This window comes from Mauremys reevesii, linkage group 19 (genome assembly GCF_016161935.1).
Source record: "Mauremys reevesii isolate NIE-2019 linkage group 19, ASM1616193v1, whole genome shotgun sequence".
Taxonomy (NCBI): domain Eukaryota; kingdom Metazoa; phylum Chordata; order Testudines; family Geoemydidae; genus Mauremys; species Mauremys reevesii.
The window spans coordinates 20,564,815-20,702,898 of NC_052641.1; the positions used below are offsets into that span (position 1 = coordinate 20,564,815).

Sequence of the window (138,084 nt, forward strand, 5' to 3'; positions counted from 1 at the left end):
AGGTACATCCTGTACAGTGTGAGAAAAAAACACATTGCTTTGTTTTTCTTGCAAAATGTTCCATTGTTTTCATTTTGTTTGTTGGAAACATCCTTCTGGGATGTATTAGCAGGAGTGTTGTAAGCAAGACACAAGAAGTAATTCCTCCGCTCTACTCCATGTTGATTAGGGCTCATTTGGAGTATTGTGTCCGGTTCTGGACACCACATTGCGGGAAAGATATGGACGAATTGGAGAGAATCCAGAGAAGAGCAACAAAAATGATTAAAGGGCTAGTAAACATGACCTGTGAGGGAAGATTGGGGGAAAAAAAAGGGTTTGTTTAGTTTGGAGAAGAGAAGACCTAGGGGGGCATGATAACAGTTTTCGAGTACATAAAAGATTGTTATAAGGAGGAGGGAGAAAAATTGTTCTCATTAACCTCTGAGGATAGGCCAAGAAGCAATGGGCTTAAATTGCAGCAAGTTTAGCAGTTTAGGTTGGACATTAAGAGAAACTTCCTAATTGTCAGGGTAGTTAAGCACTGAAATAAATTGCCTAGGGACATTGTGGAATCTCCATCATTGGAGATTTTTAAGAGCAGGTTAGACAAACACCTGTCAGGGATGGTCTAGAGAATATTTAGTCCTGCCCTGAATGCAGGGGACTGGACTAGAAAACATCTCAAGGTCCCTTCTAGTCCTTCGATTCTGTGATTCTATGATGCTTAGCAAGGTTTAAAACTTAGCAGGAGCCAAGAATTGCTGTTGTCTGTACTATGGCCTGTATTTATTTGCACAGTATGTTGAAAGCCTCACTTGAATAGAGTGTTACTTATAAGTGAATAAGGATCATATGAAAACCCATGGATCAGTGGGACTACTGACATGGGTAAGGACTGCTCACGTTGCAGTATCATGCCCTGTTGATTAAGGGGATATGCTATATGTTAATTGACCTTGCAAAATTGTCACGAAAATATACCAGCTCAGAGACACAGTCCTCTTGTTTCCACTCCATTACCATAGTGAGGTTGATGATGGGTTAATATTATAACCTAGATACCACGCTGATTGGGTGTTTTGTAATCATCCAGTTAGGCAGTAATGGAAAAAATTCTATTTTACTTGCCCATCAAAAAATACATTACCCCAAGCAACAGAGTGAGTAGAGTTTTGCAAGGTGGTTGTAAATAGCACCAGGTTGGAATAGATCCACCAGACTCTCTTTATCTCCCTCTGGAGTTTTTAAAATGTGTTTTCCTTCTGTTCCTTCCTGCAGGCCTGTTCCTTCCTGGAAATTCAGCAGAAAGTTTGCATTCATAGGTTGCTGAATCTTTTCCATATTAATGGATGACATTTGGTATGTGCACTGCAAATCCTGCTCTGGGACTCTGTGAACTGTGGGGTGCCTGATGCCTGTAATCCCCATTCCCCGCCGTGTCCGTTCTTTCCACGGCCCCCACACAACATGTCTGCATTCAGCCTGTGGCCCAGTAAGGACCACTCACTTGGTGCGCACCAAATACAACAACTTCGACATCTATCTGAAATCCCGATGGATGTATGGATTCATTCGTTTCCTGCTGTACTTCAGCTGCAGCCTGTTTACCTCCATCCTCTGGGTGGCGCTCTCTATCTTGTTTTGCCTTCAGTACCTGGGCATCCGGATCTTTCTGCGTTTCCAGTACAAACTCTCCATCATCCTCCTCTTGTTGGGGCGAAGGCGGGTGGACTTCAGCCTCATGAATGAACTGCTCATCTATGGAATTCACGTGACCATGCTGCTAGTGGGGGGGCTGGGCTGGTGTTTCATGGTGTTTGTGGATATGTAAATAAAGTGAGCGCATGTGGGCTCAGGAGGCGACTCTTACTCTACCCCAAAACCAATGGCTATCTCCTTTGCCTTTTTTTAAATATACATTTATTTCTCAGTGCTAGATTTTGATAAATTCATGTACCTGTCTCTGGAATTGAGTTTATTTTTATTTTTTGGAGGGATGGGTTGCTGCTTAGTTACAATCCCTGATTGCAAGTGGGCTACATTCAATTTTTGTTTGCACAGTGAAAACTACATACGTTTCCTTCCAGTCCATAGGAGTCTAGCCTGCTGAACTATTCCAGTGGGCATGGAAAGGGCAGTGATTTAACTGGAGGAGGGAAGCCAAATAATTTTGCACCCTGCCCCTTTAATCATCTGTATCCTCTTTCTAAAAATGTTCAGTGATGTCCTATGCAAGTAATATATATTCCTATCTACCCAGTCTTGTCCCCCGGTGTATTCTGGACTTGCATTATCCTTTGCTAAACATATTGGGCCAAATTCATCAATGATTTCAGTAGACTTACACCAGCGATGTATTTAGACCATTTTGATATTGTATTTACCTCAGTCTGCAGCTTTGATAGCTTTGAGCGGCTTACCCCTCTTTAGGCATTTAGGGTGGGATCTTCCAGAATCACTTGGCACTGACATATCATTCCCATTTGAAGTAATGGAAGCAGAGTTAGGCCCAGTGCTAAGTGCTTTTGAAAATTCCACCCTCAGCAAATAAACCACTGGAAAATGATAGGCCTAGAGTAACTCATCTCCATCTCTTCCTTAATGCCTAACATATCTGGACCCGATTCTGATCTTTCTTACTTTGGGTTTACTCTAGTGTCTTCATGGAAGTTACTCCTGAATTGCACCAGTGCAAGTGAGATCAGACTATGGTGTCCTTCATCTAGGGGAACTTGAAAACTAACCAAAATCTGAAAGTGCAGCATTGTGAATTTTTAAATATTATAGAGGAAATATTCTGGCTTTGCCACCAGTTGTGGCAGTGGAAGATCAAGTCATTAGAAACTTTTTCTGATGATTTAATAATCGAGAGACAAGTTCTGATCTCAGTCACACCGATCTTAATCTGGGGTGATTCCCCTGAAATCAATTTATGCATAACTGCAAGTGAGTTCAGAGCCTGGCCCAAAGTGTCTATTCAGAGTTACCAGCATTTACTCAAAACAAACTTAGAATGTTGTCCCTTTCCCCATTTTTCTGTAAGGAATTGCAGATTGATTTCTTACAAGAAGGTTGGCTACAAAGACCAAGACCTATTTCTGTTTTCAAACCATTGTAATTCAGTCCATTGAAGTCAATGGAGTCATGCTGATATAAAGTTAGTGTAAGTGAGATGAGAATTAGGTCACTGATGTATTGAAAAGAACATTTTTTGTGGTCCAGTATTTGTATTTCCTTCAGTAGGGTTACTTCATAGGGTCCAATACATACTCATATGCAGAGGGAAAGGGTGCTTTTACATTGCAGCTTGTGGGGACAGTGCCTTTTGGTGGTAGACATTTGGTTTTGCAGATGCCGAGTAGGGATGCTTCTCTCTGAAGCCTTAATCTAGAGCAAAACCAGAAATTATCTATACAGTCTGATAATCCAATAATACAGACTGACCACAGGGTGCTGATTAAGGCTGGGTCCTGGCAGAATAAATCTTAGATCAGCACTGCAGGAGCTGAGAGATGTTTCTATGGGAGCAAAGTGGTTAAACAGTGTTGTGCCATGAGCCATGTTCTCTTGATGCTCCTTGGTAGTTGCCAGAACTGTGCATGTAACTGCTCCCCTTGGGCTTTGTTCTAGGAGAGTTCACCCAGCTGCTGTTTGTTACATCTGCTGACCCAACCTGCCTCATCACCCTTGCGTCTGAGCACCTTACACATTCTTATTTTGTTTTACTAATATCTTACATTTAAGGCTGAGATTTTGTCATGGGTATTTTTAGTAAAAGTCACAGACGGCCACGACTCACAGTGCTGTTGGGATTTGCAGCTGCTCCAGCTCCGCCACTGCTCCTGGGAGGCTGACCCAACTCCGGCTGGCTGCCCGTCAGCTGTTCCGGCGGCCCTGGGGTTAGCCACTGGTCAACTGTTCCGGCAGCTGCGGTTTGAGCAGCCCCAAGGCTGACAGCTGCTCCAGCCCTGCCCCAGAAGAAGTCCTGGAGGTCCCGGAAAGTAATGGAATCTGCGACCTCCATGACAGTATCACTGCCTTAGTTATATTTGTTATATAAGAATTGCTGGGAGGGAGGGAGATCTTCTGTGATACTTCCATTCCCCAATCTTCCCACCCAAAACGGTGAGGCCCAGATTCTAGGTTCCAGTGCGCAGACCCTTTCTAGCAAAGCTACATCGGGTCTCTGGGGAGGGTGGGTCCCCAAATGAGATAACAATGCCCTGTTATCTCCATTCTCCATGCAGCTCCCAGCCTAAGGGTTGGAGCACTCTGGGCACTGACTATCCTAGCCTCCCTGATAATTCATAGGGAGCCACTGCAGGCAATGTAAGTTACAACAGCCATGGAGCTGCTCTGACTAACGCTGGAGGCCCCAGCAGCCCCCAAACCATCCAAAATCCAAGAGGTGCAAAAGTCAGGTAAAGCCACTTGTGCTCCTATGCCTGGTTGGCACATCACAGAATCTGGCTTTAAGTCAGGTGGAAACTCTTGGCAGAGGGGATCTCTTTCAGTGCTTATTTAAATAACAGCCAAAAGAGGTGTCAATGGAGAGTTTGGTGGTGTGCTCTCTTGATTTCCCCTCACCTGTTCCAACTTCCGCGTGAGCTATCTACAGCGGTCCCAGTCCTTGTTGATCTAGGGAGCCAGGCACCAAACATGCACCCCTGTGTTTCAGTGCATTGCAGTGTTCCTAAAGCACCTCTCTGGCCCTCTGTGTCCAAAATTGGATATTACGTATCAAGTGAATGTCCTTCTAAAGTCAAGTTAAAAGGGTAATGTTTATCAAATCAAGGAAAGGAGCAGGCCAACCAAGGATAAAAGGTCACATAAAAGATTAAATGTAGATGAAAATGGTGCCCTATATATGAAAATGATCCCTCAATTTGTTTCCTATGCCCAAATGTCTGCTGTCACAATGCTCTAAAGCTTCACTTACCAAGACCTGACTTCAGGACTCTGTGATTCTCCTGGAAAGGTGGATAACTTGGAAGGCTGTAAATGCATGGTATGATTACAGCAGGCGAACAAGTAGCAATATTCCTGGGTTCTATTCCCAAATGTGTCACTGTATTGCTGTGAGCTTGGGTAAGTCACTTAAACTGACTCATTTTCCATATCTGTAAAATGGGGATAATACCTACCTTCCTTTGTAAAGTGCTAGTGATCTTTGGTTGAAAAGTACTAAATACACAAAGGGAAAAATATGTCACGGGCACTAAGCCAGTGCAAGACTTGTATTCCTTACAATGCATAGGTGATAGTGATGTTATCCGCTGCAGCTGGGGAAACAATGACCTTTGAACACCAATGTGGGCAGGTAAGAGGAAGATGGAGTGGTTTTCAAATAATTTGTTTTAAAATGTGTCAACTTGAACACGAATAGAATAATATTTGGCACCTATATAGCACTTTTCATCTTCAAAGTGTTTTACAATCACTAGCTAATTAATCCTCACAACATCCCTAGAAGGTTGCTGAATAAGTAAGATCTTGGTAACGATTTGGGATTGTAATCAGTTTTTTTAATACAGGGATTTTGTTTTTAAGCATTTAAGTTTACTTTTAATTAAAGGTTTTTCTCGAGAAGTTGAGATGTTGAAAGTGACCTACAAGTTCAAGGAGGTGAAGGTGGGATGTGAGGGAGAAACCTGTTAACCAAGCCAAAGCTATATGATGGACAGAGTGAACAACACAGTAAAGCGTGTGCTTTCAATAAGCAATTTTTTCTCATAAAGCTTTCTTCATTGCAAAAGTCCTTTCTTTAAAAAAAAAAAAAAAAATGGTCAGAACAGACCAAATAATAAAACGGGTAGAAGCTGGAATTCATTCCTATGTCTTTAGGAGTCAGACAAATAGCAAATTAATGTTAGTTGCCAGAAATATTTTAGCCTGAGCAGGCATGTGCAAACCCTACTCCACTGTGGAAATCAATTTTCCCTTGGATTTATTCCTGTTTCCCAAACTCACTCAGAGATGAGAGAGACATGGTCAGATTAAAATAATTAGACAAAAAAATTCATTATATTACAAATAACTATAGATAATAAAACTGAAACGATTTGAAAAATTTAATCAACTTTTCACCATTGGTGCTGTTTGCTTCACTTTTTCAATTTCATCTTGGACAATGAGAATAAACTGGTCACTTTCATTTTTGTTTTTAGTTAGTTTTTCCTTAATCCTGTCATACTGCTTCTTTGGGCTATAAATACTGCAGATTAATGTTTATTTGGTTTTAAAAATGCTTCCAGGGGAATTTTAATAGAAACCATAGAAGCAAGACAAATAGAAATACGTTTTGAGAGAGATTATTTTTACCAGACCTACATATTGGGCTGTATTTGATCTGACAATGTCCCTTTGGGGCCCAATCCTGCAGTCTTTGCACATCCCAAACTCCCTTTGATATCTCCTTTTCAAGTCATTGCAGGGTTCAGATATGCAGGGAATGGAAGACCTTTATGTTTTTGAAGCTGGAACTCCCAATCTGTTACAGCAGACTTAAGGGCAAGGATGATTGCATGTGTGGTAACAAAGTCGCATTAGCTCTGCCCTTTAACTGATGAATGTACAAACTACAATGCAAAGGGTTTGATTTGCACCATGTTAACCTTTTGAAACATGGATACAACTCAGCGTCTCGAGTGCCTATTGAGTTCTTTATGAAACGTGCCACCTTCATTAAACATTTTTTTTAAATGTCTGAATGGATTGGTTGTTTAAACCAATGGGAAAACGTTAGAGATACTGTTTTACAAAGATGCTACCACTCTGCTCTGGTATTGTTTGACACCCACATTGCACAGATGTCAATTACTACAGCAGGTGCGAGGCAGTAGAGAATCAGGCCCAATGTAATTAAGCCTCGCAGACATCCTTGTGAGTGTAATTGTATCAATGTTTATAGCTGGGTAAATTAACGATTAGGAAGGTTAGTCACCAAGGAGTTATTGGGAGAGCCAGGAGTCCTGACCCCCAGTCCCTTGCTCTAATATGACTTATGTCTTGCCATATCCCCTTGCAGGTGTGGAGTAACTGCACAGGTTGCTGTCTGCTGTCCCTCTCCCGTGTGGAGATGAGACTATACTACAGCATTGTAATCACGATTCAGCAGTCAGTGAAGGCCGTGACCAATTGTGGGGTTAATCGCAGTTGATGCAAAAAGTGAGACGTGCCAGAGACTCCATAGCATCTACTAGGGATGTTGTTATTGCTACTGATTTTACATAGAAGGTACTCGGATGGGAGGGTGATTGGCAGCAGCAGACACAGATCCAAGATAGATGCTGAACATGATTTGTCTTGGTATACACTGATTGGTCAGCTTTGTGGAATGTTTTATAGTCAATGAAGCCATGGGCTCCAGAGAGGCCAAGCATGGAGAGGGCGATTGCAAGCAGGAAAAGATAAACTTCTGGAGCAGCATTCATGCGGCTCCAGAAACCCAAAACCTTCCCATAAGGGGCACAAAGAGGCCGTAGCCACTAATTACTGCCCAAAGCCTAGAATATCACCCACAGAACTTGGGGGGAGGGTGACTAGATGAGAGGGAGAAAATATCGGGACACATGGGGAGGGGAGGCCCTATCATCCTAAAGCATTTGACAAACGTAACTAGTTGATATTCAAACTGTACACGGGGAACAACATCTTCAGCTGGTGTAAATTGGTGTAGCTCAAATGAAGTAAGTGGAGCTAAACCAATTTGCACCAGTGGAGGATCTAGCCCTGGGATTACTTCAATCATCTCCTTGCTGCATCCAGCTGCTACATTGTATTAGAAGACAGCTAAAAATACATCAACTATTTTCCTAATGTTATTCATCTATGCAAGCAAGTGCTGTAGTTGCCATAGCTTAGTTACATGATGACAGATGGAAGAGCGGGTGTCGTGCCCAGTCATTAATGGCTGAGGAGGTGCCACAGTGGCTTCTGTTGAGACATGGTCCACACTGTGAAAAAGTTTGAGAATCCCTTCTCTGAAGCACCAGGCGTTGGCCACTTCTGGAGGCAGGATACTGGAGTTGGTGGATCTTGTGTCTGATCTGGTACAGTAAATCCTTTCGTTTCTGGTTAGTAGATAGGGCAAGATGTAGTGTGGTGCAAGCCATACAATGGGATAGAGAAAAGGAGGCATTTGATCGACTAATGAGTTTGGACCCCTGTGGGTGTGCTACATTTATAAGACTACTTGTGCTTGAAAGCATGTTATCCATGGCCTTGTGACTCCCAAAGCACTTGAGAGATACAACTGTCTTAGTAACAACCCATTTCTTGTCATGTGGGATTGCTTACGAAAGCCCTGTATATGCTAAGGAAATTCAAACCATTGCAACCATGTTGATGTTAAGTTTACATGTTGCAAGATCAAGCAGCACTTGTGCAAGCCATGCCTTGCAATAGTGTCTACATTACGGATTTGCACTGGGGTAATTACATCAGTGTATGAATTTCCTTTTTGTAGACATGGCCCGAGAGCCACATTTATCTTGTAGGCCTAAACCTGAGCCAGGGGCTGCATGGACCCATGCCAATCAAGCAGAAACACTAGGAGGTATTGCCACAACTGCTTCTGGAGCTTTTCAGCACGCCGGGGTGGGTGGCGAGGGAGGTGTTTCTACTGCACATTCCCCAGAAAGATGCAGTGTGGATGAAGCAGGGCAAAGCCCTGCTTTCTCCCTGCCATGTTGTGGGTGGTGGAGCCCTTGGGAGTGCTAACAAGGAACAGTTCCTGTGCTTAGAAGAGCTGTGATTGGGGCTGACCCCTGTGCCAGGAAATGCAAGGGGGATAAGGTTCCTTGTGCTCTCTCCTACTTGTTCATCCCAAGCAGGGACAGTCTGGCCTGTAGCTCACCTCTGAGCTATCATTCCCAATGCAGTTAACCCCCAGGGAGCAGCAAGGTTTTGGGGTGTTTTTTTCCGGAAGCTGTTAAAAGTAACAAGGTGTGTTTACTCCCAGGAAAGCTTATAGGGAGGCTCTTGCATACTAAGGCAGCAGTTAGAGTGAAGACACTGCTGGGAAAAATGAAGCCTTGTTATCTTTTAACATCTTTGTTTAGCCAAAGTTTCCATAACCCCTGAACAGCTATGTTACCACGGGGAAAAAAAAACCCTCTCATCTCATTTCTTCACCAGCCAACTCACCGTGTTAATTTTCTCTTCCTGCTTCAAAGCAGTCGTCATGCCCAGAAAATGTCAGTTCAAAGCAAAGTTTTTGTCCAGTAATAAGCCAATGAAAATTGCTAAGTACAGTATATTTTTATACAGCTATTAAAAACTGTGCTTAAGGGATATCACGGGCTGGGGTTATCAGGGTTTGCTCTGAATTTTTGCTGCTTTGGTGACTCTAAGTCCTTGTCTACACTTGGGGGGTGGGAGGGGTATCAGTCTAAGAGACGCAACTTCAGCTATGAGAATAGCATAGCTGAAGTCGATGTATCTTAGATCGACTTAGATTGACTTACTTTGTGTCCTCGTGGTGCGGGATCGATGGCCGCCACTCCCCCATCAACTCCGCTTCTGCCTATCACCCTGGTGGAGTTCCAGAGTCAACGGGGAGCACGTTTGGGGGTTGTGTTGCGTCTAGATGAGACACGATACATCGATCCCCGATAGATCGATCACTACCCGCCAATCCAGCAGGTAGTGTAGACATACCCTAAATCAGAGTTTAATCCCCGATGCACACTAATTTGGGGCTTATCTCCATGCAAAATTGTACCAATTTAACTAAAAGTGTGGTTTTAAAGTAATTTAGATAAACTGGTGCAAACCCCTGTGCAGACGCTACTAAATCAATATAAATCTGATGTGTCAATTTATCTTAAATTGATTAGGAGTCAATTTAAAATAAGACACTCTTAAACCAAAATAAAATTGATTTAAAAAACGTTTTAACTTAAACTAGTGCAGCTTTCTTGAGTAGAGAAGTCACGAGTCAAACCAATGCAACTTCTGCATGTAAACAAGGCCTTATCTCAGAGTTTGCCTAGTGTCTTATAGAGTAGGGGTGGCCTCTCAATGGGTTAACTTGTAACCTTCCTTCCATTATGAACAGTCATGGTGCTACTACTCTTAAATCCTCAGAAAAGACCTTTCAGACAAGATCTTTGTTGGTGAAGGGAACAGGGGAGAAGAGGGGGTGAATCAGAGCCGAGTAAATAGTTGAACTGAACTGGCTTCGATAGATACCACATAAATCACTGGAGACAGATACTGAAGTCTTTGCCCAGTTCTTACTCAGGCAAATCTACCATTGGCTCCAGTGAGAGTTTTTCCTGAGGAAGGATGTCAAGGTTGTACATGTTAATGAAATGAACCACTCTGCCCTTCAGATTGCCTGCTCTTTTTGGGAATGTTCCTACTGAGTAAATTGCTCTCAAGGAGTGAAGACGTTTTTATGAAAATTTTGCCAAAAATTAAGAAATTGAAGAAAATCACAATCTGTCTGGGGCCATCTAAAAAAGAGGTGACGGTCATGAAATAAATGATTTGTTACAAATTATTTGCTCAGCAAGAGGGAGAATTTGCAGTTGGGTGGGCAGGGGCTTCCTTGTTATTTGCCAAAAGCAAAAGAACAGAATCAGTGCAAAATGGAATTTCATCTCCAAGCTTCTAAAACTATTAAAAAAAGCTTAACACTGCCCCTCAAATATGGTATCACAATCATTTCTTCCAATATCAAAGATAGAAGAAACCTCATAGGAGGAGACAGTAGTCACACACTCGGGCCCTTAAAGGATCCATCATTACTTCTATCCTAAGCCTATATTTCGCCCCATTGTACCTAGCAATTGCAGCATATATACACCTTCAATCATGCTCCCATTGAAGTTTATGGCAAAACTCCTGCTGATGTCAGTATAAGCGAGATCAGGTCTATGCTGGTCTTGGACCCGTGCTGTAGGAAAGCACACAGGTACCAACCAATAGCAGAGGTGGAAAATGAGACTTGTAGAGCTTATGGATGAAATCCTAGTTCTGCTGAAGTCAATGGCAAAACTTTCTCTGACTTCAGTGAACCCAGGATTTCATCCTATGTTTCTCTCCAACAAAACTGCTGGTTCTCTGGAAAATGACTAACGCATTTGTAAACTGCTCACAAGATCAGATTACAGCATGCATATATTCATAGCCATCTCTTTTCGTCGGTATATAGCATAAAAAGAAATATTTGGCCAAATCTTGGAGTCCTTACTCCATTTTTACCCAGGCCAAACTCCCACTGACTTCACCACTGTTATTGCACATTATTTCAGTGCACCCTGGTGATTCTTCATGTGTTTGGGGCAGAAAAGCCTGTGGTGTTGTTCTTTATACACTCTCACAAATGGATGCTGGAAGGGCTGGACAAAAAGATTAGAAAGACTCTTTAATCTGAGATGGAAACTTTATTGGGAGACATCTAGGGGACTGGATAATCTGCTGCACATACACTGGGCCTCCAGTGGGGAAACGGTTTTGCTATTCAAAGTGAAAAATGAACCCACAGGGTTGAATTCAACTCTGGTGTACACAAATGCAATTCCACTGTGGAGACCAAAGTCCAGATATAATAAAAGGCAGGAGTGACCCAAACCTTCAAGAAGCAGCCCCAGTGCCCCACCATGGAGAAGTGAAAAGTAAAACTCCCATATTCCTCTCCCCTTTATTATATGGCAGACAGAGAGAGAGAGATGGGGAAATTGTAGGGCTCATTCACAATTTGATATTGATGCATTGTGACCTTAAGCGTCTTTTGTGTCCCATGTAGCACATGTTCCAGGGGAGTAAGTAGGGGATGGTTCAGTATTCAAATGTTTATTCAGCATTTGCCACAGAGAGAAAACTTGCTTCAATCTGCAGAGATGCCAATTGATTTTTTTTTATATATTTTATTTTGGAAGCAAGCCAAATACTGGATGTTATGAAGTCTTTGGTGGCTGCTGCCTGCTTGTTCCATACCAAGCATAACTTTGTATATATTTTTATCATCAAACTCGGTCCCATGCATCTGAATGTGCAGACAAGGGCTCTGGCTACAGTGCTACTCTTCCAAGGGAGAACTTGTTCATTTTCCTTGGCCATTTTGTTTTACAGATTTTCACAAGCTAAGATGTCCTTGCAGTGAGAACGAGACAGCAAGGCATGCAGTCAGCTCATAACAAGAATAACAAGTTGATTTGATGGGAACGGCAAAGTGGAACAAATTCAGGATCCTTTAGTCCCTAATAATGGATCTTAACATAACAGTATTTGCCTATCTTAAAAGGTTAAGATGAATATGGGATATTAAATTAGTTTTTCTTCTTTTGTGGCCATGGGACACATTGAATATTTGTCAGTGAAAGGGTTAACGCGCTTCCCAGCACAACAGAAAACCATTGGGCATGAATGTCTATCACAAGTGTAACTCCATTGACTTTAATGGGTTTGCTCCCAATTTAAGCCCTGCTACAGAAAACTCTATTCAAGAAAGCACTTCAGTGCATGCTGCACTTCTGTTGAAGTCAACTGGAGTTAACCATGTGTTTAAATGATTTCCTGAATAGGGATATACTTAACTCAGTGCTTTAGTGCTGGTCTGAATTGAGGCCTTATGCTAGTGCAAGTGAGAGGAGAATCAGGCCCATTATCTCGGTTTAACTGCTCCCCTCACAAAGCCAAGGATCAGTGAGAAAAGGAGGATATCTTAGGAATATCTGTCAAATATCTGTACATTTGGGGACTGCAAGCCTTGAATTCCTAATACGGTGCAATGTCTTGAACATGACAGCGCTCTGTGGAGGATAGTATAGATTAAATACCCTCGCTGAGTCAGCAGATAGGACAAGGATTGAGTGGATGGCAAAGGCCAAACTAGCCTTCCAGGTCAGGAAAGCAGCCCATTGGTGGAGCTATTTGTATGTGTGGGTAGGAGAAACTTGTTCTGCAGCTGTGAGTTCAGTACATTCAAATAGCAATCAATGGACTTTGAAAATGAAAAGAAAAAAAATATAGGTTGAGATTTTCAATGCAAGCTCCTGTCAATTTCATTGGGGTTGTGTGGCTAAATTCCTTTGCTAGCATTGCAAATTTGAACCACAGGATTTAGCTTCATGTAGGTTCAGCCAAAAGCATGATATACAGTGGTAATAATAATTAATATGCGTACAGTGTCTTCCACTGAAGGATCTCAAAATGCTTCACCCTCAATTATTATTGAATTGAACCTCATGACATCCCATTTGAAATAGGTATTGTTAGCCTCTTTTTACAGATGGGGAAGAGAGGCACAAGGAAGATAGCTCAGTGGTTTGAGCATTAGCCTGCTTAAACCCAGGGTTGTGAGTTCAATCCTTGAGGGGGCCATTTGGGGATTGATCCTGCTTTGAGCAGGGGGTTGGACTAGATGATCTCCTGAGGTCCCTTCCAACCATAATAATCTATGATTGGTTGGTTAAGGCTTAGGCCTGGAGCATAAGACGCCTGGATGGTAATTCCTGGTTCTGCCACAGACAACTTGGATGGATAAGAATATTTCCTGTGCTCCACCCTTAGTCTGCCTTGTCTATTTACATTGTGAGCTCTTCAGGGCAGGGGCTGTCTCTTACTATGTGGTTGTACAATGCTGAGCACAATGGGCTCCAAATATCAGGTAGGGTCTCTAGGTGCTACTGTAACAAAAATAAATAACTAAATGACTTGGCTAAGTCACACAGGAAGTCCTTGGCAGAGCTGGGAATAAAATTCAGATGTCCTAGTTCCCAGCCCTGTGCCTTAACCACAAGAGATTCTACTTGTGTAGTGACCGGGAAGGCAAAATTGCCAGTCATTGTGCATGTAGGAGTAGCAAATTCCTATCTTCTTCAGTTCCAAATTTTGCTCTCTTTCTGCATCCCAGTTTCTTCTTTTCTTTGTTTCTAATAAAAGCATCAAAAGTGATTATGGATGTCTTTTTAAATGTTTATGGTCATGTTATCCATCAGATACATATTTACAATCATTCATTAAATTAGGATGTACATTTCATTCCTCTTTCTTAGAATATTAATGCCTACTCGTGGCTGAAATACCATATGAATATTCATTAACAAATCAATCAATTCCTCTGCCAGGAATGATGTCATCTGAGCAATAACTGGAGCAGTAATTGAGCGCACTATGAAAAAGCAATGAATGCCATCAGATCTAATGTTTATTGAACTGCTTGTGGGTAAATCACAGTAGGGTTTTTGTCTGCTTTTCTGTGCATTAACTGGTACTCTAATTCCTAACTATCCACAGCTACGGCATGCACGTTCCATCCTTACTAGGAGCATGTAACACTGTGGAGCTGCCAGGTGTTAAGGATTTGCTCAGCTACAATGAATTGATCTGCAATGATTCCAGGGACTACTTGGCTAAAAATCTACCCTACAACAGCATGGGCACTAAAGGAGAACTTGCATTGCTATCAAAGCTGTTATATAGTAGGAAAGGGATAGCATTTCCTTGAATATAAATGGGCCTGCGTGTCCTTACACTGGCATAACTCCCTGCATTTCTTTGGACTTGCTTGTGGTTTATAATAATAAAAAGAGAATCAGGCCCAGCACCGTCTTAGTGTTCTCTTCTCTCTTCTTGAGAGTAAAACTGTTGTGTCAAATACAGAATGTATACAACAAAGTAATGTGCTTTGACTGAACATTGTTATTCAAAATTTTATTGTAACAGAGTCATAATCAGGACGCTAGTGTAAATATGCATAATGCCTTTGGCTACAGCCTACAGTGGAGTTATGCCACTAATCGGCTGAGGATATGGCCCTAAATAATTTAAAGCATGCCCCTGCTCATGTTGAAATCAATGGGAGTTTTTCCTTGACTTTGAAGGCAGCAGGGTTGGAAACTAAAATTATGTGTGCCGGGGATCCCTTTAGAAACCTTTTCTTTTAAGGGTTTTTTAATCAAATTTTAAAAAGAAATGTTATCCTTAATATCTTCCTCTTGGCAGTGCATTTAAAATCCCTCAGTCCCATAAAACCAAACAGAAAGAGTGAGTCTGATTTTAGCTAAATGTTTTTTGTCTGAAATGATTTTGATATGAAAGTTTTTTATTGAAAAGGGCTATTTTTTTCCTGGACAAAGTACAAAATCACAAGGGGGAAATCAAAAGGAATCTTTAGTATTTTGGCTTTTTTTTAATTATTATTATTATTTATTAAGATTTCCTTTTTTATTTTCCTCTTGTTTTCTGTTTGTTGAAAGAAACAAATAACCTACTTTAAAAATGAACAAAACTTTGGCTGGTATTGCGTGTGCCACATACATCTGGTATTATTGGTTTTCCTGTATTGAGAAAAACATTTTTAGCCTGACTGAGAAAGTAGTATTTTAAAAAGACTGCTGTACATTCTGATCATTCTTTTCTGGGGTGCTCAGATACTGTAGCGATGGGGATTGGGAACAATATATGCATCTAGATTAGCTTCTTTGGAATTGTATTTGGGTGCTTCTAATTTGAAGACACATTAGCTTGAACCAAGTCTCTACTGCTACCAATACTAAATCTTAGCCTTTTATATCTTTAGAGCACTGTACAAATGTTAACAAATTCTCACAATACTCCTTCTCTAAGGTAGCACAGAAATTAGGAAAATTGAGGCAGAAAGGCAAATCACTTTCCCAAAACTACATGAAAATTAACAGCCAGAGACCAGATAGGAGTTAGGAACTTCCTGGCTCCCAGACCCATGTTCATTCCTCTAGAGATCATGCTGTCTTTCTGTGTTCAATGCACCTCTAGTGTTGTTTCAATGTGCTTGGTACACCACAACCTTCCCTTACGATTTCAATGGGACACTGAAACAGGAAGTTAGGCAGAAGGGACATTGTCTCAGCCTAATAGGTGGTCTTGGAGCACAACAGCTGGATAAAAACGCCAGCAATGAAATGACTGGCGGCACTTGTTATTTTCTGAACATTAGAGGGTCTGTGTCAGATCCAAATGTTAATTAAATGTGTCTTTTTGCAAAATACATTGTTTATCAGAGTACAGACAGAACAGGAATGTGAATTGATTGTACTGTTTGTTTTTCTAAACTGAACAATGTAACCCTGTCAGTTCCCTCAGATATCTCCATGCCTAAATGCCTCCTTAATGAATATGATTGTCTTTGTTAATGCTTCTGAGCACAGCCGCAAAGAGCTGCAGAAGCGAAAGGCAGCGCCTGCGGAAAGCCATCTACCTGTATCATTATACAAATATAGGGAAGGCACTCTTTTTTCCACTGATCGTTTCTTTGCACTGGTTGTCTCGCTACTAAAATATATCCATTTGGCCTGATCTTGTGAATTGCAGAGCACCCTCAGCCTCCCAGAAAGTCAGTGGGAATTGAGGGTGCTTTTGGAGAGACAAAGTGGGTGATATTATATCTTTTATTGGATCTTTTGTTGGGGAAAGAGACAAACTTTTGTGCTTACGCAGAGCTCTTCTTCAGGTCTCTTGGACGCATTCATTACCTTATGTGATCAGGCTCTCTGTTTCCCTGGCTTTATGCAGCTATTTATGAACCAGGGAAAGAATGCTTGTTTTTAAACAAATATTTCTTCCCCCGTGTACAGACTGGTTAGGCTAGATAGGCCCTGTTGAAACGGATTAACTTGGACAGAAGCTTGTTGTTCTTTGAATTGTGTCCATTGGAGTAAATGGACTTTCACATACTTAAATCAGGTCTGAATCTGACCCATTAACTAATTAAGCCTCACAATAGCAAATATGACTCTCTCTGTTTTACAGAGGCATAAACTGAAAACCAGAGAGGTCAAGAGACTTATTTTCACACAGTGAACCAATAACAGAGTTGTGAAAGAAGTCAGGAGTCCTGATCCACTGGCTTTTGCTCTAATCACTAGACAGCACTCACTACAACTCGGTGTAAGGATCCCTGGGATTGGAACCCAGGTCTGTGGAGCCTGGGACAGCTGGTATTCCCACATTACTACTTGGAGGGCATGCAGCTCTATATCCAGGGATGACTCTGGAAATTAGGTGCCTCAGGAAGATCTGCCCAAAGGATCCGGAGTGACATTGTGGCCCTCTGATTGGCCCATGATCACTATTTAGCCCTGAAAGGTGGCCCAGGAAGTTGTCTGGACAGTCATATAGACTTCTGGCTTGCTGTGACTTCAGACCACACTTTGGTGTCTGATCTCCAGTCTCTGATCCCATCCAACTCTGACCCTGGCTGTTGCCTCCTGATTCCAGCTTGGAACTAGCTCTGATCTCTGACCCCGCCTTGACTCTGGCTTATTGATCCCTGCTCTAGCGATTCCTCTGATCCCTGCTCACTGACTACCGTCTTTTGGCCATCCTTGATGTGTGGATGCCAGCACAGCTGGGACCTCTAGGCCAAACCGCCTACTCCATGGTCCCTTACACTCTGACAGTGTCCCCTTCATTTATTGTAAGAAATAGTCTTACCTGTTCAACACTTCAGGGAATTCAAGATTACCACTTTTCCCCTCCAGTACTTACCCTGGAAGTGAAATGATCAAAGCACGTATCGTTCTTCTGAAAACAGCGATTTACTACATCATCAGATGATAAATGTTTTGAACAAACAATGTTCTTTGAATGCAGCTCAATAAAGTTAAAGGGTAACACAGGGCCTGATTAGTTCAGCCTTTAATTTATGTGGTAAGAGTGGAAAAATTAAGCGTGTGGCTTCCTTTCAGGTATTTTACATTAGCGTTTTTGTCACCAAGACTGGAATATCAAGGTAAATTACAACTGAAGTGCACACATGCACACACAGTCACAGTGACACACACCTCTCCCATCGTTTCTTTTGTCCTTAAGAACAGGAGAGCTTGCTATGTTTGAGAAACCCATTTATATTCTTGTCCAAATTGGAGCTGATGGACAGAATTCACACCCTAGAGCTGAAGACACTCCAGCTATGGAGTTGATAATATTTGAAGGGCTAGTTTCAAAAGAATACACAGTAGAAAGGGAATCTGAAGGGGGAGAAGGAAATATATTCTTCAAAAACACTGTGGGTTGCTTACAGCTCTCTGGGAAATCTATAGCTAATCGCCTCTTTAAAAGTGACTTGAGCTGCCTGAAATAAGGCTTTATAACCATGTTTCCATGTATCTAAATCACAGGATGGTAAAGGGTTGAAGAGAATCAGCAGGGAGAGACTGACCACTGTTTATGAAGTGGTCTCTTTTGAGGTACAGGAGAACTATTACCCCAGGTAGGAAAAAGCCTGGAAGAGTGATGGCTTAAGAGGTCCTAGTGTATCAAGATAATTGGGTGTAATAGCAGAAAAACCCTGAGATTTATTTTTTTTAAGTTTTGATTTGAGTGACTATGGTAAATATTCTGATCTCAGTCAATGCCTAACACCCCCCCCCCCAAAGTCATACCTGAGCTGGTGGGAAACAAAGGTTCAGATAGTCCCCAATTACATGCCAATGTAATGCTACATATCTGAGTTTCAAAATCCCAAAACTCTGTGAAATGTAGGATCTCAATTACAACCCCTAATGAGGTGAAGCTGAAATTGATGAGACTCATTGCCTGGTCATTGTAATGTGAATTAACATTATCAAAATGAACGTATTTCCTTAGGGATGTTGTATATTGTTTCAAAGTCTGCATCAAATTATGTAATAAACAACTTTTCTAAACTGCCAACATTATTCATTTTGCTGGCTGACTGAAGCCACCCAGATTAACCCCACATTTCCATTTCATGGGAGATGTGCAAGGTATTGTTTATTTCCACTGCCTTTCTACAGTAGTTCTCATCCAAGGATCTCAAAGCACTTTACAAACATTAACTAAGGCCTTGTCTAAACACAAACTTGCACCACTTTAGTTAAACCAGTGCAAACCTCTCTGTGGATACTTACTTCAGTTTAACTGTGGCTTCATTTCAGTTTCAGTTTCATTAATCTGTTCCTAATCAATTTAATGTGAAACAAAATAAGAGCATCTATGACTTTCTTTTCCACCAGTTTAACTAAACGACAATTTAATTTAAACTGGTGAAACTTTTCATGTAGACATGCACTAAGCCTCACACACTTCTATTGTAAGGACTTCAGGACTTGACTCATTAACAATTAATACTTATTCATTAAGTATTAGATCAGGTTCTATCACCCATACTCATGCTGTGTAGTATCTTATTCTGTGAGTAGTTTTATTGAAATCAGTAGGGATTTGCATGGAATAAGGTGTTACTCAGGAAGTAAGGATGGTAGAATTTGTCTCTTGGTGTTTTTCATTTTCAAATTTAGTATTAATTAGCTGGACCAGGCCAAAGATTAGTATCGCTGGGGCTTTTGCACCAAAATCTACATATGAGAGATGATTTTTTTTATCTTATTTGCTGTTGTAACTGACATAAAAAACATTAGAGACTGCAAATAAAAGGCCTCCTTACATAAAAATCTCCATTGCATTCTGTTGGAATTTTGATTGAATAAATACTTCAGGATTTGTCCAAATGTTAGTATGATTTTGACTTTCAGGCCTTCATTGGAGATGATCTGTTTAAAAAAAAACAACCAAAAAACAAAAAAAACCACAAACAAACAGTTTATACTCCATTTAGTGTCCTATCATGGCTGATTGCATCTGATAATAGCAATTTACTCATGTTACGAGTCTGTTGAAATAACGGTTATCTCCATAGGAGTGTCCCTAGACTCTCTTTGCCAGAAGCTGGGAATGGGTGGCAGGGGATGGATCACTTGATTATTACCGGTTCTGTTCATTCCCTTTGGGACACCTGGCATTGGTCACTGTCAGAAGACAGGATACTGGGCTAGATGGACCAGTGGTCTGACCCAGTCTGGCCATTCTTATGTTCTAAGGTCATGGTCTGGCTCAAAGAACTGAGACACCATCATAATGCCAATTCTGAATCTTGAACCTCCTGGGGGAATTCTGAAAGGCTGACCAAAGCCCCCCACAAAAACAAAAACCATTTCTGGACTGGAACTAGACCTTCTGTAAACCAAGACAGCTGAGGGCCCAGCTCTGCAGGCAGCAGTGCAGAAGTAAGGGTGGGAATACCAGACCATGCCATCCTTATTCCTGCACTGCTGCTGGCGGCGGCTCTGCCTTCAGAGCTGGGCTCCCGGCCAGCAGCCGCTGCTCTCCAGCTGCCCAGCCCTGAAAGCAGTGCTGTTGCCTGTACCACAACACCTCCTACCATAACCTTGCGGCCCTCCCCCCACAACTCCTTTTTGGGTCAGGACCCCAACAATTACAACACTGTGAAATTTCAGTTTTAAATAGCAGAAATCATGACGTTTACGACTTTTAAAATCCTATGACTGTGAAATTTACCAAAATGGACTGTGAATTTGGTAAGACCCATGCCATACGAGAGGTCAGACTAGATGATGTAATGGTCCCATCTACCCTTAAACATTATGGAAAAAAAGAGAACCAGTTCTAGGGAATCAGGGATAATTATGGGCCATCCATTTGTTGGCCGCTGCTGAAATGGCTTGCCAGGGTGACAGGTATTGCCAATTGCTGGTTTATGAATAATGGCTGATAGAATCTGAATAAAGACCATTGCTGCTGAGCTCATCAGGGCATTTAACACCGGCCTCCGAGCAGTCTGATGGAAACAACTGTCATTAAAAATGTGGGCTGGATTTGAATGAATGGTCCCCCCACTAAGGCTCTGGATAGAAGAGTCCCCTGAGGCACCAACTCCTCCCCCTTGGAAGGGATTTTGGTTTTGTAGGAGGACCTTAGAGGTTATTTCTACTCTTTGAAGATTAAAAGTACCATATTGCATTTATAACTCACCAAGAAACTCATTATCCAGGCCAAGGTAGCCCAAATTTTTCCTCATGTATGATGAAGGAGAAAACAAGTTTGTTTGGGTTTTTTTGTTATGCAAGTATAAGAGGATGAAGACCAGAGGGTTTCTAATAGATACTCTGCTATCTCATTTGCTGCTGATGAGGCACTGATCCTAATTAATTGTACATGGTCATAACATAGATGAGATGTCCTCTCCACTTTCATATGAATACCAGTTATTATTATGCAGAACTAATTAAATGTTCCATCAACATAAAGGTTTATTTTAGGGGGTACTCTTCTTTCCTTGCTAGATTACATTTCAGCTCAATACCAACCTTGGCTATACATTGTAGACTGCTGGCCTGTTTCTCCAGCCTAGGAAGGACTGACGCTACACTCAAAATCTGGTTCAGGTTCTTTCTCTCAGGACTTCACATTTATTTCTTCCATATAAAACTAGTACAGCACATCAGTTGCCCATCCCCTTAAACTGGGGTCTTCTGCAGGAACTTCTCTATTCCCTATAGGTTTCCACTCTGCAGGCCACTTGCCTTAGAATCACACTCTGTTCTAGGGCTTGTCACAGGAGTCAACTTGCTGCCTATAGCTTTTCCCCAAGGTCTCCTGGAAGAACTTTCCTGCTCCCTGCAGCTTTCTCCCCAAGTGACTTACTTGTTGGCTTTGATAATTACCTGATCCCTAGCTGAGTAGTCTCAGCTAGGAGGTAGCTGATCTGTCACAGATGAGGCTGGGCCCAGCTCCCCTTAAAGGGAAAGCAAGCCTGTGACATGTATATCAAGCCAAGGAAGCAATATATTAACTACTTTCAGGGAGAATTTAGATCCCAACTTGGCAATTAGTCCGTCTTCCAAATTCCTCTGAAGAATTGCTTATGAAACATTAAATTATTCTGACAGACACCTTGTCTTTCTTATAGCATTCTATTCCCTAGTTACTTTGGTAGCCTGGAGCCGTACTGCTATCTTCACAACACATTTCTCACAGTTGCACAGTTTCTAGCGAAGAGTAGAGTGCTGATATACCACGTAACTTGCTAATAGATGGAAGAGCTCGTGATGACTGTACCTCCTAAAACATAAGGACTGAGGAGAACTTGTAGGCCTCTTTACTTCACCAATTTGCTAAAAAGACCCATCTTTGTACTGTTAAAACCATGCCTTCAAGTACTTCCTTAACATCATTATTCACTTGGGTCACAGCATATCATTAACAGTTCTGGAATGTTCCTAGTAGAATATTTTCCAGTAGTACAGCAATATCTACTCCACAGGATACCTGCCAGCTGGAATTTTGGTGTTTATCCCTTGCTAAGACCAGGCACCAAGGGTAAAAATGTACAGTACATTGAACCTGTAAGTCTCCTCTTGAACACTAAGGGATGGTGCTTCAGTTACCTTCATTGGAAAGTCATTCTACTGTAGAGTGACCTGTTGTCCCGATTGTATTGGGACAGTCCTGATTTTTGGGGCTTTGTCTTATATAGGTGCCAATTACCCCGCACCCTCTGTCCCGATTTTTCACCCTTGCTATCTGGTCACCACTTTCTAGTCCACTTTCTAGTCAACCTCACAGTTAGAAGTGCTGTCAATGTCTATCAAAGTTTCCCTTTAAGTAAGTTAAACCAGTCTCGGGTCATTACTCCTTATATCCCCTGTAATTCATTTAAAACACTTATTCTCTTCCACTATGGTGTTAACATTCACGAGAATGTAGACAAAGAACTGAACCAGAACGCCAGATCTGAACCCAGATCTACAGACCCAAAGTTTGGACCCAGAGCTGAACTTCACAGCTGGTCTCAATACTGGGGTACTTAGATTGTAAGATCCTTGGGACATGGACTGTCTTTTTGCTCTGTTTGGACAGTGCCTTGCACAATGGGGTCTTAGCCCATGACTAGGTCTCCTAGGTTCTTTGGTAATACAAATAATATATAACAACAAATACATAATGTGCTGAAACAAATCCCAGCTCCAAAATACCCTGGCATTTGAGAACATTCAGATCCACACCCAGACTCTGAGGCAGAGTCCGTTTCTTTTGGAATTCAGACTGTAGTTAGTATTGCTTTGAAATGTTACTTGTCTGTAGTCTATGTTCCAAGCTAATCCCTGGTGAAGTTGTATGGTTACAGTACAGTTACACCAGCAATGAATCTTGCAGGAGAAGCCCATAGAATTCATAAAATATATGTCTGCTGTGAGCAGTGACAGGGATTGAGAATTTTAATTTGGTTGTAATTTTTTTAATGTGCTTTCTCGTTGCTTTTTTACAGACTACATAATCTATCTAGACCATTGTCTAGAAACAGTAGTTCTTCCATCATGCAGCTTTACATTCTCTTTAGAAATAAAAGTAGGAAACAAGATGTAAAACACATCTTAACCATGTTAATGTCTTCAAGACTACTGATAATTTGGGGAAGGAATATAGATCTTCCTAATGTTTTGCAGTGGGTTGCTGACACTGAAGAAGTTGTACCCACAAAGGGGTTAATAATGGATGGTATAACTGCAAGATTATTTCTTTTGTTTCACTAAACTACTGTTCAGATGAGAAAAGTTCGCTTTTCCACTGCAAGAATATAAATGTTGGATATTTTATCAAATTTCTTCAGCCCTCAAACAGTTGCTCAATTTGAAATGCTAGATTAAAAAACAAACAAACATACAAAGGCAACCAAGAAAGAGAAAGAAAGAAAATATTTTTCTTCTGCCCCGGATGACTTTGTGGACATTACAGAAAATGTTGCCTATTTTGTTTCCTCTTGTCTCTGAATCAGTCTTTTGCATTAAGTTCAGCACAGCAGTAAATAAGCATGTTTTCTCCAGCCCTGGAGCTGTTCTGAAATATCAAACAATACTTAAGGAATGTTTCTTTTTCAGCCATAAAAGATTATTAAAATGTCCAGGGTTGAATGGAATGAAGATTTTTTTTGATGAGGCACAGGACTGGGAGTCAGGAGAGCTGGTTTTTGTTCCGGACACAGTAGACCTCTGTGAGACCTTGGGCAAGTCACGTAGGACCAGATGTTCCAGTGCTGAGCACCCACAGTTGGGGCCAGGCTTTCAAAGGTTCCCATTTAAGCACCTAAAAAAGGACCCGATTTTCAAGAGTGCTCAGATCCTAGCAGATCCCGTCATGACACTTGTGGCCAGATTTTCAAAGGAGCTCAACACAGCAGATGCTGAGCTCTGTTGAAAATACAGCCACTTATTCTGGAGCTCTGCTGAAAACCTGGCCCCTAGGGCTCGATTATCAGAGTTGTGAGCACTTACAGCTTTGTTGCAAGTCAAGGTAACATGCAAGTAGCTCAGCACCTCTGAAAGTCAGATCCTTAATCTCTCTGGGGCAAAACCTCTTCATAAATTAATAGATTCAGAGGCCAGAATCGACCATTGTGATAATCTATTCTGACCTTCTGTGTAACATAGACCACATGGAATTTCCTCAAAATAATTCCTAGAGCAGATCTTTTAGAAAAACATCCAACCTTGATTTAAAAATGGTCAGTGATGGAGAATCACCATTGCCCTTAGTAAATTGTTCTAATGGTTAATTACTCTCACTGTAAAAAATGTACTCCTTATTTCCTGTCTGAATTTGTCTAGCTTCAACTTCCAACCACTGGATCATGTTATATCTTTCTCTACTAGATTGAAGAACATATTATTAAATCCTTGTTCCTCATGTAGATATTTATAGACTGTAATTAAGTCCTTCTCCTGGTTAAGCTAAATAGATTGAGTTCTTTGGGTATGTCTACACCGCAATTAAAAACTTGCGGCTGGCACATGCTGGCCGATTCAGGCATGGGTTGTGGGGCTGTTTAATTGCAATGTAGATTTCTGGTCTCAGATTGCAGTCCTGGCTCTAGGACCCTGTGAGGTGGGAGAGTCCCAGAGCTTGAGCTGCAGCCAGAGCCAAAATATCTGCACTGCAATTAAACAACCCCACAGCCCGCAAGCCTGAGTCAGCTGGCACAGGCCAGCTGCAGGTGTCTAATTGCAGTGTAGACATACCCTTTGAGTCTATCACTAAAAGGGAGGTTTTTAATCCATTAATCATTCTCGTGGCTCTTCTATGAACCATCTCCAAGTTATCAACATCCTTCTTGAATTGTGGACACCAGCACTGGACACAGTATTCCAGCAGCAGTTGCACCAGTGCCAAATATAGAAGTAAAAGAATTTATCTTTCTTACTTGAGATTCCCCTGTTTATGTATTCCAGGATCACATTAGCTCTTGGCCACAGCATCACACTGAGAGCTCATGTTCACTGATTATCCATCACAACCCCCAAATCTTTTTCAGAGTCACTGCTTCCCAGGAAAGTCTCACATTCTGTAAGTATGGTCTACATTCTTTGTTCCAAGATGTATATATTTACATTTAGCTGTTATTTAAATGCATATCATTGCATTTCTCTACCTCTGCAGCTCAGAGGTATGATGCAGCAAACTGATGTAGCTCTATTGCTTGGGGGGAACGGGGTGGTATTTGTGGATCCCCTACAGGTAAACCACACCTCCTTTTTGCCATGGAGCATAGGGATTCCTGTATGACCCCCCCACAAGTGAGTAGGACTGGTGGATCTGTTGATATGTGGATTCACTTGCAGTCCATCCATCCACCCACCCTCCCACAGCAGAAGTGGTTGAAGCTTCCTCAAGAATTCATTCCCTTGCACCACTGGCCAACCCTCCTTGCATTAAGCTCAGCTTCTTTGCCAGGGTAAAAGGCAGAGGAATTAGTCATTGGTGTCTCAGTTTTTCATCAGTAAAATGGGGATAATACTTACCTCATAGGGGTGTTGTACAGCAACATTAATAATAATAATAAATAATGTATTCATACACATTGAGATCCTTGGATGGAATGTATTATGGGAGGACAAAATAGTATTATATTTTGAAGGCAATGCACAGAAGGAACATTCCACTAATTGGCTTATCTTAGAACGAGATTCTGGGGCATACTTCCCATGTACCTTTTAAAAATACAACAACAGTTTTATCTTGCATGCCAAAGAAAGTGTGTTTGTCCTTGCCTGGCACTGTTTTTTTAAAGTGTTGAGTGTTAATGAAATTCCTTAGCCCTAAGCCCTTCTGAAACATCAAATGTTGATTTAAAAAATATTTTTTCTACAGTCTTTAAAGCAGCATCAAAACTGTAAAGGTTTAAAAACAAGAGAGAGAAACAAAAGAAACTTCCAGGTGCAAAAATGCTTTAACATGATCTCATATGCAAAATGAGGTGGGAGGAAGAATTATACTTTATTTACGTATATATTTACATTTGGAACTCATTGTAATCATAATACTTTTGGCCAAAGGCTGTTCACATTATTCACATGAGAAGGCTCGTTGATTTTAAAATTCTTTCAGTTTTAATAATATAGGGAATTAAATCTAAATATTTTAAAATGTGGAGTTAAACTCTGACTCTGCTGAAATCAGTGACAAAACTCCCATTGACTTCAATAGGACCAGGATTTCACCCAGGATTTGTAACCTCTGTCTTTCTTACAACTATTTTATGAGCTATTAATTTTGTTAGAGTTGCTACATAGATGGAAAATAAATGACATATTTTAGGCCTGATCTATGCTATACAGTTATGTTGACATAAGCTGCCTTGCATAGACCTAGCTGTGGAAAAGCCTTCACTTAAATTTGGCTCCTGCCGAACATAAGTGCCTTTTTATGCTGATTTAGTCACACCATCTCCCCAAGCTGCCTCATGGTTGGTGTAATTAGGTCGACACAGTGTCAGTGTAGATACTGTATTGCTTACGTCCACTGTTGCTGGCTTTCAGGAACCATCCCACAATGCCCTACACTGACAATGCAATTGAAACAAGTGCTCCTGGTGACAGGGCCGCCCAGAGGATTCAGGGGGCCTGGGGTCTTTGGCGGCAGGGGTCCTTCCACTCTGGGTCTTCGGGGCACTTTGGTGGCGGGTCCCAGAGCCAGTGAGGGACCCGCCGCCGAAGACGCAGAACAGAAGGAGCCCTCGCCGCCGAATTGCCGCCAAAGATCCAGAGCGGAAGAAGCTCCGGGTCTTCAGCAGCGGGTCCTTCATTTGCTCCAGGTGTATTCGGCGGCACTGAAGGACCTGCCGCCAAAGACCCGCCAAAAACTTTAGTGGGGGCCCCTGCAGGGCCTGGGAAAAATTGCCCCACTTGCCCTCCCCCCGCCCCCCCCATTGGTGGCCCTGCCTGGTGAAGACGCACACCACTGACACAAGGAGCTTGGCTTAACAGAGAAATCTTCGGTGAGATTAAACACAAAAAGGAAGCTTACAAGGAGTGGAAATGTGGACAGATGACTAGAGAGGAGTATAAAAATATTGCTCGAGCATGCAAGGGTGTAATCAGGAAGGCCAAAGCACAATTAGAGTTGCAGCTAGCAAGGAATGTGAAGGGTAACAAGAAGGGTTTCTACAGGTATGTTAGCAACAAGAAGGTGGTCAGGGAAAGTCTGGGACCCTTACTGAATGGGGGAGGCAGCCTAATGACATGATGTGGAAAAAGCTGAAGTACTCAATGCTTTTTTTGCCTCGGTCTTCACAGACAAGGGCAGCTCCCACACTGCTGCACTGGGCAGCACAGTATGGGGAGAAGGTGAGCAGCCCTCAGTGGTGAAAGAACAGATTAAGGACTGTTTAGAAAAGCTGAACATGCACAAGTCCCTGGGGTTGGATCTAATGCATCCGAGGATGCTGAGGGAGTTGGCTGATGTGATTGCAGAGCCACTGGCCACTATCTTTGAAAACTCGTGGCAATTTGGGGAGGTCCCAGACAATTGGAAAAAGGCAAATATAGTGCCCATCTTTAAAAAGGGGAAGAAGGAGAATTTGGGGAACTACAGACTGGTCAACCTCACCTCAGTCCCTAGAAAAATCATGGAGCAGGTCCTCAAGGAATCCATTTTGAAGCACTTGGAGGAGAGGAAGGTGATCAGGAACAGTCAACATAGATTCACCAAGGGCAAGTCATGCCTGACCAACCTGATTGCCTTCTATGATGAGATAACTGGCTCTGTGGAGATGGAAAAGCGGTGAACAAGATATATCTTGACTTTAGCAAAGCTTTTGATACAGTCTCCCACAGTATTCTTGCCAGCTAGTTAAAAAAGTATGGATTGGATGAATGGACTATAAAGTGGATAGAAAGCTGGCTAGATCGTCGGGCTCAATGGGTAGTGATCAATGGCTCAATGTCTAGTTGGCAGCTGGTATCAAGCGGAGTGTCCCAGGGGTCAGTCCTGGGGCTGGTTTTGTTCAACATCTTCATTAATGATCTGGATGAAGGGATGGATTGCACCCTCAGCAAGTTTGTGGATGACACTAAGATGGTGGGGAGAGGTAGATACGCTGGAGGGTAGGGATAGAGTCCAGAGTGACCTAGACAAATTGCAGGATTGGGCTAAAAGAAATCTAATGAGGTTCAACAAGGACAAGTGCAGAGTCCTGCACTTAGGATGGAAGAATCCCATGCACTGCTACAGGCTGGGGACCGACTGGCTAAGCAGCAGTTCTGCAGAAAAGGACCTGGGGATTACAGTGGACAAGAAGCTGGCTATGAGTCAACAACGTGCCCTTGTTGCCAAGAAAGCTAACGGCATATTAGGCTGCATTAGTAGGAGCATTGCCAGCAGATCGAAGTGATTATTCCCCTCTGTTCAGCACTGTGAGGCCACATCTGGAATATGGCGTCCAGTTTTGGGCCCCCCACTACAGAAAGGATGTGGACAAATTGGAGAGAGTCTAGCGGAGGTCAGCTAAAATGATTAGGGGGCTGGGGCACATGACTTATGAGGAGAGGCTGAGGGAACTGGGCTTATTTAGTCTTCAGAAGAGAAGAGTGAGGGGGGATTTGATAGCAGCCTTCAACTACCTGAAGGGGAGGTCCAAAGAGGATGAAGCTAGATTGTTTTCAGTGGTGGCAGAACAAGGAGCAATGGTCTCAAGTTGCAGTGGGGAAGGTCTAGGTTGGATATTAGGAAACACTATTTCACTAGGAGGGTAGTGAAACACTGGAATGGGTTATCTAGGGAAGTGGTGGAAGCTCCATCCTTAGAGGTTTTTAAGGCCCAGCTTGACAGAGCCCTGGCTGGGATGCTTTAGTTGGGGTCGGTCCTGCTTTGAGCAGGGATGTTGGACTAGATGACCTCCTGAGTCTCTTCCAACCTTAATCTTCTATGATTCTAAGTGTGCACACACACACAAGCAATTTAATAAGTACAGTGGCTGTATGCTGATGTAAATTAAGTTGACACAATTTTGTAGTGTAGACATGGCCTTCGCGTGGGCTAGTTTAAAGCAGTTCTATGACCTGGAGAATTTTGCTTATGTATATAAAACTTGAAATACACTTATGTCTGGGAAAATGTTATGGAAAGATAAAGTTATAGCTGACTTGTAAGATTAGCAGAGTCCTACATCTGGTAGCTATGTTCACTGGGCTAACTGCTATATTGATTTACACCTTGTCCAACCCCACAGACAACAACAACAATTTACTTCCCAATGGGTTTGTACAGATATAACACTGCAGATTTTTGCCTACTTTGTGGGGGGCATCCTCCCTTGAGACTGAAACCTAGACCATAAGAATTTGTAGACAATTTATCTCTCAGGGTCTTTGTCAATGGCAAAACTGCCATTCACTTTAATGGGAGCAGGAATTCTATGAACTCAGAAAGGGTCTTTCCTCTGTACTAAGCTTGTCTCCACTGGAAGGCACTCTTTGCATGTTACAGAGTATGTTATATCATTCATCCCTCCCTCTTTTTTAATTGCTTTAGAGTTATTTCACAATGTGATTTAGGGTTACTTACCAGACTCTAACAGAGAGCAGATCTTGCAAATTCTTACCCCTTCTGATGCAAGTCTACGGAACTAACAGAGGTCCTGTGTTGGCAAAACATGCATATTCAGAAAATGTTGCCAAATGGGGGCCCAAATGTCACACATCACCTTCATATTGGTGCACATACAAAATTCATTCCGCACAGGGGTGGGAAAAGTTAGAGGGACACTGATCAGGCCCCCACTGTACAAACACAGAACAAAAAAGATTGTGCCTGCCTCAAAGATCTGACAATCTGAGTATAAGAGACAACCAGTAGTTACAGACAGGAGGGTACAAGGAGACAATCTTTTGCTTGGATTACACTAATAGGAACCTCTAACAATCAACATTTTTCTTTTAAAAGATGAGGCTAAGGGCTGGTCTACACTGGGCGGGGGGATCGATCTAAGATACGCAACTTCAGCTACGAGAATAGCATAGCTGAAGTCGAAGTATCTTAGATTGATTTACCTCTCGTCCTCACGGCGTGGGATCGACATCCGCGGCTCCCCCTGTCAACTCCACTACCGCCATTCGCGCTGGTGGAGTTCCGGAGTCGACGGGAGCGCATTCGGGGATCGATATATCGTGTCTAGATGAGATGCGATATGTCGATCCCTGAGAAATCGATTGCTACCCGACGGCGGGTAGTCTAGACGTACCCTAACACAAATAATTACACAGACAATGTTCTCTTTAGTTCTTGTAAACACAATAGGGTTGGGGGATTGGTTTTTTAGGGTCATTATTATTATTTTAGATTTAGTAATTTTCTTTATCTTAGCCTTCAGATCATAATTGAGTTCTGGCTGAAAGCTTCATCTAGCCAAGATAATAGAGTAAAGGGAATGTTCTTATAATATTAAATATTCCCATCCCTTCAGTGATCCTTGTAGTTCTTCCTTGAAATTAATATTTTGAATGAAATTTCTCTTTTTTGAGAGAGAGATGGGCAATTAAGAATTTGAAAATCTTGTAATGCAGCTGTCAGCAGGATTTCACACTTTTAGATAAAAAGATTCAAAAATATTTTAAATTAAGAAAAAATATTAATTAGGCCTTGATATCATAAACATTTATGCATATATATTACTTTATGCATGTGTCAAGGGGGCTACTCAGTTAAGCATGTCCCTAAGCATTTGCAGAATTGGAGCCTTAGTGAAGGGATGTTTTAAATCCAGGATAAAAAAAACACTGAGATCATTTACAAGTTTTGGTTCAAAATATTATTCTGGATATTTTAAAAAATAAACAAATCCTGAATCAGCGAATAGCTTCACTTATTATAGATAACTGTTAGGTGCAGTCTAAAGGGTAGATCTAGGAGCAATGACATGAACTTGAGCAAAGGAAAATTCAGGCTTGATACAGGAATGCATTTCCAAACAGAATAATTGTATTAGACTGTGTCCAATCTTCCAAGAGATGTGGTAGAAGCCTCATGGTCTAGGACATTTAGAACTGGACTGTAGAGAATACTTAAGAATACACCATTGAACCAATTCTGTACTGGCTAGGGGAATTGACTAGCTGAGCTTTCAGGTATTTTTCCACTTCCAATTTATGAGATTCTATGAAAATGCTATTGTGGTAGGTGTACTACAAACACAGAACAAAAAGACACTCCCTGCCCCCCAAGGAGTTTAAAATCTAAGTAAAAGACAAGGGAGAAGAAATGGATACAGACAGGGATGCACAAGGAAATAATGAGACAATATTGGTGATAGGTAATGGTCTCAGCACACCAGTAGCCTAGCTAGTCAAGTTTTTATAGGCATACTGGCAAAGCAGAGTTTTGAGTGAGGATTTGAAGTTGGATTATGAGGTTTCTTTGCAGCTGTTTCTGGGAAGTGCCTCCCCAGCAAAACAGGCAGCATGGTAGAAAGAACCCAGGTGCTTTTTAAAAACTTAAGTTTTCATCAACCCCCGTTTTTTTTTTAAATATGATATGACTAAACAGCATAATTAATACATGCAATGATAATGAGCACATTGTGCATGCTTAGGGCCCAGTTTGGAGATGGTCTGGGAGTGGAAAGTCTGTTGACTTCTGTGGAAGTTCCCGGCCCAAAGGGCTTGCAGAATAGGGTCCAGTACTGTGCAGTGTGTGTTCCTACCCTGAGTAGGCGCAAGGACCCTTTCAATACTGGGAAGCCAAGGTGTGCATATTTGAGATCCTCTTTCCCCTCCCCTTTTAATTCCCCTGAAAAATAATAAGCGCTACATTTAAAGATCAAACCCCTCTGATCCCCGCCCGGCATGTCCCCATGTACTGCACAGTTCAGACCCGTAGCGCCCGCTGCCCCCAGCTTGACACTATCTGTGGGTTTCGTGGGGGACACGCGTGACTGGGGGGGGGGGTCTGGCGGCTGCATCCCCTGCCCATGGCATGTCACAGCAGAGAGTACGGGCGATGCTAGCCCAAGCCCCTGGGTTAGGGAGTCCCCGGCCCGGGGAGCGCCTGGCTCGGGGGAGGCAGCTCCCCGGAGGGAGCTGGGAGCCGGGGAAAGCCTGTGGCGCCTGCAGGGCCAGGGCTCCGCCAGCCGGCTCCAGCCCCACGGCCCTTTGTGCTGAGAGTCCGGCTGGCCGGGAGGGCCGGGGCCCGCGATCAGCCCCGTGTCCCCGCCCGCGGCTGCCTGGCTGCGGCGCTCGGCGCTGCTGGGCGAGGTCAGGGAAAGTCCATGTGAGGAGCCGCTGGAATCACTTCCTGCCGCGGAGCCGGGCAGCCGCCGCTAGGCCCGAGGGAGCCGCCGCGCGTCCATGGGGCAGCGAGCCCCGCAGGTAACCGCCCGCCCCCTGCCCCTGCCGGGAGCCCTGGCGGGGACACGCGCCCCCTGCCCCGGGCTTCGCTCCCCTCAACCCCCCGCCAGCCTACCCCCAGTCACCCCCGCGCCAACCTACCCTCGAACCCCGGGCTTCGCTCCTCAACCCCCGCCAGCCTACCCCAGTCACCCCGCGCCCCCGCGCCACCCTACCCCTCACCCCCGGGCTTCGCTCCCCTCAACCCCCCGCCAGCCTACCCCCAGTCACCCCCCGCGCCAACCTACCCCCTCGAACCCCCGGGCTTCGCTCCCCTCAACCCCCCGCCAGCCTACCCCCAGTCACCCCGCGCCCCCCGCGCGCCACCCCTCCCCCGCGCCCCCCCGGGCTTCGCTCCCCTCAACCCCCCGCCACCCTACCCCCAGTCACCCCGCGCCCCCCGCGCGCCACCCTACGCCCTCGGCCCCCCCGGGCTTCGCTCCCCTCAACCCCGCCAGCCTACCCCAGTCACCCCGCGCCCCGCCACCCTACCCCTCGCCCCCGGGCTTCGCTCCCGCAACCCCCGCCAGCCTACCCCAGTCACCCCGCGCCCCCGCCCCTACCCCTCGGCCCCCGGGCTTCGCTCCCCTCAACCCCAGAGTCCCCGCCAACCTACCCCCAGTCACCCCGCGCCCCCCGCGCCCCCTACCCCTCGGCCCCCGGGCCGCTTCCCTCAACCCCCGCCAGCCTACCCCCAGTCACCGCCCCGCGCCAACCTACCCCTCACCCCCGGCCGCTCCTCAACCCCGCCAACCTACCCCAGTCACCCCGCGCGCCACCCTACCCCTCGCCCCCGGGCTTCACTCCCCTCAACCCCGAGTCCCCTCCGCCAGCCTACCCCAGTCACCCTGCCCCCGCGCCAACCTACCCCTCGCCCCCAGGCTTCGCTCCTCAACCCCGAGTCCCCACGCCCGTGCTAACCTACCCCAGTCACCTCGCTCCCCCGCGCCTACCCCCTCGCCCCGGGCTTCACTCCCCTCAACCCCGAGTCCCCACGCCAACCTACCTCCAGTCACCCCTCCCCGCCAACCTACCCCTCGCCCCCGGCTTCGCTCCCCTCAACCCCGAGTCCCCCGCCAGCCTACCCCCAGTCACCTCGCCCCAGTGTCAGCCCGCTCCCCTAACCCCCATCACCTCCTGCCGCCCCAACCTACCGTCCTTTGCCCCGGACTTTGCTCCTCTCTAGCCTCCTCGCCTCTGCCCCGCCCCAACCTACCCCCAGTCACCCCTTGCCCCCGGGCTTCCGCTCCCCTAACCCCCGTCACCCTCCTGTCCCGCCCCAACTACCCCCTCGCCTCCCGGGTGTCGCTCCCTCTACCTCTCCGCCCCAACCTACCCCAGTTACCCCTCGCCCCACCGGGCTTCTCTTCCTCTAACCCCTGTCACCCACCCCAGCCTACCCTCCTCCCCACTGGGCTTCACTTCTCCCCTAACCCCATCACCTACTCCCTCTCCCTCCCGGCTTTGGCTCCCCCTAACCCCACATCACTCACCTCTACCCCCAAGTCCCCCTGCTCCCGAGTCACCCCTCGCCTCCTGGGGTTTGCTCCCTACCCCCGCATCAATCCCCAGCCTACCCTCCTCACCCCAACAGGCTTCGCTCCCCTAGCCCCCATCACCCCTGCCCCACCCCAATGTGCCCCCGTGACGCTCCCCTCCCCCGAGTCAACCCCTGCCCCCACCCCAACCTGCCCCTAGTCATCCCCTCACCCCCGGGCTTTTCTCCCCTCCCCTGAGTCACCCCATCCCCTGCCCTAGCCTACCCCCAGTCACCCCTTGCCCCCTGGGGTTCACTCCCCCTAACGCCTCTGAGTCACCCCCCCGCCCCAACCTACCTCCAGTCATCCCCTTGCCCCCCTGAGTTTCGCTCCCCCTAACTCCCCCTAAGTCACCCCCTTGCCCCACCAGGTGTCACTCCCTGCCCCCAACACCCCCTCCGCCCCAACCTACACTCCTTGCCCCACCGGGTGTTGCTCCCCTCCCCCGAGTCACCCCTGTCTCCCGCCCCAAGCTACCCCAGTCACCCCTCGCCCCTGGGTGTCACCTCCCCACCCCACCCCGTCACCCCTCGCCCATGCAAGTGTTTGCTTCCCTCTCCCCAACTCCTCCCTCCCCACTGTATCCCCAGTCACCCCTTTGCCCCATCGATGTTTGCTCCCCTACCCCCGAGTCATCCTTCCCCCAGTGCTTGCCCCAACCTCCCCATCATCCTTCTCCCCAACCTACCCCCTAGTCAGCCCGCTCACCCCACTGGTGTTTGCCCCCACTTCCCTCTGAGTCATCCTTCCCCAGGGCTTGCCCAGCCTATCCCTCCTCCTCTAGGCCCATCTCCCTGGGTCTTGCTCCCCACGAGTCACCCCCACCCCTATGGCTAGGCCCACTTCCCAGGAACTCGCCCCAACCTCCCCATCATCCCCCTTGCCCCACCGGTGTTCACCCCTCCTACTCCCCCTCCCCAGTGCTTGTCCCAACCTACCCCTGAGTCATCCCCTCCCCTTCTCCCCAACCTACCCCCTCAGTCACCCTGCTTGCCCTCCACTGTTCACTCCATCCTACTCCCCCATGGAGTCATCCTCCCCTGGGGTCACCCCCCCATGTCACCCCCATCCCTAGGGTCCCATCCTCCCCTGGGGCTCTTGCACCCCATCCTGCTTCGCCCCACCAGTGTTTACTCCCCCTCCCCTGGGGCTTGCCCCCCCAGCCACCCCCACCCTTAGGGCTAGGGCCACCTCCCCGGGGCTCGCACCCCATCCTACACCCCCCCCCGAGTCACCCCCTTGCCTGGGGTTGCCCTTCATCCTCTCCCCTAAGGAATCAGCCCCTTTTTCCTCAAGGGAGACTTGTCCCCTAGCCTGTTAGTTGCAGGAACTACCCACCCCTAATTTACACCTGCCCCCAGAGAGTTTGTGTGTCATATTCCTACCACTGTTAAAGGGAGACTTGGTTCCTCTATCCTCCCCCCTAAGAGGGCAGCCTTCCCACACCTATTCCCTGGTTCTTCTCTCTCTAAAGGGGACTAACCCCCCCAGCCTGGTGCTCTCTTCCTAACCTACATCCCAGAGGGGATTCTCCCACAGAGGCTCAGTCCCCACCTACCCTGCTCCCAATCCACAGCAGACTCATCATGAACCCCCCTCCCCCCCCAATCATCCAGAGGATTTGCCTCTTCCCTCTCTGATGATCTCTCCCACTCACAGGGGCCTCACCCCTGCTTGTCCCCCAGCATGGGGATCACACCCTTCTCATTCTGCCCCTTCTAACAGAGAGCTTGCCCCACCCACCCCTCTTTTGCACCAGAGGGTCCCCCCCCCACCTCCTATGCTACCTCCGGGGGGGGGGGAGGGGGGAAGAAGAGCTCCCTCCCAAACGGGACTCAACCCCAACATATTCAGTCCACTCACAGGGGAATTGGCCCCACCGATTGCATGAGAGTGCAGTCCTTTAACAGCAGACTAACCCCTACCTGTCCCCACACAGTCACTTCTACCAGTCACCCCCGAGGGATTAAACACCTTGCCCCTCCAGCTGGGACAATAACCCTTCTATTTCCTTACCTCTCCCCCCAACATGGGGGTAGCGCTTGCCTAGGCCCTCTCACCTTCCATCCATGGGGCTCAGTCCCAACCCACTCCCTCCTATGGCTGTCACCCCTTACTCCTCCTCATCCAATGGAGTCACCTGCCCATACACAGCGGAGTCATCCCAATATCCTCATTCCAGGGGACTTGTCCCAATTCTCCTGACACCCTGTCTTATTGGAGTCCCCCCCCCCACCATTCCCTCTGATCTCATTGGACTTGCCTTTGTCCTAACCCTAGGAATTTACCCTCCACACCCTTTACCCGGAAAATGCCTCTCCTGTCATCTCCCAAACTCTACCCCTGAAAAGCCACTCTCCAGTACTACAGCTGAGGCACCCCGGCATGCTCGAATCCTCTCACTTTGCAGGGGATTTCTGCCCACCTCTGTCTCCCATCTGTCCTTCCCAGGGGAATAAAGCCAGTCCCGAATCCCCATCTTCTCCCACATCCTCCCTGGGGAATCCCTCCTGCCCAAGAAACAGCACAGAGACTTTTTTTTCTTCACCCTGTCCATTGGGAGTGATTTTTTTTTCTCTTCACACCACATTCCTCTTCTCTAGGGGTATTGTCTTCTCCTTCCTTCCGCCCTGCCCTCAAAAGAACTGATAGTCCTCTGGTGCATTTGATAAAAGGATTGTGTCCAGTTGTACATAGTAATTCATTGTTCTGTACAATGCCCAGCACTCTACTAATGTTTAACAAATAGTTACGAGAGATATTTTAATCCACTCTGTAATATGGGGGAAACCTATCCTGGACTTTGTCTCTCAACCTCCCCAAAAAATTCCTTTGAGGTTTTACTGCTGTTTCCTGATGCTGGCAGGTCCTGCTTTTAATACAGTTAGTTTATTGAGTCAATAAAATATAAAACAGTCTTCTGCCCCATGTCGCTAATTCAGTGAGCAATCAGTAAACAGGTTTTTCTTTCCCATTTTTTAAAAAATATAGTAAATACAATAGATTTTAACCCTGATACTGAAGGAACAGGCACAGTAAATATTATAACAAACCCCTTAGCCTTTCATGGAGTCAGGGACACAAACATACATTAATTACTTCAAATAACATGATGAGCTGTGCTGTCTTTTTCTTAATGTCAAATTGCAGTTATTGGAGATCTAGATAAGGAAGTGTTTTGTGTAACAAGGGGTAAAGCATCCATTAGTGTAAGAATGTGATATTTATTTTTTCTTTTCTTTTGTTTGCTTGGGGGGGGGGGGAGAGTTACTTTCCAAAGCACACCTCCTCTCCTAGTATTGGAGCTTTTCTAGAAAAGATGCTGAATCTTCTGGTAGAATTTGATTAGATCCTATGGTCTTTCCAAATCCTATTCACCTAGCAAAATGGATTTGAGAAATAGGTTATAATTAGAAACACGTTAATGAAGTGGCTGCAGTGCTTAGTTGATTTTAATTTCTAAGTGTTTGTATAGATGTTTGCACTCTTTCTTGGTACTGGAGGATTGTATGGCCTGAAGGAAAGGGATTTAAAAAAAAACACCCAAATGCATAGTTTATGAATAATGGTATAACATTTTTGCAAAGGATGCTATCATTCAAATGACTGTAGTTGTGGGGTTTTTGGGGGTGTGCGGAGCAGACATGTATTATAATATTCCAGTATTATGTTATGCTATCTCACGTGTTCAGCAAGACGCAGGATGTTAAGCAGCTTGTTGATGTATAAGTGTGGAAAAAATAGTGGTACTTTATTGGGTTGGGATTTTTTTTGGATAAGTGCCTTTCCGAATGCTGGTGTGTTATGGTACATACTGCAGTAGGCAGCGTGTTGTAGTTAAAGTACATTTGCCCTGTTCAAGGACTTCTCCAAACGTCATCACTGCTATAGGAAAATAAAATGATAGCAGTACATTCTGTACTTCAGTATGTGAGACTCACCCATATGTATTAACAGGAAAAGTACAGGAACGCTTAAAATGAAGTCTCCATTACACACTGCTTCATTAATTTGAATATTTACTTGTGTGTTTCCTCCTTTCAAAGGGCATTTGTGAGATTGTGAGTAGCTTGATGCACTTCATGCTTGCCAAGTGTTTGTCTTGTGTCCTGAGTAATTGATAAGCTGGCACGCTGTTTTACCTTTTCAAACTAAAATATTAAACAGTAGTAGAAGTTGAAATCGGTAAACAAAACTGAATTATTGCTGTCCTCTTGGTTGCATGTTGGCTTCTAGAAGTTAATATTCCAGTGCATGAAGAGTGGGTTTCTGGAATCATGTATCTAATGTGATTCTTGAAATAATCTAGTCATACTTCATACAAAGCATTAGGATCCTGATGCTGTGAGATGCTGAGCACCCTCCAGGCCTATTAGATTTCAGTAAGAGCGAACAATGCTCAGCACTATCCAGAAGCAGTGCTAAAATGTATGTATGAGTATAGTTAAAATGAAGCAAAAATACAAGCCCATTCAGCTGCTGAATATCTACTTTTAAATAGCTTTAAACAGACTAAGGCTAAACCTTTTGCCTTTTACTTGAATATATGTTGTTAGCCAAGCCTAAGACAGTCAGCACATATCCTCAAGCTATGAACAGTAGAGGTAATAATAGCTCAACCTCTAGTGAGAGGCAAATACAAGATAATTAGGGACCTTGCCCTTATTTTCCTGGGAATAAATGTCATTCCATGGTCCACTGAAGATTTCATGCCATTGTGTAAAAACAACAAATAGTCTCACAATTGAGGTTTTATACGGGGTTATGTGAAAGAGGGGTGGTGGAATTGGAATGCCCAAGGGAAAGAATGAACTTATGGGAGTTGAAATCTTTCTTCCTTGCAAATTTTAGCAATTTTTTAATGTAATACATTTTCTGTAATGAAATGTGAATTTTTTTCTTTAGTTAAAAAATAGACAAAAGGGCATAGAACAGTATTAAAGGGACATTCAGGTTAAATATAGAATATATATTTCAGGTAATCATAATTTTACAAAACAAATTTAATTATCCTAGTTAATAAAACACTGTGGATTCTAAAATCTCACTTAATTTTGCACCATTAATGTTTATGCTTTGAACTTCTCTTAAATTGGACCGTTGCAATAAACAAACAACTGACCCAGTCTATAGGAAGTTTAGTCTTCTGGTTCTCCTGCACGTACACAATACTACAGTGTTTATTTTGCAAACACTGTAGAGGAGCACTGAAAACCAAACAAAAACATTTCCATTAGAATTTAAAGAAGAAAATGCCAGACATAGACATTTCTATTAATTGTACCTTTTGAGAAACACTGTTTCTGTAAGACTTAAATTGGTGGCATAAATTCACTTGATGGCAGCTTTTTAATGGATCTTGAATTGTGATGTATTAGAATATATAGTATCTGAAATGTAAGATCTTGATGTGGATAAGAGATGGGTGAAAACTTCCAGTACTGGAGTCCAATTTAAAGTTATCTTAATAATTTTGTTCATGGAGTTTAAGCCCAGTTGTTCCAGCTTCCCAAAGTTTGATCTTGGAAGAAGCCTTTCTATGATCGTGTTGCTTATTATTAGCTACACTAATTCTCTCTCTCTCTGTTTTTAAGGGTATAGAAGACATGTAAGATAAAACCATATTTAGCATGTTGACAACATGTGTGTATAAAAGTACTCCTGCAAGTGATGGTGACCAATTCACACTTGCATGTTTTTCAGGCTATGACAACGTCTTTCTGCAAAATGAAAGCAACTTCATGCCACTATTTAATAATAAATCTGATCTGTCTGGATTTTCCTTACCCTGGGAATCTTTTAGGTTTCCGACAGATTTCAGTTTATATGAAATGGTGCCATTAGCACCAACTTCACGTCGGGCTCTAATTCTGTAAACTTTGTCAGCCCAAAGATGTGAAGAGCACTGTTACTGCATTAATTGGCCTTTCATGTGGACTCTAATCATGGATGTTTAAACTGGTTTGGAGAAGATAAGAATGCTCCTTCCCTCTGAATCTTTGTCCATTTCTAGGCCTGGACTCAAAACAAACCTCTCTGTAAACTTCAGATTTTAGCCACAGGTTTCAGTTAGGATCAGGCAGCAAAGTGCCAAGAGACAAGATGCTGTTTCGTGGTATATCCAGTTGGTTTTCTGAGAAGTGCCAGAAAGAGCACAAGAGCACTTGTTCAACTCAGCGTTGTACCCCCGAAGAAATCTGGGTTAGCTTCAGAGAAACGTCCACACTTGTGTATGCTTATTCCAATCAGATTGCAAACCCTCATTGTGTGGAATGGAAATATTTATTTTAGACCATCTTCTTATAAAGTGTGATTTCCCTGCCAGGTCTCCTGGACGGTTTCTGCTCTGCTGTGTACGTCTGCAGATATGTACTTTATTTGAAAGCTGGCTTTATTGACACAATAGTACTTAAATTGGTACATGGCTCTCTGACACAATAGGCTGGTGTGTTGCTAAGTATTGTTTGGAGTCATTGGATTGTGGATAAACTTAGGAAAGCAATCTTACAAAATGATGATGTGACTTTACCATTGGCTATCTCCCTACAGTGCTTATGTTTAAAAATACACAGGCCTGACAAAATTAGGTTAGAATGGAGATTCAGCCATAACTTTGAATTTTTCCAGATTTTGAATTTAAGCTGAGGCAACCTGTTAGCAGTAGCTTTCTGTGAAAACAGAGGGGGTTTAGTGAGGTAGAAAGGAATAATAGCTTCAGAGAGCTCTAGTGATTATATAAGTCACAAACCACTTCAAGGGATAGTTAAACTGTTTAACATTTTAGATTGATTTGACAAAACTCATGCAGACGTTGAAGAAAATGGAAAGTTAAAGGCACGTCATTTCTTCTACCCAAACACTGATATCTTTATTATTTATTGTTTCTTTTGATTATTTAAGCTTTCTATAACACCTGATGGCCAGGGAAAGTGCTGTGCATTGCAGTTGTTCAGTTCCTTAGGGCTTGTCTACACTTACATTCTATAGCACTCTAACTTGCAGGCTCGGGGGGGGGGGGGGCGGTGAAAAATCACTGCCCTGAGCGCAGCAAGTCTGAGCGCTTTAAAGCGCTAGTGTAGACAGACTCCCAGCTCTGGGAGCTAATCTCCTCGTGGAGGTGGATTACCAGGAGCGCTGGGAGAGCTCTCTCCCAGTGCTCACACGGGACCACACTTGCACTTCAAAGCGCTGCCGTGGGAGCGTTTCCGTGGCAGTGCTTTGAAGTTTCCATTGTAGACATACCCTAAATCTCTGCTGGTGTCTATGATGCCAGCAGAGCAACTCTTGTGAATTGCAGCCTTACAGTCACTCAGGGGCCATCTCTTCTGCATTGCTTAGGTTAGTTCTGTGAAGTCTTAGCAGTTCAGTTAACCTTTGCTCTTTTATCAGAGCTTCACTAACTAGGTTTGATGGAAACACCTAAAGTTTTTTTTTTCTCAAGCACATTGAGAAATAGGTTAACCATGCTAAAGAGGGCGAGGCTCTTCATTTTCTTTCTACCTGACTTTATTTGCAAAGTGACAGGAATTTTGACAACCTTGTGTCTTTTTTAGCAAATCAAGTGTCATGCCACATTTGCCTGTGGATGAGATCATTTGCAAAATATGTTTCCCAGCTTGCTTCAGGCATAAATCATTGTCAACTGTAATTGCTCATTTGCTGGGAACTGTGATTCGTTAGCAAGTTTTAAGTTCAACTTGTTTAAAAAAAAAATTAAGCAAATGTTTGAAGGCAGAGATTTTAAAAATATTAAATCGTGCACTGTATTTATCCACACCTGCTGTTTTTAACTTGTTAAATGACATGATCTTACAGAGGGGTAAAGAATCATGCCAAGACTTCAGGTGTGAGGTATTGCACTCATTTTGTCATGTGATTTCTCTTAAATGGGGACAGAGGTAATAAAATTCCTACTACTCAGCCAGATCATGTGACATAGATCAGTGCACAAAGGGAACTCTCTGAGCTTGGGTCTCCCCCTTCCTTATGGAGGGAGACTGTGGGCATGTCTACACATACATGCTGCAGCGATGCAGCTGCACTGCATCTGGTGAAGACGCTCTGTGATGACGGGAAAGAACTCTTCCGTCGGCGTAATAAAACCACCTCCACAGGCGGCAGTAGGTGTGCTTCTCCCTCCATCATAGCACTGTCCACACTGGCGCTTATGTCAGTGTAACTTATGTCACTCGGGGTGGTTTATTCACACCCTTGAGCAACATAAATTATGCCTACATAAGCTGTAGTATAGACATAGCCTCAGCCACCTCTGCGATATCAAGCCCTTCTTCACCCTCCCCCATCACTGCAGACTGGGTGGAGGTTTTTTCCCAGAATACAGGGTCTCTGTGAAGGGAAGAGTGGAAACTTGAAGGCCTGATGTGAGGAGTGGAGGAAGGGCTGTGTGGGAAGTGGGGGAGCGTTCACATTTTCTCCCCCAACCCCTCATAGGCCAGGAGGAGTCATCATGATCATATAGTGTGACCTGCACATTGCAGGTCACAGAACCTCACTCACCCACTCCTGTAATAGATCCATAACCTCTGGCTCAGTTACTGAAGTCCTCAGATCTTGATTTAAAAATGTCAAGTTACAAAGAATCCACCATTTACTCTCGTTCGGACCAGCAAGTGACTCATGTCCCACGCTTCAGAGGAAGGCGAAAAACCCCAGGGTCTCTGCCAATCTGACCTGGGGGGAAATTCTTTCCTGACCACAAATACTAGACCCTGAGCTCTCCAGTTTCATGGAAATTAGGAAAGATAATGCAGCCTAGAACTGTTATCTTTTCCATGTGGCTTACCTATTTGGGGGGTTCTAGGGTCAGGGCGGGCAGAGAGCAGGCACTGGCAATGTGTCTGCAAAGGAGTTACACTGCTTGGGGATGCTTGGGGTAGGATATGGTATGGAAGTACAGGACCTCTATGTCAAAGGCCCTGGCTTCCCATATATCTCTGGAGTTCTGCCAGGGAAATTCCCCCAGTACCACACTGCTGCCTCACATGGTTTTCACCATAGGGGATATGATTTGGGACAGTGATTGGCTGCCAGTGACTCTGATTCATGGGAGGAAACAAGTTTTTTGGTACACTTACTGAGACTTAAAATATCTTGCAACCTTATTGAAATACTGTGTCGGTAATAGTACTTGGCATGTATTTTGTGCTTTCCATGTTCAGAGTACTGTCCAAAGAAATAATCATTTTCGTAATCCTCTAAATGGTCTGGAAATTCTACTTTTTGGAAACTTTCACGCAAAGTAAATTTTTATGTTTCCCTTCCTAACCAGACAAAAATGTTTCCGTGCATTTTTTCCCCAGGTTTGTGAGGATCATTGACACCAGTCCAGGAGTCACAAGCAACCGTATAATAACAAACCAGTATGCAGGCTCAATAAATTAACACACTTTTCAGCAGCAAGAGAGGCTGATTTTAAACTTCCAAGCAATAATTATAAAATCTACATTTAAACAAAAGTAACTTGACACTTTTTTCTTTTCTGAAATGACTTCAAAATATTTTTAAAAAGTTTCTCGTTGTGTATCTTTTCAAAATCTTTCCAGCTTTAAGGGGTGTTTAAAAGCATTAACTGGAAAAGGAGGGAGTTCATGGTAACATTGGGAGTCTACTGACTTCTGCTTTAGTGGCACAGTTCCCAAATACTGCCAGTTTGCTTTGGAAGTTAGTGCCAGGAGTTAAGGGCAGCAGAATGTAGGGGGAGGGGGTGACTCCATCAAAGTGACCATATATAGTCATTGGGATGAGATTAAATACTTTACCTCACAGTGACATCCTAACAGCAATAAAGCCAATATAGGGACCTATTAATCATTTGTAAAAACAGCAAAAAATTCACCTCACTTTATGGCAACTAATTTGTAGCAATCAGAGCTCTTTGAGGATTCTATTGATTTAGGGAGAGGAGCCAGATGTTTTCCATCCTTGGGAGTCTGGAGGCAAAAATTCATCAGCAAACTGAAGAATAGCATGTGCAAAGAATTGTAAGTTAAATATGACAGAGCCTGTGCTCTTTCAAGATAGTAGGTTTGAACACTTGTATGGAAAGGGGTCGTGTCGTCCAGCGCCAGCAATTATTTCTTTCCATAAATGCTTTAACACCACAATATTTATTAGAGAGACATGTGGCAGCCTAAAGCTACGTACTTTGTGTGTGGATATGTGTTTCGCATGCCAGTTCCCTATGCCACAGGATACTATAGTTATGTGATGCACTAGAAAAAACAGAGTTAGGCTGGAAAATATAACCGCTTGTAGAGGTGTCAAGAAGAACATACTGTAGTGTTAATGTAACAATGCCAAAGTTATGGTGGGGATAGCATTTCTCTTCTGAGTTCCTGTCCCTGCAAGGTGCTGAGCCCCATATTCAAATTATGATATGACAGATACAGTACCACCCAGGTGCATTAATACATTATTGGAATTACAGAAATTTCTGTTTGAAAGACAACAGCTGTGTGCTTGAAAGACTTGGTGGGTTATGTTGGTTTGATAATGCTTAACGTCACTTGTTTTTGAAAGCTAGACATAACTAGGTTTGGCAAGTAGTTGGATTAAATACCTCCAAGGGAAAAAGGTCTATGAAGCATTGTGTGCCAGCCTGCTGTTTACAGGGCGCGGCTAGTCATTTTAGGGAGAGAACGAGCAGATTCTCCTTTCTGTCGGATGCAGAGGTTTGTGGTTCAGTTCATTGATGGAATGGAATCCTCACAAATAAGGATAATCCTTCATTAGATGTTTGCTTACTTGGAAACCTTTCTGTATTTTACACTGAGCACATCAAGCTTTGCAACCTATATTTATTCCTGTATACCTGTTTTTATTATAGTTATGGTTGAGAGGGCACTTTTATTGAAAACCTGTATTTTCACAGCTTATACACAATTATCGTTTGTGCTGAAATTTCGCATGCTGATTCTCATCCTAGATGACTTTTGTTCTGAGGACTGGACATTCAGGTAAAGATGCATCTCTGCAAATGTTGTGCCATTTCTGATGCTCCAGTGTAGCTCCATTTTCACTATCAAACATTGGTATAAATACCTGTTCCTGCTCTACTCTACTTTATCATCCAACCTTGGTTGTACAATGGAAAAAAGACCTAAGTGTGTGTGACTTTTATCTTTACATACTTATATGCTCATACAACAGGGAGAAATACTAAATTTACTGAAAAGCATAATGTAATAGACAAGAAGAATAGAACTCTCCTCCTAAGATGCTGCTCTGTAAATAAATTAAACTGTACAGTGCAATGTTTTAACTGTCCCTTTTTTAAACTTTAGGTGTACATGTTCTGTTGTCTTATAATGAACAATCTTATTGTAGTGTGTCTGTGAAAGGGACAGACTTAAAGTTGCAACCTTAACTTTGTTTTCATGGAAGAGTCAAGAAATTCAATCTCTACTTTAATGCAACATTAACATAGTTTTCAACATTTAATTCATTTCCCATTACAGCACTAAGTTCCTTCTGTTAAATTTTGCATGTTGATTTTTTGTTGTCAGCAGTTTTTTTATTCTGTGTTTCTTTTCTTTTCTCATTTAAAACCATTAGTGTGAAAGAAGATTAAAAAGATATACATTACAATTAAAATGTTAATGAAATCTGCATTGTACTACTTTTGAAACCGTGTAGACATTAATCTTTGTTGGTCTTGTGTATGTTAACTTTGGTGATTTTTATTCTATACTGACCCCTGCTGAGAAAGTTGTTCTATAATTGGATTTTTTTTTTAAAAAGAGCAAAGCTCTTAAGAAAGTAGTTGAGTGTATTACTTTGGCTTTCTATATTGCTTTCCATAGAAGGTAAACAAAGAGAAAACAGCGTCATAGCCAGTTATGTTACTAAAAAAAATATTTTGGAGGGCTGTCTTCTATTTCTGTCCCTTAACTCTTCCTCAGCTCAGTGTTTTTCATTCTCTCCTTATGAATATAAGCTGTACCCACTACTTTACCAAGTTTGCTTTTGATGAATGGGGCTATTATGACTTCTTCCCTAACTTCTGATTAAGAGACAAAGCTTTGACTTTTGTTTTAATTCAGATTTTAAAAAAGAACAGAATAATCATGTTTTGAAATGTAGCAGAGGGAAGGAAAAACCTTGAAAATGTTGTATAGCTTGAGATAATACGTTAAATTTTGTTTACTAATTACTTGAGCCTGATAGACACTGCTCACCAGCAACTCCTGTTAATCGCAATTGGGGATGCAGATGCCAGGTGCTTCTTGGGCAAGGCCTACGTATCCCACCAGTAAGTGTACAGCTCTTTCGGGGAGAGAGTGGTGTTCTGTGGCTAGAACAGAGGACTTGAAGTCAGAATCCTGGGGTTCTGTTCTTGTCTCTGTTGTTGACTCTCTGACAGGACATGGATCACTACTCCTGTTCTTCGATTTACCCAAGTGTAAAATGAGAATAGTAATATGGGGTATTGCATATTGTTTGTAAACTGTTTTAAGGTCTATGTGGGATGGTTATAATAGAATGGCAAAGAATTATTTGCAGTAATTACCTCATCTTTTCCTCCAAAATAGTGAAGAGTTTCAGTGTTTCTTGAGGTTTTACAAGAGCCGTGTTAAGTGATTATTAGGGTTTCTTCAGAGTACACAGTATTTGGAATGGAGCCATCGTTTTTCCTGTTCTCCAGAATAGACTAAGGAGTACGATTGACTAATGTACAGGCTGCATGATGAATCGAACCACAGAACTTCTTGACTTACCAGACAGTTCCTAGGAATCTTGCCATGTCCTTTTCAGTATTGCAGACTGTACTTGTTCAGTTTAACATTATCAAGCCTCTCGATCATCCAGAACACTCTATTGTTTAGTCCCAAATTTAAACATATTAAATTCTTAGAAGTTCTTTTCTGAAGTTTTGTTTTATATAATTAAGTCTTGAGTCATCTACACCTACTATAGGATATGAGAGAAAGTAGTAAATACAGATCCTTTGCTAAAGAACTGAACTGTCATTCTCAGCATCAGGACAGAGTATTGAATTGATAGGACGGGTGTGCGGGTGAATAAACTACAGAGTCAAAGGATGAATATATCCTGATGAGGGAGCTGGATTATTGCAGAGTAAAATGGAACACTCAGCCCCGTTACCATTTATGCTGCAAACATGAGTAAAACATCCTAAAATGAAATCTGCAAACTCCAAAAGAGGAGAACTGGTTATCTCCCATCTGCTTTGGGTGAAGCAGCAGAATCTCCCCCACTGTGTCTTCACAAACTTGTTTTGCCGTGGAAATAAATCTGCATTGAAGACTTTAAGGTTGTGTATGTTACTGTGTAATCCTCCAAATTAGGTGAGCAGCCATCTTGGACTTGCATGAGGCCTGTGACATCTTCAGGCCTTCTGAAGAAAACGTCAGTGATTTCTTGGAGGAGCGATCATGTCTTACTCATGTGTTGTAATGCAATGACCACATTGTTGGCATTTAATCCCCAGTGCATTTCATTTGTTCGGTATGAAGTATTGGCGAGTTTGGGCAATCAGGTCTCTTTGCTGGAGTCCAAAACCAGCTCTTCAGATATAATACTTAGACATTTTTTAATCTGAAAAAGGGGGTAGAGAATTCATTCATGTTAATTGGTCTCAAGTGCCAAATAGAAAGCGTGGGGAATTTGCCTAGCAATCTGTAATTTAAGGATTATGGGTATAAAAGAGAATTTGGGATGTGGATAGGGTGACTAGATGTTCTGATTTTATAGGGACAGTCCCGATATTTGGCGCTTTTTCTTAAATAGGCTCCTATTACTGCCCCCCACCCCCATCCTGATTTTTTCACACTTGCTGTCTGGTCACTCTAGATATGGATCTTGAGGCTGCTTGTAGTTCTTGAATGTTTGAGACCTTAATGGAATAAGGGAAGTTGTTCACTTCATACCCACTAACAACAAGAGTGCAAAAAGGGGTAAGGAACAGGTATAGTTATTTGTTACATGTTCTGCCTCAAGAGTACAAAATATAATATGAAAAGCAACAGGAATTGCAAGCAGAGTTTTGATACCAGAAATTCTCAGTTTGCATTGTGCCCAGGCTATGTAGCTCAGCTGTTTAATTTTAGTTTTACCTTTGTGAGTGGCCAAAAATGTTTATCGGGGTTTGAAATTGGCTTATGCCTGTAGTACCTGCTAAGGTTCTGGGGGAATGGTTGATGGTCAAGTGAATTTATTTCCCTGACTGATTCTGAAGATGATACAGGCAGGCTCTGAGGACACTTGATTTCAAGAGTGTGTATTGGAATTGTATCATTTTAAATTCTGCAGAATACAGTCTTCGTAGTAAATTGAGTCTGAGGTCATTATACTGTACATACAGTTAGAAATATATTTGTCCTCCTTTGTTAATAGAAGTATGTGATTTTATGTGTGGGTTAGTCTGAGGTAAGATTTAGCTCTTGATGTCTTTCCGAGTGTTTATTTAGATTTTTACTCTTGACCAGAGAAGGTTAGTTCATTTTTAAACGACGGGTTATGGTTATTAAATCTTAGTCTCACATTATGCACTGAACATGAGAATGTATTAGATTCCTGTTTGTGTGGGTTGACAGATATACTTGGTCTATACCCACATCTGAATGGGATGTTATCCTGTATATTTGGTTAAAGAGCATCCTTCTAGAACTCCTTCTTTTTAGGTTAAGTTCCTAGCCTAATGAGATACATAACCATGATGTTGGTAAGAAGTGTTGAGGTCTTTTTTGCCTGGATAAGATACACCTAACCCTTACAAAGAGGTTTGTGAAGCTGTTTGCGGTCAGAGAGGATTTTTTTTTTCCTGCACACGTTGTTTGTAGTATTCATTTGCACATGAGAACAGGTTCATTCAGTCGGAGGAAGGTGGTGGTGGTTGTGCAGTTTTAATTTCTTGTGCTCTGGAAATGGTTTTATGATCAATTATTGGTATCTGGTCACATTGTCCACTTTTACTAAAATGGTTTATTACACACGGAGAAATCTAAGGGACAGTGGTGAGCTAAAACAACCTGGCAGATAGCAAGTGAAGTGGGTCTAGATTCTGCCTCGCTTTTTCGGTTGAGTAGCAGCATGATTTAGGAGCAGTCCCATTTAGATCAGCGGCAAGGTACTACTCAACATGAGCAGGGATGGAAGAATCTGGGCCTTAGTTGGTATGGCCTTGTATTAGAACTTAATACAATGATCTTCCTTTAATTTATACAGTACATCAGAAGCTCTTGTGAAATCTAATGTGCAGTAGCATCAACACAGGAAAAAGCTCTGCCTTCTGTGAAGCCAGACTGTTGCAGTATAATTTGTTTTGTAAGATTTTGAAAGCCAGTGTTGCAATATGTAACAGTAGAATAGTGGGAAGATGGTCAGGTGGTTCTTAGGGCTTCAACAGACAGATTTCATGTCTGTGTGTTTTTGCAACACCTTTCTATAAAGGGAAACATAATTTAAAATATGATTACTTAGTGTTGTAACAGTCTTCTCAAACGTTTTTACATTATGCAGAGATCATTATCAGAGGCTGATATTAACTTGCAAAGAATATTATGCAAATCATTCTCCTGTTCTTCTAAAAAGAAATTTCCTTCATAATGCAAAGCGTGACACAAAAAATGTGCAGAAGCTTTTGGCAAAATTACATTTAGAAGATGTAACAGTTTTTCTGCTTACTAGCACAATCCATTTGTGCCTTTCTACTGGATTTTTTCAACCCCAGATGATAAAGTATGAATTTTAAAATAGCGGGGATTGGGATATCGCACCTCTTGGAGCTGGTAATGGACAGGAATTTTTTCCTTTCTAAGTGGTTGTTCGGTATCCAGCCCAAGTAGGTTCTGACCCAAAGTTGTTGTCATTTAATGCAGTGGTGGGCAGGCCACATGCGGCCCGCCAGGGTGATCCGCTAATGGGCTGCAAGACAGTTTGTTTACATTGACCATCCACAGGTACGGCCGCCCGCAGCTCCCAGTGGCCACGGTTCACCGTTCCCAGCCCATGGGAGCTGCGGGAAGTGGCACGGGCCGCAGGAACATGCTGGCCACTGCTTCCCGCAGCTCCCATTGGCTGGGAACAGCGAACTGCGGCCACTAGGGGCTGCGGGCAGCCAGGCCTACGGACAGTCAATGTAAACAAACTGTCTCATGGCCCGCCAGTGGATTACCCTGACGGCCTGCATGCGGGCTGCAGATTTCCCACCACTGATTTAATGGCTGTTCATTGCTCTCTGAAATGATTGGACGGTTTCGGTCCCGTTCCTAATGGACAGGTGCCTGTATCACACCACTACCATTAGAGCATGTAGCTTTTTTTGTTAATGGTAAAACGTACTAGTACTATAAAATTAACACATTATTAGTAGCCAATATTATTGTTATAAATGTAGCCAGTTTAAACTACTCTAAAGGCTGAGGGGTTGGTACAGTTTTAGTAGATCCCGCTCTTAAGCCCTAATACTGCCTTGAACTTTTCACAGTCACAAGGGGGTTCATGCACAGAACTTGTTCCAGGATTGGGATTTGGGTTGCTTATGTTCATTTCTCAAAGCATCAGCACATTTTAGATGAAATCCTGGCCTCATTGAAGTCAATGGGAGTTTTTCTGTTGATTTCAGTGGAGTCAGGTTTTCACACCTTATATTTTACTATAAATTAGCATTGTTTAGAGTTACTCCCTTTCATGGTATATGAACAAGAGTCTTTACTAAAATGAAAGCAGAGGATCATTTTAGGAACCAGACACAGAGTTTGCCCAAACAATAGATTAATGGCTGATTAAAACAGACTCTTTTTTTCACAAACACTATGAACTACTTAAATAACTAAAATCTCTATAGGCTCGTGATTTACAGTGGAGATTAAGAAGATATTTTCACTGTAAGACCCAATTTTTCAGGCACTTAAAACTAGCTTTTGGACTGAAATTTCACAGGCCATTTCTCAACACATAAGTGACTGAGAAAGATCAGTAAAATTCTGATTGATCATTGAAGTACCATGCCATGAAAAAAATGAGTGTTTTTTCACCTGCCAAGAAACTTTTCACATGATTTTTGTGTGTATGGCTAGATAACTCGATGTTTTAAAATCAAACTAACTTAAATAAATAGCCTGGAAATAACAACATTCATCAAGCATCTTCAGCTGAATGTTCGGACATTGACGGCGCTAGCTCTAGCTGCAAAAGTTTTTCTTGTTGTTAATGGATGAATACTAAACCTGGTTTATTTTCTGCTTTAATATACAAAGAAATAGGCAGATACATCTGCATTTGTATGTTTAAAAGAAGCTCTCATTGAGAGAGCATCTGGATTGTCTGAGGGACATTCTGTATGAACCACAGAGCTTGGCTGGATATGTGCACTTATGCCTTTTGCCCACATGAAATACATATTTTGGTAGCACAGAAGAGAACTTTAATACCCTAAAAGTGGCCCCAGGGTGTGGATGTGATGTGATAATTATACTAGTGAGTGATTACAACAATTGGCTCTAACAATTGGCTCTGCCTCATGCTTCCTATGGCCTGCCTTGGGCATCTCATGATAACAAATGCACCCCTTGTAATGCATCGCTGATTGAATATTTAGATATACAGTGGGGCCTACATAATTAATTACTGTGAAAGAAATAAATCCAGTTTAAAAAAACCTTTGTGTCGCAGAATGAATTAAGGTAGTGAGATGTTTTAACCTAAATACAGTGGCAGAGAGGAATTTTTTATCTTCTGGGTTTGTGTGTTTCATAAATGTTTCCTTTTATAGACTTTAAAGGAACACTGTTAAGTATATTTTAAGAGCTGAACTTTAATTCTCTCGTGGCACGCTCATTGAAATGTTACATATACATTCCATTTTCAATATGACAAACTATAAATCTCCCCTCTTTCTCTGCTTCCAGTCACACATTCGACTCTGCGTTTGTTTACTTCTGTAACACTGATAAACAATCCTGGATATGACCGGCAGCCATACCATCAACTGCTTTTACCTTTCCAGATCATAACTTAAGCGAGGAAGTGGTGTTCATGAGACTTTAGATGGTGCGCTTTCCTCTGAATCAGTACTGAACCAGTGCAAAATCACTGTGCAAAGATGTGTGGTATGGTTGGAATTGCTGTGTCTCAGCTAATACATACAAACTGAGGACCTGACTGTTACATATCCCTTTGCATTTAGTTTTAAAGTATTCGGTGTTAACCTTGCTTTCCTGGGTAACTTCTCACTTAGGCAGATGATTTCTGCCTTCCTAAATTTCCTGTGCATTTTCAGTTGGATACAAAAGTCTCCTTTACTTTTCATAAGCTGTTGCTGTACTTTGGCAGTGTGCCATTAAACAGCTGCTTGTGCTGCACCCCAGAGGTAGTTACATTTCTTTTCTGGGTACTATGATCCCTGCATGTTCCTTCTAACTGTGCTGAAGCACCAGATCACAGAATGCTGTTCCTGCATACAGTAACAGTATTTCTAATTTTCAAATGACATTCATTTAAAATAAAAGTTATTCAGAATACTAGATTATAACAGATTCAGACATTCAATTTTGACCTAAAATACTGAACTTTTTTCACTTTTAGGACAATCTGAAAACGTGCCACGGTCCTTCACCTGTATGAGGAAAAAGTGACTGCTCAGTTGGTTGCATAGTGAGACATCACATTCTTTTTAGACTAAATAATGTCGTCATATTATCAAATGGGGATGAGGGAGAAGCAAAACGCTCACCAAACCACCCTTGGTAGCCAAGGAAGATGTTTCAAAATTCTTTAAAAATACAGGTGGTATTTCCTAGACTCCAAATTACAGTTTTTATAGGTGAGGCAAATATCTGTACCCAAGTCTGCAACATATAGAAATAAAGTTTAACTTACAGTATTTTTGAGAAGGGCACTTGCAGTATTAATCATCAAACTCTCTCCCTTTGTTTTTCCCTATTTATGCTCCCCTGTTACCCAGTTTGCCAGCACGCAGGCTAATAATGAGCTTAGTAGCCACACATACTTTGCTGCAGGGAAAATCGTCCCACACCTGAGAAAACACGCTTCCAAGGAGGGGTTGTTACTATGCATCCGAAGGCCAGGCGATCCACAACAAAATATTTTGTTTGTGGATGCAAGGTGCTTTAATGGTAAATATCTCAACTTGACCCACAACAAAACTGAAGTGTAGACAAGCCTTGGCTGCTATACTGTTGATTATAAATCCCTACCACACCTGCATTACAACTGCACATTTTAGATGCAGTGCTATGTATCATACATCTAAAAAACTGAGGAGAAAAAAAAATTCCTTTTGTGCGGGGAGGCAGGAAAAGTATTTTCCTGACTAACAGAGTCCAAATCTCAATTGTTCATGCAGATTCTGAGCAGGATAAATAATTATTCCAGGCCAGTTTAATTTGTGAGTATGTGTAATAAAAGGTGTCTTGGAAATGAATTATAATAATGTTTAGCACAGGTTATTCTATAATGAATTGCAGTACGATGCTTCTAGAAGAATGTAATTACTTTAGTAATTTTGGAGTACTTTTTCCCCTGCCTTTTGGAGTTCTCCTTTTTGGTCAGATAAATCAAGAAAAAAAAATATATTTCACCATTGAAGTCAATGTGTTATTTTTAGTTGTATGAAAATTGCAGTTAAATTAACAGGACGACTGCCATAGGTTCCACTATGAATGACTGTGACATGGAAATATGGGTCTTTGCACAAATTCAGGGAAATTCTGCAGTGGTACCCCGACCCCACCCTGTGAGCTGTTCTTCAACTGGTCTTCTAATGGGAGTCACACATTCTACTCCCTTGCTCTGAATCTAATGGACAGTATATACCACTTTGTTTCTAAACAGCACAGAAAAGTAGTTAGGAGTTCATAAATCTTTACTTAAGAAACTAATCTCCAAATGGACAATTAAAGTTCAGCCCAAAGAAGGTATTAAAACCTCGAAGAATTTCCTACGACTTATAGAAAATAAAGTTTCAAGAAAAAAATGATCTCATGTCTGGCATAGTGGGGATATTTTGTTTAGTATAAAATGTCTTCATTTCTTTTTCAAAGAATTAGATGAAACCCTTGGTTGTGGGTTTTTTAATATTTATTCTTTAAGTTATTCTTGAAGCATTAGAAAATAATTGAGTAAAATAAAATCCACAAGGTTTAAAATTACCTCTAGCTTAATGTTTTATTTAAAAGCTTTTCTAACTGACATTGTGTTTAATGAATTAGGTCACACAGCTCTGAAGAGTGTTTTTTTTTTTTCTTCTCTTTACATTTAAATTTGGGACTGCTTTCCTCAGCCTTCGAAATTCAGACGTTGCTCTCGTGAACCATTGTACAGCATTACCGTCTCCATTTGCTTTGTCACTCCTTGTCTCCCGAGCTCAGAGAATCTCACTCTAATTATTCTAAATCACACTAGTGCAAATGAATATCCATGTTTGGAGGATTGAGACTGTGTTGTCATGGCAATCGCTGTAAGGTCATGAGAAACTCATTGATATTGTTCACTGCCTCTCTCAGGAGACTTCTGATACACTTGCAAAACTATGAATTTTGGTGTTTTGTGTAACTACTTTCAAGTAGTTTTGAGATAATTCTGCTCCAATGATTCTTTGATAAATAACATGCTTATCTCTTGAAATAATTTATGTCAAAATCAGTTCTAGTATCTGGGAATGCTCTTATAGCAGTGTCCCCAAAACAATTGCCATGTTTCAACAATCAGGTGTCCAGTTGTGTCTACTCAAGATTATGCAAATTGTGCTCTTTACTTCTTGGTAACTGAAGGGTCTACAAGTTCAGGTGAAATTAATTTTTGACTGGATATCGTATGTCATGTGCTGACTTGTGATCTTTGTTTGAAAAGTAGAACTGGCCAGAGGTTGATACAAGTAAATGTTTTAGACTTTGTATATTAGATGACCTTTTTTTTCCGAAGGTGGGCTGTTTATACATCACAAATACTACTGATTGTAACAGTTTGGTAAATGTTGGTATATTGTTGGCCTATAGGCCAGCTCTGTTTACTGTGGATTGTAAAAAGAATACACTGTGCTTTGGTTTGGTTGGGAGAGGCCTTGTTTAGGCACTTTGTTTTTTTTATGCAACTTTTTTAATGACACCAATCTATATATACCACTTTTTCATTAACTGCTTTTTGCCCAGTTTAAAAGAGCTTTAAAGGTGCTCCATGAACAGTAAGCTTTAAAATGACCTTTTAAAAAAAATTAGGTAGATAATGTGAGTGGGTGTTTGTAAAGGACTTTACTGGACTAGAGGTCCAATCCTGAATGTACTATGATTATCAGACCACTGTTGTTTTTAAATTACTTATAATTAAGCTGCTGGCAAATGCAAGGAAACTAAAGGCTAAAACTCCATGAGTTCACTCCCCTGACCCGAAGTTTACAATATTCCTAGATACCATTTGGAAATTCTTGAATTCCCAAACACAATAAGGTGAATTAAGGTTAAAGTTTCAGCTTTGAATCCCAATTTCCTCATTTTTGTGCCTTTAAGACACCTTCAAAGTTTGTTTGCATAAGAAATGACACTGTTGAATAATGTTGCCATTATAGGCTAATGCAAACAAGATTTTAGACAACATTAAGTACATTTTATTATCCTGGACTCCAATCATGCAGATGCTTCATACAGTTTTAACATGATGCCTCAGTGTAATAGTGGAGCTATTTAAACTTTTTTAATTGTGAAAGCTCAAAGTACAGAAATAAGTGGCAAGACAATTAAAAAATCCCTCACAATCAGTGGTTAGAGATCGTCCTTCTCGTTGAAATCAGAGGGTGGTGAAGCCACAAAATGTTTGATATTGAATCATGTCCCAATAATAGAGCTAAAAGAGAAGAAAAATAGATGGAAGCAAAGAACAAGCAGGAATGCTGAACCAGGGTAAAAAGGAGGTTCTGGAGAAGTGTGTACCAGTCTCCAAATCTGGGTGGACTTTATTAGTATAGTAAGAAAGGCTAGAGTTCAAAATTTCTCCCATTTCAAAATTCATTTTAAAATATTTTTTTTAAAAATTGGTTGAGTCCAAGAAGATATTCAAAACAGGTTTACATTTTTATATACTCCACTAGTTATAAATCTATGCAAACTTTTCTGTAAGATTTCAAAATGCTAAGAGCAGTAATGACTTTTTAAAATGTCTTTATAGTTATAAGACCGGAAGAAGATACCATCTTAAACATACAAAATGAATTGCAGCAGGTTCTTACACTTTGTGAGCCATTCACCTAGCTCTGGCAGAAAAATGAGGATGCTGAAGAGGAGAAAGTTCTAGTAGTACAGATTGCTGGCTCTGTCTGCAGGTTAATGGACAAGAGTACCAGGATCCGAAGCTAAAAGTACCACTTCAGCATTTATTCTGTCAAGCTTGGAAGAGTGGAGGAAAGGTCAAGTTGAAAACTAAGCTTCCTTTCTCAACTGAACTTTTGACCTAAAAGGCTCTCTAATTTACTGCTGACCTTTGATACTGATACTAGACACAAACTCTGTGTTTTAAGGAGACCATGTCTGAAATAGCACAGGTGGCTGAAAGATGACTTCCCAAAGGGGAGGGTTCTTCATCCTGGAACATGATTTAGTTTTTGACTTCCGATGGCTACCCCCCCTCCCTTTGTTTGTGTGGGAGGTTTTTTAAATTGTAGATCTAAGTGCTCCTCCAAACCTTGGGAATAAGCTGCCTCTGACGTTGTTTTCCAGTGCAAAAAATTACTTTTATGCAGGCAGCTGATTCAGAGCTGCAGAATCTATTGGGATGACAGTGGCAGCCTAATCCTACAATACTGAAGAACTAGTTAACTGACCATGTTCCGCATAGGAACCTATCTGTGTCAGGACCTCTGGAAAGTGTGAGATCAGTCCCCCAGCTTGAGCTCTCCATAAGTTCACACCCATGTGTCCACTTATACTTCTAGGTCACTCAGCAAAAGTGCAGCATAGGCTCTTGAGGAGAGCTCCTAGCTGGAATGAATTCTGTGTCATAAACTTTATCCCCTTCTCCATTTGATCTTATTCCCCTTCTGATAGTGAAGTACTTTTATTTTTAAATGCAGAGGATGAGTTGCTATATTGTATAAGGAGATCATTGCCTCTTTCTAGGTAAGAGGAATAATGGAGCCCTTGGTCCTGGAAAAACAATTAATTGCATCTTCTGTAATGTCTGCATTTCTTTGTAAACCTCAAATTATTCCTTGCATTGTCTTTTGTTGATCATTTGATTGACTAATATGTTCCTTTCTGCTTTAGTGAAAATAACATGTGAGTAAGCAGAATGCCCAAATTTCTGAGCTATGCCTTGTGGTGATTTCCTAATTTCCTGAGTTGAGTGCAAGGTTCTTGGGGTTTTCAGTCCTGTGTCAGAAAGACTATTTGCTCATACAAAGTTCTTCATTGTAATGGGGAAAAATCAGTTTGATTACTTTCATGTCAGCATGCATGTCTAATGGCTTAGAAGTTATTGCAGCCATAAAATATACAGTATCGTTTCTCTCACTCTCTGAAATTTGACAGGATTAATATAGTCAGCATGAAATCTTAGTCATAAAGTTGACCATAAGTGATAGTAAAATTAGCTGCTGAAATCCTCTGCTTATGGAAAGCATCTTCTGTTTTTCCTTCTGGGAAAAAATATCAAGGGAATGGCATGAGAATTAGAATGGTAGTTTTCTGCATTTCAAACTCTAATATAAATATGTCTGTTTCATCTCCCTCTAGAAATGAGAAAGATAGCAAATGTTTTTAAGCTCTGTGATGTATAGAATAGCCTGGAGTACAATGGGTTTCTACAATAGTTCAGATTGTGTAGATTTTTCCAATGAAATGAACAGTGGTGATGGTGCTGGTCTAATTCCATTTTCATTGGCAGGCTGAAGTCTGTAATGTCAAGTGCAGTGATACTGTTAAGATCTTGATTCTCTTCTTCCCCCCTTGTAAATCATTCTAATGCTTCTCTGTAACAGCATAAGAGAGGTTGTCAGGCTAAATTGGAATGTATAAAAACATATCCCCCTTCAAAGGTAAACTGCATTTGGTATTAGAAAATGGGAGTCTACTGGCTGAAGCTCTGAAAAAATTCAGTGTACAGTAGCAATGATATTTTGCTGTATGGAGATCCTCTCCTGGAGTGAATGATTCTCCAATTTACCTTCTGGCATGCTGGTTCTTGTTTCTCAAAAGCAGTCTCTTTCCAAGCACCAGAGGGTGTGGTGATGAGGTTGCAAGGAGTTGAGATCCAAGTGAGTTGAGATGTGAAAAAACCCTCTTGAAAGGTAACTTAATTGCCATTTTCATGATGGTTTGTAGAAGTGTTGTTTTCCCTACTGTAAAGGGAAGCCTTCTGCTTTTGATTCAGCAGCTTGTTCTACCGTTCACTTCCACCTTTTTGGGACACATAATGACCAGATTTATCAGGCATGAAGATGCAGCAGAAAATTGGAGTAGAAAACAGTGTTCCTTTCAGCTGAGAAGCAGAAATTCTCTAAAGTTGAATTTCCTTCTGAATGGGTGCACTTAGTGCACTTACAAAAAGGTCACAGTGCCATGCTAAGTAGCTGGCCTTACAAGACAGTCCAGCTTCCTTTTGGTCCCCTTTCCATCAGACTCCATCAGACTTGTTCTGGGAAGCTAAGGTACGTTGCCCAGTTTGAACAGTTCTGAATCTGATTATACAAAGAGATGTGATCTTTTACCGTCTCAACTTTAAAACTCCTCACCAATGTTTTTGTTTAATAGTTTCTTATGTAATACCGAACATTTTCTATCAATTGTAACTAGTTTTTCCTCTGCATAGGTCTATTTCTGTAAATAATATAAATGTTTCTTGGAAACCAGTAAGAAACTAGGGTCTTTAACATCTCTGTTCTAAATCATAAAGTTAAAAGCAGCGAAGAGAGAGACTCTAGGTGACCTAGTATGTCCCCCTGCCCTGTAGTAAATTTTCCAATGCTCTGTCCTGTCTGTTAAATGCTGTAAGGTTTTCATCACTGTTGGAGACTATTCCACAATCAAATAGATCTTAACCTAAGGATGTTTTTCCTGAAATTCTTCTATTTCAGTGAATTAATGTACCCATATTACTCCTGTTCTGGGCTGAACTTTGGCATAGGAACATTATTTTTTTAAACGAAATTTCAAAATTCTATTACTTACAACAGGGATCGGCAACCTTTGGCACGTGGCTCGCCAGGGTAAGCACCCTGGCAGGCTGGGACAGTTTGTTTACCTGATGCGTCTGCAGATTCAGCTGATCACGGCTCCCACTGGCCATGGTTTGCCGTCCCAGGCCAATGGGGGCGGCGGGAAGCGGCGCGGGCTGAGGGATGTGCTGGCCGCTGCTTCCCGCCACCCCGTTGGCTGAGACAGCAAACCGCGGCCATTGGGAGCCGTGATTGGCCAAAGCTGCGGACACGGCAGGTAAACAAACCAGCCCAGCCCGCCAGGGTGCTTACCCTGGTGAGCCGCATGCCAAAGGTTGCCGATTCCTGACTTACAAGAATTGCCTTTTTAAATAGATTTGCATTGCATCCAAGCTGGTTGAGTGTTCTATTTTTCTTAAAGAAACATGTAGAGAAGTTAATCCATAATGTGCTCAGTTAGTGCTTTGTGTGTGAGAACTGCAGGATGGAGCCTTTAGTAGATTAAATGTGTAGCCTTATAACATTGCTATGGGTCCTTTAAGCAGTTCCTGATATTCACTGATGCAACTAAATTTTTTTTACATGTTTGTAAGATATGGATTTTTAACATACCCTCCAGAGGCTCCTTTAGATTCGTAACAAAAGATGAATACAAGGGAAAAATAAGCCAAACAATATGTCCGTGTTGTTTATTTCTATTACAGTGGCACCTAAGGACTCCAATTTGTAATGGTTGCCAGGAAAGGTCCCAAGATATCTTCCAATCTGGTCATTTCCAGGACTAGCCACTCAGTCAATCCAGAACCATCTTTCTGTTTGCGAGAAGATTTGACCATGGGAGAAAAACAGATGTGTTCAAATCTGAATCTTTTTAAAATCTTTTAAAAACGGGTTCTGCTAGCATCAATACCTTGGTTCCTTGTCCTCTTGTTCAGGGATTTTCCACTCTTCTGACCCCAGCCCTGCATGCAAAACTTGATTGAACTGGTTTCCCACCACGGGCAAAACTCCTTAGCATACCCATTGTTCAGTGGTCATAGTTCAGTCATTAACCTTGATGACTCTATTTTTCCTGGTCTGGGGAATGCAAGACACAACCTTGACAGCACATAGCTGATTTCACATATACTGAGGTATTCTGGGATACTTCAATTACATCAACCAGAATTTATAAGTTATGCATAGAGCGAGACAAGGTAGGTGAGGTAATACGTTATATTAGACCAGCTTCTGTTGCTAGAAGGTACAAGCCTTTGAGTTACTCAGAGCCCTTCTTCAGATCTGGGGAAAGAAGCAGAGTGTACCTTCCATCAACAGAAGTTGTTCCGATAAAAGATATTACCTCACCTACCTTGTCTTTTTCATAGTCTGGGACCAACACGGCTACAACAATACTGCAAATAAGTTGGACATAAGAATGACCATACTGGGAACTCCGACCAATTGTCCTTCTAGCCCAGTATCCTGTCTTCTGACAATGGCCAGTGCCAGAGGCTTCAGAGGGAATGAACATACCAGTCATCAAGTGATCCATCCCCTGTCATCCAGTCCCAGCTTCTGGCTAATAGCCATTGATGGACCTATCCTCCATGAATTTATCTACTTCTTTTTTGAATCCACTTATACTTTTGGCCTTCACAACATCCCCTGGGAGCGAGTTCCATAGGTTGACTGTGCTTTGTATGAGACATACTTTCTTATATTTTAAACCTGCTGCCTGTTAATTTCATTGTGTGACCCCTGGTTTTTGTGTTATGTGAAGAGATAAATAACTCTTCGCTGTTCACTTTCTCCACCCCATTCATGAGTTTATAGACCTCTATCATATCCTCCCTTAGTTGTCTTTTTTCTAAGCTGAACGGTCCAAGTCTTTTTAATTTCTCCCCATATGGAAACTGTTCCATACCCTAATAATTTTTGTTGCCCTTCTCTGTAGTTTTTCTAATTCTATATATCTCTTTGAGATGGGGTGACCAGAACTTTATGCAGTATTGATGGATATACCATGGGTTTATAGAGTGGCATTATGATATTTTCTGTCTTATTATCTATCCCTTTCCTAATGGTTCCTAACATTCTGTTCGCTCTTTTGACTGCCTCTGCACATCGAGCAGATGTTTTCAGAGAACTGTCCACAGTGACTCCAAGATCTTTCTTGAATGGTGATAGCTAATTTAGACTCCATCATTTTGTATGTACAGTTGTGATTGTTTTCCAATAGGCATAGACAGATTCCCAAGATTGTGACACTATTATAAAATGTATCAAAGTGATATTTCTGTATCTTTCAGATAATGTACTTGAATGCTATTTTATATATCTGACATAGAAATTTGGTACTACTTCTCCTATAACCTTTGAAGTGAACCCCTCTTCTATAGTTCTTTGACACCTGAAGTCTATTTCCCCAGATTTGTAAGTAGACTAACATACATCAGTGAACACCAGAGGCACGTGAGAGAGAGAGTGGTAGAGATTTCTGTGGCTCCATCTATACAGTAAGCAATGATGAGCATATCAATATGAAAAAGATGCCACTTGAACTGAGAAGTACTGCAGAGAAGAATAACAAAATGGGTTGAGGGTCTGGAAACCACTGACTTACAAAAAAGATTAAAGAACTGAATATATATATAACTTAGTGTCACACTGTTGGGGTGACATAACAATCTGTTAGTATTGGAAAGGTTCTTACACCAAGTAGGGCAAGAAATTCCTTGGGATGGTCCAAGGCAAATAAAGGAAGGAGTAACATGATAACATTTTCTAGCCTACATTTTTGATTTTGTTAAATAGGAAGAATTTCCAAATAATGAGGTCTGTTAGACTATGGAATGGTGCTTCCACTGCTACCTGTGGGAGACTATCGCTCAAGTTACTGAGTTTTTATATAATGTCTTATTTTGGAGGTTGTTGGTGGTTGAGTTTTTTTAAGTGGTGTCAGGCACCTAGTACTAGGGTGACCAGATGGACAGTCTTGATTTTATATGGACAGTCCTGATTTTGGGGGCTTTTTCTTAAATAGGCACCTATTTTCCCCCCCACCCCCATCCCAATTTTTTACATTTGCTATCTGGTCACCCTACCTAGTACCAGCATACCATGTTATTCTCTGAACAGGAAAAAGCACTAAAGAGCATGCTGTAGAGAGCAATCGCATTGGCCAGGATGCACAAAAATATGCAATGTCACTTCCTTTTCTGATTTCTGTCCTTTCAACTTAGTTGAGATACCAGAAAAATGAGTATCTTCACTGAAAGAATTCAAGGGTCTGATAGCTCTTAAAACAATGTGAGAAATACAAATTTGTAGCACTGTTGATTTTTCTGCTTCCTAATCTATGTTGGGAAATACATTTCCTTGAAATATCAGTCTGTGAACTGTATTGTGGCTACAAACTTCAGTTGAAACCAAGGCAATTTCTCTGTCCGGGTACTATGTAATAAACAGGTGGACATGACTCCTCACTGTATCTATCATAGAAATGGTGGTGTACTTGGAAAGAGTTAATTACAGAATTGTCAAAGAATAAGGTTTTCCAGAAGGATGTGTAGTATAGCTCTAGTAAATGGTTACTGTCTGTAGAATGTATAAAACCGGTGGTACCTCAGACTTCAGTCCTACAAATGTTCCCTTCCCTCTTAAAAGAAGAAAAATTGCTGTAGGACTCTTTTTGAAATGTGGCTGCTATAATTTTTAAATTTTAATAATAAATTACCATTAGTATGAGGTTTATATAATACACACCTCATTATTGCTTACTCAGAATAATTTCACAGCCTCCTTGGAACTTTATTTGCTGAGTATAAAATATGCAGAAATGCATGAATAGTTTTAAGACTTGGTACCCTAAACTAATACAGTGTGCTTTTTTTCCTAAACCATGATTGAAGTCAAATTAACATATTTACCTTCAGTGCTCCCAGGAGTAGCATTAAAAAATTCAAGAGGTGATTCAGAATAGTCTCCCATTTACTATATTTAAAGCTGGATTCATTTCTCAATTAACACCATGCAAACACTTGACTCCCTTTCAACTTAGCAGTCTGTTTTCTTCTTTTGTAATTCTTTGGATACTTGCAGCATTATTGGTAGCCTTATTATTATCCCCCAAGTTCCCAAAAGGTGATGTGTGTGGGTGGGAGGAGTGATTTAATGGAAATATTATTTGAAACCTTTATTATTAATGTATGTATTTACTTATTAACTCAGAATAAGGGAATGAGTGTCAGGGCCACCTGGGTTTCAGTCATGACTCTGATTCAGGGTGTGACCTTGGATAAATTACTTAACCACTTTCTGCCTCGATTTTATCCTTAGGTGGATACCTACTTCCCAGAGGGTTAGTGAGGCTTAATTATTGTTTCTAAACCACTTTGACATCCTCAAAAGAAAGGTGCTGCATAAATGAAACATAAGGGGGTGTAAGTTTATAACATTAAAACAAGTTTTACTTGTTTTACAACTAAATATGGAATCTAACAGTTCCATTATTCTTCCTAAACATTGCCCAGAAGACACTAGTTGTCATCTTGTTTTTGCTGTGACTTATTTAGAAAGCTACAGAGTCAAGTGCTACAAGAGTCAAGTTTAGTGGTGGAAGTTGACACATCTAAGGCAGAGTTTCCACGAAGAAGCCTTTAAGAAAGATGTTGGGGGAACGAGAGATGAAAAGGTCACCTGCACCAGCAAGACAATTCAACGTCCATGACCGAGAGTATAAAAATGCAGAGGGGACCAGGGAAATCATCAATGTCTCTTACCATTGCTGGAGAAGACTGTGAGGAGCTGACCTACATTTCAGACATATCCTTAACTGATGTAAATTAATGGAGCTATGCTGAAAGAAGCTATTGTGATGTACACCAGCTGAGGATCTTTCTCACCATATGCTAGAAATGCTGCTATTTCTTTTTTCCATTCCTTCTGCCAAGCTGACATGTCTCAGCTTTGGAACCTATTTCAGCAGACTTTCTTAAGAAGTGGGTTAATAATAAGTGGTAAGAATTGTGTGGCAAAAAAACTTATTTTTGTGGGTTGGTTTTTTTTTTTTTGGCTAATTGCCTTGTAAGTATTACACAGTGTTGCAGCAAACTTTCCTGGATTTCACAATTGCAATGGGTCTTGTTTAACTGGCCAGGAAGATTTAAAAAAATAAATAAAAGAGACAAATCACTCCTACTTCTGTTTTTTGCAGTGATAATGGTTTCTTTTGTGGTGAAAGGTTCCTTGCATCCAGGCTTTACCCTTCCTTCATTAACCCAATTAAAATTCTTTGCCTCTCAATCTAAGGATCTCAAAATGTGTCATCACCTTTAATAAATTAAAGCCAAGCAGCTCTCTGAGGTAGGTCACTATTTTAGAAATGGGTAAATTGAGGCACAGTGAAGTGATTTGCATAAGGTCACATAGGATGCACTCCAATGCTTGTTGAAGTCAGAGAGTCAGTGTCAGCAGGGGGTTGAACACAGGAGTCCTGACTCTTAGTCTCCGCTACAACCACTAGACTAGACTAGACTCCCTGGTACATTTATGAAATGATCAATGTTAAAATAGGCTGCCCTTGCATAAATGAAAGTGCCCATAAGAAAATCCCAGTATAGGAGTAATTGCATACTACTAGGAATACATATTCTTTTTTCTGACAGTTAAGAGAAAATGAGAACATCTTCATAAAGAAAAGCCCTGGTCATGTCACAGGAGAAGTTAAGATTAAAATGGATGTCATCTCAACCCTGGTTTAGAAGTTGTGCTCTTTCTAGGGATGCAAAATAATTTAGGCTATGTTTTTCTCATGAAGTGAATATTCAGAATCTGTCTGAACTTGTTCTAATTGTATTGAATTTTGTGCTGAGGACCATTTTGTACTAAAGAGTTAGAAGCAGCATCTGCTTAGCAGCTTCAAGTCTGATTCTAATCAGTCAGTCCAATGGCATGACCTATTCCAAATCAAAAGTACATTTGTCATTGTTCAGTCTCCCCCTTTCAGACTGTCCCATAATAAAAGACCAAAATGTACTCTAGGTTAATGGGCAGTAAATAAAAATCAAATTAAAGGAAATAAATGTTTTCATGCACAGGTAGTGTATCTGTGGAACTCACTGATGCAGGTAATCGGAGTCAGTGGTTGGACTGAGAAAGGAATAGAATTTTATGATCAATAATATTTGTGTAGCTATTCTTCCTACTATATAATAGGATAGTAAAATTGCATACCTTATAGCATACTCTGATCTCACAGATTTCAAAAGTAACTACACCTACTTCCAGTATACTACGTCCTAACAACTAGCCATAGCCATTAAGATTGCTTTTTCACCTTCTTTGGAAGCTTCAATGATTGATTGCTGTTGAACATAGGATTACTGGGCTTGGACAACCATTGGTCTGCTCCAGTAGGAAAATAGGATTTGTCATGTGCGCCAGCAATTTGACAAGCAAGGCATACATTCTAGCAAATAGGAAATAAGGCCTTTTTTGGTGTTAATAATATGGGCATGGTAAGATGTTACGGTGCTGAAATACAATAATTTGAGTATTGGCTACTAAAAGCTGTTGATTGGATGATGAATGAAAGATCTTTCAGTTTTTACTGAATACCTTTATACTCTCTGGCTTTGAAATGAGATATCAGTTTCATGCTTCTATCAAATTTAAGGCCATTATGGGGAGAAAAATGGGTTCAAGCAGCTGATGTTTGGCTTTTGGATTTTGTTCTTAGCAATCCCATTTGTCCATCACATAGTTCAGAGAAAGCACTTAGTTCTGAAGAACCCCACACACCGTTCCCTCTTACTTTTGAGGCTGGTTGTCCTATTAGCCTGAGGACCTAAAAATGTATGTTTGAGAGAGGGCAGGGGAGAGAGGGCTACCACTGTCTTGTGTTATCTGCTTGGATAATCTGTATTCCAAATAAACAGGATCATGGCTGGAAGATCAGCAAGCTAGAACAAAATTGCTTGTTTGTTCACTTGAGACACATGTTGGTCTAGCTGACCGGCACTGAATTCTTACTCCACTGTTTAAATTGCTCGTTAGATTCCATCTGAGAAGCAACATAAAATAGGAGTAAACGGACTTGGCTTCACAAGTTTAGTGGTTTAAATATTTTCCCAGGCAGGAAAAAACATTTGCTGTTCAAGCAAAACCTATAAATCTTGGAAAGGGTCCCAGAGTGACATGTTTACCTGTTTGGATTGGTGCGTTTTGTAGAGTAGAAAAACTCTTTAATCCCCTCTATAATTATTTTACTTTTTTAAAGGGAAGTTTAAACGAATGTAAGGGAGACCTAGTAAGTGACGGTTGGGGACGAACCACAGCGAAGAGGGATCCATGTGTAATGATGATTGCTTCATTTTGTATCATATTCATTTGAAAAACAGCCCCTTTCCTTATCCCCACAGTCCAGGGGAGCTAACCACAATTATAGCTTTTGCTGACACATGTAGCTGGTTACTAATCTCTCCTTAAAACTTACCAAAACTTACTATAGGTATTGCTCAGTTGATTTGATAGGATCTTTAAATATTTTAAAACTATGGCCATTGTGTTAAAATATATTTCTAAAGTCCCTGGTGCAAATGTTTATTGTAATTTACTTATCAGGGAGTTGCAGCCATCTTTATTTTATGAGAAACAGTAAGAAGGGATAACTCCATACTGAAGATTCCTTGAGGTAGATGTGGTTAAAGCTTTGAAATAGTGTCCTTGGAACTGCCACCCTGCTATAGTGTGTCATGGAATGCAAGACTCCTCTGTTGAGCTGAAGGACTAGAGCTCAGTTGACTTACTAGTAGGTAGATCCTGTAAAATCCAGTCAGATTGTAAGAGTGGTTGGGGACTCTGCCTTAAACAGAGGGAATGAGGGACTGGGATGGAGGAGGTCCTGGAGGAATTCCTTAGGAGCAGCCAAGCATCAGGAAAAGATTTAGTCTGGGGTTTGTTTTGTTTGGTTAAAAACAAGTAAAGCCAAACCCTGTAGGTGATAAGTTTGGACTTATTATGAGGTATACTGTGTTTGAAGCAGGATCAGAACTCACCTGACTTGCACATGTGCATTACAAACGGAAGCAACCATGTGACCTTACTACTATTACCCTCCTCTCTTGTCAAGATATGTCTTAAATTAGAGCAGAATCCTGGTCACTTACTCAACTAGTCAGTGGGTGTGTCTGCACTGCAATGTAAGCCCAGCCTTGAGCTTGGGCTCAAGACTAACCCACCTTACGTCTACACTGCAATTGTGCTAACCCAGGGCTTGGGCCCAGAGTCCCAGGACTCTGCGGAAGTGTAGGGTCTGAGCTCGAGTTAAGCTGGGACACAAGCTCCGAGCCCTATTGCTTTGCAGCATAGATGCAGCCTCACTAGACTCAGGTCCCAGGGGTCAGCAGGAAGTATCCTACAATTCCTTGGGAGAGCTTCCTTAGTCCTGTTTATTCCAATAATCTGCAATCTACTCTATTGAAAATGGAAGTCATGCCCGCCCTTTGCAAATGGCAGCAGCTCAGGTCAGCGTTAACTCATTCTCTTGTGATCATCAGTCTGCAAACACGCTGTCAGAGAGCCCCTTGGGTTTGCAATGGACAGCAAACCGATCAAGCCTTTTGCAAAGCAAGCTGCTTTCTGGTAATGTGCAGGGTGGGCAGCAAAGTTTTCCCACAGTGCACCATGGTCCTAGGGCTAGAGAGGCCATTTTTAGGGGGAACTTTGGGATATGGTTACTTTGACTCAGGTCTGCACACTGCAAGGTGAACACCAGAGCCCTAGGTTCAAGCATGGGTTAGGAAAAGTCTTAACATAGGGTTAAAATACAATGTAGATGCTCAAGCCCAGAGTTCCATAACACGGGCAACTGACTCGAGTCAAACTAATCCTGGGCTTATGTTGCAGAGTAGACATTCCCAGTGAGACTATTCACATGAATACGGCAAGAAGAATGTGGCCTACATAGACCACCTTTTCAAAAGGCAAAAGCGGGACACATGCAGGAGTCCTGCCCTTTGGCCAGGCTGGAAGCCAGAGCTGGGCCATGATAAAAGCTACTCAGGGAGCCCAGGCCGCTCCACCTGCCTTGTGCGGCCTCTGGCCCGCTCCCTGGGCAGCTCTTACTAGTGCCTGGCTCCGGCTTCTGGCCTGGCCAGGAGGCGAGATCTTGGGGGAGGGGGTCTTGTGGAAAGGTGGGGCTAAGGCCCACCTCAGCCTCCTCCCCCCCCCCACACACACCGGGAAGAGGCTTGCCACTGCTCCTGAGCCTTGGGCAGGTGCGGCCCGGTACCGCAGGGAGTCCGGGACAAATGCTGTCCTGGAGTCATTCAGCCTGGGACCGGGACGTGAACGCTGCATTTTGGGATCGCCCCACCCAGTTTGGGACGGGTGGGTCACCCTGGGCCTGTAAGTTAGTCTGAAAATCCTTTGGGGCAGAGACCATGTTTGAACACACATGGGGCTCTACATAGATATCATTAAGCTGTTTTGCAGCTGCTCCAAATGTTTCTGTGCCTCCTTGTGTATGTTTATATCCTACTAGAGTCACAAGGTTCAGTAGAACTGTTTTATTATACATATGAATACGATTTTGTCACGGTAAAATTAGGCAAAATTCACGGGGCAGTCATGGTAAAAACGTACAAAATCAGGGTATGGTCACGGCAGGGCTGAAGCCAGCCATGGAGATCTGTTAAAGTCATGGAATCTGTGACCTCCATGACCAAATCATATCCTTAATTAAACATATGCCAGCCCTGGCCAATTCTTGCTTAGAATGTAGTATAATGGTATTTAGACTGGTGTTCGTTTCTTATCACTGGACTTTCATGTGCTAGAGATTCAAAGGGTGTTTTTTTTAATAGAACTAATAGAATTATTTTTCTTAATGCAGTATCAAACTTACGTTAGTGACTAATAAAGTTTTATCTCTTACATAAAGATGTGAAGAAGAGCTCTGTGTAAGCTCGAAAGCTTGTCTCTCTCACCGACAGAAGTTAGTCCAATAAAAGATATTACCTCACCCACTTTGTATCTCTCATACCTTGGGACCAACACAGCTACAACAACACTGCGTAAATCCAAATGAGGGCATTTTGTAGAAATTGGGGTGGGGAGCACCAGGAACTAGCCTCTCTTGCAGATAAGTTCTTCAGATCATTTTTTTTCTCCACGTTCTTTTTACTGCATCCAGTCACAGCACGATGATGCAATGACACATCACTGTATGACATCTAGACTTGTCATAATAGCCACCATTGTGCACAGTTTTCCTTTTATATTTTACTATAACTACTGCTTGTGGATTAGTGTCTTCAGCTGACTGCGAGGCAAGTAGTGGCAGTGAACCAAGCCCCAACACTATGACTTAGACCCAGTAAGGAGGTGGCAGGTATTATGGTGTAGCTACTGGAAGAAACAAAAGAGGTTATTGGTACAACCCAGTATTCACTTAATGAATTGGTTAATGCAAGAGGTTCCATCAGACACGTGCCTGACTTAAAATCCTGGTTTTATGTACAAGTGAAATGAATTTAGTGGTCTCATTATTTGCCATGTGGGTAGAAAGTCAAAACAGAAGAATATTTGGTACAATTTTTTCATGTTTTCTCAGCACTGGAATAGCAAGGAATGCTGGAGTGGACTGTGCTGAGCAGTATGAGGGAAGCGGGTACAGAATGTTGTTGTGCCATTGCAGACTTTAACTAGTGCTTGTTGGGCTTTTATGAACAATTTTAACTTACATTTTGAAAGAAACTAGAAAATAAAAATACGTGGCAGTCTCCTGTGTGGAGGAAAATACTGCAATAACGATTTTAAAGCTTTTCTGTATGAGCCCATTCTGCATGTCTCACTGTCATTAACAATAACCATTCATGAACTATAGATATTTAGCTTATTTGTGTTCTCTTAACACCTTTCTGTTTCATAACAGTAATTACCTTTTACAGTTTTAGCTTAAAGGCATATTGAACTAAGCGGTGGTGTCTGCCATTATTCCTTGTAATCCTGTAGTGAATCAAAGCAACTTTTTACAAAACAAGATTCTCTCACTGTTGCAAAAGAGCTTTGGGGAAATCTGGTTTTTGTGGTTAAGGATCTTACTCTGATGCACAAGGAAAATTATGTGTAGCTTTTATTTGGCCCAAAGGATTCTTACAACATTATCCGTATTTCCTTTAATTTGTGGGATTTCTAGTAAATGGGCTTAAAAATAGGTCTGGGCAAAATGCCAGGGTACATATGAACAGCAAAAAAGCTTTGTACACTCTGAGCAGCTTGCTTTCACTTCTCTCTACATGCAGATTGTATTAACTGTGAAAAAAGGGGTAAATGGTCACCTTTTGGAGTGACTTGTGATTTCTCTTCTGCAACTCCTTTAAGATAGAAACTACTAAAAAGATGTTCTGACTCTGATAAAATCTGTACCATTTTTGACTATACTTCAGTTGAAATGGAAACAGAAGTTCCAAAAGGAGGCAGGAGGAGGTTACTAGTAATAATCATAACACAAGAACTTTGGGGGACTCAGTGGGATCAAAGTCGAACACCCCCACTATTGATGGGGTTCCTTGCCCTGGAAACAACATAAAATTAAGAAAATAGACGAAAAATGTAATGAGTTTTTTTTTCATCTGTTCATTCTCAGCAGTGTCTTCTGTCTTTTTTTCTAAGGGTTTGTCTACACAAGCATTTAGTTCATGGCAAGCTGGGGTGGTATGAATCTAGTCTGCCATGCATTAACTGTCAGTGTGAAGCCTGGTCACGTGCACTAACTGTGGTGTACTTTTATCTACTCCCGGTTCAAAGCAGGTAACACATTGACAAACTATTGTTGTGCATCGGCAGGGTCCACATGTATAGATAGCATTTGGCAGGCTAATGCAGAGTAGTTTTACACTCCAGCTTGCTGAGAACTAAATGTTTGTGTAGACAAGCCTTAAGACAGGGAAACATAGTGATGGTGATTATATTGCATAGATTCAATAGTAGTCTGACTTGAAAATCTGATTACCTTTCTCCCTTTGGTGATATTTAGCTTAGTCTTTGCTTAGAATCAGTTAGTTGAGTTCAGATGATTGAAAAATGCTTTCTTTCTTGAGGACAGACAAAAAGCCTAAAATAATGGCATGGTGCACCAGTGAGTGTCCCAGTGGTAAAATAGAGAAAAGTGAAAAAGTTACAAAGAATGTAGATAACAGAAAACCATCTTTCCTTCACCTTGATCTGTCATGTAGCTCACGCGTTCTGCTGTTTCCTAAAATTTGTCTTGCAGGAAGTTATTTTTGTCCTAGTTACTGAGATTTGGTTGATTTGATTTTTAACTGGAGCTTTGAACATAGCTCTGTAAAAACATATTTTACAGTGTGCGCCCTGGATGCTTTCCTCGCCTATAGCTACTTACTTTTGTGGACATTGACGAGGAAGGTTTTGAGCTTCTTCAGAGCAGAAATGTGCTATTAGAGTGGCTCCCTCAGAGGAGCATTATGTGCCCCTGCATAGTAGCAAAGATAAAAATGTCACTGTGGGGTCAGGTCTGTGGAGATAGGATTATGTCTTTGTTTTATGGGTCTCAGTTGCCAAGGAACTCTGCTTCTGGTGCTTTACATGGAGAAGAGTGGGCAAAAAGCGCAGATATTTGGGTCCCTGAGGTCACTGTTGTGCTAAAATCCATGCTTTTGTCGGTGATGGTCTTGGCCTTCCATAAAATCAAGACCCACTTGTGCCTGATAAAGGAGTAAGCTTTTAAAAAGAAATTATGTATGCCATTGACAGTAATGTAGTAATAATACTTTCTATCCAAGGATCTTGAATTGCTTTACGGATATTAAGCCTCACAGCATGCCTGTGAGGTAGGAAAGTATTGTTAGTTCTGTTTTACAGACAGGCAAATCACTTCACCTCTCTTAGGCTAAGTCTGCGCTACAAAGTTAAGTCAACTTAAGTTATGTCGATGTACAGCCACCGCTGTAATTAAACCACTGTTGCATGTCCACACTGTGCTGCTTGTAGCAGCTCCTACACAGAGAGCAGTGCACCCACTGTGCAACTGGCCACAGGGTGTTTTGGGAAGGGTTTGCAATGCCTTCTTTGGGAAAGGTTCAGCATCACATGATGCAGGTTTCTCAATCCCATCATTCCATAGGCATCCCTACTAGGTTTTAGCTGCTCTTCAACTGCCCTGGTAACCTGTGAGCCAGCCATCTCTGTCAGAAAGACACCTGGATCCTGCACTGCTCTTCAGTATTGTGCTGTGTGTTATGAACACGAGACTATTAGAGGAGTTCAATGCGGGGGTTATTCGGCTGAGGGAGGCCTTGAAGGAACATTTTAACACAGAGTCACAGTAATGTGTGTTGCTGTTGTGTGCTGAGCCTGGCATTGTTTGTTTGTACCATGCTCTGAACCTTGTAATGATTGCTGTGTGTGTCCAACTATAACAACGCAGAGGCATCTATTACTGTTGTCTTGATTGTTAGCAGCAGCCACCGTGTGATGGAGAATAATAAAGATAAATTAAGTTTCCATAAGTAGATTTTTATTCCACTTCCATGCAAACATAGCTATGTAATGCTGAGGTAAACGTCATACATGCAGAGGAAAATATCTTTAAAGGGTATGGAAGAGGGAATTCAAAAGCACATACACTAACGATGCTCTCGCAGCTGGGTGTATGTGCGGCTGTTGTGTTTAATCACCCATGGGATGGAGTTAGGGTTGCCAGGTGTCCGGTTTTCAACCGGAACGCCTGGTCGAAAAGGGACCCTGGAGGTTCCAGTCAACACTGCCAACCAGGCCGTTAAAAGTCTAGTCGATGGCGCAGCGTGGGCCCGGGGCTAAGGCAGGCTCCCTGCCTGCCGTAACTACATGTGGCTCCCGAAAATGGCTGCCAGGTCCTTGCAGCCCCTAGACACATGGCCAGCCAAGGAGGCTCTGCGTGCTGCCCCTACCCCAGTGCTGGCTCCGCAGCTCCCATTGGGTGTGAACCGCAACCAATGGGAGCTGTGGGGGCCGACCCTTTCCATTAAACAGCATACTTACCCAGTTAGATACTCATATTTAACTTGTCTTGAAAGACTTTGCCATGTCTTTTACCATTGGTGGGCACCTGCAACGTCCATTTGTGTTAACTGAGCTCTGCAGCTTCAGAACTCCATACAGGAGCACTGGATTGACCTGATCCCACATGAGTGAGAGCCTAGAGCACTAGTTGTATCCAGATCCCATCATCTCTATCCTGAATTCCCAGTCTTTCTTCCTGGCTCTGGACTAAATCACAGGAGCACATTCCTCCTCCTCAGTGACAAGAGAAAAAATTGAAATTAAATGTTTTGTGTAAAATACAGGAAAAAATAGAGATGAAAAATGGAATGTTGTATCTGCAGAGTCTCAGTAACTTAGTGGAAGCAGTGTTTTCCCTCTCACTCTTGCAGAGCTGAGAACCATAGAATCTAGCAATCTAGGATACCTGTTTTCCCCTGAATCTCTTGCCTCTTTTGGTTTCAGTGAACATGATTTAGCAGCTTCAAAGATCTTGGAGGTAGAAAATTCTTCCATTTCCAGGACTAATTTTTCAGTCAGGTGATTTCTTTCCACACAGTCCTGGCAACCTTCAAAGCTCTAAAGCTTTAGTTGAATCGCAAATTCTAGCTGTTCTTCAAATTTACCTCCCTCACTTAAGATATAGTTCCCAGCTGCCCTGAAGAAAAAGGCTCCTATTGTTTCATCCTAGCCCAAGGTTAAATTACCAACGGCAGCTCACTGTAGTAGTGATAATCAATTCAATTTTTTTTAATGGTTAGCATGATGATCTGCTTGCCCTGGTGTTGGCTGCTGGTAGATGCAGGAAATCCTTAACTGTTTTAACACCACTGAGTATGAACTGTTATAGCAGTGAAGGGCCATCCTAGGTGCATCTGGGGCTACTCTGCACTGGTTGAGATCTGTCTTGGAAGAGGGTACCACAGAGATGCCAGTTTGAAGCGAAACCCAGGCTCAAATGTTGTGGCATGCACAGACACCATTGTTCTCCCCCTCCAATCTCCCCCCCCCCCCCCGACCCTCAGAGTTCAGTGTGGACACGAATCCTCTCAGCAAAATCACAGAAAATCCTGGGTTGAAATTTCAGTGTTGTAGCTGGTTCTTGGCTGTATGTTTCCTGTCCTTTGGGCTCTGCTCTGTTGGACGCAATCTGGAAGCTGGCTAGATGCGTGAGTGGCTACTGTCAATTTACTGTGCTTCCCTAAATTTGCTCTCCTCAGCAAGCTACATCTTAGTTATCATCTTCTCACCTTAGTGGTCAGCAGGTGAGCACGTGAGTTAGCAATCTGTCTTTATTGGAGATGAGGAAGAGGTTGGCACAGATACCTTTTGGAACTGAGAAGAGAAATTTGTGGTTCTTTTATAATTAAACGTACTCAGTTTTACTTTCCAGCTAGCAGTGTCAGTGCAGTAAACCAGTGGTTTTCAAACTGCGGGTTGCGACCCATACTGAGTGGTGGAATGTAAGGCACTGGGTCGCGGCGGCTCTCATCAGCGCTGCTGACCGAGCTGTTAAAAGTCCCATCGGCGGTGCTGCCTGGCTAAGGCAGGCTAGTTCCTACCTCTTCTGACATCGCCCTGGAAGCGGCCAGCAGCAGGTCTGGCTCCTAGGCGGTGGGGTCACAGGGCTCCGTGTGCTGCTCCCCCCCCCCCCCCGAGCACCGGCTCCGCACTGGGGGGGGCTGTGCCTGCGAGCAAAAGCCGCTTGCACATCTCCGCCTAGGAGCCAGACCTGCTGCTGGCCACTTCCGCGGTGCCAAGACAGGCAAGGAAGCCTGCCTTAGCACCCCCGCTGCGCTGCTGACCGGGAGCCACCCAAGGTAAGCCTGTGCCCCAATCCCCAGCCCTGAGCCCCAGACTCGGAGCCCCCTCCTGCACCCAAACTCCTCCTCCTTGGCCCCACCCCAGAGCCTGCACCCCCAGCCCAGAGCCCTGCCCCCCTCCCGCACTCCTGCCCCAGCCCAGAGCGCCCCTCTCACACCATGAACCTCTCATTCACGGCCGCAGCCCGCACCCCAACCCTCATCCCCAGCTCCGTTGGGTCACGGGCATCAACAGTTTTCTTCAACTGGGTCACCAGAAAAAAAGTTTGAAAACCACTACTGTAAACGGATAAGGCCACGTTGGATGACGGGATAAGATGCAAGTAGCTAACACAGTGATTCTCAAACTTTTGTACTGGTGACCCCTTTCACATAGCAAGCCTCTTAGTGGACCCGTTTTATAAATTAAAAACACTTTTTTTATATATTTAACACCATTATAAATGCTCAAGGCAAAGCAGGGTTTGGGGTGACCCCCCATGTAATAACCTCATGACCCCCTGAGGGGTCCCGACCACCAGTTTGAGAATCCCTGAGCTAACAAATGGCACCAACAGTCTCCACTTTCCAATTCTCCTGTTTTTGGCAGACGATACAGATCATTGGGTCTTTCTCCTGCTTTGGTGACTATTGATGTGGAACATTGAGATAACCAGAGAAAATATCTAAAAAACAGAAAAGGGGAAACATCTTTTGTTTTTCCAAGTATACTGATGAAATTTGGCAAGGACACAGCAATATTGTTTACAGAAAAGAGTTCTGCAGTAGTACCTTAAATATGAACATAACTTCCTTTATTCTCCTCTTGCAAACAAACAGCCGATTAGCAGCAAGCATTCTAAATGGCAATAGCAAAGCTTGCTTGACAATGGAAGGTTTGGCACCTTGGTAACCTTCAGCCTGAAGAATTGACAGTAACTACTAGGTAATTGAGTCCAACTATGTAGTTGCACATCTTTTTCCTCTTCCTCCCAAGGTTATAGCGTGAACATGTTAACTGGCAACGTAAGGCAATACAATCCCTCATACACATACATAGAACCCTCTTTGAGTCTTCCTTTTACAGCGAATTGTTTTTTTAAAAAAAGACTTTAACTGCAAGACAGCAAATTTAATATTTTCAGTATCTTGGATGTGTTATGATTTACATTTGATTTTAGGCATAATTAGAAATGCAAGTAGAGCGCTTTGTGTTTTACCTCTGCTTCAACTATTTATGGCATGATATGCAAATTAACCAAGCTATGAATATTAAAGATTAGAGTATGTTACAAAGTATTGCTGCCTTTAATGAGTTCAGTAATGGGCACAGGGCTCTGCACACATTTTAATATGGGCGTATTTTATCTTTGTACTGTATTCTCTGCTCTGCAGCTATTCCTTCCATGTTTGGTTACATCCCAAGAGACCATGACCATTATTTAAAACATATCAAGCCCTGTATCAGCTGCAGTAGGTAGGTACTGTTTTCAAATGTGCCCGTGACAAACACTGCTGCAGCTATAAAAGAGTTTAGATAGATTATTTCATAGAGGCTGTTTCAGTTCTTGTATAGGTCAATCCGTTTCATCTACTGCAGTGTTGTAGATGGATCTCTGAGAATATAAAAGTGCTTGCTGACCTTTCAAGGTGCTTTGCAGTACTGGAAGGGAATCTTAAACATGTTTCAGCAAAAATGGAACTGCTTCATACAAAAATCACACTTACCAGAAAAAAAAATTAGCTGTTTTTCGCCAATCTGACTCATCTACATAAAATTCTTATGGTCTGATACACACACTATAGTAATTTGAGAGAAAGTCTTGTCTAGTGGTTAGTGTGGGACTGGGAGCCAGGACTCGTGGGGTTTAACTCTTGGTTTAACCATTTACTCACTAAATGGCCTTGGACAACTCAGTTAACATCTTTTTGTCTTGAAAAATGGGTATCATAGTTACACCAAAGGAGTTCTGTGAGGCTTCATTAATATCTCAGGGCTTTGAGATCCTCAGATGTACCGTGTTATGTAGATGAAAATTATTAACTGCAAACACAGGAAGTGCCCTTTGGAGAACAAATTTAGGAACATTTAAAGTCTCAACATTTTGGCCCTGATTCTGCAAGCTCTTTTGCTTTGACAGTCTGCTATGTGATGTGGTGTATCATTGATCCATGTGGGCACGAAGGTGCAGCCACACACAGCAGTTTGCAGGATTGGGTCCTTAATAAGGCAGGGCTAGGAAAACACTGAGATACTCAGAAAAGCTTAATTTTTCATGAAGAATGGGAGGGGGGAGTTAAGTATGCCACAGGGAGAGTGCTTTTCAAATTTAAGGTATTTAAATTACAAATTTGGTTGAGGAAGATTGTCAGCAGTTTTCAAAACAGCACTTCAATTCTTTTGAAATATTGTCGAGCAGCACTGGAGTAGTTAAGAAGTTTGGCACAGAAGGTTTTGGCCCAGAGGCAATTTACATTTTAAAAAAATCAATTCATCTGTATTTGAATAATCGCACATGTTTTGGGGGAAAAAACCCCACTAGGATTATACTGTTTTAAGATACTTCTGTGTTTAGGTAAAATTGGACCATAACATTTTTTATTTTTTTTTGGTTATTGACATTCAATTAATAGCTACTTAGCTTTTCCTACAAAAGTGTAATAGGAATTTATAGTGCTTTAACTTGCACCTGCTCTTAAAACAATAAAAACTTTATTTAGAACATTATGATGATCCATGTTCAATCATCTATAAAACAAACATGATTTTTTTAATAGGGGGTGAAATTAGTGCGTGAAGGTAATCTACTTACAATGTGAAATTGAAAGCCCAGAGATTTCCTTACCATTCTCCCTCCAATCTCCAGATTTTTCTCTGCTACTTAGGGATAAAAAATAAAAAGTGTACAAATCTGATTTCAAAAAAAGTAGGAAAATGTATCTCATGCTTTAAGTAAATCTGGGCGGTTGTAGGGCTTGCTCTGTCATTGTCTGTGTAGATTTTCTCCTTCCCCCTTTATAATATTCATTGGCACTTTCCATGGTGACAGGGCTTATGATCTTGGCATCTGTGGCACACCACGAAAAGTTCTCAGACTCTAGGATTACCTCCAAAATCCTGTAATTTCCCTGTGCCTCTTGGTAGTTACCCTGTGGACTGTAATTGTTGTTTCAGGGCTGCCTATGGGGTGCATTGCAGGTATGTGTCTTGAAAATTAGTGCACTGAAATTCTGAAGGAGCCATTATGTTGTGTTGGGTCAGTAGAATGTAGATAACAAAGAGCAATGCATATTCTAAACCTGTAATTGTTGTATACTCAAAACACAGAGGGTTGTAATATGAACAGAAAAGTCAGAAATTGAAAGTTAAAGGTGACTCTCCCACCCTAGTTGTTGCCACTTTTACCTTGATCTTGCAGCTCACGTGATTCAAAACCACACTGTGGTGATCCTTACAGTAACTAGACACAGTAAATGGCAATATTAATCTTACTTCTCCTAGCTTTTGTGTGTGGCATATATACATATGTACCTCTCTACCGGTCTTTAACAGAGGCAATGTTTGTTTGTTACCAGAGTATCAGGGCTCTTGGGTTCTGTTACTCATGTAACTGGCAAATGACCTAACTTCTCTTCACCCGTTTTGCCATCTAGAGGATGTAGATCATGTGAATGGCGCAATAATGTACAAAGGCTTTTTAAAACTCTTTGAGATCATCTGGCTAAATGCAGTACATGATCTGTGAGGTTTTTGGTTGGATCTCCACTCCCAAAAATCAGTATGTAGGGATCCAGGAGAGCTGAACTCCTGTACTGTAGCACCAATATTTCATCCCACATTCAGTTAAAAATACAATCCTCGGAGGCAAACATTTGGATGTGTATAAAAAAGGTGTTGTAATTAACACTGTTCTAATAAGCTTTTCATGTGGTGGTTTGCCAACTTTGTTGTAATTTTGTACACAAGGTGTGTCCTAAAAAAGCTTTCATAACCTGGGTGGAAAGCACTGTATGTTCATCAGGTGCTTAGTTCCTCACCTAAAATCTGGCACAGGTTTCACCATGTTTGCTATCAATTTAAATGCCTTTGATCAACAACCAGATGCACAAACAGTCTTTGAAATAGCTCTCATATGACCATGGATGCTAGATATGCAGTTAAATTCCTGTAGAATTTAACTTCCTTTATGTGAACCCTTAAAGGCAAGCCTATATTTCCATTAATGATCAAGCTCATATGCAGTTGTAGCTTCACTTTATAGAGCATATTAAAAGTTTAATGTATAAATGCCTTCATTGGCCAAAACTTTTTGGCAGTGATGTCTGCTTACACTGGAAATGGTACAGAAAGAGACAGTCTTAATAGCTTCAAAGAGATTTTTGTCCTTGAAGGGTTAATTATATTATGCATATTGTTTTTTTTTAAAGCACAAGAAAATAAACTGTAGCCAGAAGTAAGAAGTGATTAATTTCAGACACATATGTAAGCAAAGTTCCCTTCTTTTATGTAGTTTGGTAACAGTAGACTATGCAGTAACTGAAAAGTAAAGGCAATTGAATTACAGGCTCCTGTCCAAACGGAGTGTGCTTTTTTTTTATACAACCTCCATTGCATCAGAACTAGGCAGTATTCCTGATGTTCTCATGTGTGTTAATGCTGACTCACAGACTAACTTGCACAAGAAAAAATAACACACAGGCAGCTCCACCATACTAGGTAATGAGCTCAAGCAAGAAGCAGCGTCTGATGTTTTGTAAGCTCTCTTAATTGACCTTTTAAGACATACTTATTTTAAGGTTTTTTGTTCCGTATTGCCATGATGGTAGAACTGAGTCATGCAGGATATATACTGCTAGCAAATGCTGTTGTGTAGAAGGAGTGAGGGTAATAAAATTCAGCATGACACTTGTCTTTGATGTGTTATGGATATGAATTAATGTCTGTAATGGAATGCAGGAAAGGCACACTTGCAGAAAGCATGATAATAGTAGCCAGTGTTCTCTCTGGAGATGCTTATGTTTGTGAGTTAGCCTGGACTTCAGAAGCTTTTATTAGATTGTTACAATTAAATTTTGCAAAATAATTTTATTTATTTTATATCTATGCCTCACCCTCTCCCTTGTAGCAACCTGCAAAAATTAAATGTTTTGTTCTCCAGATTTGCTTGTCCTTGATTTGATAAGCTCTTAAAATCTGCAGTGAGTAAGAAAAAAAATAATTACAAAATAATTGAAATAGCATGCTTTGCCTTGGTGATATTACTGTACTTTTTGAGACAGAATCCAGTGTGACTGTATGACCTCAAGCACTAGTGTTTCATTGAGGCTGTGTAAGTGACTCACCTTGCAGTATGACAGATCTCTTCGTAAATCTAATGCCTGGGTGTCAGAGGCTGCTGCTGGAGGGCTTTGTAATTTCAGGAGGAAAGCTCCAAGTAACTGTTATGTTGGGCTCCTTTAATAAAGGATTTGTGCCCACTTTGTTAGGCTAGATTACCAGCATTAATTTAATTAACTTCATCTTTTCCCCTCTTCCCCTGAGGTATGTGAACATCTAATGCATTCCTTTCTGTGCTCGTTTTTTAAAATCATAAACCAAATATATCTGTCCTGTGTGTTGCATATCTGTTCTGCATGCGCTGTTTGCATGCTACTTATTAATATTTGCAAAATTAGTTTCCACTATCTTAATAAACCAGAATTAATCCTATTCAGCAATTGTCACTTGCTGCTACACTAAAAATAGGGTGGATTAGCATTGGTTACTGCTTCCAACTCAGCATTTCAAAATAAATCATTACTCCTTTTTAATGCTTTGAAGCTACAGAAACAAATGCAGCCAAAAAAAAAAAAAAAAGATTCTCAATATGACTGTCGGTTGATTACTGAAGATAACCTTGTTTTCCTTCTCCTGACAGGGGCTGGCATTAAATTATACTGGCATTTGCACAATTTCATGTTTGTGATTGAGTTCCTCGCTCCCTCTTTGCTGAAAAGACAGTGGCTTGTAATTCATGTTCTTTGGGGGAGACAGACAAACAACATGCAATGCTGTTTTATTTCCTTATTGTGGAGAGTGGTATCGCTGACCCTCTTGTGTATCCCTACTGCCCCCGTCTACACGATCTTTTCGATACTGGTATTCCCTTTTTGGTGGAGTTACAGTGAGTAGGCACTTAGAGACTATAATTCAGCCACCAAGTGTTGTAGTGAACTGTTGCATATTTTTCCTTAGTCCTGTATGGAAGGTGTATTTCCTCAGAAACGGTGGGGAGAAGGGTCTATGCTTCTGTTAACCATAAGTACCCCTCCAGTTCCTGTGTGGATTTCCTAAGGAATTTAGGAGTAAGGGAACTTTACACAGTTAATTGGTTGAGGATGAGCCAAAGGAGAACCATGTATTTTGGTGACCAAGTTTTAAAAGGGAATTAGGCATCCTGCTTCACTCCTGCACCGTTATGTTTTCAGCAGAGAAAATGCTGTTCATTTTTTCCTTCTGAAGCTGGTTCTATTGTTCCTTTCAAATGTGCCTCTTCCATGCTAGAAATCCCCTAGCAGCCTTAAATTGAAGGGTGTGATTTTCTTTCTCTCTCCTCATTTACAGAAGAAAGGGAAGTTTCTTTTGACCCACTGGGGCCTTCAAGGGCAGGACTTTTCAGCTATTTTCTTTTGATGAGAGTTTTGGCTGGGGATAGCTGTGAAAGCTTTTCTATCGAGTTTTGTTTACAGCCCTCAGAGGGTCACTGAATCTTTTATTTTTCTGACGTCCAGCTGCTTTTCAGTACACCTTACTTTTAAGAAAGCAATTATGACAGGGATCTTTCTTTTAAAATAAATAAGTTGTGCTTTGGTTGTCTCTGAGCTTTATATGTTGTCTAAGGAAAAGACCATTTAAATACATTATTTCATTACTTCTGCTTCCTAAAGGAGCTGTGATGGTAGCAGCTTGTTCTAGGTAGATAACTTTTTCCCTCAGGGAAAGTTAGTGTGGTCCAGACCACTTGGGCATTTCAACAAACAAGTCATTTAGAAGAAGCAAACCTCCAGCATCCAAAGTGCTGTGTAGCTTCAACAGAGCAGTATTGGGATATTCACAGAACTGTAACATGTCTTATGTCAAATAATGCCTAAACTTTTTAGGAATGTGTTAAGACTAGGGCTATGGCTTTCCTAAAAATATGTTTTAATGTAAATTTTGTTTTGATAGATGCCTAAAAGTTCCCAACAAGAGGTTTTCAGCCAGAAAAGAAAATTATCTTTTTTTCAGTTGACTTTCAATGCATCTTATTTCTTTATTTGAAAAAAAACATCAAATTTAGTTACATTTTTTCCCATTTGAGCTAAAGTGTTGTGCATAGGAGGTGGGGACACTTTCTTGGTCTGATTAAAAATTCTTAAAATAAAAGACAATTTAAAAGAGAACAAACTGACCACATGAAGAAGAACCTGTATTGCCCTATACAGTGACTAGGACTTGATTACACAGAAGTAGCTCCATTTGGTGCAGTATTGTGAACCAGTAATTTACACCTTTAACTTCTAAGTGCATTTTCCTTCTATTTCAGAACAGGGCACTCGCAAGGTTAATATAGTGAAAACCAAATTTTAAACAATTCAAAGGACTTATTGGTCCTCTTTTTCTGAACAAAGAGTTTGGAGAAAGACTAGCATTACTTTGGAAGGTCAAGACCTGTCAGGTATAAGACAATGTTACCATTATCAGAAACTCTCAGCAAGTTCTTCAGGAGTGTACAGTGACAAATAGCATTTGTGGTTTTTATTCAGTCTTCCAAGATTACTTTATGTTAGCTCTCTGTCCACCAGTTGGATTCACCATGGTAGAACATGGGCCATAAAAGGGTGGAAGAAAGATAGCCAAGGACCAGAAAACATTTTTCTGAACACTGGGCCAGGACTAGTGCTTTGAAAAGCTTACTGGTCCTAGGGTGACCAGATAACAAGGGTGAGAAATCGGGACGGGGGTAACTGGCACCTATATAAGACAAAGCCCCAAATATCGGGACTGTCCCTATAAAATCGGGACATCTGGTCACCTAACTAGTCCTGACAGCGTTTGCTTTAATTTTCTTATAGTGTTTCTAGACCTGGCAGGTTGTGAAATATCAGAAATTAAAATTTGTCATTTTAATTTGATTGAGGCAAGCTGGTAATCAGAATGATGCAATTTTTAAATTTGGATCCTTCATGAAACATCATAGCAACAGATGAATACTTTATATGGAATGCCCCTGGAAGTCCAGGTTCTTGTCTATATTGCCCCACAGTTTGGACAATGGAGGTGTGAATGTCTGTGCTCATCAAAGTGCTGCGCTGCAGTTCCCTCTCGTGGGCACTGCAGGTGCAAACGAAAACCTCCCACAGCATGTACACGAGAAAATTACAGCACAGCACTTTGGTGTGTACTGATTTCACAACCCCATAGTCTGAACTGCTAGGCAGTGTAGACATGCCTTAAAAACCGTTTCAAGCTCTGGCAATTCATGGTGGTTTAAGGGGAAGTCTTTTTTCTAGTGTTATTTTGGTACTACTTAAGGAGTGTATCCTGGACCATTGTGACCTTAATTTCTGGGGGTAACAATGTGGTATCTTCTTAGCACGACTTCTTTATTTTAAGGGAAAATACAAACGAAATCCTACTCCATCATAGCTAAACCCACCCAGCATTTCTAAGAGGTAACACATATATTTTGTATTAAAATGGGGAGCAGACAGTAGGTTGAAATCTTTAACAGGCTTGTCATAGAAGATGATATTCTAGAATTTCATTGGAAGAGTGCCGATTTTAACTTGGTCTATTTTGCACCACTAAAAGAAGTTACTTCTAGCTGATGTTATGGTAGATACAAAAGATGGGTAAGCAACTGGGAGAGGTTACAGATGAGGAAAGTTGCATGTAAATGTGAAGCTTTCAGTGCTATACTCCAAATCTGACTATATATATATATATTTTTAAGGAAACTCTGCTGTAAGTTTCCCCATAAGATGTTTTGGTGTGTTCATTCCATTTTCCATGCAAAATAATCTGTTTGTCTGATATCCCCATTGACTCCACTAATTGATTCATCTGTAGTGTTAAAGGAAAACCATGCTTATCTACTCCGTAGTACCTTTTCTTTGCTACTTCTGTTTGTGGCGTTCAGCCGTCTTTAGCTCTTTCCATTCATGTTGCATTGTCTAATTTTCAGAAGCAGGGGGATTGATTGAGTACCAAAAAAAAAAGGTACCATCTGGTACTTCCCTAATCTCTCATATATCTCTAAGGGAGCTCTTACCATAAGAAAAGAGAGATCATTCTTGACCCAGGATTGGCTTGCCATATAGCCGTGGCTTCCTTCATAGAAGGTTGAGTGGTAAACTTTTTTGCTGTTCGTTTCCCATTGCACGAGGACCCTGGGTTTGATACCATCCACTGGGATGCAGTTCTGCTGAGGTTTCTTCTAGCAAGTGGGAAACAACATCAAGAGCAGCTGTTTTGCTTCTCTGGGTTAAGGTTGCTGTATAGTAATGAAATTTCTTATGAGACCATGATCCCAAACGTTTCCTTTTCTCCTTGAGTCCAGCAGAGGTGATGACAAGAGAGACTCTGAAATACAATCAGAAATTTGGAGAGAGTGACTGGTGTGGGGAAAATCTCCATTTTTTCAAATAGGATTGTTTTATTTTTAAAGCGATGGACAATTCTTGGAAGAGGAGGTGGGAACAGTGTGGTTAGCCCATGAGACTAGGAGCCAGGAGATGTGGTGTCTGCTCCCAGCTCTGCACAGAATTGTTGTGTGACCTTGGGCACCACTCTGTGCCTTAGTTTCCTCATCCGCAAAATAGGGAAAACTTGGCTCATGGTGTGTTCGGATTAAATTGTTAATGTCTTCTCAATGCGCTCTGAGATCCTTGGTTGGAAGGATTAGAGGACTGCCAAGTATTGTTATGAGGTTGATAGTCCTGTAAATGTGTTAGTGTCTTTTGCTGGAATGAAAAGAAAAGCCAGGCTTGCTTCCAACCTCTGTAATCTCAAAAGTGGCAGTGTTTTGCTTTGATTCTGCAGAGTTGAATTTAATGCACCAAGTATACATATGAACAGTAAAAACCAGGCATGCACACACTAAATAAGAAGTGATTGGGGAGAGCCCCACATATTTGCATTATCTGTAGCTACTTTCTACTAAAGGTGGCCTGATTTAATCTTTATTTTTTTTAAGTTTTGAATTTTATCTGTGACACCATATGAGCAGAGGAATTGGAACCAACCACAGAGCATTAATTGAAATAAAAAAACGTTCTGTGCAGGAAACAAGTAAGAAACGCAAGACCCCACCCCCTTTCCCAGAAAAAGCACCAGCATGCTCAATAAATGTTAAGGTAATTTAAAATTTGAATCTGGGAGACAATGTGACTAGGATTTCATTACTTAAGCAAATGGATTTGCTTTTAGTGGATGCAGCCACAGACTGAGAAGCTTTCCCAAGGGGTAAACGTTTTCCTGTGTTTGAAAAGCTTTCTTGTGTGTTAAGGAAGGGGGAGGGGGGCCATGAATGTTGCTCCATATGCACTGAGGACTCTGGAGCATCTTTATTTAGTACTGATTTGGGCATCATTTTTAAATGCTTGTTGTAGGGAGATTCTTGTAGAGGTTTTAAACCTTTCATCTGTTGTCATGGGGCAGAGAGATCTGAGCCAGAGTGAAGGAATGAGAAGCCCCCTTAGTGGGATGGGTGGGTAGTGTGTTCTGGAGCAGATGTGCTTCCTTTGACTAATTTCTTCCTCACGCTGGAGGAGTTAAACAGCAGCAGTGCCAGCTCTGCAGACTGTTTGGAATAGTTTAAATGCTTTGACACTCTGGATGTACTAGATGGCAGAGGAGGCAGTTTACAGCGTAATTCATATGCAAAACTGCACTATAAATTTAAAACCTGTCTCAGTTGCCGTGGCACCACTAAGCATTTCATCAGCATACAGTACAGTATTTCTGCCATCTTTGTTTGCATTGCAGTGACTCATCAAAAGTCTGTCTTGTACCAACACTGAGAGCATTCCTCTGGCACTGATATTTCTCTGTTTTTAAAGCTTCGCTTTGAAACTGGCATTTACTTCAGGTCCCTAATCAAAGGGCTCTATTCATTGCAGAGAGCAGCCTGAATGTTAATCTGCATCCGGCCTATTCATTTAGATGCTATGCACTGCCGTCGAGATTTGACTTGGTAAAAGCTTGAGCTACAGCAGATACAAACGGAGGTTTTGATACTATTTTTTTCCCCCTGAACGATCTTCGTTGCTGCAGTTAGTGTAGCAGACGGAGGCGATAAAAAGGGACTTAAGAAATCCTTCACTGAGCAGCAGTACCTTGGATCATTCGTTGTTTAAGGTATGTTCGCATGGTATCATATGAGGGGGCATAGAAGTTCCTTGCTTTGAAGAAATCTCTTTTAAACCATGTAGATACAATTAAATTGGCTTTGAGCATGTTCTCTTTTCTTCCTGTTCCTCAGTGGCTTTCCAGATAGTACTTTTTTCCAGCAGTGTGAACAGAGAAGTTCTTTGTAGGTTATTTTTCTTTTCAGAGGAGATTTAAAAAAAAATAAAATTACCAGGTAAACTTCTTATGCCATCGTCATGAGGATTTGGTGCTAGTTAAACACAGTTTACTCAGTACCATCAAGTGCAAACATAATTTGAGATCTTCTGTTCTCTTAAGGGGGGGGTGTGATGGTGGGCAGGGGATTCTTGGGGTGTAGCCTTTATTTGGGCTAATAAGCACTGATTGGCTTTTCTGGAATTTTATGCACTAAAATGACCTAATTTAATCTTACTGCTCCTATAAGGCTTGTTTCAGAGCTTGCCTCTTTCTGTACTGAAAAGGAGAAATTATTTTCATCCTCACAAGGTGCCGATACCCTAAACCAGCACACTCTGTGCTGTTATTTGATGCAAAGTCGAAAGTCGGATAGGCTGAAGATATTTTTTTTTACCTGAGTTTGTTCTGAGGCATTCTTGATAGTCCTGTTTCTGATTTCAGAAGATGGGGTTGTTCCTATTACGGGGTGCGTGTCTCGCCTTGGATTGGACTTGCACTATGTCCCCTGCAGAATCCCTTTTTAATATGACCAGGAACAGAACATAGGGCACTGACCGGAGGGGGACGTATGTGGAGACACTCTTGCCCTCGTCTGTATTTAAAAGAAAAAACAAATGACTTGATGTTAAGTTTACTGCAGTACCTTGGTTTTGTTTGTTTGGGCTCAATTACCTGGCTTAATTTTGATACCCTTTCAATGAAATGGCGTTTATAATTCCACTTAGAAGCAGTTTAACTCTGAATATTTTCTTTTTTAAAACAAGTGTAGGGGAATCGTCTAGGATCGTGAAAATATGTTTTCATTGCAGTAACGGCTTAGACAGAATGCTATATTTATTTCAGACAAAATGGCACATTGTTTTGTAACTATTTTATCTCGAGTTTCAGCAGGTATTTTTTATCCATTTCCACAGGTCTGTTGACTATTAATAGGGCTACCTTACTATTCATTCTGACTCTGTTACCATCCATATTATCCTGTTTACTTTAAACTCCAGAGGAAAGAACCAATGATAAATTTAAAAAAAAATTGAGAATATTTGAATATTTAAATACATTGTTTTAAAAAGTTTGTTTAAAAACAGCAATAAGTAATTTTATAAATAGTTGGTGTTGTACATCAGCCCTTAGGTTTAGTTTTGAGTCTTCAGTTGTGTTAGGTTGTTTGTTTTTGTTTTTATTTGTTTGTTGCAGAGAACTGTCTAAAAATACTGTTTTTTTTCTCTCTGCCTTCTTCATTTTTCAGATGTGCCCTACTTTGGATACTTCTGCATTGCATGTCTAAGGAGCTCCAACTAATCCTGAGCCATGTCACAGATGCTGCACATAGAAATTCCCAACTTTGGGAACACCGTCTTGGGCTGCCTGAATGAGCAGAGGCTGCTGGGGCTTTACTGTGATGTCTCCATAGTTGTCAAAGGCCAAGCCTTCAAGGCACATCGTGCAGTGTTAGCAGCCAGCAGCCTGTACTTCAGAGACTTGTTTAGCGGGAACAGCAAAAGTGCATTTGAGCTCCCAGGTACGGTGCCACCAGCCTGCTTCCAGCAAATCCTTTCATTTTGTTACACTGGGAAACTCACAATGGCCGCGAGTGAACAGCTGGTAGTGATGTACACTGCAGGTTTCCTACAGATCCAACATATCATAGAAAAAGGGACAGACTTGATGTTCAAAGTGAGTTCTCCCCACTGTGACTCTCAAACCACCATGATAGAAGATCCTAGTTCGGAACCTCAGAGCCCTTGTAACCAATTGCAGTCTGCTTCTGTGCCCTACGTCATGTCCCCTTCCATGCCCATCCCGCTCCTCACCCGGGTGAAACACGAAAATCTTGAGCTGCAACCCACAGCAGTGGCAGGCCTTCCTGCCAAGCGACCCTTGGAAGCCAGCACTCGGGATAGTACAGGAGGGAGCGTTTCTAATGCTGCTCCACTAAAGTTGTCTCGTGTTTCATACTATGGAATGCCCAGTTTAGCTACTCTCATCCCAAACATACAGCAAGTGCAGTACTCCCAAGGGGAGCGGACGAGCCCAGGAGCCAGCAGCATTCCAACTACTGATAGTCCCACTTCCTACCACAATGAGGAGGATGAAGAAGATGATGAGGCTTATGATACCATGGTCGAAGAACAGTATGGTCAGATGTACATCAAATCCTCAGGAGGATATTCAGGTAATAAACCAAAACGTTCCATTTCCCTAACCCCTTTGTTTTTCTCTTCCTCTTTAAGTTGCCACTTGGTCCTTTTTTCCTTTGTCCAGAATATATTTTTTGGACTGTTCATCAGGTTTTTTTATATCCTGCTTGTTTACACATGAAGATTTGTGTTTGTGAATTTAATGCTGTTGAAAACTGCTGGCCTGACAGCCCAGGAAACTTGAATTCTCTATCCACAGAACCGGTACAGCATGGGCAGAGGACAATACAAACTTCACCACCACCACTCCACTAATGTGCCTCTTCTCAGAACTGGAGAGACCACATGTAGGGGTGAGAGTGTAGTGCAGTGGCCATAGTCTATTTAATTCTTAGCCTCCTCCTGTTGGCAGTCTCAGCCAGGGACTCCATTTGTTTTGTGCTTTTGTAACATGGACACCTATCCATTAACTGCTGAACTGAGAGTGCCAACTAATTTCACATACAGTAGGTCATCCAAGAGCTACCTCAACCACTACCCATCCTGGTTTGGATTAGAACCGGCAATCTGAAGGTGAAAGGCTTTATCTCCAATTGCAAATCACCTCATCCATTTATTTCCCCACTACTTCCTCCCTTTTTTACAAAAATCAATTACAATGTATGTCTTGCACTCTCCATCCAAATACCTCAAATAAATCAGATTTCTGGTATATCAGAAAGAATTTAAACAAACCTTTCTCCTCCTATCCCTAACCTATATATCCTAGCCAAGATTTTTATCTTGAATGCTGTCAGTTAAGTTCCCGTTTTCCCTTCAGAAATAATTGATAGGACTAGTGAAAAGTCTTCATTAACCTAACTCCTCACCTGGTAGTACTGCACTGTGAAAGCATTAGCTAAAGGAGAACACTGTCTCAGCAAGGAATGGCTAGACAAGGAACTACTGGGTTCTGCCACCAAGGACACACAGGTGTTTTGATTTTGCAGTATGAGTATATGGGGGACATTCTCTTTTCTGCTTCCCTCACAAGTGATAAACTTTTCTGAAAAACAACCGTATTGGCCTTGTTCATCTTCAAGATCTTGAACTGACATTTGGAAATGTCTCTGGTGCCTGTTTGGTTTGGCTTTTTTGGAGGGCTAGAGAGGAGGATAGAGGCTATGTGGTAGCAAACACGTGGGGAATCTAATCTCAACAGCTAGCATTTCTCTCTGAGGCATTTCAAAAGAACATATTGGGAGATGTATGTTCTTTCTGCATTCCAAAAAGAGGCTCCTGGATGAACACAGTGGACTCTTAATTGGTGCTGCAGGTGTTTGAGAATGCAGCTTTGATTTGTATTCAGTTCCTGGGTGGAAACATATTTCATGGTTTTCTTGAGATTTCTCAAGCTGGCAATGCAGAATTTTCTTTAGTCTGTGCTTAGTTTTCACTGTTACTATTTCCCGTTGTAATTGCTGGATCAAAAATGACTAATTTGAAAATATTAACTCTCTCACATATGCTGAAAAGTTGGCTTCCTTTCCTTGGAACCATTTTATTTTTAGAGATGGGTAGAAAATGTTGCATTAACAACCTCTGTTTGATCCAGTTATGTAATTCATGGTGGTGGTAATTCTCAGCACCAAGACACTCCCAAGTGTGGCTTTCCAACCCTCTCCATAAAAACAGACCCCCCAAACTTCCGTTTGAACAGTAATGTGCTTGCTGTACAAATCTGTAAGTGGATCGATGAGAAGAAATCATTGCCATGTGTTTTACTGGAGGGGTAGGAGAAACTGTATCTTGTTTAAACTGGCCATTCCAATTTCACAGCAAATACTGCTACTGGCAAATTTCAAGGTGGTTTGGTTTTGGGTTTTTTTTAAAATATTAGAACAGCCTCTAAAAAAGCCAATCTGCTTTTTCAGTTGCCGTTTCTGAGGAAAGAGTCCAAATTCCTTGTACAGACAGTAAACTTTCAGAAAGGAGTAGACTAAAGTATTCTAAGGAACGGTGTGTGCGCTGTATATTTACTGTAAAGTCCTCGGCTGGCTAGCTAGTTGGTGAGATGGAGGATGTTGGTGATGCATAGGATGTGTTTTAGAATTTCCATCTAACTGGACAGAGCTGAGGCTGTTTGCATGGATGTTTGTCCTATCCCCCTCCACCCCCCACCCCCCACTGCAGAGCATTATGACTGAGTAGTGTTTGTCTTCACAATGTTGAACATTTCTAACATTGTTCTTTAGAGAAACAGGATTATACCCTTGTATACAATATTTTGTTTCTCAGCCATGGGGCCTATTTATATAATAGCAGAACAGAACAAATTCAATAGAAAAACAGAAGACTATAGGATGGTACAGTATGTGACTACTAAGCCAGCAGGCTATTGCATATAACTCTTATTACTGTGTAACATTAAAACAGAGCTGCTCCACTCAGAAAATAGAAAACTTGAACAGCTGACTTGCTGGCTTTGATAATTTTTCACTTGTCCAGCCTTTAGGTTGGATCTGATGATCCAGAAGAGGAGTAATATTTTCTTTCTCCCTGTGCAGATTGTGAGTAGGCTTCTGAATTGCTGGGCGAGGCATAGCCTTGCGGGGAGGTACGGGGGAATGACAGAGGAGCTCACACCAAGTAGGAACTCGCATTGTCACCATTCTATCCAACTTGAAGGGCCAGCCAATGCGCCCTCCCCCAAGGTTATAATCGATACAATTCTAGCTAGAACATGTCTCTCCTGCACAAGCACATTGAAAAAGGGTTTTCTCTTTTAAGCACAGCCATAGTCCCAGGCTGCCCCGAAATCTGGGGATGAGAGAGGGAAAGATTTAAAAAAGGAAATGAAAATTCAGGCTATTCCATCCGATTATGGACTGGTGTAACTCTCACTGTGTTTTAATGACTCTGAATAAAACCTTCCTTCAAAAGACACAGAACAAAAAACCCTACAACATGGAAGAGCGAGGAAAAGCTAATCCTGCTCCCGGCACATAGATCTTGACAATCTCACAAAAGACAGGGGGAAACAGTGTAAAATAGTGATTGCCAAAGTTTCCAAGAGCCTTTTGAGTCTAAACAAAAACAAAGCCAAAAAAGGAGCACACAGCCAGATCATGCATTGAATCTCATGGGAAGCTTCCCACCGACCCACCCACCCCCTTTTTTTTTCTCTCTCCTTGTGCAGCTTAGTGTCATTCAGAATGGTGCCAGGTATCCATTGTTAGAGACATTTGTCTGCTTCATTGTAAAGGGACATTTAAAGCTGAAACTCAAGTTTTTGTTCAGTGTCCTCTGTCGTCTTTCATCTCCATGTCAGGGCCTGGTTCTGCAAGGTGCTGAATGCCAGCGAAGAATGCTCATAGGATGGTCCCGGCCATTGTTCATTAGGTCTGTTCTGAAAGCAGTTGGGTATTGTAGATTCTTGTTTATTTTCTCCTATGTAAAAGCCATTCTGAAAAAACAGACTGAATCTCTGAAATTCGGCACAAACCAAAGAAACAACATGCAAATTCATGACCTTGGCAAAAGGCTTTGATGGTAGAAAGTCAGAGTAAAGCTTAAGCGCCATTAAGTAGCTGACTTAGAAACAATGGCACGGTGTGGTGAACCATAAGGAATGCTGAAGTGCAAAAGAAACTGAAAATAAATCCAGGGGAAGGCTGACTCCCCTTCTAAAAAACATTGCAGATGTAAGAATTAAAGCTTAGCTGTCATGAAAGAAGTCCCTAATTTTCAGAGGGAAATATAGGAATTGCCATTCTGGATCAGACCAGACTTCAGAAACTGGCCATTCCTCACATCACATTCCAGTATAGAGTCAGAGGATGTTAGAATTGTGTGTGTGTGTTTGGCTTTGGATATTATTATTATCATCATCAGGATTTGCATAACTTGTGTGTGTGTATTAATAGCATTTCCATATGATGGCTCTTTATTCTGTAAATAGGTCTAGACTTGGAGAACATTTAGACCTTAAAGAAACTAGTTAGTCTTCATACAGGCTCTAGCATTTGATTTGAGACGTATGCAGCTAGGTAGGAGATTAAACAAAAGCAAAGTACTTATCACTTTAACTCTAGCACTGTGGGTCTGATCCTGAAAGGATTTCAATGGAACTTCAGATGCTTATCATCTTTCAATATCAAACCATATTCTTTTCAGTCACTTTACTGTTTAGCAGGTGTATTTGATTTTATTCGGTTTTAACAGGCACAAGTGAAATTGCACCAAGTGTCTTTAAATCCTCATGCAAAGAATTGCTAGCGTATAAAGGATGGACCTGAAAGTTATGAAATACCAAACTGGCACATGCATGTTTCATTGAAAATTCATCTAAAGTAGCTGTTAAAGGATAAAATTGCAGTAATTAGCTAAGAGAATAGTTTTCTCTCCTGGCTCTCTGATTTCTTGACAGTAAGTGAAAAGGGCAAGAAACAATCCAAAATCTTTAGTGAGAGGATACATAGCATAGTGTATGAAGATGAACCCAGACCAAGCTTAGAAAAGAAATGTTACAAGTTAAACCACAGCCAATAGAAATGATCCCGTGAACATCTTGAAACCAATAATTGGAATCTTTATAAAACTGCGTTTTAACTGCAGTCATGGTTCTTTGATTCAATTGCCTCCGATACAGATCAATGAGTAGTCTGACCCTTAGGATCAGGCAGGAGGCAGTCAACAGAAGCCAAGAATTAATATATTTTCCAGGAAATATAAAAGAACACCAAACTAGGTACAAACATAGAGGAGATGGAGAAAAATGGGTCTCTGAAACGAACAGGGCATCACACTCGTCAGACAGAGCTGGTCTTATCTGCTTCTTATTGTAAAAGTGGGAATACTCTAAGGGCTGTGAGGGAAAAAGGGGGAAGGTGTAATACCAACTAGAGGGTGTGGAAAATCTTTGGCTTCATTGGCAGCCGCCTGTCTAATCGATGTGAATTGTTCTCAACTTGTATCAACCAAATCACAGAAAACAACTTGAAGGCAAGACATTCTCCCTCTTATTAAGGACTCAGCAGCCTGAGGAAACTTAAGATCCACATGAGTGTCATTCTGCATCAGACCTTTTTTGGCATTAAACTTCTAGTCCCTGTTTCTTCACAGTAAAACACAGATATTTAATTTTAGACTGGCAGATGTTTCATTCCTGTCTGAGATCTGAAACAAAGGCAAGATATGGGCATTTATAAGCCAATAATATTGTTCCTGTTCTTCCAGATTAACTCTGTGTATAAATAGGACATACACCATATCTCTACATTTGAGTATACTGCTGCAAAAGGCACTATTAGTAAATGATGTATAGTTCTATAGTGGACTATATTATCATTTTTTCTTCTTGTGTGCATGTATTTATCTAGAAACATACATGCCGCTTGCCAGTAAATCTTCTAAGAATCTGTGAAAATAGGTGCAGTTGGCTACTGTTTTCATGTCCGCTACCTAGCAAGAGTGACTTAGGGATTCTTGTAAACTCTTTGTTTGAAAGGAAACTTCTGACTCTGTGGGGAAAGGAGGGCAGCTAGGTGTGTGCTTCAAAATTCCAGTCACACATGATAGGTGAGAAGAAGATGATTTTGTAGACGCGGCAGTGGACTAGGAGCCAAGACTTCTGGGTTCACATTTCCTGTGTGACCAGGCTCGAGTAACTTCAGCTGCTCTCTCTGTTCTCTGTCTGTAAAATAGGAACAATAATACTTCCCTACCCTGAAGAAAAGTCAATGAGAAGAATAAGAAGAGAATCCAGACGAAACCCTCTGGAGTTGTGAACCTCCAAGGGGGAACTGGTATTGCTGCTCCTTGAGTTGGCAAGAGCCACGACGATATTAAAGTAACTGGTCTTTAGGGAGTACAGTCAATAGTTTCAAATTTGGATGCCTGAAATTAGACATCAAAATCTCGGCACTGATATTCAGAGGTGCCGGGCACTTGCAATGCTCATTAAAGTCAGTCAGAGACATGGGTGCTGAGCACCTCTGAAATGAGGTCACCTATTTAGGTACCCAAGTAGGCGCCTAACTACATGATTTGGGCATCCCAGTGTGAAAATGTTGGACACTGACATATTTTACTGTCATTCTTTCTGAACAGAACCATGTCCACTAGGCCCATTAACAGCCTATCAAGAGAAATTTGAGGCCGTGGTACATTATGTTTGCTGGGGCCGCAGCCCCTCCCATTTCACCCAGTTACAGATATGGGGAGGGGGCTGAGCTCGGAGTTCAGGTACAATTGTCCCCCTTTTACCTTTCTCGTCAGCCCTGCCAGTTAACCTGTTCTTCATTGGCTAGGTCATCAGAATTTCATTTTTGCTTATAACTTCTACTTTTAAAAAAGTTTTTATATGTACAGTAATTTGTATTAGCTTTTTTAACATCACATGAATAATATTTACAAATGTATAGCCAGTTGGATTATTGCTTCTTACAACTGTGTAATAAAAGGTAATAATAAAATACTTCTAAAGATCTAATGGTTTGTAACAGCCCGTTGTCAACTAAAACAGTGATGATTAGAAATGGAAGACCTTACGTAACAGACCTCTGCGAAGAAGAGTGCAACTTAAGGGCCTGTGGAACAAAGGCACTCAGCACCACCAAGGAGGTGCTGGAAGGGACCAACGCCGCAAGTTGTTGAGTGCTAGTAATTCCTATTAATTTCAGCACTTCCTGGCATTTGGCACAAACAGTAAAGTGACTGAAAAGAATATGGTTTGATATTGAAAGATGATGAGCATCTGAAGTTCTATTGAAATCCTTTCAGGATCAGGCCCACAGTGCTAGAGTTTTGAGTTTCTATACTGAAATCCTGGCTGTATCCTCTTGTAGTTCAGTGCCGCATGTTATGAAACCCTTCCAAGTTTCAGACCCAAATATATATTTGTGTAAATAAAATATATTGGTGCTACTTCATAGCTACCACTACCTTTTTAATTATTTCTTGTTTTCTTCTGCATTAGCTGGTAAGCTGCTTTCTTAGTCTAGTACAAAACTATATTAGACAATACTTCACATTGTTTGCCATTTCATTCAGAGGAAGAGGAGCAGCTGCCCTCCGAAGATACAAATTAATTAGACACGAATACTATCCTGTTCTGTAGAGCATAAAGGCCAAACAGACTTGCTTTCTTTGACAACATGGGATCAAAGTGTTTTGTACCCTGCTTTTTTATGCTACAGTTCTGTGTGCAGTGATTAATATATGTTGAATTGAAGTACAGTAGCATTAAAAAAACCCTAAATCTTTGGTAAAGTTTGTTTAATTTTGTTTGAGTTGTACTAATTCTTTAACCAAAACAAAATCCACAAATGAGGTAAGTGTCTATATATAAATGAGATTTTTTTATAGACAGAGGCAATAAGCAAGAGAAACAGTATTGAATTATATTAGAATGGATTAATCTGGATTGCACCGTGTGGGGTTTTTTTCTAGCACAAATTTTGGCTGAGGTCTCGTGACGTTTAGCTTCAGAAAAGAGAATGTTAAGTCACCTATGGCCCTGTTGTTGGTTCTTATGTTTAAACACACGGGGCACTTATAAATAAATCAGAAGAATATTTTTTTCTGCCAAAATGTCACTGACATTTCCCAATATTGTGTGTGTGTGTATCTCCAAAAACACAATATGGGCAGGTCAGTGTTGTCTGTACTATTAGTTAAAGTTGTTTTTCAGACCAAGTAGCTGGATTTCAGGAAATGAGACTGACACCAGCTTCAGCTGGAATTAGTTACTCTAGGAAGTTAACAAATACCGGGGCAGTACAGTCTCTTGACTGTGTTATGTTGCTTTCTTTGCATTATTTATTATTGCAGTATCAAGACTGGCTGGCCCAAAAATTGATGTACCTTCAGAGTCACTCTGTGTGACATGCACAGAAACTTACAATCCACTGTCTGTCATCTGATGCAGTTTGTTTGCTGGTCTGAATGTTGTGTATATTGTTTAATTTCCTACAATTACAACAATTAGTTTGAAAAAGAAATGCATAAAGAGTTGGAGAAAAAGGGCCTGGGTTCTATTCCCGGACTACTTGTATGGCTTTAGGAAAGTCACTTAACCATCGTGTGCCTCAGTTTTCCATGTTACCAACCTTTGTAAAGTGCTTTGAAATATATGGATGGAAAGCATTCTATACATGCAAATAATTATTGTTGTTTCTTAATTCATTGATGGGGGGAATCATGTTTTAGCTCTGCCTACTTTTAAAGCTGTTAACAAACTTTATCTAGCAAGATAAATTAAAATCACATCTGTGTGGTTATGGAAAGTAGTAACTAACCAAAATCTCAGTCTAAATGTTTTTGTTTAAAATATATAAGTATGATAGTTACAAACCGCAGGGTCTGCCTTCTGTTGTGAAATGTTTGGATTTTTGCTCTGTTGGCTGCAACTGTTCAAGGATATTTTCTCTGCAATTACTGCTGCTCTTTAACCAGACTTTAATTTTATTTTTTATAAAGACACTAACATGGAACCATTTTAACAGCCCTTGTGAAAATTAATGTCACTATGTTCTTACCCTTTTAACAGCTTATGTTCTGCCAGTTTTTAAAGTGGCAATAAATAGTTTTTGCATTTTTCACCCAAAGCCATTAATTAAAATAATAATTGCAGCTTTAAACAAATAGTGCAGGGAGTTTTGTTTTTGTGTGTGTGGTACTTTATGCCTTTACTCAGCAGTATAAACCATGACTGTGTAGAAAGAATTGACAAGCTGCTGGAACACTTTCTCTGGCAAGCTTGCCCACAATTAACACAAGCAATATGAAATAATATGGCCTAATCTTTATCCCTTGCTGTGGCTCTTGCATTTAAAAAGCATTGTGGCATCACTAAAAAAAACTGCTGCCCGATTTTGATATCTGTTGACTCCTAAACATATGCTATCCTTTTCCTGAATAGCATCTATTAAGCACATCAGACATCTAACCTAAATGACCCACGTATCCCCTAATGTTGTGTGTGGTATTTGTGCTATACCTGAATACTTCCCTGTCATAGGGAGTCATGCAGAGGTGTACAGTATATAGTGTTCTTTCATTAGCTCTAAATAGGAGAGAAGAACTGGACCCTTCTGCAAGCAGTGTCCCCAAACCTGTCCCCAGGATATATTTTTGCAGTGGCGGATGTGCTATTGGTATGTGCTTATATGAGCAATTTTGGCAAAACCAAAGGGACTGTAAGGAGACTAGAGTAGCTTTTGTCTGAATATTAGTGCTGGATAAAATGCTCTCCAAGTCTTGATTTATTTAAATTAAATACTTCTAATATTTTTCAGTTAATATCCTTCCTTTCTCAATGTCCAAAAGCACCAGCAAGATACCAGCCCCTTTAGATACTTCCACCACAAGAACCAGCAATTTCATTCTAAAATAGTGCATCTGAATATTTGGAAATTCTCCTTATAAGAGCTTTGAAACAGAAAATTATTTCTGTGGGTGAAAATTTTTTATGTAAGTGAGCTGCACATCAGCATTACAAAGTACTTCTACTTTGCATAGATAATCAGGCCGTAGTGGTAGGAGAAATTATGCTTTAAAATATCATCTGGATTGTTCTTCCACTTAGGGTGACCAGATGTCCCGATTTTATAGGGACAGTCCCGATTTTTGGGTCTTTTTCTTCTATAGGTACCTATTACCCACCACCCCCGTCCTGATTTTTCACACCCTACTTCCACTATTAGTTCCCCATTCATTCATGGTAATGCCAGGCTGTTGTTCTGGGTGTACTGGTACATTGAGATGATCTTTTTTAGGAGATACATGCTGATGCCATGATTCTTAAAACAAAACCACACACCTCATACAAAGAAAAACTTTCCATTTTAAATGGCTTGTCACATAAGAATAATATAGCCTTACATTTTGTTGGCTTTTACACCTTTTTGTCCTATAATGTGCTGTCACATAATAATAGAACACTGCAGGATATGTCCTAGTTTGAACACTAACTTCTTTGTAAAAAAGACCTTTCTGTTGTGGTAACTGTAACAACAACTACACAAAAGTCTCCAGATTTGCTATTCTACCTGAAGAATGGGAAACATCAAAATAATGAGAGTAAGATACATTTAAGAGGCTAAGTGATGGCATGCTTGATCCAATGCTTTTGTCTAACTATTTTTTTAAAGAATCATAAATCTATACCCAATTGTATTAAGGGTGTATTTATCCTTTTCAAGGAGCAGTCCTGATCATATGTATAGAGTTTGACATATGTTATCAAAACTTGTTGATCGAGGTGTAGATCATTATACAATTGGATGTATTTTTATAATTTATAAATGCTTAAAATATATTGTAGATGATGTAGTTAGCACCTATGCACATCCGTATGAGTCCTGTTTTGCTGTGATAGGTAATTTTAAGCATGATAATGGACTTCCATTATAAACACGTTTTGGGAAGCTAATCCTCTGTATGTTCACAAAACCTAGCATTGTGCAGAGTTTGTTCGTAGTAACTCGTTTGTTTTATCTTTTTAGTATTAACATCTGCTAAAAGGCAGTGGCAGGCCCCATCAATTGTATGTAACTAAATGTTTTAAGGGAAGTCACAGCAATATCCTAGTATGTCAGTGTAATTTTTTTTTAAAGCCAAAGCTTAATAAAACTTTGGTTTTTTTGGTGGTGATGAGATAAAATTTTAGACACTTGGAAGTGGGAATGGGAGTGGAAAGTAAACGTAGGAATCACGTTTTGCTTTAGGAAAGTGAGTGCTGATGGATAATATTGAGATGCTAAGATTAACTTTTGTTGGTTCAGTGTGTATATAACGTTTTTCAGCAGCAGAAGATTAAAGAAAAGTAGTTATTATAGGGAAGTAGCTACTAACCTGATTGGACAATTTGTGGCCTATTTGGGAAACCTCTAATACATTTGCATAACATTTTATTTTTGGTTACAGAGTAGCAGCCGTGTTAGTCTGTATCCGCAAAAAAAAACAGGAGTACTTGTGGCACCTTAAAGACTAACAAATTTATTTAAGCATGAGCTTTCGTGAGCTACATCCGAAGAAGTGAGCTGTAGCTCACGAAAGCTCATGCTTAAATAAATTTGTTAGTCTTTAAGGTGCCACAAGTACTCCTGTTTTATTTTTGGTTAGTTGCATACAGTAGTTTGTGTCTTCTCTTTAGAAAGCTGATTCTGTATACTTGTCCACATTTAGAGAGTGATCTCAGATGTTCAGAAATAGCAATTTTTCTAAATGATTAAAAAAAATAAATGAAAGCACAATTAGGTTACACTAATCCCTCTCTCAGAATCCATTCAAAACAAGGCTCCTACAGGAGCTATTCTTTCAGAAAGGGATCAGGAAAAAAGGAAGACCTTGGGTTTAAACTTAAGGACAAGAGAAGCTTCATTCTGAAGATCACAGATATTAGCCCTGGCTCCAGCATAATGGTGCCCATTGCCTCCACGTATAAAATGACCATTCTTGTTGAGTAGATAACTGTTTTCAAGAACAATGTTGTGAAAAAGATCTTGAATCATCAAAATCGAGCTGTGTTCATTTGGATCCTGCACCTTAAAAGCATTTAACGGTTCTCCCTGTTAATTCTTTTTCAAGTAGCTCAAGAGAAGCCAGAGCAGATCCCACTAGAGAGTCGTTCATGTGTCCTCATTCGACGTGATTTAGTTGCTCTTCCAGCAAGTCTTATCAGTCAAATTGGATATCGGTGCCACCCAAAACTCTACTCAGAGGGAGATCCCGGAGAAAAACTTGAACTTGTTGCAGGTAATAACTTTTTTTTTTTTTAACATTAGAATAATTGAAGATTAGACATCTTTCTTTTTAGAATTTACCCCTTATCTCCCTTGAACCTTAGTTGCAATCAGACATATTGTATGCAAATTTTCCCTTTTTGTGTATTACTATGAACAAATGTACCCATCACTAATCAGTGGGGAAAAAAAATAGAACATCTTAAATTTCCTTTAATTCACTGTTAGAAGAATGTGTCATTAGCAGGAGTTATTCAATTGAATTAATTTAGCATTTAATTGAATTCCCTAAGCTTGTATTCTTCCTGATTGATATGGGCTGCATCACAACTGTATTTTAATTTTGCTTCACAGATGAAAAAAAATTAGTCTTTTTTTTTACCTATCAAATGTTAAGATTTACAGAGCAGTGGAAGTGGGATTTATAGAAATGAACACACATTTAGACATTTTGGGTTTTAATTAAAACAACAAAAACTTTAATAGTGGGTAAAAGATTACAGTGTTGGGCTTGTGGGTTTCTCCCTAGACATGAATTGCAAGAATCGATCCCTAGGGACACATTTGGTGTATTTGTGGCAAGGATGAGGCTGTAATCTTCTGGCTAGTCACAGATGGAACTGGTCAATTTTGGCAACCAATTACCAGTAAGGCAATAGGACCCCAAGGCTGGAAACCAATTTAACATTCTAAGGACAGATACCCTGGGTAGTGTGGGATGTTCGAGAGGAGGCAAAGGTTTTTGAAGCATTTCCACCAGATTCTTCTCAGTCTTCTCTAGGTTCAGCCAAATCCAGCTACTGTTAATCCAGATGCACACTTTGGCTAGGCATTCAGAAAGCTGAGACGTGGTACTGTTTAGGTTTAATATACTGGAGTTGTAGAGCTGGATGCAGATATAAAATATGCAAGACTTAAAACTGTAGTCCTGTCCTTTGGTGGCCATTAGACATCCCATGGCACTGTTATGTAAGAGGGATGTGTTGACCTTGATGTCCAGACTAAATTCCAATTTGGGTAATTACAGTCTACCTCGCTAAATGCCCATTGCCGTTTCAGTTGGATGTGGTATTCTTTTCCACTTCCTGCCTCCACTGTTGTATAGTGTTATGAACTGCTGTCTTCTACCCCAGAAGTGACTCCAGTCAAGTGGTGTGATTCCTATGTAATAGCCCTTACTAACTTCACAGCTTGTTGTGAGGATTAATTAATACCTGTCAAGTGTTTTTAGTTCCTCTGATGGAAAACGCCACAGATGGGAAAAGTGAGTTAGTGCTATCGAGCCAAACCAGTTCTCATTTCTTTCTGACCATTTTATATCTTGGATACAATACTATGAGTAGCACACATTTATTTTCAGCCTGTTGTAGGAATGTTAATTAAAAAAATTAGCTAGACAGGTTTCTCACTGATCAAGGACATATATTTTCTTCAGTGGAAGGCAGTAATAAAACCCACCCACTGTACAATAGCATAAAACCCCGAGTATTTATTTTGTAGCTGGAATATTCAGTTTGTATCTGCTTGCATTTTATGTAAGACTTAAAGACATCAAGTGATGCAGGTTATTTTCACAGTGAGAACTTGCAAATTGGCTCAGGGCATCTTTGCTTGATTTACATTTTTCAATCTGGAAAAGAGTAGATTCATATCTCGGATAGTGTCTGCCTGGGTTATTTTTTATTTATTAAAGTGAAGTTACCCTTGGTAGCATCTGGCTTTCTCTCCGATGGCTTCTCTCTTAAAATACTGTAACGAATAAAGGCTCAGTGGCTAATTACAGTGTCAAACTTAGCAAAAACGGATGGGGGTGGCTCTGCCCAAAGTACATAAGAAAAATCTTTCATTGAAAGTTTAATAACCTCCATATACTAAATACTTTCTTCCATCTCAGATTTTTCTTGCCATAACTGATTCTGAAAACTTTGCCCGATTTCTCTAGAAATGATCATAGTAAAACTGATTGATAGAGCGTGCACTGAGCATGGTGAGAAGCTGCAAGGTTCAGAAATCCCACTGTGCCACTTGTTCGTCTCCCCTCCTTACCCTTCTATTCCAAAAACCGTGTGTAAGAGGAAAGGAGCTAACCATCACCTAGTAAGAGATCAAGCAGTCATCTTACCGCCTGCCCCAGGACAGCTCAGATGTTGTTTAGTTCTCCATTTCACCACAGAGGAAAAGGGGCAAATGCCGATCTTCTACATTGTAAATCGGGAGTTACTCTATTGAGCTCAATGCAGTTGCTCCAGATTTACTCAGAGTCTGTCCCACTAGTTTTTTTAAATATTCTTTTATTCTTAATTTTAAAGGTAAGTACAGAACTAATCGTGCATAGGCTTCCCTGGAAACACAAGAAGTAATTTTATTTCTCCTGTATATCTCAGCGTCTGCAAGAACTTAGTCTGTTCCAGCTGTAGATGTGACCTACTATTTAAGCTTTATTTAAAAAAATAACTTTTATATTGTAACTGGGTGCGTGAAAAGAAAATATGCACTTCCCCATCTTTGCGTAAGCAGGCAGATTTTGAGGCATACAGTAGGTTTGCTTTTGCAAGCTATGTGCTATATACAAGTGTTTGATAATGAAAGGGTAAGAGACCTACCATAAAACACTGACAGTCTATTTCCAAACCTCTGGACATGTAAAGCTTCCTTAGCAAGGTTGATTTCTCACCTACAAACATACTTTAAGCCAATATATTTGACACCCAGCAATTCCTGGGCACTAGAAACTATAATTCCCAGCTCACCAAAATTACCAGCGAGGGTTGTGCAGTGTTTCTTGGAAATAAATGGATTTGTAAAATAAATATATCTCTCTTCCATGCCAGCCTCCTTTTTTACTTTAAATGTGTATTCTACAGCTCTTTCCTTGACAGAAGGAAAGGCCGAATGGATGGTTGCTCTGGAAGGATGGTAGTAGTCTGCTATGGATCATTTTTAAAATGAAATAAATCATAGCACTGTGTGTCTTTTATGTAACTAGATCCTTTCACCAGACTGCAGTGGATCTTCTTTCTGTTTGGATAAAATCAGGGGATTATTATTATGGGCTGTAATTCTCACTAGACCCCAAGAGAGTGAGTGCCCAGATCCCATAGACCCCTGACTCATTCAGGCTTCTTTGAAAATCCCAACCATTGTTACTGTTATTTATATGCATTACAGCAGTCCCTTGAGAATGCAACTGAGATCATGGCCCTGTTGTGCTAGGCACTGTATAAGAACAGCCCTACTGGGTCAGACCAAAGGCCCATCTAGCCCAGTATCCTGTCTGCTGATAGTGGCCAATGCCAGGTGCCCCAGAGGGAATGAACAGAACAGGTAATCATCAAGTGATCCATCCCCTGTCACCCATTCCCAGCTTCTGGCAAACAGGCTAGGGACACCCAGGGCCGGCTCCAGGTTTTCTGCTGCCCCAAGAGGCAAAAAAAAAAAAAAAAGGAAAAGAAAAGAAAAAGAAAAAGCTGATCAGCAGCATCTCAATCGTGCCACTCTATTCTTCAGCAGCAGTTCGACGGCAGGTCCTTCACTCTCTTTCTTCCTCTTCGGCAGCACTTTGGCAGCAGCTCTCAAAGAGGAAGAGAGGGACTGAGGGACCCGCTGCTGAATTCCCACTGAAGACCCAGCCATGCCGCCCCAATAGCGGACAGAGTGCTGCCCCTTTCTATTGGCCGCCCCAAGCACTGCTTCCTTAGCTGGTGCCTATGGCCCTGGGGACTCCATCCCTGCCCATCCTGGCTAATAGCCATTGATGGACCTATCCTCCATGAATTTATCTAGTTCTTTTTTGAACCCTGTGATAGTCTTGGCCTTCACAACATCCTCTGGCAAGGAGTTCCACAGGTTGACTATGCATTGTGTTAAGAAATACTTTCTCTTGTTTGTTTTAAACCTGCTGCCTATTAATTTCATTTGGTGCCCCCTAGTTCTTGTGTTATGAGAAGGACTAAATAACACTTCCTTATCTACTTTCTCTACACCAGTCATGATTTTATAGACCTCTATCATATCCCCCCTGAGTCGTCTCTTTTCCAAGCTGAAAAGTCCCAGTTTTATTAATCTCTCCTCATAAAGAAGCTGTTCCATACTCCTAATAATTTTTGTTGGCCTTTTCTGAACCTTTTCCAATTCCAAAATATCTTTTTTGAGATGGGGTGACTATATCTGCACACAGTATTCAAGTTGTGGGCGTACCATGGATTTATATACAGGCAATATGGTATTTTCTGTCTTATTATTTATCCCTTTCTTAATGATGTCCAACATTCTGTTAGCTTTTTTGACTGCCGCTGCACATTGAGTGGATGTTTTCAGAGAACTACCCACAATGACTCCAAGATCTCTTTCCTGAGTGGTAACAGCTAATTTAGACCCCATCATTGTATACGTATAACTGAGATGATATTTCCCACTGTGCATTACTTTGCATTTATCAACATTGAATTTCATCTGCCATTTTGTTGCCCAGTCAAGTAGTTTTGTGAGATCCTTCTGTAGCTCTTCGCAGTCTGCCTGGGACTTAACTATCTGGAGTAGTTTTGTATCATCTGCAAATTTTGCTACCTCTCTGTTTACCCCTTTTTCCAGATCATTTATAAACACATAATAGGAGACCACCCCTCCCCTGAAGAGTTTGCAATCCAAGTAGGAAAACAGAAATATTTTGTGTTGCATTCTGTAGTGGGATTTAAACCTTTAGGGAAAATAAGGGTGTGGGTTTTAAACTCTGTACACTTTAACTCCTGCAGGCTCAGGTGTTTATATCACCCGGGGGCAGCTCATGAATTGTCATCTATGCGCAGGTGTCAAACATAAGGTTCTTCTGAGACGTCTTCTAGCCACTTTCTTTGACCGGTATGTTCCTTTTTGACCAAAAAAAAATTAATTGGAGCCTTTTTTCCCCATACTTGTTTTTGCTTTTCTTCTTTACAGTGGGTTAATCGGGAGCACGGGGCTGACTTTTGTTTTTGCCAGTGGGACCTTTTGAGGAGGGGTGTGTGTGTTTGGGGGGTGGGGGAAGACTCTGCTAGTTTTGGGGGTAAGGTTATTTTCAGCATATTTATACACTTCTTTCATATTCCAGTTATTGAATATGTGTGTATCATTGGTATCTTACCAATGTAATCATTATTAAAATAGTAATGAACTACTTAATTACATTATCATGAATTACAGTATATTAAAATCATTGCACTCACCTACAAGATGTCCTCACTAACATCCCAGTTTAAAGACATTACGTCTCACTGTAGCTTTTTGGACGGGAAAGTGTCAGCAACACTGGCTCATGGGTGCACAATACCGGGTTTACAATGGCGTTGTGGCACCAGACCCACACAGAGAAGGGGCCCCGGTGCCCGGATTGTGTCCCCCTCACCTGTGTTTCCCCCATGACCCCACCCGCTGCTTACTCCTCCCCACTCCCACTTCCCCCTTGCATGCGGGGGCCTCAGGGAGAAGAGCCAGGAGTGGTGCCAACAAAACATTAATCTGGCCCTGCGCATGCTAAGCACCTCCTGGTTTTTTTGGTGGGTGCTTGAGTCTCAGAGCAACCAAGGTGTCAGCGCCTATGGTCTGAAGTGTCAGCTTTTCTGATTCCTCAACTGAAAAATATACTGTTTGGTTGCTACCTGAAAGAGAATAAACTCAGTAAGACAGTATCTCTCTGCATCACTTTAAGCTTTCACTCTTACCTGAAATCCAGGGTATAAGATCTGCATTTCTCTCCCTTTCTTGCAGGAACACACTTGCCAATAGCTGTGGAACTGGAATTCGGTCCTCCACGAGTGATCCGAGCAGGAAGCCCCTGGACAGCAGGGTTCTTAATGCAGTGAAATGTAAGGGGGGGGAGATTTACTGCTGCCGTGTTAGAACAGTCTGGCAAAAACAAAAGCCTAGGAAAGAGCTGCAATTTAAACTGGGGAAGGCCTTTAAGAGTGTATAATAACTGTGACCATATACATTGAAATTGGTTATGTGAAAATTCAAATCTTTTCACTGTTTTTAAAAAATACTTTAAATTATTTGTCCAAAGTTAGTATTTTGTGTTGACAATATGACAGTGTGAAACTGAACATTATTGTTCACATTATCTTGAATTTTGTTTGGTATTTTTTTAAATCGCTAATTTTGCAGTACAATACTTTTATTAACAGATGAGATTTTTTTAAAATAGGGGTTATTTTTTCATGGGCTTACATGCTTGATAACTGAAACAGTCCGTTTCACAAAGTGTGAAATAACTTTACTAAACTAGGGCTCTGAGTCTGCAGCCAGATCCATGTAGGTGCAGGGATCCACCCATGCAGATCAGAGCCAAAGTCCCAAACCATATTTGAAGGAGAGATTTTCCATATAGGCCCTCGGTGCTTCTCTGTCTGCTCCTCCTTGATCCTGGCCATAGCTGTGTCTGAAAGTTGCAGTGCTTTATGGCAGTGGTTCTCCACCTTTCCAGACAACTGTACCCGTTTCAGGAGTCTGATTTGTCTTGAGTACCCCCAGTTCCACCTCACTTAAAAACTACTTGTTTACAAAATCAGACATAAAAATACAAAAGTGTCACAGCTCACTGTTACTGACAAATTGCTGTTTTCTCATTTTTACCATATAATTATAAAATAAATCCATTGGATAGAAGCATTGTACTTACATTTCAGTGTGATATTGAGGCTGTTTTTCACTTGTGAGCCTTGTTTGAAGCCCAAGACCTGCTGCCAGGACTGAAGCATGTAACTTAGTTTTGCAGGGGCCCCCTCTGGTGTGGGGCCCGGGGCAATTTCCCTACTTGCCACCTCTTAATGCCAGCCCTGCATTTGTGACCCCCTACACCTGTCCCAGAGGACCTGAGTACCCCCTGGGATACACGTACCCCTGGTTCAGAACCACTGCTTTATGGCACACAGTTTTTTGTTCTTAATGAGTAATTTGGCCACTGAGAATTAGAAAGTCTGCAGTCTGCATCAGAATTTGTTAGTGTGGATTAATCTATTTCATCATCTGGGTATAAGCATTTTGTGTTTCACAGTCTATTTCCCTGAAAATGCTTGTTTATAAATCTTTTTTGTTATTTTGTAAGTAAAAAAGGGAGTCTTTCTGCAAATAATTACCTTTTAAAAGGGATATACATAAACAATAATAGCTTTTTAAAAAAATCATTTTTTAAACTTGGAAACTGATCACGGTTCTGTATAATATCAAGCAGTTTATCCAGTCTGTACATAGAGGAACTAAAATCCATTTTAGAGCTGATAATGTAATAGGATTTGACTGTTTTAAAACCTGAAATTGTCCCAAAAGGCCATAAGGTAAGACTCTATGCATTTTAACTGATAAATAATGCTCTTTAACTTCAGTGATTCAATGTCTGAGATACTAAGAACTAATTCCTGTATTTGTGATATCTAAATGTGTAGCGCCAGCCAGTGGAACTATGCTGATTTATACTAGCTGAGGATCTGGCCCATTTTCTATGCTCTGAATATGGGAAAACTAATGATCACAGTACAGAAATCCTAAGAGAGTTGTCATCCTAAAAAAAAAGAATGTTTATACTTAAAAATATGTGCTACAAGGCACAAAACAAGTGGTTAAAAATGTGCCTATTACAGTAATTCTTTTGAATACAAGAAGCACATTAGTAGAGCAAATGGTGCTTGGGGTTGACTGCAAGTGAGGAACTCTGTGGTTTAGAAAAAGCTGGTCTCTTAGTACAGTGAAGCCCATTTAATATATGCTTGATGTACAGTGCAAGCCAGTGTCCTCTCGTGCTTTCCCCTCCGTGGAGTCTGTCTGGATAGTAAATCTTTATGTAAATATTTCACTACAAAATGAAAGTGGAGTGAATTTTTTTTTAGATTTGTTAAATAAATCTTTCCTCGCCCTAATTGTTGTTCTGCTGCAGAGCTCTGAGGGCCTTCTAGCCCCAGCTGCAGATCTGTAGGCCGTGGAGGGAGGCGAAGAGGTAGCAAAAGACATTGATTGATATGTAAAAGTCAGAAATATTGGACTGCATTAATTATTACCTGAGCCACAGATTGTTCGTGGTGCTTTACAAAGCAAAGCCCAAGTCCCTGGGAAGGAAGAGCTTTCCTACTAAAGGCTCAGTCTTGCAAGGTGCTGAGCACCTCCCAAGTAGCACTGGGCATCCTCCACTACTGCTGTAGGAGATGACAGCACTTTCCACGGGAATTTTGATAAATAGCCATGGATGCCCTGAAATGATAGTACAGGGCCAAATGGATTGCGGGCAATAGGGCAAGACCCTATGTCCAGAAAAATCCTGGGGTTTTAAATCTGTATGTTACCCATTTAATTACTGATAGTTAAATGAAGGAATGAGTTGAATACTCCAGATAGACAGTGAGATCTCAATGAAGTGACCACCAAGAACTACAGGAGTACTTGTGGCACCTTAGGCCTGGTCTACACGGGGGGGAATCGATCTAAGATACGCAACTTCAGCTATGAGAATAGCATAGCTGAAGTTGACGTATCTTAGATCGAATTAAAATTACTTACTTCGCTCCCTCGCAGCGCTGGATCAATGGCCACGGCTCCCCCATCGACTTTGCTTCCGCCTCTTGCCAAGCTGGAGTTCGGCAGTCGACGGGAGAGCGATCAGGGATCGATTTATCACGTCTACACTACACGCGATAAATGGATCCCCGATAGATCGAGTAGTGTAGACGTACCCTTAGAGACTAACAAATTTATTTGAGCATAAGCTTTTTGGGCTACAGCCCACTTCATCAGATGCATAGAATGAAACATACAGTAAGAAGATATATATACAGACAGAGAACATGAAAAGGTGGAAGTTGCCATACCAACTCTAAGAGGCTAATTAATTAAGATGAGCAATTATCAGCAGGAGAAAAAAACCTTTTGTAGTGATAATCAAGATGGCCCATTTCAGACAGTTGACAAAAAGGTGTGAGGATACTTAGCATGGGGAAATAGATTCAATTTGTGTAATGACCCAGCCACTCCCAGTCCTGATACAGACACGGATGGTGTGTACCTTTCCTGTCCTGATAACATCCCGTTCAGCACTGCTGCAGAACTGGCTCCTTCTCCCCACAGCAGGGTTAGTGATGATTTACCTCTAAATAAATGTCTAGTAAAATCCTACTAGAAAATTTGGGAGCAATTTAAGTCATGGACTTGCCTGTTGGATAGTAGTGATACCATCTGGAATACAGACTCCCATGTTTCATTGTGTAAGCCAGCTGGTAACTGCCTGGGTTTTAGCAATAAACTTCCCCTATGGATAAGTTGTCCCATAATTGTCCATAAAGGGATTTCTTGTACCTTCCTCTATAGCATCTGGTACAACTACTGGAAACAGTATATTGAATTAGATGAACCAGTGGTCTCATCTAGTATAACAGTTATGTTCTTGTGATAAAACTGTATGTTTTCTGTCAGAGATAACCATAGCTGCATGTTACTGATGTCTTGTGGTACAGTGCTGAGATGGGACAAAGGCTCTGATCACACAAACTTCTTTGTGTTGCTTATGTAGCGGTTCTCAGCGAAATGTATCCCTGTCTTTGCAGTGTATTGTCAGAATTTTGCCCCAAGCTTTAAGGAAAGCGAGATGAATGTTATTGCAGCCGATATGTGCACCAACGCCCGACGAGTCCGCAAGCGCTGGCTTCCGAAGATTAAGTCCATGTTGCCGGAAGGGATGGAGATGTACCGCACAGTCATGGGCTCCACAACAAACAGTGTCCCCCTGGATCCGGAATTCCAGCCCAGCACCGCTCAAGTCTTTGAGCAGCGAATCTATGCAGAAAGGAGGAGTGATTCGGGAACTATAGTAGCTTTGAGAACTAACACAGTAAATGTCGACCTAAGCAATGGATCCAACCAATCATTTGAACAGAGTGAGGATGCCGAAGGGGCTGGCTCTGTTATACAGGAGGCAGCTGGAACAGATGTCATGGCGTCAGATACCCAAAGCACTCCACAACCTTTCGAACAAGGTGCCGGCTCCACTAGCCGGCCAGAAACTCCAGTGAGAAGACAAGATGGCACTTATGGAGGGACTTTATAAAAGAGAGAAAACATTTTGTGACCTATAAGGGATCCGTAATACTAAAGCTGCTTGCATGCATTACTAATACAAAAAAATGTGATCAAGCCACTTACCTACTGAACTGCTACTGTTGCCTGAAAAAAATGTGATTTTTATTCTGCTTGTATTTAAAATTTATGAAGGAAATAATTGCATTCGTTACACTGTAAATGACGAGGTCTATGGCGACCTACTGAAAACAAATATTGGGCTCCCTTTTGATATTCCTGAGATTAGCCTATAAGATTGTAGCTTTTTTTTTTTTTTTTAAAAGAAGGGGAGGAAAAAAGCTTGACACTCCCCGCTGCTGCACCGCATCATCACCCCCCCATGCATTATTCAGCTCCGAAGTAAAGCCATCATTAACTCCTTCCTCTAGAGAAAGTTTTACCGTCACTTAACAGGAAAGAAAGATGTGTTAAAGTAGAAGTCATCTGACTTAGTCATTTTTGTCTGTACAATTGGCTCTAACAAGGCAGGGTGGGGTGGGGAATTGCTAAAAAAAAAAGTCTCTTGTTAAATGATCAGAGAACAGATCCTTAACATTAGTGTTACTAAGTGTGAGGCTGTAACCAAGGTCGGAGGGCTCTTTGGTGTCTGTCCGCTGATTTGTTGTTGGTTTTAGTTGCTATAGGATAGGGGTGGCCACAGCTTTTATTTTATATTTGTATGAGTCGGGAGGACTGCGTGGGAATTGCAGATTGAGACCCTGGCTGTGATATTCTCCTGCAGTATGACTGCTGTGTCTCTCTCCCGGAGCTGCTCCTCCTTTCCCCCCCTGGCCAGGACGTGGAGTAGCTTTATATCACTGACCTTCTTGATTGAATCAGCTTCTACAACCTCACCTCCTCCTGCCACCTCTTCCACCTTGTGGCAGTGATGAGAGCAAACAGTCACTCGACTGGCCCACTTGCCGGGCAACCCCTTGGCCACCTCTTTACTAGGCTAATACTCCTTAATATTTAATTTCAGTCCAATCGCTGAGACAGATTGTAACAGTTTCAGAGAGAAACTGAACTGCAGAAATAGGAAAACAGATCTAGATCTAGATAGATACATTGTTGTTTTTCCTTAAAAAAGGTATAGGCAAAGGTTGTGGGGGAATGAGGCTTGGAAGTAAGTGTAGCAGGCAGAGGGAGTGAGCCTCAGTGAGAATTCAGCTGTACCTGGTAATGGTTTGAATGAACTTAGTTTCCAGTGGTGTGCTTGTTACATGGCTTGGCGTGAGGGAGTGATCTGATTTAACTTGTTGGCATGCACTAATAACAGCTCTCCACAAATACAGGAATGCACCATTGAGCACACCCTCCCTCACACTGAGGTGCACATGATAGGGGAAAAGAAAATTAAGATTCCCCCAGCACCCACCCACCCATCACCCCTTTTAAAATGTAACTGGGCCCTGCAGGAGACAAAAGTCCTAGCTTTCAGGAAACTAGTTTTCTCCAAGCCACACGCCAGAATGTAGTTGTCAGCTTGTGGGGATGCATTCAGCCCCTCCAAAAGCAGTATTACTGGCAACTGGAACAGAAAGCCACCTCACTCGTTTTGCTCTAAACAACAGAAAACTTTGCTCCAAAGAGACCAGACTTGCTTGAAATAGCAACTCTTCCTCCAAAGATGTCTGGCAAAGTCGAACTGGCCTAGGTTGAAACACTTGGTTTCCTTGACAGCTGCCGCAGTCTGTAAGCTCCTAAAGAGGCCTGTAACCTGCCCTGTGTTTCTAACATTTAAAGTATATTAAATACAAAGGGAAAAATCAGATTTGTTTTCATAATTTTTGGTTCTGTCCTTCCATGAAGTACTTTTTCCTTCTACCCTCTCACTCCAAATACCTCTTCATGGAAGGAGACTCCAGGGGAAATATTTGATCACTTATAAAAGTAATCTTTTCGATGCCCTTCTGGGTACATTTTATGGCACTTTGCCTTCTTGGCCCTGTGTCTAACAAGACACTTAGGCATGCATTATTATGCAATAACACACACTGTGTTACAGCTGACTGTTAGAGGCGTGTGCTAAGTGAAAGGACATCTGGTACGTATACAGGTATATGCGCAAGTCATAATGCAAGTTTGTCCTCCAGAGCTATGGGTGGACGTGTGCTCTCTCTCTGTTGACTTCTTCTCAGTGCTTTCATTTTTGAAACCGAAGGTCAGACTAGATGAGAAAATCCCCAAAGTGACAGTAAACCTTTCTGGAATGTAACGACATCCCCAGAACTTCTGAAAACATACAGAGTGCAAAGCATGGCACGCAGTTCCCAGATTGCGCTTCTCATTACCGAGCTGCTTACGTGAGTTCCATTATTAAGTTTGTACTACTTGCAGAGGCGAGAGAGGATTGCAAGGTTACCTGGATGGGAGTCAGGGAGACTGTGAGTATGTGCTGAGAGCCAGCCTGGAGACAGTGGTGTATGTAGAAAAGGGAATACCAGGTGCTCGTCGGCATGAAGCTGGTGCTTGATAATGCCGAGTTTGGAATGCTTTTAAGATTCGGGGGGAGGGAGAGTGATATGAAAGCCAAATACGGCTTGTTTTTGTTTGTTTTCATTTGTTTTTACTGTGACTAAAATGCCTGCTTTAAAGTTATTTACAATTCCTTGTAAAAACAAAGTTTGAAACTATGAACAAGTGCAAAGTGCACAAATAGTCGTCTACAAAGGCTATTAGTTGTTTTTGGTAACTGAATTCACAGACAGCGCTTTGCTCAGGGGTTTACTCCTCTCGCTATGTAAAAGCAGGGAAAGGGGGTGACCCAGCCTTTGGCCATTTTTTTCTTCAATACTTGAAGCTGTGTTTGCATCTTACTAGCAAAGTTCTCCAACACTTAAGGTGTTCCAACCTCCTTCTCGATTTGCCCTGAATAAAATACACAGCCGGGTCTATTCTACCTTATATCTTGTGTAGCTCTCAATTTTGTATGATTTTGAATCTGGCTCTCTTGAGATGTAACTGAGCTGGTATTCTGCCCTCCCCAGTCACATGGATTGGTGCCCTTAAGACCTATGCAAAGTTGTGTCTGAGTGGGTATTGTTTGGGTGTATTAAAGAGTAGGGCATTTGTGGGCCATATTTTCACTTTGCCCACCTCTGCAAATGAAAATTTCCCTCTTGCTATGTTTGAAATGCCCGTTCTCTCCTACATGCGGTGCCCAGAGCTCGCCCTGTGCCCTGTTTGCATGGTGTATCCAAGTGGCTGGCAGAATATCACACAGAGTATGCACCTTCTGAGCTGCATAGTAGACTGGTGCTTATGTGCCACTTGTCAAGATATGGCCCTAGGAACAAATCTTATTAGGGACCATAGAACTAGACTTGCCCGAGGCTGCTTTTTTCAGGGAATTGACTGGTCCAGTTCTTTAGCCATTTCACTGTCACCGCAGATAAATGCTGGGAATCTGTCTCGAATAGACCAACCCAAACCTCATGGTAGCACGTCCCATATGAAATGAGGCTTGGTGGGTCAGCAGTGTTCGCAGTGAGCCTCCGTTCTCACTGCAAATCCTTCAGCTACTTGGCAGAGTTCATTGCAAGTCAGCAACTTTCCTAAGTCGAAGATTCAATGAGCTGGGAAATAGAGATACAAGATTTAAGTCTCTGCTTTACATACCTGCCCCTGGGGAGGTCAGTCCTATAATCAGAGTGACAGTTTAAGTACTGACTATCCCTTTATGGATTTTTTCAAAATGATACTAAAAATCCCGCCTTCTTTTGTGTGGCACTTTTAGTGTTTGGTAAATTTACTGAACCCTCCAACTGAGATTCACAGTTGGCTAAAGCTTCTCTGGACCAACCTAACTGCAAAATCAATGCACCTAATGCCCTGAACTGGGAGACGCTAGACTGAGTTAGCAGCAGAAGTACTTGAACGATATCGAATGGCTTAGGACAGAGAATCTGAAGGAGAGTCAAGTTGCACAGTGAAAAAATATATATTTTTATATCTAGCACAACTTCCTGTCATTTCTTTTATTTTTTATTTTTATTTTTTTTTAATTAGAAAGGCAAACTTTTAAAATGTGAAGGGTGGAGGTTTTTTTCCTTGTCTGGTAGATGAGGGCAAGCATTTTGCACTAATGTTTCCTGTGTGTGGAGGATTAATGATATGTTTGAAAATGTATATGGATGATGATTGTATTCTTTGGGGGGGGGGGAATAATCCCTTTAAAATACTGAATGTAAAGTGATAACAGAGCAGTCCATTGATTGTATGGGGCTTTCCTGAGTGCCTTAGAATTTTTTGATCATTTTTTCCCAGGAAAACAGATTAAGAAAATCAGATCATAACCAAATCCTCCCTCCTCTTTGGTTACGACACCCTTTTAAATCATTGAATTTGGGGCTGCTTTATAATGTGAATATGAAACTGCATTCATCTAGATCTGGTAGTACAAATCGAAGCATCAGTATTTATGGTATGTCTGCACCTTTATTCATATGCTTGACTATTAGCAATATTACATGTATATTATATATCTAAAGTTATATCAAGCACCTTTTGAAAAAACTGAATGGCATTTAAGCTTACAAGTTATATGCAGTTGCCATATGGTGTAGAACCCGGACTCTCTCCTCCTCGCTAGCTCAAATTAAAGAACAATGTCCTGATTACAGTTGCTGTGTAGAAGGGTAGCATGACCTTCTACTGTATCTCTAGCCATCCTGTGTTAATACTGTGCGATTCCAGTTTTAGCTAAGATTCGTAACGAAAATGTTCCCAACATAGGATGGGGTTTCGCAAACGGATAGGCACCTTACTGCAGGGTTGAATCAAAGCCAAGCCTTCCATTTATTGGACCTGATCTCCTCACATATGCCGGTGTAAATCAGTAGTAACTCCACTAAGGTCAGTGGAATTGCACTGGTGATAGTCCAGTGAAAGTGAGAAGAAAATCAGGCCAACTGTGTTTTCCTAAGAATGCTCCTCTTTACTTCCTGGAGGAGAGGGGGAAAAACTCATGAAGAAATTCACCTTAGATTCTCAAAAAGTGAAAAGTGGGTCCATTTTGCCATGTGTTGTGGACTGTTTGCTTTGACACTTCCTTAGCGAATGTAACCTTTTTGCAGTCTGTTCATACTGAAGACTCTCATAAGGGGGCTAGAATTATTGCTTTCTAAATTCCCAATGGATTCACACTCAATTGCATACACTTTAATCTTTCTCTTTCCTCTTATTCATTCTCTTGCATAATGCAATGCTTTAATATGGAAAGAGAAACAAAGGGTTAAGCTCATCTTATTACAATCTTTTCTTAACAGCAACACAAAACTGGAATTGTTCCCTATTTAACACATGTTTAAAGGACCATAGCATTCTAGACATGGTATTCTGCAAAGGACTGATGCATTTTCTCAGTCATTTTACTGCTAAGGTTTTGTTCAGATTGCTTATTTTTATGGAAATATCTTGCTGCAAGTGGAAAAGGGTGTATGGCCCATTAACCAACTGAAAACTTATAGACAACTCCTGTTTGCTTCTACTGGCAGTAAATTCTAAACAGAAAATTGAGAGTTCATAGCTGTCTTGGGCTTCAACTACTGTTTCAAAGTGTTTCTGCTGTATAAATTCGTCATTATGTCAACAAGCAAGCTCCAGACATGATTATTACCATGCCCAAGATATTCAGGGCTTGCTACGAGATGGTTATAAAAATGAGGGTTTTAAAAAAAAAAGTAAATCTAAAAAGAAATGTTGAAGTCTAAAGCACTCAAATTGGAAAACCTTCAAGTGTTCTGATCAGTTTCTTCCATTCTAAGCATTTTGCACAGGATTGTGATTTTTATGTCAAAATAAAAGCCAAAACTTGCAATACTATTTTTAGCAGACAAAAAAAAAAACAAAACAAAAAAAAACCTAAGTATAAATGTATAAATATTTTTGACTTGAACATTTGGATGGCACTTGATTCAAATAGAACATTAATCCTTTGGACAGAATGTTTGGAAAAAAGACAAAGTACAAGGTTGTTTTTAAAGAGTCTGTATAGGGTATTAAGTAGTACTGTAATTCATGACTGTTAAAAAAAACACAAAAAAAACCTTTCTGTGCTGTAAGAAAAATTTCACAGTACCACTGAGTTATGTTTCTCAGCTGTCTCAGCCACGAAAGGCGCTAGCTTTTTTAAATTGTGCATTATTCACTAGTATTTATGTGCTGTTACTCCGTAGAGTTAAGACTGTTATTTTGTAGCCATGGCTGACACAATATATCAGTAACTAAAAAAATAAACAAACCCCAAGAGTTCGGAGTGTGCTCATAGCTGTTTTCATATGATGAGAAATCCATTAAAAAAAAAACCCAGATGTGATCATTAATTGTAAAATTCACATTTACAAAATAATAAAGTAAATTAAATTAAAAGCTCTTGTGTGCCTTATTTCCACTGCCCCTTTTGGAATGTGGACCCCGAGGACGGTTCGTAATCATGAGTGGGCGGCTTGGCGATAGAGAGATGAGAAGTCTCTGGTGAGTGGACGAGGCGGCACGATGGTCTTTTGTGAATTTTGGCTTTGAAAAAAATGACAGATCTTGCGCTGAGAGGCAGGGAGGGGGGTTAGAGCTAATCAAGTACAAACATAGTGGAAGAGCAGCAAAATGACTGCCGGTTTTCTATGTCTGGGTATAAGTGTATGATGCAAATCCATTGAAGTCAATGGGAAGATTCCCATTGACTTTGTATCCATCCCATAAAACCTGCAGTAAGAAAAACAGTTCTACAGTCTAACCTCTGCCCGGTTCTTGTAATATGCCAGATACTCGTCTAAATGGTCCATTCTTAGAATTAAAAAACACAACAAAACTGTATGTCGCCTTCACAAAGGCTAATGGCATGAAGTTACAACAATCCCAAATGTCTACAATCTAGCATTGCTGTGGGCCCACGGGAATTTTATAGAGTTGTACATTTGAGAGAGTGTCTGAGACCTGCTTTGCACTATGCAGGCCTATGTGGATGGGTGTGTGTAGGCTTGTTTAACTGTTTGTTTGCCAAGAGGCAACTGGCCAACAAGAAGGGTGTCAGAAGTTTTGAGCAGAGATGCCTAACGTTGCTCCCTAAAGGCCTGCGACAGTGGTGTATATAGTGTTGGCTGCGTGTTTTATTTTTTAAAATGGACATTACGGTATCGAATTCAGCACAGCTGGTAGGTAAATAGGTTCTAATGGTATAGTACTAATAGAAAAAAACGTGCAGAAAAGTTCCATAGAGTATTACATGAATACTCTGAAATCCTAGCTAGACATTTCCAAAAGTAGCATGGTGTGAATCACATTTCTGGATACACTCCCGTGTTGTTAGTATTTATTATTTGTATTGTACAGTCTGGGAGCCCCAGTCTTGTAGCAGGACCCCACTGTGCTCAGCGCTGTACACACTCCGTTAAAAAGGGCAGTTCATGCCCCCAAAGAGATTACAAAGTATAGGACCAGATACAACAAATGGACACATGCAGGTGGGGGGGGGGAGAGTACAAGAAAACAATGAGAAAATATTGGTCAGCACAATTGAGCGTGCATGCAAGCCGTCTATGTGTCACGTATGAAGTAGGCAACACAGCAAAGGGGAGTTTTAAGGCGCGATTGAAGGTGAATGTAGAGGTGGCCTTCCTGACGTTTACGAGGAGCTCCTCCCGAACATGACGGGCAACGTGGGAGAAAGCACAAGGGCGCTTGTTTGTAACAAGTGTGCGATGGAGGCGAGGCTCGTGGGCTGATCTGCGTTCCCAGTCAGTTTATATGGAGAGATTATCAATAAAGGGTCAGTCTTTCCTTGCATATGCACAAAGGAGTCAGACAATTCAGGTGCTTTTGCTTCAGAGAGCCTCTGAGGCTTGTTTTTGTACTGCACAGACAGGTAAATGGATAACGTTAGCTGACCGCAAACCGTGCCCAGATCTTTCACCACTTCAGCAGCAGCTGAAGCTTCCATTGCCCCACGGGGTACAGGGCTCACATGAAGTGTAGAGCAGTGTACACACACCCTGCTTCCTCGTACCAGTAAATTGAACTCCATTGCACTTGTCCGATGTTAATTAAGGAAATTAATATAATCTAAAAAATCAAAAAGAGAAGTGCTCCAGGCTTTGGTATTGCCATTGGCTTTCCACGGAAGGTACCCGTATACCATGGTGATGGGCAGTAGGATAAAACTAAGATAAATGGGTAGGAGACAGCAATATGGGAAAGCTGAACAAAACAAATGAAAGCTTTTCCCCCCATACAGCTGAGCTTACATTGAAAGCAAAAAAGGTTTCATTTATTAAAGTACTGAGCAGGTAGTGGCACTCCAGGAGCGTCTCTTATCCGTAAGGACCCAAGATCTGGCATTTTATATGAGTAACAGAGCCTGGCAAATTTAGAAGGGGGCGTGTCTACCCCCTCTCCATGTGGCTGGGCTTATGGAGAGATTCAAAGATAGAAAATAACCAGCTGGGACTGTGGTCATGGGAGTCAATAATGCTGGAGAAATAGTGCTGTTTGGCAAGGAGGGTGGTGGAACTGGAGGAGGAGAGAACAAATTTGTCTTGGAGGAAGTCTGCATGGTCATGGGGCTTTTAGGCATTGAATGCCCTGCCCTCTGCCTCCAGCTGTATGAGAAGACGGTAAATCACATCTCAGGAGCTGCATTCTGCAGGGGCATGCGAGATCTGCCTCCTAGAACACACACTTTCATCTGGTTTCTTTCAGGACAGTGTGTAGCTTGGTAAGATCATCTTTATTCCCACCTGCTTTCAGAACCTGTCAGGGAAGAGGGGGCAGAGCCTGCCATGCACCTCACATTCTGGATGAAACTCACGTTTGCACAGAGCACCAATATAAGGTGTATGCACCACACCAGCCCTCAAAATAGGGCTTACATGGGTGAATTTCACCCACAGAGCACAAAACAAGAACACAGGAGAGAGCGTTTTCCTAGTCTGTCGCTTTGACCATGTCACCCCCTCTTTGAATCCCTCCACTGGCTCCCCCTTCTATGGCTCACGATCAAGCTGTTGATACTCTCCTCCGATCTCTTCTGAAAGTGAATGGGTTCCACCTTCAGTCCCCATAGAAGAGGGTATTTTCCAGTGAATCAAATGTGCTAGTGAGATGTTCCATTCAGCCTCTGAAAGTGAAGCATTAATGCTGTGTAACCTGGCAGCTGTCTCCCTTTGACCACCGTAGCAAACCCAAATTCTGCTACGTCTTACCCAACCAGCATCCAGCACAGACATGCTGATGGGCAGTTTACTACCCGACGCATGTTGGAGCAAATCTTATGGGTCCTGATATGGCAGAGCCTTTGCAGGGTGCATCTCGCATCATCCCGCTGGCCTGTTTGGGAGTGATGTACCGTCCGGTGGGAGGTGGCGAAAGGTTGCCATAGAGATGCATAGCTGTGAGGAGGGGCTTGGAAGGAGACGGAGAGCCATATCATTGGGCATTTGAACAGCTTAGACCAACACCAGGGAGGGCAGCTGAGGAATTTTGTTTCCTGGGGAAGAGTTTTCGGGACATTCTGGGGTCTCGCTAACTTCATTTTTCTTTCATGTTGCTCCCTGTGTCCTGCTCTCTGCTGCTTTCCCTCGGTTTCTTCCCAGCACTACTGGAGAAAAAATTGGTATTTTTCCTTATAGCTGCTCTCTGCCTCCCTCCCGAATATGCCACTGATTCAGTGTGTGCCTGTTAACCTCTGTGTGCCTCAGTTTACCCATCTGTAAGTGATGCTTCCTTTTTTGAGGTTTGTTTCTAAAGTACCTCTGATGGAAAGGAGTAGAAATGCAATATTGCGATAACTCACAACAGAAAGAGTGGCTTCTGGGTAACGCATCCTTGCTGAATTTGGTCAGTCTCTTTGCTGTCTGCTTCTGGAGTTGTTTGCCATGATTATCTGCACCACAAATGCCTTCTCTGTGGCAGCACAATGCAGCGGTGATTACAATATTGAACTTTAAATTGCACCACTGCTAGTAACTGCTGAGATTTTGTATTTTCCAGGGGGCACTTTTAGGATTCAGTATGTACATGTGCCCGCCTCCGGGAAATAGGTTTATAGATTCATTTACAGGAGTTACAAAGGCGAGTGTACTACATGGTGGGAACCGATAAATGTGTCGTGTTTGGTGGTTTTACATAGATTCCAGCCGTGAGAAACATCACCACAAAAATTAGCATTTGTCAGGTCAATGTTCCTTCAGACTTGGTTTTACTGAAGATTATCTCGAGCTGCCCTCCACATCACCATCTTTTTTTTATTTGCTGCAGCAGTTTCTATGGAAATAACTTAAGCATCAGAATATTTTCTTGTTTAAAAAAAATTGAAGTCACAACCTCCCCCCCAAACCCACTCTCTGGTTCTTTGTCAGATTCAAGTGCTGAGGTCAAAAAAGCTGCAGCATCAGCCAAAAAATGTGGCTTCTTTCCTTCACTGAGCACTTCCTGCACGAAAATGGGAAACATTTGACCTCAATTACCTTTGTTGGGGCAGGAGCAGCGTTTGGAGTCCCCTTAACGCCTCCATTGTCTCGGACACTGGATATATGTGCTGTGGAGGCGCTTACAGGATCAGCTACACGGGGTGGAGAACACAACAGAGCCAAATCCAGAAAATCTGGAAACAGAGGGTTCCCTCCTAGGTCCTTGCCTTGAATTCTGGCCCAGGTTGGTAGTGTCAGAAAGCCTTTCCTGGCCGATAGCTCAGTTTGCCCTGTGTGAAATGAATTTGCTGAGTCTCAGTCCAGTTGCCTAGTCTGTGCACCCCTGGGGGTACGCAGGGGTTTTCCAGGTGGTACATCAACTCATCTAGAGATCTGCCTAGTTTTACAACAGGCTACATAGAAAGCACTGGCAAAGTCAGTACAAACTAAAATTTCACACAATGACTTGTTTATACTGCTCTAGACACTGAAATGTAAGTATAATATTTATATTCCAATCTATTTATTTTATAATTATATGGTAAAAATGAGAGTCAGCCATTTGTCAGTAACAGTGCACTGTGACACTTTTGTATTTTTATGTCTGGTTTTGTAAGCAAGTTGCTTTTAAGTGAGGTGAAACTTGGGGGTACGCAAGACAAATCAGACTCCTGAAAGGGGTACAATCGTCTGGACAGGTTGAGAACCACTGGCCTAGTGCATAGGTAGTACACCCATTCATATCATGCCAGATTAAAATGCAGCAGGCTGTAGCAATTGTTATTAGCAAAGGGTGGCACAATGGAAATTCCTGCTATTGATGGCACCTGTGAATGCAACTCAGGCCCCCTCATACTGCCTTGGGCATGGGAACCAGAGGGCAGGGTACTGGATGCTGACACGAAGGATGTTATTGCTATGAAAGATTAGGAGTTGGGAGATCTAGGATATGTCCCCAGCTTTGCCATGGCCCATGTGTTTTCCTTAGGGTTTTCTACAGTATCTAGCTCCATGCCTCAGTTTCCCCATCTGTAAAATGGGGATAATAATAATCTGCTTCATGGATGTGGGTGCAGCTTAACTCTTTAATCATAGAGTCAGAGACTTTAAGGCCAGAAGGGACCACTAGATCATCTAGTCTGACCTCCTGTATATCACTGGCCACCGTTGTCAGTTGAATGTTCTTTTGATTGGCCACTCAGTTTGAATAGTCCCTCCAAGATGTGCTGGCTGGCTACCTTGTGAGTGTTATCCCAGGAGCAAACATTTGAAATCCAAGTCTAGAGCCAATACTTATAACTTCAGATACAAAAATGATACATGCAGACAGATAGCATAACCATAACCAGCAAATCATAACCTTTTCATAGACACCTCACTTGACAACCTTTGTACAAGATTTGCTGCAAATATATTACAGTGGTTGCAACAATGATCTATGTGGTCATGTTTTAATCAGATAATGTCACCCCTTGTATGGAATTTTTTGGAGTGGAACTGGCTGGCTGAGGGGATTGACGGGAGCGGAGACCATCACCTCTTGCTCATGGCTTTCAGGCTGGTGCTGCTCAGCAATTGGCATCTATCGGGTGGCCTATGTGCAATGTGTTGGCTCTCAGTCCTCTTCCTAACGGATATCTGCTCACACTGCTCATCCAACCTTGACACTTGCGGGCAGCCTCAGTAAAGAAGCAGAGACTAGAGATGGGTCACATGGAACAAACTCTTACAGGAACTGAGGGCCTCAAAACCTCACTGCTTCCACTCCAAGTGCAAGGAGCACATCCTCTGATCTGCCTTCTGTTGCTACAGACACAGAGCAGCATCCCCATTGAACAAAATTACCAGAACAAAACCCTGCACTGCACACACAATTCTCCGCCTGGGGAGAGGACGAGAGAAAGAACAAACCACGTGTCAAATGTTAGTCACATTGCTTAATGCACTGCTGGAATGTGCTCAGACATTACAGCGATCATGATGGTGGGAGAAAGAATAGAATAGAATGGAGACTGAACCAACCGAGAATCTTAATCATTGCATTAGCTTTCATGGTTTCATTTGTTTGTTTACTTTTTGCATTTCTCTCATCTATGACAATGAAAATCGAGGAAGTCAGTGTCACTTTTGTTTATAGTCAGTTGCATTTCCTGGTTCTGACTGTTGCAGACAATGCAGAAGGAAATATTCATTTGTTTACAAAAACATCTGTTGATGCTGGAATTGTGAAAAGCCATTCCAAAGTTTCCATTGATCTTAGGGTTTTGTACAAGTCTTTTTAAAAACAAAATATAAATTGAGAGCTAAATTTAGCAGTCTCTTTATGGATGGAGTTCTTATCAGACTAATACTTTGGTAGCCTCCTAGGAGGTTATTTTAATTCTGCTTTAATTAAATTTGCCATAGCAATGAAGCGCACAGCTACAGCAGTGCATGCAGTGCCCGGGTGATGTTTTACCTTGAAGGTCATGCAGTAAATATGTGTGAATTATGACAATTAGACTGTATCAAAAGTGTCTACAGAAATATTTTGGCCACCACTTTTGGTCTAAGCCCCTAATTCTGCAAATGTTCTGAGGCCTGAGAGCTGGAGAGACTGAGGCTAAGCTGGCCCTGATTACAGGACCAGCCACACCTGGGTGAATCGGGTGATTTTTTTTCCCCGTGTAAAAAGAGCAGGAAATTGCCATTAAAGGGGCAAAGCCCAGGAGACTGAGCTATGCTTGGAGACACTGCCGGGAGCGAGACACCTCCTGCAGGGCCCTGAGACAACGGGGGTGTAGCGGTGCCTCCTCCCGGCCCCTCCACAAACGCAGTCAAAGACCAACCGAGGTGCAGCACCCGTGTCCTTTTATTGTTTGTGTCCGTTCCCACCACCCATTATTTACAGATAGAGACCAGCACCCTGGGAGACTGCTAACTTCCCAGCCAGCTGGGACCTAGAGCCCACACTCCCCCCTGCTTCCTGTCTCTTAGCCAGCTTTACAGGGCAGCCTGGCTACCCAGGCCTGCAGGTGGATCCACTCTGGTAATTAGCCCCTCAGCCAGCCCAACTACTACCCTTCTTCCCCTGGGACAGGGCTAACAGGGGCCTGGCTTGTTTCTCCTAGCCAGCCCCCTGTTATGGGGGAAAGCTGAAGGAGGAGGAGGGAGTGGGAGAAAGCTCTCCAGGTAGGTAGGCCTGGGAGAGATGGTAAGGGTCAGATGGGCTGAAAAATGTGTGTTTGATTAGCCCAAAACAACATACAGCACAGAGAGAGAGAGACACCACTGAGTCTGGGACCTAGAGGGCTTGTATGCACCAGAGGACTCAATACCTTGGACCCCAACAGGGAACTGTTTGAACTATTGTTGATATGAGTGAGTTCTTAAAGGGCCCTGAAGAGGGGGAAAACTAGGGCTGCCAACTTTCTAATTGCACAAAACCGAAAACCCTTGCCCCGCCCCCTTCTCCAAGGTCCTGCCCCCACTCACTCCATCCCCCCTCCCACCATCTCTTGCTCTCCCCCACCCTCACTCACTCTCACTGGGCAGGGGTTGGGGTGCAGGCTCTGGGGTGGGGCCAGAAATGAGTGGTTCAGGGTGTGGGAGGGGGCTCTGGGCTGGGGCAGGCAGGCAGGGTGTGGGAGGTGGTGAGGGCTCTGGCTGGCGGGGGCTCTGGGGTGGGGCAGGGAATGAGAGGGCTCAGGGCTGGGGCAGGGGGTTGGGATGGGGGAAGGGTTATGGGGTGTGGGCTCTGGGAAGGAGTTTGCGTGCGGGAGGGGGTTCCGACCTGGGGCCGGGAGTTGGGGTACAGGAGAGGGATTGGGGGATGGGCTCCAGCTGGGCAACACTTACCTCAGGCAGCTCCAGGTTGGTGGCACAGTGGGGTTAAGGCAGGCTCCCTGCCCGCCCTGGCTCCATACGGCTACTGGAACCAGCTGGCATGTCCGGCTCCTAGGTGCAGGGGCAGCCAGGTGGCTCCATGCCCACAGGCATCATCCATGCAGCTCCCATTGGCCGTGATTCCTGGCCAATGGGAGCTGTGGAGCCGGCACTCCGGGCTGGGCAGCATGTGGAGCTTCCCTGATTATCCCTGCGCCTAGGGGCCGAAAGGACATGCTGGCCGCTTCCAGGAGCCACCCAGAGCCAGGACAAGCGGTGCTGACCGCAGCCACCAGGATCCCTTTTCGACCAGGCGTTCTGGTCGAAAACCGGCTGCCTGGCAGCCCTAGAAAAACAGAGGCAGGGTGCTGCAGGCCCATCTCCAGCCACGAGGGGGCACTTGGAAGAAAGTTGCCTGTGCTACACAACGATATAGTACTACCCACAGTGTGCAGTTACACAAAGGGGTAAGTCTTTGCAGGATTTGGGCCTCCGAGCGCGCACTAGTAACGGTGTGTAAAATACCATTGATCAGGGCAGGGATAATGTGGCATTAAAATCATAAGCAAGAGCAGGAAAAAATAGGCTCAACTGTCGGTCTCGCTCTTGAAAAATGATTCCTAAATCAAGAAAAGAGTGAGCAGGAGAGGCTGAGACACCTAGACTTCTGCTCTCTGTAAATTTTTCTTGTTTTCTCCTCTGTAGCCCAACTGGCCACAAAATCGTTGAAATGCTGCATTTCCTCTAGTTATAAAATATATATATATTAAAATTAAAACTCACCCAAACCAGTTAGCATTTGGGATTTCATTTAATCTCATCTCTGCGAAGGGAGAACACAAACTTGGATTCTTATGTACAACACGTCCCGCTGAGTTATATAAACCATTTCAAACTGATTTATTCTAAATGAGTTGTTATAATCAGAATTTTCCTTATGAGCAGCTTTCTTGCAAACGTCAGTATTTCAGAAAAACCATCATATGGCTGCTCCAGTATTTCAAACTGATTACTTATAAACACCATTTCTAAAATTAGGTCTTTGGTGTGCGCTTTTGTCAGAGTGGGTGTATTATGATCTGCAGAGTATAAAGAGATAAATGAGTTATTTAACAAAGTAAACGATGTCACTGGAGAAATGCGGAGAGGGAAAACGGGGGTGGGGGGGTGGCCTTTTTTAAACAGCCATATAATGTTTGTTTCATTATACTGTAGAAATTCTATACGCTTGAAATGGCTAGGCCAGCAATCCCTAGCCCACCCCAGACAAACTGGTGGAACCAGCTCACTGCAAATAGGAAAAAGGGTTCATCCATTTCGTAGCAGTATTAGGAAATGTCTGCCCTTCCTCTGCCTGGCCCAGGGAGACTGAAGAGCTGTGATTTATGTAGACTGCGTAAGATTGTCAATACCGGACCTAGCACCAGGGACGTAAAGTGAAAGGAGCAGATGGCAGGACTACAGGCAAATGGCCTCCCTCTCTCTCTTTTTTTTTTTTTATTTGCATTTCAGCAGCACCTGAAGGGTCCAGTCTAGATCAGAGCCCCATTGAACTAAGCCCTGTGCAGATACAGGCCCTGCCTTGAGGCGCTTACAGTCTACGTAGACAGAGACACAGTGGGAAGGCAACTTGTCCCAGGGCAAACAGCAGGTCAGTGGCAGAGCTGGGATTAGAACTCGGGTCTCCTGAGTGCCAGTCTAGTGCTTGTCTCCTGGACTTTGATCTCCCCAGGAGCCCTGGGAGCTGTATGAAACTCTTCCCCATATGTAGGGTTGCCAACTTTGTAATATTTAAAAACTGGACACTCCAGCAGGCATGTCAGAACCTCCCCTTCCCGCTGAGGACCTGCCACTGCCTCGCCCCTTCCCCCAGGCCTCACCCAGGCCCTACGTCTTCCCCCAAGGTCCCGCCCCAGCCCTTTCCCCCAGGCCTCACCCCTGTTCACTTTTCTTTCACCCTCCCGCCCTCGCTCACTGCTCTTCCCCTCTCCTCCCTCCCTGCATGGGTCAGGTGGGACTCACCTGCCAAGCCAGGGCTGGGAGCTGCAGCCGCCTGATGCAGGTGGAAGGTGGCCCTGGCTGAGTAGGGGCTGGCGTGGATGATGACTCGGTGCCTCCCCTCCTCCCCTGCCCGCAGTAACTGGCCTTTGGGTGGCTGGGCAGTAGATCTGACCCCACACCATCAGGTCCCCTTTTTCAACCAGACTTTCCAGTCAAAAACCGGACACTTGGCCACCCAGTTCATAGGACTTGGGGCAAACATTTTCAGTTTCCTTTTCCCCTGACTTGCCATCCCCTGAGCATTGGGAGGAACATGCCACCCACACCCGCAGTGTAAATTAAACTGAGCCTCCATCCATGTTAATTTAGCCCTATGGGACTGAGTGGAAGGATGATGCCAAAGGGAATATCTGCTGCCAAATCCCCTCCCCATCTGAAGACGTGATCCTTGCCGATCACCCACAGCAAGGATGTCCTGGAGTTGGAGGGGCTGAGGCTCTGCATTTGGGCTGGAAGGATTTTCCCAGGAAATGTGAGCTCCTGGCCTCATAATTCTGCAGAACACTGCAAATATTTTCTACTATCACAATCAATATCTGCATGAATATGTATGATGTCACATTTAAATGATTCCCATGAATAAATTAAGCACAGGCAGATGAGTTACGAGGGAGCCCGTCTTAAGGCTGTTCACTTGAAAATACTGTATTTCAGTCATTAGATGTTTTTGGCACGGATGCTAGAAAGAGCGGATAGTTTATAACTTGGCCTGTCCAAAAAATTTATCTCTGTGTCCATGCGGCCACAAGTTCATAATGTTCCATCCAGTGGGTTGGGTTTTCCATTTTCCTCATCAGAAGTTATTGCTCAGCGTTAAGACTCTGATACACTTGTTTTTCATGTTAAAAGTTGCTACAGGCAACAAAACGTCCTCCCCACAGGCTGAATCATGTTTTCATGTGGACACTTTCAAGTGCTAGTGCGGGCGGAAAAGGTCACGTAAAAGTGGCTGCCTCTTACTCAGCCGGGGTGCTCGTTCTGTGCAGTCGGAGTCATGTTCACTGACGTCAATGACCAAAATCAGTTTTTATTCCTATTAACCCTGCAGAGGCAAAATAGCTACTGGAGAGGGAGCTGGATTCTATTCTGGCTCCGGCAACATCATGACGAAACTGACTAAGTTCCAGATGCAGAATCTTTACCTTCAGACAGGGCCGGCTCCAGCTTTTCTGCCGCCCCAAGCAGCAAAAAAAAAAAGAAAAAGACGAGCGGCGGCACTTCGGCGGCAGCTCAATCTCGCCGCTTCTTCGGCAGCAGGCCCCACCTCTCTTCCTCTTCGGCAGTAATTCGGCGGCAGCTCAAAGAGGAAGAGAGGGAATGAGGGACCCGCTGCCGAATTGCCGCCAAAGACCCGATACCGTGCTGCCGCGATACCGGATGAGGGCCGCCCCTTGGTATTGGCTGCTCCAAGCACCTTCCTAAACTGGTGCCTGGAGCCAGCCCTGCCTTCAGATATGGAGCCACATAACTCCCCCTGTAATATACCTACACTCTTCTTTGCTGAATCAGTGAGAAGTCTTGTGTGTTGTGTGGATGGACCACCTGTGTGTCACGGGACTTCTCCCTGCCTCATCCCATTGACGTCTTCTCTAAACTTTTCTTGGTGACTTGATCAACTCTACTTCTGTTGCACGGCCCACTTGCTGTCACTGATGGGACTCTTTCCTAAAATTTCACTTTAAAACACCACCTCCCTTAGCACCAGGCCACTGCTGCTTTTCCTATCGACCAGCTTTTCAACCAAGATAAAAATGTTCAGGGTAACCCTTGTTTTGGTCAAAACATTTCTGATTTTTGAGAAAAAACCAAACCTTTTTGAGTAAACATTTTTGGCTTTTATTATTTTATTTATTTATTTATTGACATTGGAAACTTCTTACTTGAAAACTGTTTTTTTTTTCTTGTTGAAAAACATTATTTATCAGGTTTGGGTCTCATTTTTTGTGTTAAAAAAAACCATAAATTTGTTCAGGAAATTAAAAAATATAGTTTTCAAAATGTCCCAAGCAGAATCCTTGGTGTTTTTCAACCTGCTCTAACCCCAGCTTGCCTGGGTCAGGTTTGCGGGTGATGCCGCGTGACACTGAAAGGCAGACCTCAGTTTGCAATGCTCAGGCTGCTCACCGGGCTGGCCAGCAGAGAAAACATTGTCACTTGTAAGCTGAACACGTGTGATCATGACTCATTGACAGAGCCTCACAGTGCTCCACGTGGCTTTTCGGGTACTGCAGTTGATGGGCCTGATCCTGAGCAATATCAGGGCTGGATCCTCCACCCTGTGAGGGCTTGTCTATACAGGGAAATTCACCAGCATAACTGTTCTGGTATCATTATACCTCTGTATTATACCGGTGTCATCCCCTCTTCTTGCTTTTTCTAGTTTAGTTTATATCGCTTCCAAAGAGACCCGTGACGTGTTCAGTCCTGGCCGAGATCACCAGTTACAATGGAGCTTGTGCTCTGGGCTTTAGTTCCTAGTGGACATCAATCAACGATTGCCCGTTGTGGTACAGCTCAGTAGGATGGGTAACTTGCAGTGTCAGCTCCCCAGAAACCTAGGGCTACCGTAATAGACAGTAGTGCAGGTCAGCAGTGAAGCGCATTGGCGGAGCTGGGGTAGCTTCGCAGAACAGTGCTGCAGGTCAGGACTGCGGCCCATCAGCACAGCTGGGTTGGAGCTAAGGGGTAGAATGGCAGAAGGGTAGGTTACTGCATGCGTTCGGAGTGGTGGCTGGGGACGTTTGTGCAGCACCTGGCTCATGGCTATGCTAATATTACCCCTCACTTTCTGTAGAATCAGATTCTGCTATAGAGTTGAGGGAGGGGAGTCTTTTTTTTAAAGTGCTTTGCTGCAATCACAGTTGATTTACAGAAGGAAGGATCTGAAGGCAAAAGGGCCTACTTCAGCAAGTCTTCGGTTTCTTGAGAATCCTTCCTGAAGGAAACATGGTAGAGGAACTTTATTCACTAAAACTTTACAGTGTCAGTTAACTTAGTTCTTCCACCATATCACTTTAGGCTTTTAATCACTGGAATCGTTACAGATCTATTCCTGATGCTGTTCGGTGTCCCTCTTTTAATACATTCAATAATGATAATGTAGCATTACAGCCATGTCTGAAATTACCATGCGCTATGCTCCTGAGAGAACCCTGTAATTGACTAACAACTTGAGATGAAAGATGAGGAGAGAGAGACCTGACATTCTGGAGATAAATTAGAGAGCTAAAGATTCTTGAATTTCCAGGGGAAAAAAATCATATTCTCAAGGCTTGGCAATGACCAGTCATTTCCCCCCACCCCCAAAAGCAAAACTGATATGCAATTGTTCTAACCATTACAGCCTCCGCTGAATTGCAAAGATTCTGGGGGCCTCTTGCTTCTTTATTGATGGGTGCTCATCTTTTTGCCCAGCGAGGTGCAAAATCAGAGAGCAGTTTTGGTTTTGCAGAAGTGTTGGCTTTGCAAAAGCCCAGGCTGTCTGAGACCCAGATCCTTTTATGTCCTGAATGTCCGGCATTGGGAATAGTTCCGATAAATGGACCTATCCCTAACTCTCTTGATGGTTCAATCATCCAAAATATATATCCGCTTGCTGAGTAGACAGTTTCTTAAAGAAGCTGATTGGTTGAGTTCACACTGGGAAAATTGTTCCAGATCAGTTAATCCCCCTAAAGATCTGATCCCTTTCTACACTGCCCAGGTCTGTGATATCTAGGGTGACGTGTAAATGTATAGACATCCCTTGCAATCCCTCTTTGGGAGACGAGGTGGTGTAAAATGCAGGAAAGTTAGGCTGGGGAACTTCTAGCTGTTATAAGGATGCTGGCCAGTGAAGAAACTGCAATGGCTGCCTTGTGTCAGATGTCGTCTTCACTGCACCAACCTGCTCTCTCACACGCCACGGCGTACCTGGTGCAGCTGCCACCCACCAGATTTCACGTGCACACTCCAGTTACCCCAAAGTTCCCAAAAATCTTAGCTGAGAGGATGTCTGGTACCTTCATTTGTTTCTTTCTCCCACTTGTCTCAGGCTGTGACATCTCCATTTGACCCCGTTGTCTCTAAGTCTCCCCTCCATTACACAAATTCTTCTGCCTTTTTTTCCATTCTGAATTTTGCCAGTCACTCCCCTAACCCAATACATTCAGATCCCACTTTGTGTCACCTGTGAGTGATGGAGTCCGCATAGCTCATGAATATCAAACAGAAACTTATGCTGGAAGTGGCTGTGAATTCTCAGAGAGGCACCAGCAGGTCCTTTGTTACATTGTTACAGATACATTATTTATATAAATGTGATTATAGGCCTTACTTTTTTTTAATGCCCAACTGATATTTCATTAACATACTATAAATGTCTTATTTAATCTAAATTAAATCCTTGTTTGAGACACTTACTAGAAAGTGTGAATAAATTTGATTATATTTCAACTAACGTTTACTTTGCCCCCTCTCATTCTTGAGAACCAGATTTAAAATATAGGAGTGGCTAAACGAGCCCTGCCTGTTATATGCCCAGAGAGAAAATGGCCAAGCAGCCAGTCTGAAAAGAGACCAAAAACCCAGATCTTTTTTCTGATCACTGCCTGACAGCTTCCTGCAGATTCGACCTTTTGGAAAACACTGAGACTCTTTGCAGTTTAGTCTATGATATAAGCTCTGTTGTAATTATCTGGGGTTCCTGGTAGGGCTAAGGACCCCAGCTGTGGCCTCACTGTGCAGACCAGTAAAAGGCAGACAGTCCCCGCCCCAGGGAGTTCCCAATCTCGGTACTGCACAGGATCCGACAGGTGGATGAAACAGACAAACAGGATGAGGATGGGTAGAAGACAAGGTAATAAAACGGGTGGGCAAACTACAGCCTGGGGCCGCATCCGGCCCTTCAGACGTTTTAATCTGGCCCTTGAGCTCCTGCTGGGGAGCAGGGTCCGGGGCTTGGGGGCTTGCCCCGCTCTGTGCATGGTGTGGCTCCGCGTGGCTCCTGGAAGCAGCGGCATGTCCCCCCTCCAGCTGCTACACGTAGGGGCAGCCAGGGGGCTCCGCACGCTGCCCCTGCCCCAAGCGCCGCCCCCGCAGCTCCCATTGGCTGGGAACCGAGGCCAATGGGGGCTGTAGGGGCGGCGCCTGTGGGTGGGGCAGTGAGCAGAGCCGCCTGGCCGCGCCTCCACATTGGAGCCAGATCGGGGGACATGCTGCTGCTTCCAGGAGCTGCTTGAGGTAAGCGCCACCCGGAGCCTGTACCCCTGAGCCCCTCCCATGCCCCAACCCTCTGCCCCAGCCCTGATCCCCCTCCCGCCCTCCAAACCCCTCGGTCCCAGCCTGGAACACCCTCCTGCACCCCAAATCCCTCATCCCCAGCCCCACCCCAGAGCCCTCCCCCACACCTGCCTGCCTCAGCCTGGAGCCCCCTCTCACACCCTGAACTCCTCATTTCTGACCCCACTCCAGAGCCCGCACCCCCAGCCAGAGCCCTCACCCCCTCCAGCACCCCAACCCAATTTCGGGAGCATTCATGGCCTGCTATATAATTTCCATCCCCACGTGGCCCTCGGGCCAAAAAGTTTGCCCACCCCTGTAATAAAAGAAACAGCATTTAGCAGAAAAACAGGAGGCTCCGCCATTAGCTTGCTTAATCAATGCCAAGTGGGAGTGATTAGGAGGTATCTCAGTTCCAGGCCTGTTTTAAGGACGGATTTAGAAAAAGACGGGGTGATTGCTAGATTTGTAGAAACGCTGGTGTCTGTAACTCTCCTTCGTAAGGGTCTGATCCTAGTCCCATTTAATTCGACGGGAAAATCTGGATTAGGCCTCTTAGTAGCAATTAAAACTTTATTTTAAAAAAATGGCTTTTTGGTCCTTGGCAGATAGGAAGTGATAAGAACATTGCAGAAAAGGAAAAGTTATAAATAGCAACATGTTAGACATACTCTGAGCTCTGGCTCCTGTAACGTGCTGAGTATTTGTAACAATATATAACTAAATGCAGTTCTTCTGGTGTTACCTACAACTTTGCGGCATAAAAGATGCAGACTGTTTGAATGGCAAAAAGGGATCAGGGACCCGGGTGGTTTGGAGAAGCGACATAGGCTGCACCAGAACTGACTCTTTGTCTTTAGAAACCACGTGGTGGAAGGGGAGACACAGGCCCAGAGTATATCCCAGGAGGTCCACTGATGCTACAGTGCTGGGAGGTCACATGGGTAGTGGGCAGTTGCACCTTCCGGCAATGCCCTACAGAGGGCAGGCTTTGCTAGCCCAAGTAATTGCGGTTGGATTCTATTGCTTAGGGTTGGTTATTTTTTCCTCTCCTAATATTGTGATTGTTGGCTGCCCGTAGCTTTACTTAACAGTCCTGGTTCCATAGGTCTTGGCTCTAGATAGGGGAGATAAGAAGAAAAAAAAAGATGGCTAGTTAGTCAGACCCGTGGATGAATTTTGTTTATCGCGTTGAGGAAAGAATGAGTTTGTTCTAAGAATCACGGAATCAGAGAAATTTTGCAAGGTCCTATCTGGCTGTGGAAAGAGATTAAGGGCAGTTACCAATACAGAACAGAGTATTTGGTCCATATCCATGGCTGGTGTAAACCAGGTTAGCCATTGGAGCTGCAGGAACCTACACCGGCGGAGGCTCAGTCTCTTTAAAAACACAGCTGTACTAGCTGTTCCCAAGCCAGGCTGAGTGGCCCATCCCCTTCCAAGTGTGCGCGACCCCTGGAACAGTAGCTCTTTGTGGGGAAGATTGCAAGGTTGAGACTGATTCTTCTCACTTTGATCCTTGATGTACAGTCTGCAGCATAAACCTTTGTTGTCACAGGACTTTATCTGCCCATAAAAGGGGAGCCGTTCAGCACTCAAGGCGAGTTTCTTTTCTTTTCTACAATGCTGTGCATATTGATGAGAGACTAAATAGCTCTGGGTGGAGCCAAGCATGGTGCAGGCAGATATATGGGTCAGCTCTGCCAGGGCGCTTCAATCCTGACCAGCAACTCCTTGCTATTAGAATCCCAGATTTTCTCCTAGCTCTGCTGATGCCCCTCAGTCCTGACCTGCAGACCCCCAGCTGTTCCCATCCTTGGTATTCACACTGCTCTGCCAGTGCATCGTGCACTCCACCTCTCCCCCAATAATCTCAGTCCTTGGCCTCTCCTATGTAAATGCTAACGATTGTGCTCCATCATACATGTGATGTGCTTTGTTCCACAGAGGGGCACCTGTTACTGCCTCAGGTGAGATGCCAGCACACTTCCTAGTTCAATGAGGACCAAGGGATGTGAAGGCAGGTCCTTGCAAGTAAAGGGGTTATACACCAAACTATCTCCAGCCCTAACGCTCCATTCGTGAGCAGGACAGAGAGCAGCTTGGCCTCTTTGAGAACCTTTGGGAGACAGGACTGGAAAGTGCATTTGCAAATTGCAAATCTGCTACCCTCTGTTCAGTATTGATGGAAAGCAATATCAGCTTCTCATTTCCTCCTTTGTGCTGGAGCTCATCAAAGCATCCTAACTCCTGTCAAAACCAGGTCTGAGCTTTGAATGTTGCCCTATATAAGATGGTGGCTCCTTTTAACACTTCCCCAGTCTTTTTTTGTAGATGGGTTGGTTTCTTAATGTAGAATCCACGTTATGAGGAGCCAGAGAAGTTAAGTGTCTCCTACACATCTACATGCAGATCCTGATTGTTCAACCGGCATCATTAACAGAAACGAAAGTGGCTGTGTCTAGTGACACTTGGTTGTGAAATCTCACTCTCTCTCCACCCCATTATGGCCTTGCCAAAGGCAATCCTCAACCACCGTTCAAAATTGAGGGCAAGTTCATTTGGCACGTTTGATCCCATGTGGGGGCCCTTTTATGTGATACTCTGCATGTGTGCGTAGCTGGATTTGCCAGCCCAGGAGACTGATTTGGAACGAGAGCTCCCAGTGCTAGGGGTTTCCATGAGCTTCTCACGAAATGGCTGTTTCCTTGGGTTACAGTTTACAGCATGAGCTGGCCCGGGCAGGAGAGAACCATTCCCAGCTTTAGCATGGGAAATCCTTGGAGCTGTTGCCAGCACATTGTTATTAGTGATTCAAATAGCACATTACCAGCAATCAATCCTCTCCGGCATCTAGGCTCCAACTTGAGAAGAGCACAACCCGTCTCCCCCACAATAATGCCTGTCATTGTTCAGCGCTGTGCTGGGCGGAAGAATTCTTCCTCCCTCCTTGATTAGTTTGAGAGAGATGGTTGGAATTTTTTATTTGAAATTTTTTTTTAAACAAAAAATGGCTTTTGGGGTCTAAAATGGAAATTGCCAGTGGAGATGTCCCTGTTCAAGCAAGTTTTTTTTTTATTTGTTTGTTTTTTGGAGGGTTGGGAGGGGTTCATTGAAAAAATGAAAACCAAAACAATTTGGCTGAAAAGTAAAAATATGTCCATGTTTGGTTTTCTGCCACCATTTTTAAGTCACTGAAAACAGATTATTTTGGGTTTGCATTTTTTCAACAAAAATATGAAAACTTTATTTTTAACCCAAACAAAAAGTTGTAATTTTCACTACATTTTTTCAAAGGAACAGAAGACTTTTCCCAAACAACCCTACCTGGCTTATGCCCTGGTGTTATGAGAATCATTGGCCCTTTTCATTTTTCTGATCTTATGAGCCAGAACCTCAGATGGCATAAATGAGCATAGTTCCCTTGGCTTCAATGAAGCTACGCTGATTTGCATCAGCTGAGGATATGGCCCTAAAATTAAATGTTGTTCTTTTTTCATATGAATGTCTGTTCCTTTTCAAACATGTAATAAGCTATTTGCCTTCAGAATATCTTACAGCTGTGAGTTCCACAAGGTGATCTCACACAGATCAAAATAGTGTTTACTCTCAGCCATTTAAAATACTTTGCCTTTTAATTTCATCTCTTGACCCTTTGGCAAAGAGCAAATAGTGGCACGGAAAAGGATTTTCCATTTAGTTTTCATTAGACCTCCCTAATGTCTTGTCACTGTTCCATGGTTCATAAGCCTCTGTGACTTACAACATAAAGCATAAAACAGCTGCGACCAGTGGTGCTGGAAGTTGGGGTACTGGGGGTGCTGCTGCACCCCCTGGCCTGAAGCAGTAATAACAAACACCAAATACATGGTTTCCATCATCAGCACCCTCACTATGAAAATTGCTCCAGCCCCCCGGGCTGCAACTAGAGTAATATATTCCAAATAAAATACGTTAAAACACTGAAAACCTGATGGAGCTTTGGGGTTAAAAGGATATATTGGGGAAAAAAGGAAAATCCGTCTCTTTAAACTTCTTTGTGAACCTCATCAGTTTCCAGGTTAACAATTAGTTAATGAGGCAGATTGGCCCTGAACCTGCAAAGACATATCCATGTGTTTAACTTCAGTCACTGGAGCTACTCATGTGTGTAAAGTTAAGCACATGTCCAAGTCACTGCAGGATTGGGGCCCGGCTTTGGAACCTAGACTGACTGTAGAGGCATGTTCTGTTTTCTGAGAGTCTCTCTGTTTTCTGAGAGCTCAAATTGTGCCAACCCATTGGTGATGAGCTCAGCAACTTCACAGCTCCTGGCCTGAGCAAAACGAAAAAAGAGAGGAGATGACAGATTTGGAGTCTGACATCCCCAGAGATGGCCGAAGCTGCAATAAACCGGAGGGAGAGGGAACATTAATATTTGTATTGCTATTTATAATACAATATAATCCAAGTGCTGTACTATAAAAGTCTGATTGCAACAATTAGTCAAAGGTAAACCGCTAGATCAGTAAGACCACCCCAGCAAACATTCGGTCTGAAAGATAGTGCTGGCAATGGGCATGAGATCGTTGGAGAGTCTGGATCTTGGATGAGATCAGGCTTCTTATCACTATTGGTATCACAATAGCACCTAGATGCCTCAGCCAAGAGTTGGTGCCCGCTGTGCAAGGTGCTGTACAGATCCTGCCCCAAAGAGCTCAAAGTCTAATTAGACAAACAAAGGGGGAGGAGCCATGTTAGCTATGTGTTACAGCTGGGGAACTGAGGCTAAGCGACTTGCCCCAGGGCATGTTTTCCCCCTGTGGCTATTTGAGCCTCCAGTAGCAATGAGGAGTCCAAAAGAACCTCAGTGCTGCTGACCAACTTCACAGAGGCCAGATGCCCTTGAGAATGGGACATACCATAGACCAGGCCAGTGCTTTAAAGTGCTTCCTGGGGACAGGGGCGGCTCTAGACACCAGCGCGCCAAGCAGGCGCTTGGGGCGGCCGTTTCCCAGGGGGGCGGCATTTGGCTCCGGTTGAGCTCCCGCCGGCATGCCTGCGGCAGGTCCACCGGAGCCCGGAACGAGCGGACCTGCCGCAGGCATGACTGCGGCGGGTCCCGTCTTCCCGCGGCTCCGGTTGAGCTCCCGCAGGCATGACTGCGGCAGGTCCGCTCGTCCCAGGCTCCGGTGGACCTGCCGCAGTCATGCAGGAAGAGGGGAAGGGCGGTGCAGCGCTCCGCGTTGCTTGGGGCAGCCTACTTTCTAGAGCCGCCCCTGCCTGGGGACAACAACACTCAGCCACCTTTGTAAAGGGCTTTAAGATCCATGAAAGAAAAGCGTCATGTAAGTGCTAAGCATTGTGGGCCAGCCCTTCAGATGGTGTAAATCAACATTGATTCAGTGGAATCACACTGAGCGACACCAGCCATGCAGCTGTTCCTAGAATTATTCAGGGTTCGGTATTTCCGAGCTCTTTCTTTCTTCGGTTTCCTCCAGCAGAGCTTGTTTTCATGAGTATCCTTGTCAAACGAGACCCAGTCCTCCCTTGATATCTCGGCTAAGGGTGAACCCGGTACCAACACACACAGATATGATCCAGAGGCAGAAGCTTGTGTACCTTTGACACTAAATGCCCCCTAAGGGAGGATGCTCAACTGCAAATCATAGCCTCAGGATCTGGAGGTGTCTGCTTCTTGCTTTCCTTAGTTCTTTACATAGGAATGAATTGTGAGATTTATGTCAGAAAGGAACATTGCGCAGATGCCATAAATCACTGCAGAAGAACATTCACTGTATCAAAGGCGGGGGAACACTTCATGGAGTTCCTTATTTATATGCATCTTTTGCACCCGGCCATTTTCTAATAGACTGTGGAGCGGCACTCGAGCGCTAGGGATGGCTGATATATACCGCTCGTGACAGAAAATACAAATAAAGGGTGATGGGTAGGAGCTGCAGCATTTCCAAACACACACAATTATGCCAATATTGTTCTAAGGCTGTGACTTGGACCCGTCAAAGCATTAAAT

The 138,084-nt window shown here is 42.4% G+C and overlaps 2 protein-coding genes and 1 long non-coding RNA gene across 11 annotated transcripts in view; 2 read left to right on the forward strand and 1 right to left on the reverse strand.

Annotated features, from left to right (window-relative positions):
* The window catches only part of TMEM250 (transmembrane protein 250), an 8,044-nt gene extending 6,176 nt beyond the window's left edge, over nucleotides 1-1,868 (forward strand). For both annotated transcript variants that reach the window (XM_039506071.1, XM_039506073.1), the window contains exon 2: nucleotides 1,261-1,868. In XM_039506071.1, coding sequence (XP_039362005.1) covers nucleotides 1,394-1,813 — 420 coding nt within the window. In that variant the 5' untranslated portion in view covers nucleotides 1,261-1,393 and the 3' untranslated portion in view covers nucleotides 1,814-1,868. The remainder of the gene's footprint in view (nucleotides 1-1,260) is intronic.
* Nucleotides 1,869-32,316: 30,448 nt separating this feature from the next.
* On the forward strand, nucleotides 32,317-116,523 carry NACC2 (NACC family member 2). 8 transcript variants are annotated; one of them, XM_039506684.1, is made up of 6 exons: nucleotides 32,317-32,429; nucleotides 87,793-88,719; nucleotides 100,256-100,423; nucleotides 105,162-105,267; nucleotides 106,153-106,250; nucleotides 109,971-116,523. In XM_039506684.1, exons 2-6 carry the CDS (start codon nucleotides 87,855-87,857, stop codon nucleotides 110,468-110,470), a joined length of 1,737 nt encoding a protein of 578 aa, XP_039362618.1. In that variant the 5' UTR covers nucleotides 32,317-32,429; nucleotides 87,793-87,854; the 3' UTR covers nucleotides 110,471-116,523. The 8 variants fall into 8 exon arrangements, with proteins under 8 accessions (XP_039362618.1, XP_039362615.1, XP_039362623.1 ...); XM_039506681.1 differs by lacking the exon at nucleotides 32,317-32,429 and adding an exon at nucleotides 69,385-69,504; XM_039506689.1 differs by lacking the exon at nucleotides 32,317-32,429 and adding an exon at nucleotides 69,385-69,504 and having other exon boundaries at nucleotides 100,259-100,423.
* Nucleotides 59,793-69,435, reverse strand: LOC120386812. The gene is made up of 3 exons (XR_005589928.1): nucleotides 69,157-69,435; nucleotides 60,040-60,091; nucleotides 59,793-59,941 (listed from the first exon to the last, which is right to left on the reverse strand). It is a non-coding gene; the product is annotated as an uncharacterized LOC120386812 (long non-coding RNA).
* Nucleotides 116,524-138,084: the final 21,561 nt, after the last annotated feature.

Excerpts from the sequence above, each read along its gene's own strand:
- NACC2 (XM_039506684.1), top strand. The coding sequence starts at position 87,855 with ATGTCACAGATGCTGCACATAGAAATTCCCAACTTTGGGAACACCGTC. Across the intron at positions 105,268-106,152 it reads CTAGCCACTTTCTTTGACCG|GAACACACTTGCCAATAGCT; the intron begins GTATGTTCCTTT and ends CCTTTCTTGCAG. Across the intron at positions 106,251-109,970 it reads GGTTCTTAATGCAGTGAAAT|TGTATTGTCAGAATTTTGCC; the intron begins GTAAGGGGGGGG and ends CTGTCTTTGCAG.